Consider the following 144,179-nt stretch of genomic DNA (forward strand, 5'->3'; position numbering starts at 1 on the left):
CAGCAAGTATTGAATATTACAAAGCATTTTTCATCATTCAAGTGACGCATGACATATTTAAAAATAATTATTGGCACTCATTGGCCAGTTACAAATCATCAGAAGTCATCAGTCAAAACAGGAGTTAACGAATGTAGAGCATGCACGCATTATTACAAGATATCATTCACTATTACTCAGAACTCATCATTCAAGTGACATAAGACATATTAAAAATGTAACACTCTGTAACTATTACTCAAAGTCTGTGATTAGAAAACATCATTCAGTATTACTCATAACTCTTTTAAATTGGTAGTATTATTTGGGACTGGTAATACATTTTTTGTTGTTGCTAGCAATGCATTGCGTTGGGATCGATAATTAATTGCTGGGGCATAACAATATTTGCTTTTGACTTATTGCTGCAAATGAAGATGTGTAACGTCATTCGTCATGAGTCAGCTGTAGCAAGGTTATGAAACAAATAGAGTATATGTGATTACATTCATGAATGACACAGGTTTAATGACCAACTGCCTATAGCACATTAATTTCATGAATAATTTCTCCTGCAAAAAATACAAAATGGATTATTAAGCTGAAGGAAGGAACGCATATTATGCTGAAAAGTAGTGAACTTCGAATTAACAGGTAATGAAATGTGTATTAAATATATATGTTCTCTAGCTGTCCTTTCCAAAACCTTCAGTCATGCGACATAAGACATACTGTCAAGACGAACTGCAACAAACACTTAAGTAACTACATAGCGTAAATACATAAACTTCAACATTATCCTCATCTGCAAAGAAAAACTTCATTATCATTACTATCATCACCTGCAAAGAAAAACTTCATTATCCATATCACCATAATTCCATTATTATCATCATCTGTAAAGAAAAACTTCATTATCCATATTAGCATATTCTGCATCACTATTCATCATCATTCATTATCATCTGCAAAAAAGTCACTTCATTATTCATTATACAACTATTCAGTACAGAGTTCCTTATTTCTAGCATATTTCATCACTAAAACTAAGATGTGTAGTTCTGTCTGACAGTCTGCATCAATCGCCTCGTATTCTGAAAGAAAAAATTAGTTAAGACTGCTATCATACGATATGTGTAGTATATTCTTGTTAATGCTTGTTAATTCTGATCCATTTACTCTTCGTGACGAGGTATTGCATCTTCTTTCGTTCACTGCGGGGGTGAAATTCCCATTTCTGTTTAATTTATTTCTTTTACACGTTATTTCTTTCTGAAAATGATGAATAATGATTAATGTCTTGCATTTAAATCATATACCCACTAAATAAAAACTGGTTTCTAGTTATATAATTAAGCATACAGAATAGCATGACAGAAAACGTAATATGTCAAAAACATAGACAGTGTTCAGATGCAAAAATGTACACCGAATATCATAATGCAGCAGCAAAAAAAAAAAAAAAAAAAAAAAAAATAAAAATAAAAAATAAAAAAAAAAAATAGTCACGATGTTGAGATATCATAAGGCAAAATGTCAAAGTCAGCTGGTCTTTGTTATATCTTAAATATTTAATAGTGCATACAAACAAAATAGGGAAACAATCATACATACACGAAGAATGGAAAATGTGCACGGTCTAATGTGTAACGACAAGAAAAGCGACCTGCTAACCTTACCTTGCCGGGCACTTGCCAAGAAAAAATACGATAATCATCAGTAAGTAGTCACATAAATATAATTGCATAAGTTGTCATAAAATGTGTAAGTTCGTCTGGAAAAACTGTGCACGGTCTGATGTGTAACGACAAGAAAAGCCTCTATTGGATAGATAGTGCGTACGTACTAATATCTTCTGTCCAATGTGGAAGTCACGGCGTGTACAAACCTGTTTTTGCTGTCTTCTCCGGCGCTCTGCGGCACGTTTGAGGCTGTTCAGCGTAATGTCAATTATTTCATGGTGTCGTAGTCGACGAGATGTAGGAAAGGTTACTAATTCTTTAATTTTGTTAGGTGATTCAACATTTTTCAGTATGACAGACGGAGATAGCATAGTAGATTCATTTGGTATGGAATTAATTACATCCTAGAATGAGAGTATGTGTGTGTCCCAATCAATATGTTTTTTATGGCAGTATATTCTGCACAGTTTGCCAATTTCTTTCATTAATCGTTCACAAGGGTTCGAAGAAGCATGGTACCTGGATATATAGATCAGAGAAATGTTTCTAGCTCGTAACATACGTGTCCATATAGCAGATCGAAACTGTGATCCATTGTCAGAAATTACTTTCAATACATGCCCTACATGGAATAGAAAATGTTTTACAGATGCTTTCGAAACAGTTTTAGCAGTAGCTTTGCGTAACGGAGTGAAGGTAATAAATTTTGAAGTGAGTTCAACAGCGACAAAGATGTAGCAAATACCTCTATTAGTTCTGGGAGTCGGACCAAAAATCTCTACAGCAGCCATGTGTCTCAATTTAACAGGTACAATGGGATGTAATGGAGGAATATGTGAAGTCGTATCTGACTTAGCTTTCTGGCAGAATTTACATGACGCTAAAACTCGTCGAATACGTTTCTCCATGTTGGTAAAATAACAGTTCTGTCTCAGTATAAGAAAACATTTTCTGGCTCCGTAATGTGCGTAACTTAAATGAGTATACCAAATTAATTTGTTAACAAGTTCGTCAGGAATGCATAATAACCAATTGTTGCTGTTGGGGTGAGAGCGGCGAAACAGAATGTTATTGCGTACAGTGTAATGATTTCTAATGGTAACATTATTCCTATCTTGCCAAAGGTGTTTAATTTCTTTCCATATGTTGTCTTTACTCTGCTCTTGTGCTATGTTTTGTAACGACGACGAAATGAAATTCTCAAATGCAACTTGTTGAATGTACATGACGCTGAAATTTGCTTTGCAGAAGTTGGTTGCGATGTCTTGCTGATTGTTGCTGAGAAAACGGGATAGTGCGTCTGCTACAATATTTTGTGTACTGGGAATGTGAACAATTGTAAAATTAAATTCCTGCAAATAAAGTTTCCATCTGCTTAATCTGTCGTGTGTAAATTTAGCGGAAAGTAAAAACTGTATAGCTCTATAAATGGAAATGTCGTGTGGCTAGGGCCTCCCGTCGGGTAGACCGTTCGCCTGGTGCAGGTCTTTCGATTTGACGCCACTTCAGCGACCTGATCTGTGTAAACGGTCGTATGTCTTCCATAAAGAAAATGCCGAAATCTTGTAAATACCCATACAACACATAATGTTTCAAGTTCTGTAACAGAATAATTGCGTTCAGCAGGTGACAGAATGCGACTCGCAAAGGCGACGTTTTTACTTACTGTAGTGCCATCTTCTTCAATTTCCTGAAAAATGTGTACGCCTAAAGCGGTGTTAGAACTGTCGGTGGCAATGGAAAAATTTCTAGTAAGATCTGGATGTGATAAAAGTGGTGCATTCAACAAGGCATGTTTCAGGTTCATAAATTCAGAATGTGCTTGGCTATCCCAGGACCAAATAGTGTTTTACCTGTCAATTGACATAATCTAGGGGTGACTAAAGCAGAATAATGAATAAATTTACGAAAAAAGTTAATTAAACCCAAAAAACTGCGTAGATGTTTCTTCGTCGTAGGAACAGTAATGTCCGTAAAGCTTGAAGTTTTTCCGGGTCAGGCGCAATGCCTTCTGCTGAAATTACATGTCCAAGAAATTTTATAGAAGTTTTGCACAAAGTGCGATTTACTGAGATTAACTGTGAGTCCATGTGCACGAAAAGTTCGTAACAGTTTTTCAAGAATCAGATTGTGTTCAGACCAGTTAGCTTCTGCAATAAGAATGTCGTCTACATACGTAGTGATTCTGTCTTAAAGTTCTGTCGGAAGTATTGTATTCAAACCGCGAATAAATGCTGCTGAAGAAATAGTCAAACCGAACGGTAATTTACAAAATTGATAACAGTCACCAAAACAGAGAAAAGCCGTGTACTTTCTGCAGTCCGGATGGAGTTGAATTTGCCAAAATCCCGATTTCAAATCTAATGTGGAATAAATAGCAGTACCATGAAATTTCTGTAGAAGTTCTTCTAGTGTCTGTGGGCGATCCGTTTCATTAATAATAATGTCATTGATGTGCCGCGAATCAAGTACGAGGCGAAGTGAACCGTCCTTTTACTTAACAATAGGGAGCGTACGGACTAACTGCCGGTTCAATAATTCCTTGATCAAGCATAGCTTGCAATTATTTCTTAACTTGTTCTCTGTGAATATACGGAATGGGATAATATTTGACTTTAAATGTGTCGTGCTGTTTAACTTGAAATTCATACATAAAACCGGACATGGTACCAGGAACGTTGTCAAAAACTGGAGCTTGCTGTAAAATAATTTTGCGTAGTTGCGTGCGTTCGTCGTCTGTATTTGCACTGCTCTGTTTATCAGAAATCATCTGTATAACGTCTTAGTCGGCTTCGTCTGGAGTATTATAGTTGTGTACGTACGTATCTGTGAACAATGTGGAATGACAGTCTATGTTACGTAATGCGGAAATAACCTCTGTACGATTAATTGTTTGTTCTTCTGCAGATAAAGAGTGCTGAAATTCTAAAGCCAGTTGTACATTTTCATCCTTTAACATTAAATAGGAGTTTTGAAAGTCAATATTTGCGTCGTGTTGTACCAGAAAATTCGTACCTAAAATAACGTCTGTCGTCAATAAAGGAACAATCCAAAAATTTGAGTGAAATGTATGACCTGCAATACAAAATGATAAATGTGTCTGTAATTTTACATCTACTCCCTTACTAGATACTGCTCCTTTTACTTTCGTTTTGCCTAATGGTAACGTAGGATAGGTATTCTCTTTATTACATTCGTTGAAAGTTTCCTCATTTATGACTGACATAGGTGATCCATAATCGATTACTGCTGAAAATTTTGATGATCCAATTTTTACTTCGATGACAGGGTGTGAAATGGTTTTTTGAATAACTGGTCTTTCCTGCAAAAGAGTGTCTCGGATGTCGTCAAAAGTAATAACATTTTCGTGGACAAGATGCTGCGTGTCAAAAGTATTGCTTGCGTTGCATGGAAGATGCAACCTGTACTGTATCTAGTCAAATTCTATCTGACGTGCTATTATTTTCGGGAGGATGCTGTGGCATTTCCACTATTTGAACTGTTCTGCTATTTCTTCCTGACGTATTACGTTCGGGATGATATCTACTGTCTGGTTCATTCATGATAATATGTTGTTGCTGATGATTTTGCTGTTGGTAAGACCGGCTATTATTAAACGTACGCTGAAAATTGTGCTCATTACTTTTACGTCTGTCATGATAGTCATTTCTATACAGTGCATTGCGATAGGAATTGAAATCGTGTGCTTTCTGTACGTACTGATTCCCTTGTTGCTGTGCGTTACTATTTGTTGGAGCTGACGCTATACGTGTAGGCGGCGAGACATTAAAGCTTGGTTGACCTTGTACATTACATTGTTGGTTAGGTATGCTAACCGGTTGGCTTTCATGCTGCTGCGGTGAAAAACCTCTATTGTTACCAAAATGTGTTTGCGACTGCTGAAAATTTGTACATACTGATGATTACAATTTTATCTGTTATTAAGATTACGGCGGTAGTTGTCATTTCGGGAGTGTCATTATTAATCCTAGATAGATCGATAGTTGAAGAGCTGTTTTAATAGATATAAAGGATAGTAGAAGAGAAGGCAGCAGTGCAGAAAACTAAAGATGAAACAGCACTACTACGGCTCGGGGCCCTGTGCACGCTACGGCACATATTCATTAAAGCGTAATGAATCCCCTGAGGTCAATTACGCGCTACAAATAAATTTTAGTTTCTGCGTTACAGGCAATGCCGGTGAAAATTCAAAAGCAAATTGTCGTATCCAGTCTAATTCTAGTTTCTGCATTACAGGTAATGGCGGTGAAAGTACAAAAATAATTTGTCGTATCCAGTTCAAAGCGTGTACCTGTGCTCTGTCATTTTCAAATACCTTAGATTTTCTTACAGATAAAAATCGCTTATAATCGACGTTATCGTCTCTGACTTTGTGAACAGGTTCAGGATTGTGTGAGAATCTGTTTGTCTGTGACACTTCGTATTCTAAGTCACGTAGTCTCTGTAAATCACATAAGTTACACTGGCTGTGTGAGTGTGTCAAATGTTCGGAATGTGCCGTATGCTGTGACGTGTTAGTGACTGAAACATTTTTCATTTCTGTCACTTTAATACGTTCGTCAATTTGGTTGTTCTGTTGTTCACATTTCTTATCGACTTTCGTATCCAGAGTGTGTGAAAGTTCTGGTGACTTTAAATTAAACTCGTCGCGTATCTGTGTTGCGTTTTCTGAACATTGTTCAGTGACTGTATTGATTTCATCTCTAAGTGATTCTGTTGTGGCTGCATGTGTATTACTTAATTTTTGTGCAACAGATCTAGTTTCTTCACTATTGTTCGTAGCACAAGTCTTAGTATCCTCACGTAATTGTTCTTTAGTATCATAACTTTGCACGGTAGCGGCTGTAATCTGTTCACTAAGTTGTTTATTCTGTTCATTAAGGCTGTCGTGTTTTTCGTTCGACTGTTTGAAACTTTCATTAATTAGTTCATTAAGTTGTTTGTAATGGTTGTCGTATTTTTCATTAAGTTGTTTGAAATGGTTGTCGTATTTTTCATTGAATTGTAGTATTAATGCCATAACTTGATCCAAGCCAATATTACCTACTCTATTCTCTGTGCTGTTTGATGGCGTACCTGCAATTGTCACGTTTTGTGTAACCATTCGGTCATTCTGTGATTCTCGAAAAGGTTTCCCAGTCGAATGTGCACTGTTGGTCACTAAATGGGAATCAAATAAATCTGTCGTACTTTGAGTACACTGTTCATTTTCGTTAGAAAAATTTATCTGTTCACAATTCAAATTTTGCAAATCGGGTGTGTTAAACTGGGCAGCGTTCATTGTAACAGAACGTGCCGCGTCATCAATTGTCGTTAAATTGACAGACGACACAATTGAATTTATTTGTTCATCATTAGGATCAAAATCATTACTAGTGGTCGGTACGCACTGATTGTCTACAATTATGGGATTATCATCATTACACTGAGTGTCGCAAGTATTATCGGTCAAATTATTAGAGTCGGCTATTTCACTCATTGCACATCGCGATGTACTGTTAACAGGTTTTCGCGGCATTTTTCACAAATCAAAATTAATCACAAATGAAACAAGGACAATACAAAAATGCAACAAACACAATTACAACAAAGAAATTGCCGATGATATGTGAAAAAAAAGAGTGACAAATTAGTAAATGCGCTGCGCCAGATGCAAACTACATTTAAGTAAATAAGAGCAGGTATATGACTACTTATCAGAAGATTCACAAAGAAATACGATTCTGGCCGGATGTCGCTAAGTGTAACCTCCCCACAAAAATAATTATGTAATGAATAATGAATGTGATTCTTCACAAGAATTTTAAAAATATCCCCACACGTAATAATAAAAATATTAATTATGGATGTGATTCTAATTTAATGTACACTCTGAACAAAATTGGTTCCCATTTATAATCTCCGTGGACAAATGCATTCACATTTGATGTACTCACAAAATTCAATTCCTAAACCCCGAAATAATAAAAAATTCAGTAACCTGGTAAATTTTATGACGACAGCAGCGCTGCGCCACGGCCCTGTATTTCTGAATAAAAAAAAAAAGTAAAAAAATTCTTACCTCAATAGAAACTGCGAATACATCTGCCCTTACCTAAAAAAATTTCGGCACAGCTCCGTGCAATGCTGGCCTATGCTTTGTGATTCGTAAAAGGAATAATTATTCATTGGATAAAATCTTTAAATTGAAATGAATGCCTCTTTAAAAAAAATAATTTATATTATAAAAATTATTATTGGGGCATTTTTTAAAAGAAATTGGATGACAGTTAACATACATTACTAGATACGCGCAAGGCTGCTTCTTTACCTTCTACAATAATACTCATCTTCCAGAGCCCGACCAGAGCACACTGCATACACGCGCAGACACGCGCCGACTACCGCCGACTACTGCCGCGTCACGCAGACTACTCAAGACTACTGAAGACTAATGCCGACTAGCGTACACAAGCGACAACTAACTACATACTGCTCTCTGGTCAGAGACTCTCCTGAGTCTTGCTTATTGCAGGCAGCGCATATAGCGCATACCTCTTACAACAGCCTCAGTTGCACCGTTTACCTATAATTTACCAAGGTTTCAGTCGGACACCCAACCTTCTTCAGAATAACCGTAACTACCGTTAGTTCATAGTGGACACCTTCGCGCTAAAACTACAAATCCATAAATTATCGTCAGACTATAAAACTTACCTGGAACTGCCTCGGCTCCACTTCGCGACCGCGATGCGGCAGCCACGAGTGCTGTACTGGAACTCAGTACAGCACTCATGGCTGCTGCTTGGAGGTGGTCACTATTGACAAACGGTAGTTACTGATTTCTGAAGAAGGTTGGGTTATCCCGACTGAAACCTATGTAAATTCTAGGTAAACGGTGCAACTGAGGCTGTTGATTACTAAAATTAAAATTAATACTTATACAATACCTATGGTAGCACATACTAAGGAACAATACAAGTGCAGACACTAGATACGTGAATTATGACCAGTAACGAGACGATTGACCATCACAGGTTGTGTTCAAAATGACGACCAGGAGCGGCAATACACGCTTCCAGTTTGGTATGGAACGGCTGCTGCAAACGTGCTAGCACTTCAGCGGAGATGTCTGAGCAGGCTGCAGACATATGGCGTCGCATATCATTGGCTGTAGTTGGTACGTCGTTGTAGACATCGTCTTTCAGCTTTTCCCACAGAAAATATTAACGGCGCCAAATGGGCCGGCCAAGGTACAGTCCTCTGCGTCCAATACAGCGATCTGGAAACACTCTTTGTAGACACGCTGTAGTACTTCGCGCACTATGGGCTGGACAGCCATCATGTTGCTACCACAGCATCCTCATAGTTTGAAGAGGAACGTCTTACAGTATCTGTGGAAGTTGATCTGTTAGGAGGTTACGATACTTTTTCCTCGTTCGGTGTTACGTCTATGAAAAACGTTCCTATGAGCTGATGGGTCAGTACCACAAGCCACACGTTAACCGTCCATGGACGCTCACTTTCCTCCTGACGAAGCCAACGGGGAATGTCAACGGACTAATAGCGCATATTTTGCCGCTTCATCTGACCATGGTTGGTAAATGTGGCTTCTTCATGGAACAAGATTAGTGATACATCTGGAGTGTCCTGTCTTAATGCTCGTGTACAGAACATGATTCTCGTTATGTTTCCCATGCAGCTCTTGTTGGAGAGAGGGGTGATGGAGATGGAGCCTATATCAACCTAGAATTTATAGGACACTTGCCTGCCCCGACGACTTTCCCGTTCGATTCGCGGGAGCTAACGTGCGGATCAATTGCAACAGCAGCAAGAACGTTAATTTTCCCCTCGTCTGTCGTCACTTGTTTCCTCCTGTTACATTGTCTAGGTGTTACGCTACCACTTTCATGTAGCTCGTTGAAGAGGTTGATAAATAACTGCCGAGACAGTTGACGTCTATTGTGATATCTTCCCGTATACACCGTGCAAGAACGAACCGCACCCCTCCTACAGTCGCCATACACCATGAGTGGCTTTTGCTGCGTTGGTAAATCCCACCGACCACGCATGAGGTCACGCGGGGTAGCCGCGCGGTCTAGGCATCTTGTCACGGTTCGCGCGGCTCCCCATGTCTCAGGTTCGAGTCTTCCCTCTGGTATGGGTGTGTGCGTTGTCCTTAGCGTAAGTTAGTTTAAATTAAATATTATGTAAGTTTAGGGACCGATGACCTCGGCAGTTTGGTCCCATAAGATTTTACCATAAATTTCCAAAATTACCACTCATACCTAACACTTGGACCGTCACACACTAACTGACAATCAACTCGCATTGCACTCAAGGAACAAACAAGCACACTGTAAGCAAACATTAGAACATCGTACCAAGCAAATGCGCATGTTGAATGGCACAAACAAGTGTCAGTGTGGAAACTTTTTAAAATAAAATACCTCGTAAGTGATTCGCACTAGACTCTTGCAACAAACACCACTAACATTCTAATTTACCCTGCTTTTAGTCTGTTAATTTCAGTAAGAGATGTTCCAATTAAAAAGTGTATGTTTCCACAAAAATACACTTTTAACTACTATTACAATCTGTTTCTTAGCTAGCAGTAAGAGCTCCTGTCTACCACTCCATTCTGTAAAAACTGCACATCAATAGCACATTCTATTTCCGCAATATTTGCGGTGCAAGTTTTGGCTGATTCACCCTGTAGATACTGGCTTTCAAATTGGCTACCTTCTTAATTTGCTAGCCTACGGAATCATTTCTCCGACTGGCTAGCCATTTAGATAACATTGTTCTTTATAAAGAATCAGCTAAAATAAAATAGTCACTATTCATACAATTTTTCTCTGAGGCTATAGTTACAGCGTCACCAACATCGGGAGATTTCAACGACGACCGACATCGGCAGAAGAAGGCCGATACTTTCAAAGCAGTACTCCAGTACATGCGCAGTCTCATTCAAACAGCGTCGGAATGTACAAACTTCGGACGACAGTCGGCGGAATTTTGAAGTAAAATCGGGCGCATCCTAAAGGCAAAATAAGGACTGTGTAAATCTTCTTCCGTTGTCTACTATGGTTTTTCCGCAAAAATCTACTAATCTTTCTTTCAACCTTCTCACCCGGCTGTATAAGTCACTAAAAAGTACCATTTTCTTTCACTCATTTCCTGCTTCCTTTGCGCCTCACAAATTTTCAAAAAATGTTTCATTCCCTTTGAAATCGCATTTTAATTCCTTTCAAGTACACCAATGATAGCTTTTGTTTGATGATATACTTTTTAATTATCCTCTCATTAATTATACAACTCACCCAATTATTGTGTATGTTTCCACACTCCAGGTCTAGCACGTTGGGATTATGGGACTCCATTCCATATAAGGGTAACAGCTTTCTCAGAATCTCTTCTCTGGAGCCCTTCTCCTTAGCTTCGGTTAACCTTCCGTCTTTTTTTATCTCAAACCTAGAATACTCCAAGTACAAATATAAATTACCATTTGCATATCTACAGTATACAACTGTAAACCCCTCCTTTCCGATACCTTTCGGATACAAGTATCAGGGACTGAACGCAAGCAAGACTATCTCTAGAGAATAGCGTGCAGACCCATTTCTCTAACTCCATTCCAGGAGAACCAGATACCTTTCTCTGGGGTTCCCTCACTTACATTGACTATCTCCTAGCCTTCTGAGTTCAATTTACCCCTCTCTTGTTAGTTCTGGTCCACTTTGTGTACCTGATGTACTTGGTATCAACCGCCATCTGGGAGGCATATTCCTTAGTACCACCAGGGAAATCGATATATACTGTTTTGTTTACACATTCTTACTAATAAGTTATCTCATAATGTAAAAAGCTAGTGCCGCATATTACATAACTTATTTGCAAGATTTTATAAACAATCGAGTGTTGTACACTAACGATAAACCGGACGAGGTTTTTCTGTTTTGATAAGAATATCTGTTTTTGTGACGACGGAGATTCTAGTCGCCATTCGACTACAATGATTTGGGTTTTCCTTTCTTTCCATACATTACTTCAGGAATATGCCATGATGGTTCCAGCTATGGGGCCATGGACGGCTACTTGCCAAAGTAGAGTTGTAAACATATGAATTATGTCTTTGTTCTTAAACTGTAGCACCACGAATTGTGACCTATGTATCAATAAAATTATTTATACTACTATTACTGCTACTACGTGACAGCTTCTAATACACGTTTAAAAGCCATTGTAAACTTGTTACAGTACAACACGATATGCGAAACTACAATACAGCATTACTGCTGAAATATTCGTGTTTATTTTTTTCCATTACTTTTAATATTTTTTTTATTTCCTTACGCTGTAAGATCAGTTTCACTGTTGACTAAACACTATAAATCAAATATGAGTATTGCTTATGATAAGAAGGAAATAGTTTGTAAAATATTTCAGAACAGTTTCGAAAAATCTATCCCGCAGAGACACAGAAAGTGTCAGGGACTTTGTGGAGTAGCTAACCTGTGAAACTGTGTGAGTGATTGGAGCAAAACGTTTCGGAGTGTGGACGGTCTGTGACACTAGCGCACAGCAAGAGGAGATATGGTGTAGCTGCGAGTTCTTAAGGACTCAATTGTGAGTGGCTCAGGTGTAGTGAATATGTGTGCAACAATTTCTTGTGGTAGACATAGGCATAGCAAGTTCTAACGCCTGCACTTCGTTGGTTACTTGTAATGATGCTTCAGGAGTAAATGGAAGAGATCTGTTTGGTTACGGTAAGTATGAGGAATATTTGCATTTGCAGATTAGGTCTCAAACTGTAATAAATGGCATATCGTTGCCAGAGAGATACTAGCTCCCGCCTGTTGCAGCTGGAAGTGGGACGTACAACTAATTCATTCTTTTTAACTTTGAAAAAGGCTTCCCAATGTTTTAGTGATTTGGACAATATAAAATTTTTGTGAATTTTTATAGCCGCCATAACCCAAGTCGCTAATATCTGTAACAGAATCCACGTCCTACTGTCCGATTCCGTGAATATCACATAATGTTTTTCATATATGAGTAATATTGAGGACAAATGCTTTGCCAGAAAGTAAACTATTTTTTTTCCTTGAGTTGGTAAATTAATATTGCTGCAAATTGATTAAAACCATTACCTAAGGTTTGCAAAAATAAAAAACTATAAACTTTTAAAGTTAATGTTTAAAAGAATAGTTGAAACCATTATATCCGGCAAATAGTAGTAAATTTAATTTCTTATTTCACTTTATAAATTATTTTTTTATTTTGGTAATATTAAGTATCAGTGTCTTGACGGTCGTATTCCAGCGTTCCTATGCTGCTGCTATACTGTTTCCCTGAAGTGATTAACGTTTAAAAAAAGTAACTTTGAGAACAGATTTTAACTTTCTGACAGTGCTTTGGAAAAGAACTGTAGAAATCATTGAATCTGGCGTTGATGTGACTACAGTCATGGGATACATGACGATAGCATGGCGTGCATAAGGTATAAAACGTCAGTACGTTGACTGAGCTGTCTTTTGTACTCATGTAAATGGAAATGAGCGTTTGGCGGCATTGACCGCGAGGCCCCTTACGGGGCAGGTCCGGCCGCCTTGCTGCAGGTTTTACTACATTCGACGCCACATTGGACGACCTGCGCGCCAGATGGGGATGAAATGACGATGAAGACAACACAACACCCAGTCGCTGAGCGGAGGAAATCTCCGACCCAGAAGGGAGAAGGGAATCGAACCCGGGGCCCTCAGGACGGAAGTTCGTCACGCTGACCATTCAGCTATCGAGGCGGACTGCACTCAGGTGATTCATGTGGACAGGCTCCGTTGTGATTATGGCCGCACGACAGTAATTGACAGATTTTGAACTCGGAATGGTATTTGGAATTAGACGCATGGGACATTAGTTTCGAAAATCGATAGGGAATTCAATACTTCGAGATCGACAGTGTCAAGAGTGCGCCGAGAATACCAGATATGAGGCATAGCCTCTCACCGCGGACAACACATTGGACGATGGCCTTCGCTGCGACCGACACCAGCAGCATTTGCTTGGAGTTGTCAGTGCCAACAGACAAGCAACAATGCTTGAAATAACCACATAAGTCAATTTGGGACGTACGACGAATGCATCCGTTAGGACAGTGCAAAGAAATTTGTTATTACTGGGCTATGGCAGCAGACAATCGACACGAGTGCCTTTGATAAAAGCACGACACCGGCTGCAGCACCTCTCTGGGCTCGTGACCACTGGAAAACCGTAGCCTGGTTAGATGAGTCCAGATTCCAGTTGGTAGGAGCTGATGGTAGAGGCTGGGTCTTCTCGTCCTTTCGTCCAAGTGAATCGATCACTGACTGGAAATGTGTATGTTCGGCTACTTGGATAACATTTGCAGTCGGTCATCATGTTCTCGAACAACAATGGAACATTTATGGGTGACAATGTGCCACGTTAGAACATTCCGGACTATTCCAGCGAATGATTTGGCCGCCTACATCGCCCGATACGAATCCCATGGAACATTTATGGAACATAATCGAGAGGCCAGTTCGTACATAAAATCATTCACCGGCAACACTTTCACAATTACGGACGGCTATAGAGTTAGCACTGCTGAATATTTCTGCAGTGGACTTCCAACAATTTGTTGTGTCCGTGCCATGTAGCGCTGCTGCATAACGCCATGCAGAAGGAGGTCCCACATCAGTTAAGGAGGTATCCCATGACTTTTATCATCGTAGTGTAAATTTCTTTTGTTACTTAAAAATATTGATAAGTTGTTGTGGTTTTGGTGATATATATCGATGTCCTTTCTGTCGTATTCGGCGGTTTTGTTCTGTTGTTTTGCGGTGATTAACATAAAAAAAGTAATAGTGAGAGCGAATGTAACCTATGTGGTGAAATTTGTGAATCAAATTCGTAACGATGGTGATCATGATGAAGATATGTTAAGGCAGTATCACGTCACGTATTACTGTGATCCATCAAGTTTTTCTTTTGTTTATCATTATTTTAAACAATTCTAAAGTTTTGAGTCTGGACTTACCGAAATATTTTGTGATCAATTGAACATAAGAATTTACCTCTGTGCAACTAATGACCAACGCCATAAATACATGCGTGACTATCTTATGTGAATGGGAATCTGATTATAAGCGTTTGGTTTCATAAACTGGTTGTCCACGTTTAACATTTTTTAAATGTTAAGGATAATAAGTTGCCGTCTCTTCATCTAAGAATAGACGATGAATGCAGCTAGCCTCTAACTTTGTGTAATGTATTGTCTGTATAGACGTGTATCTGTTGCCTTTAAGATCCCTTCACCTTCACACATAAATCTATACAGTAAAGTAAGGGCCTCCCATTTCTTGGCTGATTCGTGATAAGACAGGCGAAAAGTTAGACTAATGGAGGATTATTAGTATTATCTCTATTTTCATTCGCTCTCTCTCTCTTTCTCTCCTTTATCTATGTACAGTTTTTAATATAACATTTCTTTACGTGAAATCAGCCAAATAGAATCTTTGGTGGAGTCCTTTGTCTTGGTAATCAGCGGCTGGCTTGCTGTAAGAGATCTTTACATTTATTATTACTGTTAAACACTGCATTCAGTCGGGAGAATCAATCGAGTGGACAATTTGTTCCTTTTACGAAAGATTGCGAATTACAGATGTGTACGAAGCCTTTTTGGACGATTTAACACAGACTCAGTGATTTAAGGCTCTCTTCGACACAGCTGAAACTTTCCCACTAATTACAGGGCCAACGTGATCATCAAATGATTCAGAAAAAACTCATTCGTTCATTCATTCCAGAACAAAAAAGTCACAAACCTTATTTATGAAGGAAATTGTGTATTAAATCCATCTCCATTACATGTCCAGATCTCCGGTGATTCCACGTTTTAATCATTTTCCGTTTACAGTCTCTGTCTCTTCAAACCCACCGCTAGCGGCACAAATGTTAATTGGCTCGCTTTAGCGAGAAGAAAAGCAGAATATGTATCTCTCAGAAACACGTCAATCCCTCAACAGATACTCCAGAAGCTGTCCTAGTTACCACTCTAACAACCATGGAGAATGCATATATGCATCTCTGTTATTTCAAAGAATAAACGCACTACAAAATACTTTGGCGTCGTCGAGCTGTCGCCACATATGTTACGAGAAAATCAGATCAGATACTTTTCCAAAGTGAATGAATGTGGATGGTTTGATTGACAACGATTAATTGGTGCGTTGTAGAGGGTATTTTCTGTGGGGACATTACACACGCTAGGAATAGTGACCTCATTATTGCATTCCAAGATAGGAATTTCAGTAAAATGCAAATTTCAATTAACGATAATTTTGTCTATCCAGTCTAAATTGATCTTTATAATAAAATTTTCTTTGCCCTCGGTCATTATTAGCTTGGTTTATTCAATTGCCATATTGGTGATCAGTTGTACACTTTTCCACATCGGTCTGGTCAAATTTCTTCAGAATCCATCCCTTTCCGACAATGAGTTTCAAATAAGTTTTCCGTTAAGTCGCATTCCGGAATAAGTCGGAGGGCTACAGATTCTTTAGTGTACATCAACTATTATGTGTACTGTCAACTATTATGACCAACCTATCCAAACACCCTGCTTGTAATGGTAATGCTGCTGAGCGTCTTATCAGCATCTAGAACAATGTAGAAACCTATAACTCAATCCTTAAGACACATTTTACTATGAAGCGAGGTGGAGTGTGCAAATATTCAAATATCCCATGAGACAGGTGCACTCAACTATGACGGCCGCAGGTCTGCTGATAAAATATCGATATATCAACATATCGATGTCTTTTTCAAAAGTAATGATTACTATCGGCGGTATTCCTTCCACGATATACTGGTGTCGAAATAGTAATATAAAAGGCCGATATTTTTGTTTTATATTTTTTTTCGCTGTTCTCGGTAAATACTTGAAATTGTTCTTTTAAAATTGTAGTAGAACATACTATTACCGTCACCGTGCGAAGGAGTTTTCATCACGTCCAGTCTTCCTCCTGTGAAGCAAGTATAGGTGGCACAAAGAAGAAATCTGTATGAACGAGTGAACTGGTGGAGGGGGGTTGAATGGAATAACAAGATTTCTGATGTGAAGAAATAGCACATCAGTTGCCTTAAAAAACAATATTTAACGCAACTAGTGTGCTTTTCCTTCACACCAGTTGTAAGTAGGCTGTTTATGTTTTCTTATTGGCAACGTTATGTAGCGCTCTGTATGAAAATCACTGGCTGTGCTGTGTACAGTCTGTGGCTAGTTTGCATTGTTGTCTGCCATTGTAGTGTTGGGCAGCGGCAGCTGGATGTGAACAGCGCGTAGCGTTGCGCAGCTGGAGGTGAGCCGCCAGCAGTGGTGGATGTGGGGAGAGAGATGGCGGAGTTTTGAAATTTGTAAGACTGGATGTCATGAACTGCTATATATATTATGACTATTAAGGTAAATACATTGTTTGTCCTCTATTAAAATCTTTCATTTGCTATTCCTATCAGTAGTTAGTGCCTTCCATAGTTTGAATCTTTTATTTAGCCAGCAGTAGTGGCGGTAGCTGTATTGCTGTAGTTCGAGTAACCAAGATTTTTGTGAGGTAAGTGATTTGTGAAAGGTATAGGTTAATGTAAGTCAGGGCCATTCTTTTGTAGGGATTTTTGAAAGTCAGATTGTGTTGCGCTAAAAACATTGTGTGTCAGTTTAAGCACAGTCGTGTATAATTGTTCAAAGGGGATGTTTCATATAGCGACCCTGCCGGGATACCTCACTGGAATCTTCTGATTTTTTCTTGCAGTTTGTGTAATTAGTGTAGATTTTGTTTATTGCTAGTGCATAATTGTAGAGAGAATCTCCTTTGTAGTTGCAGTCTTTCATTGTTATACAGTAAAACAGGTGTGGCACACATGTAAATTTGCATTAAGTATTTCGCAGCTTGCAATTAACTAGATATTACTTTCAGCACTATGTTAATGTGTTCTCTTATTTTCTGTGTTATCGTGTGAAATATTGTGACAATAATGGCGTGTGAAAAACGTAACACTAGGCTCCAAAAGTAAACAGAGAAATAATAGTGACGACGAGCGTAGCTTACCAGCACCGCTGTGTAATGGATTAACAGACATTCAAAGTAGTAATTTGGTAACTGTGCATAGGAAAATGGAGCGGGCGTCAATTAATGGTGTAGACAGTGAAACAGGTAGTGAACAGGGAAGCATTATCGATCGATCGGTCCGCAACAGCTCGTCTCAGGAATCGGGAATGACAGAACACAATATTGCAAATACTGTAGACTCAGGTTTTGGGCTCTCACTGTTTTCTCAAATGAGTCAAGACACATTTTCCGCTTGTCAAAATGTGAATGTTGCCGGCGCAAATTCACTGCCGAAAAGCACTCAGGAACATGTTTCAGACACCAGTGCATTGTTATTACAATTAATGCAATAAATGGGACAAAAGCTTCAAAAGTCAGACACAATGGAACAAAATCAGAGACAAACACAGCAAAAGCTTCAAAAGTTAGACACAATGGAACAACACCATAGACAAACACAGCAACAGTTAGACGCAATGGAACAAAATCTTCACACCATGCTTGAACAAACACGTGAAGATTTAACTACTGAGTTCCATAAAATCGAATCGAAACGTCAATAAGTCTGTAATGATGTAAAAACACAAATTTGTGAGCATTTTCATCCTATTTTTTCGCGGCATGAAAATGCATTACAGAATCACAAAGCAGCCATAAAAGGACTGCAAATTAATGTTCATGAAAATCATGAGACCTTGCAAGCTAAAATTGACTTAGTTGCGTTTACCGATTCGGTTACACAACTTGCAAAAACTCAGGAAAACTTAAAGGACACAGTAGAAAGACACATGGAGAAAACTAGTTCATTATCAGATAAAGTAGTTGAACTTTCGGATCAGCTAAGTAATTTATCTACGAAGGTAGATGATAATCTGAATGACACAAAACCGGTAGTCTTTAATGACACAGAAGAGTGGGAACAAATTAGGAAATTCAAACAAAATCGGAATCAAATTAATACGCAACACCAAAGAGAAATCCGGGAAGTACAAGATCAGCTGACACAAGTAATACAAAAATTACATATTTCAGAGGATACTCGCGCTCCAACACGGGAAGAGGGACTTAGAAATACGGAACAACCACAAAATAATAACACTGGACGCTTCGGAAAGTATGAAAGAAATTGGCAAGGCACACCGGATTCTGAGATGGAAGCGCCGAAACGATGTAACAATGACCGACATGTGACTCGCCGACATGATGATTTTGACTATAAGCTGTTCATTACTACATGTAAATTCAAAACATTTAAGAATTCTGGCAACGACATTCATCCACAAGCATGGCTCCTCCCAACTGGTCATTAGAGCACAGATTAGAATTTATGTGTGGCTACTTAGAGGAACCAGCTGTAAGAATGCGATCGGTCATTCACGATTGTCACAGTGAAGGAGAATTTTACCATGCCTTCCTCTCAGCATATTGATCTCAAGCTACACAAGACCGAGTAAAACATAGCATCATAATGACGAAACATTTCGAACAATCTGAATTTTCCAGTCTTGTGAAATACTTTGAAGACTTGTTGCACAAGAATCAGTACCTGTCAAACCCATACAGCCCCTCAGAACTCATCCGCACTTGCTTAATCAAATCACCTGAACATTTACGACATACTATTTTGGCAGGACGTTGCAAAGACGACATTGAAGCTTTTCAGGGACTCTTACAAGAATTAGAAAATGACACTGATAATCGCGGAACGCGAAAACAGGAACACAACAATTACAGGTCACATCCGTCGCAATTCCGTGATGAAAGAAATAATAACTGGACACGACAAGGCTATTCTCACAACACAAATCGTGACCAAAACAGACACCACCCATATGACAACCGTTGGCAGAGTAGTAATAATTACAGAGAAACATCGCATTTCCGTAGTAATGAATATGACAGGGATAACCACAGACACAGACAATATGGGAACCAAAACAATTATTATCAAGGGAGACAGAATAACTTTAGACACAACGGACCAGCGCGCAGTTACGATTCAGGGAGAAGTTCTCCACCACAAGACCGACAAACAAGAAACTATGTAAACTACCGACTAAACGACAGACCTGAATTCCATCAGAACTGGCGGGATTCAAAAAGAGCACGGCACTCTCGACAAAGTGAATCTGTAGAAGTTAGGTCTCCTAATCCCAGTACCGACGCGTGCCAACAAAGAAACAGACAATGACTCACACCCCAGGCAGCCACGTGCGCCTGCTGGCTCAGGAAAAAATAACATAGACGCTAACCTTGAGGAAAATTCCAGTATTCTTTACCGACGTATACCACATGATAACTGCGTTAAAGTTGAAACTCTGCGTACTAGGAAGAGCAAAGGATTACACCACATTTCACATGTAAAACCATTTATTGAAAGATAATCTGCTTTTTAACTTTGTCTTTGCCATAAAACTTTTCACTTCACATTTCTAGTATGCATTGTCAGACTTAGAAACTGTTACCATGCAACAATGTTTGAAGTTAAATATCCAATCACAAACCAAGAGAACTTATTTAAACAGAAATTACGAATGCATTGTTATAGTGAACAGACGTCACAGTGTTATTGTGTGTGTACATTCTTGCTTGTTAGTTGCACCATTACGTAACGAGTATAAGGCTTACATACTTAGAACATATACTGGTACTGCTAATGAGATTTTAATGCAACATTTTGGTTTACTTGAAAATACATTCTGGATTTAAAGTACTTTCTGTGATATACCAGATGACACAGTGGTTAGTTTATGTGACAGCTACACGATTTTATCACGACGCTACTAATGAGTTACAATTTACAATGTTGCTTTTGCGGTGTATCTGTTTTATACCTGCACAGTTTTTCTGAACTCTTCTGGAAAGTAAAACATGTTTTAATAGTAACTTTTGTGGTATAGCTGCAATGAGACTGCCTTTTCTGTCGCACAACAATACGTTACAGCACAGTACTTTCTTCATCACGGCAATAAGCGTAATAACTAAGATATCTATACGCAAAGCATTTCACTTTTATCACGAGGTAAGTACATTGACTTCTGCAGAACTTAGCTTTCGGAGGACGATAACTACCAGACTTCCACAGAGATTATCTTACAACATGATGCACAGTTTAGCGCTACAGTACACGTATTTGAGTGATTAATTTCGCACTTAAAACATTTATTTTTTTAAGATATTTGAAGTACAATGATACAAGTGTTTTCCGTGATATATTTCATTCCATTGCTGTAATCTGTAACACCTGAGGGTATAATTACATTAATCCTCAGGGGGTACACGCCTACATTGCGTACTATGTGTCTGGCAAGCACAGGGAGCCATAGCTAATATGGTATTTGCTTATACAACTTTACGCATTGGTACCATATTTCTCTAACACATAATTACACAGCTATCTGATCATTTAACTGAGAGAGACAAACTTTTTTTTTACTATGTCAGTGACAGATGTTTATGTAATTACACAGTTGGAAAACTTCACACTTATGAAATTGTATTTTGTAAGTACTTTGTGAACTCTTCATATTTTTTCAGAACCATTGTGATTCTATGAGAGCTTTGAATGATGTATTTGGTATGACATTATGATTTTTAAGGTATGTTTGAGGTAGATGACACTACTGAAATGAGCAGAGAATATTTTTTAGAGTTTGAAATTATTGCATAAACCTACGACGTTATTGAGATTTGACTGAGGTGTTATGATGTTATTATTATGACGACGATGTGTATTATGTTGTTGAGGAATGTTTATTATGATATGTATTTATTATGATGAAATATTGAAGAAGTGTCAACGAATATGTATATGTGTAATAAGGTAATGAATAATGAGTAGTGGTTAGGGACTCTGACTTGTGAAAAAGGATGTTGGAAACCAAGAATCGTACTTTAAGAGTTATGAAATGTGTGTAAATACATGAATGTACCACAATGCCGACAAAATTTTTTTGGACACTGTTATATTTACAGGATTTTGTTTCTACAGATTTGTAACGCAAATTCTTGACCTGTGAAATATTTTTATATGAGACTGTCACTGTAGTGGAAACTGCTGTCGTAAATATTTCCGTAAGAAAGTTAAGTGACCACCTGCACGTAATGCGGCGTGGGCACCCAGCTGTGTCAGACGCCTGGAGAAAAAGCCATTAGTGTGTGCCATTTCAGAGGCACAGGTAGAAAAAGAAGAGGAGGCCGTTAGCCTCGCTGTTGACATTCCTTTGTAGAAAGCATCGCAAATACGACACACTCAAACTTGGAAACATATGATTATACTGTGGAGCTCTTAATTTATGATATTTATTAAATGCCTAATGAAACAATGAGAAACATTTCATGGCTATTGTCTTGCTAGTTGAGAGAAATGCCATATGGCTTGCTTTATGTATTTATTTACTCATTTTGTTTAATATCTAGTTTCTAGCTGCACTGCAGCATTGGGTAAAATAAAATTTAATAGATGTGCTAATATAAATATTTTATGCCTACAGATCCAGTAGATAATTTTATGATCTATTAAAAAAAAAACAAAGGAGCATAAAAAGACATTTCCCTTCACAGGAATTGCATACGGAATTTTCTTTTCAACTACTTGGTAATTTTTTTGGTAGAATAACTTCTTGTGGTGCACCACTTTAATTACATAGACATTAAGATGTGAATATACATTTCCCTTGTCTGCATTGTTGTCTTAAATGTAATATTTTTTTCTGCTTGAGCTATATCATGTTCAGATATAAGTTATTGCATTTGCTGCTGCTATTTGCCAGGCATAGTGCTACTAAATTTCACTTTGTATTACTCTGTTAAGCTAGTTTTACTACCACTTTAATTACATAGACATTAAGATGTGAATATACATTTCCCTTGTCTGCAATGTTGTCTTTATGTAATATTTTTTCTGCTTGAGCTATGTCATGTTCAGATATAAGTTATTGCATTTGCTGCTGCTGTTTGCCAGGCACAGTGCTACTAATTTTCACTTTGTATTACTCTGTTAAGCTAGTTTTACTACTGATTTATTTTTCTTGTTGCTGCACATTGGCTCATATTAGTTGTAATGCTGCATTGCTTGGTAATTTAGATTTACTGTAGCTTGCTTTGCAATTTTCCATTTTTTTTGTCATTGCTGTTTGTGTTAATTGTTTTGTGCTGCTGCTTTGTCTCGTGCCTTAGTTTAGCATCTGAGCTCAGTAGATTTAAGTTAGCTTAAGAGGGGGTAGCCTATAAGAGAATGAGTTGCGATGAATTTGAAGAAATGCACTGAGAGGCTATACAAGAAAAGTACAGAAAGCAGGTATAGATACGACTTTTTGGAAATAATGAAGAACGAAGGGAGAAGTAAAGAAAGTTTTGTTTGCAAAATACTGCAGTAAAACAAACCCTGTCCTTTCCTTGTGTTATCCCACTATGTGTTTGTGTACCCTTGTGTATTTATGTTCTTCCTGTCTTTATATGTTTATCTGATAAGACTTATGTTGTAGAATTTTTCTAATACTCAGCTACATGAACTACGATGAGGAATACTGTTATCCTCAAATATAATTTGAATTACTTTGCATTACTTTACTTTGTAAAGATGTTAGACATTGTTAATTCTGTTCTGTTCTAATGCTCATGTGCGAAGTTGATGTTTCAATAATTATTCTGATCTTTTATGTATTTAGTTATGTCATAATTGCTGTAACACTGATGTATATGTTTATTTCCATTCTTTTGTAAAGCCCCTATTACTACAAATGTTATCTGTATTATTATGTTTTAATGACGGATTTTGTACCGTTGTTATTGTATTCCTTTGTTATAAAATTATAATTGACACCAGTTCATCATATTATTAACTTGTAGTTCTATTTCACTGCACACGTTTCTGTTGGTCGTAGTATATGGACAATATGTGAGAAGTAGGGACTGTTAGTGTTTGCACATGTGTTAATAATTCAGCAAGGGACTGGATAACAGCATTGCTGGTTCTAAGGACAATTCCAAAAACTTTGTGAGTGCACAAGTGGTGGTTTATGGACTTGCTATATTCTCCGCAAGACTCTTCGATGGTGATTGTGGACCCGCACAGTCGCAGCAGATGGCTGCTGGCCATCTCTACAAGGACTACAGTGGGTCTACTCTGTGATGACCTACCTACCAATATTCTTCAACTTCGACTGACTCTGCTCTGGGTTTGCTCTGTTGTGGCCCATTACCTGTCAAGAGTCAGCACTGTCTTTTCGTTGGAAGGACAACACTACTTCTTCAAGACTGCATGGAAATCCACTACTTCCGTGTGCATTGTCTTTTACTGTATGAAAATCACTGGCTGTGCTGTGTGCAGTCTGTGGCTAGTTTGCATTGTTGTCTGCCATTGTAGTGTTGGGCAGCGGCAGCTGGATGTGAACAGCGCGTAGCGTTGCGCAGTTGGAGGTGAGCCGCCCCAGCAGTGGTGGATGTGGGGAGAGAGATGGCGGAGTTTTGAAATTTGTAAGACTGGATGTCATGAACTGCTATATACACTCCTGGAAATGGAAAAAAGAACACATGGACACTGGTGTGTCAGACCCACCATACTTGTTCCGGACACTGCTAGAGGGCTGTACAAGCAATGATCACACGCACGGCACAGCGGACACACCAGGAACCGCCGTGTTGGCCGTCGAATGGCGCTAGCTGCGCAGCATTTGTGCACCGCCGCCGTCAGTGTCAGCCAGTTTGCCGTGGCATAAGGAGCTCCATCGCAGTATTTAACACTGGTAGCATGCCGCGACAGCGTGGACGTGAACCGTATGTGCAGTCGACGGACTTTGAGCGAGGGCATATAGTGGGCATGCGGAAGGCCGGGTGGACGTACCGCCGAATTGCTCAACACGTGGGGCGTGAGGTCTCCACAGTACATCGATGTTGTCGCCAGTGGTCGGCGGAAGGTGCACGTGCCCGTCGACCTGGGACCGGACCGCAGCGACGCACGGATGCACGCCAAGACCGTAGGATCCTACGCAGTGCCGTATGGGACCGCACCGCCACTTCCCAGCAAATTAGGGACACTGTTGCTCCTGGGGTATCGGCGAGGACCATTCGCAACCGTCTCCATGAAGCTGGGCTACGGTCCCGCACACCGTTAGACCGTCTTCCGCTCACGCCCCAACATCGTGCAGCCCACCTCCATTGGTGTCGCGACAGGCGTGAATGGAGGGACGAATGGAGACGTGTCGTCTTCAGCGATGAGAGTCGCTTCTGCCTTGGTGCCAATGATGGTCGTATGCGTGTTTGGCGCCGTGCAGGTGAGCGCCACAATCAGGACTGCATACGACCGAGGCACACAGGGCCAACACCCGGCATCATGGTGTGGGGAGCGATCTCCTACACTGGCCGTACACCACTGGTGATCGTCGAGGGGACACTGAATAGTGCACGGTACATCCAAACCGTCATCGAACCCATCGTTCTACCATTCCTAGACCGGCAAGGGAACTTGCTGTTCCAACAGGACAATGCACGTCCGCATGTATCCCGTGCCACCCAACGTGCTCTAGAAGGTGTAAGTCAACTACCCTGGCCAGCAAGATCTCCAGATCTGTCCCCCATTGAGCATGTTTGGGACTGGATGACGCGTCGTCTCACGCGGTCTGCACGTCCAGCACGAATGCTGGTCCAACTGAGGCGCCAGGTGGAAATGGCATGGCAAGCCGTTCCACAGGACTACATCCAGCATCTCTACGATCGTCTCCATGGGAGAATAGCAGCCTGCATTGCTGCGAAAGGTGGATATACACTGTACTGGTGCCGACATTGTACATGCTCTGTTGCCTGTGTCTATGAGCCTGTGGTTCTGTCAGTGTGATCATGTGATGTATCTGACCCCAGGAATGTGTCAATAAAGTTTCCCCTTCCTGGGACAATGAATTCACGGTGTTCTTATTTCAATTTCCAGGAGTGTGTATTATGACTCTTAAGGTAAATACATTGTTTGTTCTCTATTAAAATCTTTCATTTGCTAACTATTCCTATCAGTAGTTAGTGCCTTCCGTAGTTTGATTCTTTTATTTAGCTGGCAGTAGTGGCGGTCGCTGTATTGGAGTAGTTCGAGTAACCAAGATTTTTGTGAGGTAAGTGATTCGTGAAAGGTATAGGTTAATGTTAGTCAGGGCCATTCCTTTGTAGGGATTTTTGAAAGTCAGATTGCGTTGCGCTAAAAACATTGTGTGTCAGTTTAAGCACAGTCGTGTATAATTGTTCAAAGGGGACGTTTCACAGTATTCTTTAGAAACAGTTGCTGAAAATGATAAGCAAAAATCTAAATGACAAGATTGGCCTCCGCGCGGAGTGGAGACGAGTTAGGGGAAATTCTGATGTAATCGTCACTCGACGCTACCAACAGAACCGGCAACGTTTAATTCCACCACGCAATTTTGACATTACAACTGCCAGGTCGCAGGCGTTGGCAGAAATGAAAAAAACAGGGACGTTGATATGAAGTTTTCCGGACAGATCTGATATATGACGAAACCGAATGACGGACACCTTTTATTGTGCCACTTACATACGGCTAACGTTGTTATCAAAGTGGTCATCGCCAAGCGTGAACGTGCATCGGTTTCTTTTCAGTTATTGCGCTAAGGGAAACAGACAGGCTATTTGCTTGTTGATATAGTTAGATAAAACTGGCATTATATTTACAATGTGCAGGCGATATTTTTACAGCCTGGTACGCAGACATTCTTGTTTCGATCTTTGGATATACCTACACTTTTTTCTATATATTGATGACCTGGAATGATAGCTTTTTAGATATCGATATATCGGATACCTGATTTTTTTAAAAAATAATATCAGTCCTAATGTTGGACATTAAAGTCGTTGAACAGGCGACTTACGCTGCATAAGGTGTACAGATTATAAGACACTGCTCAAGGAAAATATAGAGAGACGACATTTTAAACACCTTTGTTATTTTTTAGGAATGTTTCGAGTGAAACACTTTTATTCTGGAAAACGAAACCTTTATTTAGCAGAAATGTACATATCCTGTTGTCTTCTCATTACACATGATGGCGCTATAAACAGAAATTCAACACGATGTCGTAAACCAAAGTGAAACCTCCTTCATTTAAGTCACATAAGGCACAAAATGAAACATTTCAATGTCTGGTAGCCCTTTCATGCATTACTGCTTCACATCGTCGAGGCTCTTGACAAGTCTGTGGAATTTTCTTTCAGTGGACCTACGCTAGTTGCTCTGTAGACTGAGGTGCTACACAACGGGCCCGAACTTGTCTGTTCAGTATATCCTATAAATGCACAATAGGACTGACGTAACGACTCAAAGAATCCCAGCAGCTAGTTGATAACCACTTTGCTAACAATGTTTGATCCACGAGGTCCTGTGACGTTTCCATTGTGGCTGCTGCTGAATGCGCTCTCGCATTGCCTTGCTGCAGGATAAATAGGGGACCCACTGCAACTGAAATGGGAATAATATGACCCAGCACAATCTCTTTGATGTACCTCTGAGTATTAAGTCGGCCTCTGAGTATCTGAAGGTCCTATTGGCCATGGATTGTGATGTCACCTCACACCATGACTGAGCCGCAGCCAAATCCGTCCGTTTCCAGGAGTGCTGCTTCATTATAGCGTTCACCATGACGGCGATATACCCGCATACGTCCACCGAAACGTGCTAAACGAAAGCAGGACTCCTTTCTAAACAAACATTGTGCCAGTGAAGCAGCTAACTGCCAGTGCCTGTGTTCCTTAGCACATCGAAGTCGATCACTTATGTGCCGAGCAGTTAATCAAGGGACGTGATGAAGTTATCTTGCTCTTAAATCCGCCTCTCGGAGTCTGTTACGTATTGTTTGGTAACTGACCTTGGAACCAATTGTTGCTCTTTAGATCATTATGGAGATCCCGTGCAGTGGCAGTGCACCGGCGCAGAGAAGAATTAACACCGCATCGGTCGTCTGTGTTCGAGGTTTCCGGTTTACTCGCTATACGTATCAGTTTGGTGAAATCGTTTCCCATTCCTCCCAATAACAAGTGAAGCCGCATGAAGCCCTGCTGTCTGCCTGCATTAATTTCACTGCCCGAACCCGTTCAGCCTCAGTCAGATGCCTTATATTGACTGATGCAATGCATACGAAGAGCTTAGACACACACTCATTGCTGACACTCACTCGGTGCTTACACCCACTAGATGGCAGTGTGCCACATTGCTCTTCCATTTCCCTCTTAGGCATAGCACGATACTTTTGATTACTACCACTAAGCCATGGCTTTCTAACGTATTGTGGAGGATCGTTCTGATTACTGAAACATGTCGGAAGACCAAGAGGAGTAATCACGGGCGAGGTACGTAGTACACTCCGTCGAAGTCTTGTCCTCTTATTGTTTAAAGTAATTTAGTTGTAGTGTGTTACACAGAACTTAGTTTTCCACAGACACTCCGGCCCTTGACCACACAATGACACATCTCCATAAGATCTGTGCTCACTGTTTAACAATGTGATAATGACAATGACGTAGTGTGTTTAATAATTTAATTATAATGCATCTCTCTCGTTTAATTTATTATACACTCCTGGAAATGGAAAAAAGAACACATTGACACCGGTGTGTCAGACCCACCATACTTGCTCCGGACACTGCGAGAGGGCTGTACAAGCAATGATCACACGCACGGCACAGGCACAGCGGACACACCAGGAACCGCAGTGTTGGCCGTCGAATGGCGCTAGCTGCGCAGCATTTGTGCACCGCCGCCGTCAGTGTCAGCCAGTTTGCCGTGGCATACGGAGATCCATCGCAGTCTTTAACACTGGTAGCATGCCGCGACAGCGTGGACGTGAACCGTATGTGCAGTTGACGGACTTTGAGCGAGGGCGTATAGTGGGCATGCGGGAGGCCGGGTGGACGTACCGCCGAATTGCTCAACACGTGGGGCGTGAGGTCTCCACAGTACATCGATGTTGTCGCCAGTGGTCGGCGGAAGGTGCACGTGCCCGTCGACCTGGGACCGGACCGCAGCGACGCACGGATGCACGCCAAGACCGTAGGATCCTACGCAGTGCCGTAGGGGACCGCACCGCCACTTCCCAGCAAATTAGGCACACTGTTGCTCCTGGGGTATCGGCGAGGACCATTCGTAACCGTCTCCATGAAGCTGGGCTATGGTCCCGCACACCGTTAGGCCGTCTTCCGCTCACGCCCCAACATCGTGCAGTCCGCCTCCAGTGGTGTCGCGACAGGCGTGAATGGAGGGACGACGTGTCGTCTTCAGCGATGAGAGTCGCTTCTGCCTTGGTGCCAATGATGGTCGTATGCGTGTTTGGCGCCGTGCAGGTGAGCGCCACAATCAGGACTGCACACGACCGAGGCACACAGGGCCAACACCCGGCATCATGGTGTGGGGAGCGATCTCCTACACTGGCCGTACACCACTGGTGATCGGCGAGGGGACACTGAATAGTGCACGGTACATCCAAACCGTCATCGAACCCATCGTTCCACCATTCCTAGGCCGGCAAGGGAACTTGCTGTTCCAACAGGACAATGCACGTCCGCATGTATCCCGTGCCACCCAACGTGCTCTAGAAGGTGTAAGTCAACTACCCTGGCCAGCAAGATCTCCAGATCTGTCCCCCATTGAGCATGTTTGGGACTGGATGAGGCGTCGTCTCACGCGGTCTGCACGTCCAGCACGAACGCTGGTCCAACTGAGGCGCCAGGTGGAAATGGCATGGCAAGCTGTTCCACAGGACTACATCCAGCATCTCTACGATCGTCTCCATGGGAGAATAGCAGCCTGCATTGCTGCGAAAGGTGGATATACACTGTACTAGTGCCGACATTGTGCATGCTCTGTTGCCTGTGTCTATGTGCCTGTGGTTCTGTCAGTGTGATCATGTGATGTATCTGACCCCAGGAATGCGTCAATAAAGTTTCCCCTTCCTGGGACAATGAATTCACGGTGTTCTTATTTCAATTTCCAGGAGTGTATTTCGCGTAAGGAATTGTTTTCTCCGAAACTCAATACCACAAGCACAATGATTTATGTGTAGCATGTGTGAGAATTTCTGCATGGACAAGGAGTCATAATACGTAGAGGAAATAAAGAGACAAATTCAGGGAGAACTGGGACAACTGGAAAACTCGTTCATACAAACCTCACATAAAAAAGAGGCAAAATTCTCACAGAAGTTGAGTAGGTGAATAAATTCTTCAAAAACATTGTACTAGGTACGGAAGAAAACTGAAATTATGCTTTAATATTACGGTTTAAGCCATTAGGAGGAACTTTATTAAGAAAAATTTATCTTCTCTGCACTTCTTTTACTCTACAATATGACCGACTTGGGAGTGATTGAAACAGACAACAGCGCCTCACTGAAACAGAATGCCCTGGACAGAACTTCTCACACTCTTTAAGATCATGACAACATATTCGCATCACGTAGTAGGCTGCAGTACGCTCTGCCAGAAATATCGACTCTTAGACAATGTGTCTAATAGTGTATTTTAATACGACAGTATGCCATCTTAGGCAATTTATAACACTTAAAACACTTGATAATAGCACTTTGTAGCCGAAATCATGATTGTGTAAGTGTAAATGTAACACTGTAAATAGACAACAGTCTAATGGCGGTACTGACTTTAAAGAAATATATTATGACTGCGGCCCCGCGTTATGAAAATATTATTAAAAAATATTAGTTATAAGAAGGAAGGAAACTTTCTAAGTTACATCTAGTGAAATTGTGGAAGAGACAACGGATGGTCTGTTAGCTTTGTTTAGGGCATTGACATGAGACTTTATGACATTTTTAAACCAGATTCTGTTTCAGTCGCATATTAAAACACACTCCTCTTGGCACCAGCCGCCATTATATCTTCCGGAGTGCCATCTTCGGATGAAAACATTACAAATGCTAACAGTTCAGTTGCCAAGGAGTTTGTTTCTTGAGGGGGCTAGTAATTCATTTGTCGCTGTTTCACATCTACTCGTTAAGTTGGTAGAATTGAAACGGTAACAGACTATCGATTAAGCCATGTTAGTCGCTATATGAGGTCATCACATGGGCAGAATCCTGAATAGTTTAGAGTATGTAAGATTGATAGGGTGACGTGACGAAGTCAAGAACATTATTCAGCTACGATCATATTCCAAAATTGTGTAGCTAAAGTAAGTATTTGTCACACTTTTTAAGAATTTAAGTAGACGTCAGTACTGACATTAGTTTAAAATTAAACGAAGGCTGTAACTAAATTCAATTAAGGACTTCAAGGACAGGTTCCTTACAGCATAACAAAAAAGGAAAGTCTGATTAACATGGAGTCTGAAATGCAAACTTTAGGAGCTATGTGCACTCGTTCATCTTCTATACATCGAAACACGTCTCTTCATCTGCAAGCTTTTTGCTTTCCATGTTTTGGAAGGAAGGAGTAAAATTTCCAGTAAACATGGGTTCTAAAATGCTCACGATGAGAGCTATGAGAACTTGCTGATCGTTGCTACTGTGACGTACATTTGTTCTCCTGAACAAGTGCTCGTCCCTCTTTAGATATGCAGCTTAGAACACATTTTTACTGGGCAATTTTTGTTGTTTTGGACCCTGGTGCCGCCTTGCAAAATATAGACAGCAAATAAGTTGCCGTATAAGAGATGCGTTTCGAAGTGTCGAAGATGAACGGGTGTTCATAGCTCTTAACGTATGAATTTTAGAACCCGTATCCTACTCTCGTGTTTCTTGTTTTACTATCAGGAACATGTTTTCAAAGTACGTAAAGGGAATTTAGTTACACTCTGTATATTCTGAAAAGTATCCTTATTTCGGAGAAAAAAAGAAGAGAGACAGTTTCGAGAACCTCAAGTGAAAGGGAGAATCACTCTAACATTTAAAATTTCGACATTATCAACGACGATTTATGTATGACTGCCTTTGCCTACGCTTCGAAATGACAAGTGATTGGCTTATTGTGTGACAAAACTGATATGAAACATAGAAAGTCTCGACAGGGACCAACGATTGTAGTGCTCTTATGAAAAGAGAGGATGGAAAGTCAGTTTTCACAGTATCTGTTATAATGCGTGTCGCCAGACTCTCAACATCAGATTTTGCCACAAAACTAAGATAAATTTCGTGGTGTACCTATACAAGCTTCAGCGTCGTCAGTCCTGGGATAGGAGAGGGCTGGGTCAGTAACGGCAGCTCAACTAAAACTGTGTATCTGTAATTGGTGCAGGTATGTCTGCGCCCTCTTTCACCCGACCCCCAACGTCCTCCCCCACCCACCATCCACCATCTGAAAATTCCTAAGCTACCGACACCCATGTTCCTGGCAAATGTCGCTTTCCAGAGCAAAAATTTTTTCAATTTCTTATTTCCCAAAAATTTTCTTACATTATAATAGAAGTAAATCAGACCTATGCCATACATCCCTGTCTCTCTTCGTCGAACCCCTGCATCGAACATTCACACCCCTAAATACACAACCTTCTGCTGAGGCTAGGACAATAGAGAACTGCGTAATGAACGTATTTTAATGCTACCTTCATTCGTTTCTTCACAATGACCGAATGAACATTACAGATGAATTGGATCGTTGTGAACATTCAAAGAACATGGAAAATGTCGAAACCCAGTCTGAAATTTTTCACACAGGAGGAATACACGGAAGGAAACCCATCGACAAAATTTTAGCTGCCAAGGGGGACTGCAAGTATGTTTTAAGGGATGTTAAAATTACTCATTCGTACTACACTAACAACCGCTTATAACAGTGATTTGTACAGTCCTTGCAACCTACAACGCGAATCCGCGAATAAGCAAATGCAGCCGTGACAAGATAATGTAGAGCAGCATAGCTCTAAGTCTAAAGTGCAAACACGCGAATTTAACCATTTACACCGTACCACAAGTGCCCCAAATCATTTACTGTTTGATTAACTTACAGTTCACGTTGACAGATAAACATTTGTAATTGTTACACAAGTGACTAGCAATAGAAAGAAAATCAAGCAGTGTGTGTTACCTTACAGGCGACTTCCATCAATCGGGAGTTTAATTTGCTGACAAATACTGTAGCACAGATATTATGACGATAATTCTTCAATAATTTAAATTTTAGTAGCAATGAAACAGCTCCTTGTTTAGTCTCTGTAGACGTCACAGAAGGGATGACGATGACAAACATTTGCGTTACACAAGGCACACCTGATGAAATAAAAATTAATGAATTCAGGCACTTCAGATTACTAGTTTAATTTAGACTAAATTGGGATGGTGTATCAACTCATTGCGGCCGTTGTTCAGCATACTGTGCTGCAAACTAGGCATACTTGATCAAATTTGTAAAACGAAGCAACGCAAACTCACAGTGCATAAATGACTGAACTTTGACAATACTGTTTCGCTGATAAACCTGAAATGACAAAGAGCTATCGGAATTTATATTCTCTGACAATTTATTGAAAAATATTTTACACTGTCGAAAAATTACTGTATTGAATCACATTATTATTTCCGGATGGAATTGGAGCTACATAGGCTTTGTGTCTTCCTTATAAAGACAGAGGTCTTGTTATGTCCAGGCCAAGGGTTCAACAAAATCAATGTATTATTTTCTGCAGCTAGTAAGACGACATTTCGGATGTAACATTAAAGCATATTCTCTCCCATTCTTCCAGAATTTCCTTTGACAATTAGAAGGTTTTTGCAGCTAAACAATCATTATTTTTTTAATTTTTTGTCCTAAATTGCCTTGAGGTGATTGAAGAATGGTATAAAACTGCGAAAACAAAAATCCACTGTTACTCATCACTCGTTTTGTTGTGTGAATGTTTCATAGCAATGATTGATTACGAAGCGAATCTGTATCTTTTCAGTTGAAATGGTAAAATACGTTTTACACACAGTTCTTGCACGTAACCTGACTGACTGGCATTATTCTCTGCATTTTCGTCTACACGTCAGCTACGAATTTCACTATAGTATTACCTGTTAATGACATCTTCTCTACACAGTTACTTGAAGTAAACTTCGTAATTTTGCTGCTTCCTTTTCGGAACAATTTCCTGAATCTGTTTTTCTACGTAGAAGAGGCGTTGCGATCATTAATATCCACACTGGCAATTCATAGGGCCCAGTCTCTATATATCTTTCAATAATGGCAGTTTGACTCGCACTAACAGTTCTAAATCCTTAGAATAGTTTTTCTTCTGTACTGCAGCGATTTTCATTTTGGTGCATATTTCTTAGTTCTTGTAAACCTTTCTCCCATTCATACAATTCTTGTTCAGATTTCACGAAACGAAACCGGCTTTACACACTGTTTAAACCTAAAGCGTTTGCTTCCTGCTGTGTTTAACCAAAAAATTTACAGCCACTGAAAGCTATTACAATTTTATTTTATTTGGGCTTGGAAGGTACCACATTTTTGTTCTGGACTTCAACTAGCACTACGGTCGTCGTTTGAACCAGAGCTGACGGAAACACCAAAGTTATTTCCTGCATCTTCCAATATTTCCACATTCGAATAAATGTCCAAGAAAATAACTAAAAAATAAGACAAATGTACACATGTAGGGCTTCAGGGGAAGTAGTAGGAGATTTTTATTGCACACCACATTCTTCATACTTCATCTTTGCAAGGTGGAAGGTATTAACTGGATTCCACAATACTGTGAAACACTGGAACCTGTGCACAGAAAGATGGTATTAGCAAGCACATACGAAGAAAATACACAGTTAATTAATTCAGTTTTGTGTGCAGTGTTAAGTCTTAGCGATATCACAAAGGCAACTGCTAATTATTACAGATAATAATTAGTACGGATATTAAGTATTATAGATATTAAATGAGTTAGAAATTCGAGGGAATAGTAACCGTGAACAACTGTATCAGAGAAACTATCAACGGAAACTAAAATTCACTTTATAAAGTAAGATCACGTTGTGACATATTATCTGTTCTCCGATGCACCATCAAGCAAGGCTATGCACCTGCCATGTTGAGCATGAACTGTCTGCATCACATACTGTATGGGTGTTCATTACTCCAGCTGCATGGCGAAAAACGTACTTGGCAAATTTCAACATTAAAAATAATACTTGCAGTGTGTCTTAGCAGCTAAAATTTTGACATACTGTTTTTTCAGTGTATTCTTCCCGTACAAAATAATTTAGCACTGGTATTGACACGTTGGATTGGACTGTTTCCTTGTAAGTGGCTACACCAGAGAGTAGAGACTAAACGATTTGCGAGATAATAAACATCAATGGCTCGCTCTTATCGCATGTACCACCTAAAAGCATACTACTTCTAACAGCTTTAATTATTAGTATTATACAAATGAACTAAATACTGATGTAATGTTGTTCAATACACTGTCTTCAGTCACAAAAAAATCTGCAGTTATATTCCTCTAACACCGTGAAAAATATATTTATATACATACAGCGCCTAAGAAGGTTTAGGGGCTAGAGTTATACTCAAAGAAATCCATATAACGAAATAACACGACATTTTATATTGTTCGGCAAACACGCAATCGATAGTAACAATCTCCAACCATTTCATGAACTGCTCTGAGTCGCAAGGCACGTGTGCGCCAGTGTAGGGCACACCTATCACAAGGTGTTGGCGTACTATGCAGTTCCACAGATGCCTCCCGACGCCAATATCCAGTGAGATGGTGTCCCATCCCACTATTATGGGGATGTCACCACATTTCTCCACGAGACGTTTCCTTAGTATTGGATCGGAAGGGGAGGGGGTCATATTGCCTGCCCCCCTCCGTTCCCTGATCTGACTCAGCTGTTTTGAGTGCAAGGGAATTTGTCATGCGCATTGTTTACAGAGCAGGGGTTGTAAATCTGGTGGATCTGAGACAATGGATATACACCAGCGGTAGAGGCCTGTCATGCTTACGAACATGTAGCAAGAAGTGGAGTATCCTTTCGATATCTGTCGAACTACAAACGGTGCCTGCACTGGACTGTAGCAACAATGATAAAAATAGTTGAGTTCCTGTGTACAATGTTGGACAAATAAAGTTATAAACCTTGATAGGTACAGAAATATATACATATATAAATTATTTTTGTACACTGCTTTCCATGTCCCCCTGCGCATGTATACTGCCTGACACAAAAAGTGAATCATCCGGTAGATATGGTCGGAAGTTAACTAACTCCGTATGCATACACACAACTGGTGAATATGTAAATGATTAGAGTTGCTTTTCTCTGTAAGGTAGAACACCCCACAAAGTGACTTAGTGTTTTTCGTGTTTAGTAATGTTACCAGGCCCGTTAAGGTATATAAAAAGCACTCCGTCTGCCGGCCACAAGTATCCCATCGCGACCATCCGACCGCCATGTCATCCTCAACTGTGGATGCAGATAGGACAGCATTGTGGTCAGCACACCGCTCTCCCGGTCGTTATGATGGTTTTCTGTGACCGGAGCCGCTCCTATTCGGTCGAGTAGCTCCTCAATTGGCATCACAAGGCTGAGTGCACCCCGAAAAATGGCAACAGCGCATGGCGGCCGGGATGGTCACCCATCCAAGTGCCGGCCACGCCCGACTGCGCTTAACTTCGGTGATCTGACGGGAACCGGTGTATCCGTTGCGTCAAGGCCGTTGCCAAGGTATATAAGGGGCCTGAAAAATTTCAGAAGATGAGTGATCACTGTGAAGGACAGGGAGATGCAGCGCACGCATCTAAGACAGCGTTATCAGCACTTTGGCAAAGCTTCAAAGCGGGCTGGCTCATCGGTCTCTACTTGACCGACTAGTCCAACCGTGCAGTCTTCAGTTTTGTGCTGCATCCGGATATGGCATTGGAAGATGGGTGCAGGAATACTCATACTGAAGGCTCTGATCGACCACTTCTAATCATCATAAAGGACGGCCGCCCTATTATTCAAGCACACCGTAACCCCTTCACATCGGCGTCTGCCACTTCGGAAGAATTAGTGGATTCCATGCAACATTCTGTGCTTTATGACATCGCTTCCAAATGAAGCACAACGTCATACTCATAAGTGAGATCGTAAGTCCATGTGTTAATCTCATAACGTTACATTTACTTTCCTCCTTCCCTTCTGTGTGTTTCACATTTCTGCCTGTCATGTATGTTGTCTTTAAAAGGACCACTAGTAGCAGTGACAGTAGTCTTCGTTTCGTGTGTGAGGTTCGAAGGTCTAGCGGTTCTAGGCGCTCAGTCCGGAACCGCGCGACTGCTACGGTCGCAGGTTCGAATCCTGCCTCGGGCATGGATGTGTGTGATGTCCTTAGGTTAGTTAGGTTTAAGTAGTTCTAAGTTCTAGGGGACTGATGACCACAGATGTTAAGTCCCATAGTGCTCAGAGCCATTTGAGATTCAAAGCGACTGTTATCACTTTATGGTAGTACTTACCGCAAAATTTTAGAATATTTTTTTTTAAACCGCGCCTTCTGCAAATAAAAATGTATTTCTTTCTCATATGTATCGACTCTTACATATAATTTGCAGTGGCTGTCTTTATATTTCTAAAAAGTGTTGTTCAGACTTCATGGACGTTTTACCAATTTAGTCCCGTAAACTAAAACAACTGCGACCAAGACATTTTCATATTTATTGCTGTGACAAATTAAAGTACTCATGCACTGGTTTTAGGCCTAAGAAACCACCAACATTGTACAACATTACTCATAAATAAAGTGAGGCCCACAGTAGATGCGACAATAGAGCCGAAACATATCAGAGTTTAGGGGAGATAAAAGAGATGCATCGCTTCAAAATAACGTGAGAAAACACGGAGAAAACCGGGAACAGGAGATTCCATCCTACAGCAGGAAATTTATGAAATATGTATCTTCGTCTTCTGGATACCGTTTGTGTCTGTGCTCATCTTAGTTTAAATATTTTTCAGTAATTTTAAGATTCTACTTTCCTTTTTGCCTTATTTTTCTGACGCGGTCTGACAATAACATGACGTGACATGGCATGACTACAAGCGGTGGCAACACTGGATGTGGGAAACTGAAGTGCGGTGCAGACAGTACTTTCATTGTGTATGAGCCCAAGTTGTAAGTGCAGTGCGGTGCGGAACTAGAAAAGAGCTGGGCTTGACGTGGCTGCCGGAGAGTGTGCGGGATGTGACGCGCCGTGCTCTGGGTGGCCGCCTTCTGGCCCAGTTGTTGCGCGCCATTAAGGCTGCATGAGGCGGGCGCCATTAGCTGGGGTGCTGAATGTTGCAGGCGACACGCCGCTCTTTAACAATGCACGCGCTCGGGGCCGGCACCCAGGCTATCTGCTGAAGAAAGCGGCGGCGGCCGCGGGAACAGCACCAGACGCGCCGGCGACTTGATTGGCCCGCCAGCTGTTGGGCAGGCACGGGGGTGTTCCGAGCGCTGGCAACTTTATGTAACTGGCCGCCGTCAGCGAGCCCGTTTCACTCGCCGAACCACCAAATACTGGGGTAAAACTCGACGTACGCCTGTCGAAAACATTAAAAGCTAATCAACGTTTGTAACATTGCTTCGAAAGTACACTGACGGAAAAAAAATCACAACACCAAAATTAATTACTGTATAATAATTTCTGCAATATACTTATCTATGTCACATATTTAAGTGGTTAATATTCCAAATCACCGGTTAATGTAAGCCCGAGATAAGTCATTGCAGATGTGAAATACTGGTACAGTTAGTTGACATGTCATTGCAAGGAGATCCTATGGGTGGGAAGCAGTGACATCTTCTCAAGTGCTAAAATTCCAAGTGGATTCGACCTATCACGCAAAACCTAGATTACTCTCAACAGAATCCGTACCAGCCATGGCCGATGCACGGATGCTCTCTTTAAGTGAAAGAATCTGCCTAATCCAGCCTGTGACTGCGGGGCTCCATACAAGACTGTTCACCACATTGTCAGTGAATGCAGGATTCGAGCCTATCACGGTGCTGAAGAGGACTTCCTGCTAGCAAATCCAGATGCAGTGCGATAGATTGAAGGACTGAGTATTCAGTTGCGAGGCCAAACTTAAGTTTCTTGTGTGTAAATATGTACATATGTATATGTAATTTAATTTTGTGTATGTCTGTAGTAGCCATACGCTAAATAATAAATAACTTGTATATTAATAACCGGTGTAACCGGGTGAATGTTCAATTCAAGCACGCAAAAACGCATGCATTGTGTGGTACAAATGTCGGATCTCACTTTGTATGACAGAGGTCCATACCTTTAGCACTTGGTCAGTCACTTGACAGTTAATGCTGTTTGTGGATGAGGCTAGAGTTGTCATATGATGATATCACATATGTTTTCGAATGGAGACAGACTGGTGATCGAACAGGTCAAAGAAACATGTCGACACTCTGTAGAGCTTACTGGACTACAACAGCGGTAAGTGGGCGAGCGTTATCTTGTTGGAAAACACCCCCTGGAATATTGTTCATGAATTGAAGCACAACAGGTCCGGAACGTTGCACACTCGATTCTAAAGAGAACCGCAAATGACAATGAAAGGTTAGTAGAGATTCGTGCGTCGGTGAAAAGACCTACGTGCGAAGCATACAACCCGAGAAAATTCTGGTCCTATGTAAACTCACTGAGTGGGTCTAAGGCTTCGATCCAGTCACTTGTTGACCAGTCTGGCGAAGATAGCAAAACGAAAGACGAAGTTTGAAATTTCAAGGTCAAGAAATCGTTTACGCAGGAGAATCGTACAAATAAACAGTCGTTTGACCATCCAACAGACTCCCGTATTCACGACATGGTAATAATAACCCTAGGCGTGGTGAAAAACTGAAGGAGTTGAACAAATAAGTCACCAGGCCCGGATGAAACCCCAATCAGGTTTTTCAAACAGTACTCTACGGCATTTGCCCTAACTTAGCTTGCATTTATCGTGAATCTCTAGCCCAGCAGAAAACCGCAAGCTACTGGAAAAAAGCGCAGGTAACTCCTGTGTACAAAAAGGGCAAAAGAACCGACCAGCAAAGCTTCAGACAAATATCCCTAACATCGGCTTGCTGCATAATCCTTGAAGATGTTCTCAGTTCGAATATAATAAATTTTCTTGCGACTGAGAAGCTTACGTCCACACGGTTGTAGAAAGCATCGCTCGTGCGAAACTCAGCTTGTCCTTTCCACACATGACGGGCTAGAAACAGTGGATGACGGGCAACAGGCAGATTCCATATTTCTAGTCTTCCGGAAAATGTTTGACACGGTGCCCCATTGCAAGCTGTTAAAGAAGGTACGAGCACATGGAACAGGTTCACAGACAACCGAGTGGCTCGAAGACTTCATAAGTTATAAAACCCATTACGTGGTCCTCGACGGCTAGCGTTATCAGAGGCAAGGATGTCGTCAGTAGGTCCCCAGGGAAGAATGATAAGGCCTCTATTATTCTCTACACACATAAATGATTTGGCAGACAAAGTGGGCAGCAATCTGCTGTTGTTTGCTGATGAAGCTGTGGTGAATGGTAAGGTGTCGAAGATGAGTGACTGTAAGAGGATACAAAATGACTTAGACAAAGTTTTCGTTGGTGTGATGAATGGCACCTAGCTCTAAATCTGGAAAAATTTAGGTTAATGCGGATGAGCAAGAAAAACAAATCTTTGGTTATCACTGTTAACATTCAACAGCGATTCTTATACATACATTTTAACAACGTGTTTCAAGAGACAATGCTCTCATCATCAGGTTGTAAAGTCTATGTCATGAAATTAAACGGACTAAAAAGACAAAATACCATCACAAATAGTTGGGAAGTCCATAGAGTAAAACAGAATTAAAAGTATATTGGACTGTGGGTCCTCGTCTTACATTGAAGTTATTGACACAAGTCGATGGCCGTCCCATAGCTACCAAGTATGCTGTCGCACTGTGTCGGCTCGGGAGCTGTTGTGGACTGACGTGCTTAGGTGTTGTGGCGTGGTTACAGCCGTGTGCTTGACGGTAACGCTGTGCTATTGGGCGCCTTATTTACTTATTGCATTGGTCTGCCATCGTTAGCCTCTCGCAACTCCGTCAGTAACATGCTACAAGTTTAAAGTCGCATACCTACCCTAAAATAATCCTAAAAACCCGCTAGAAAATCTCATTTCTTTAAAATTATCTTGTGCATTTAGAATATTGCTTTGTTTCTTTTCATGGATAGCTATCTCTAATTCCTCTAGTAAATCACGTTTCCTCCCTTTCTTTTCTACATGCAATATCTCTACGTTATCTTCTATGCCATGAAGGGGATGGCGTGTTTCATATATATGGTTCGCAACAGCTGATTTGTCACAATTTCCTAACCTGAACGCATCTTTATGTTCTTTATACCGGATCGCGAATGATCTTCCTGTCTGCCCTATATATTTTGCATCACAAGTTCTGCACTGAATCTTATAAACTCCCGATCTTTCAAACTTATTTCTCTTCTCGCCAATATCGTGCTTAAGGCTATACCTCACTAGCTTATTAGTCTGAAAAGCTTTTTTAACATCGTATGGCTTAAAAATATTTGCTATCTTTTGTGAGACTGTTCCGTAGTATGGCATCGTGATAATTTTCACTTTCTCTCCATCAGGTTTTTTCTTTTTGCGCTTATTACTTTTCCGTAACAGTTTTTTAACCATATCTATTCTGTAACCGTTATTCATCGCTATTCTCTTAACGGTATTGATTTCAGTCTCCCTATCTTTTTCGCTCATAGGTGTATTGACTGCCCTATGCACGAGACTACGGAAAGCAGCTTCTTTATAAGCCTGCGGATGGCATGAATCATTCGGGATCGCGGCATCAGTCATAGTTTGTTTCCTATAAACGGAGAACGCATGTTTGTTGCCCTGGTTTTTTATATTCAGGTCCAGGAACTGCAAACAATTGTCAGTTTCATACTCCACGGTAAATTCTATTTTATCATGTGCGTCGTTGAACTTTTTTACTATTTCCTCAATGTCCTCACGGGAACCATCGACAAGTAACAGTGTGTCGTCAACATAACGTTTGAATTAAACAGTTTTATCCATAATGATATCGTCAGAATTTAGAACTTCTCTTCAAGGTCGTTGATAAAAATGTCCGCCATAGTTCCTGAAATACTGGACCCCATGGCTAACCCATCGTCCTGAATATAAAATTTGATATTAAACGTAAAATAATTAAAACTTGTAGTGAGCTGTAGGAGTTCAATAAATTCAATTGTCTCTTGCGTTGAAATTTTACCGTATTTAAGGAAATTTCTCTTAATGATTTCTATAGTTTCGTTAACCGGAACACTGGAGTAAAAGTTCTTAACATCCAACGAAACCAAACGGGAAGTGTCAGTGACTGACGCATCTTTAATTTCACCTATCATGGTCATACTACCACGTACCGAATAGTTATTTTTATACACTTAAGTCTTTTTCAGAATTTGGTTTAACAATTTCGTTATTTTATATGCTGGACTATTTCGACCGTTAACAATCGGACGAACCGGATGCAGATCTTTATGTATCTTCACCTGTGATCTTAATTTGGGGGCCGTTGGATTCATGATAACACATCTTCTTTTTTCGGCTTCTGTCAGCAGGAAGTGTGTGCGTTTAAGAACATTTTTTTTAGTTTAATTTGGAAATTGGCTGTTATGTCTTTCGGAATTTCCGTAATGCTATTTTCGACAAAAAACGCTAAGGTCTTCGAAACGTACTCCCCCTCTTTTAATATTACGACCGTATTTCCCTTATCCGCTTTCGTGGCAATAGCTTTCACTTCATTAAGTTTTTTTATTTATAGAATCGACAGTTAGTCGGTCTGCTCTAGTCTTATGATTAACACTATTTCGCTTATTTAGTTCATTTTTTACTATTTTATGTAGCTTATGACCGACATGCCCGGTTTCATTATTTTTTAATTTAGCAATATCTGTTGTCATTTTAGTGAGGGCAATTACTTCTTTCGCGATCTTCTTCTTAAATGACGGCTCAATATTAAACAAATAGTTCAAGCAGAGACTAAGGTCAAGGAAATATTACCGGTGAACGTATGGGAGGAGGTTACATGTAGACTTCACAAAATACTACAGAAGGAGTTTATAAAGAAAAAAGAAAAACAAGATAAAAAACTTCGTAAATTAAGTAATAACACACGCGAAGATGGAAAAGATCAACCACAAATCCTTTCATCTTTAGACTTTTATCCACGGGTGGTTAACAAAACAAATATTGTATTTGACAATACGGAAGTAGAAATGTTAAATAAGGCATTGAAGTTTAATATTGAGCCGTCATTTAACAAGAAGATCGCGAAAGAAGTAATTGGCCTCACTAAAATGACAACAGATATTGCTAAATTAAATAATAATGAAACCGGGCATGTCGGTCATAAGCTACAAATCCTTCACGTTGCTATTCACAAATAGAAAATGGATATTCTAGAAACAAAGTGTTTATCTTCCTGTAAGTTCATAGATGTGTGTTATCGTTTAGTAACAGCTTATCGCAAACTATTAGAAATATTACTCATCAGAGAAACACACCAAAACACAAGCACCAAAGGAAAAATCATCACGTAATCCCTAACAATCCCTAACATCAGTATTCCATACTTCATATCATAAATTATAAATGTCTGCATCATAATCATAAAAGGATCGCCATCCTCACTTCTTGTTAGCTCTTCATATCCTCATATAAAAATCCATAAATCATCGTTTCACATATTTCATCTATAATAAATCCTTAAGTCTTCACTTCACATAAGGCACCTTTAGTCAAACATTTACAGTCAATGAAGAAACCCTCGTTACAGCTCACTGTTAGAGTATCTCAGTGCTGAAATTAAATATCTGCTCCCATAACAGACATTACATCTTATACCTGTTCCACTATGTATACGCTACCTGTCTTATTACTACTATATTGAATCCATTCTTGCATATTTCTATATGATAGCCTGTAAGAGAAAACGCATTACAAGGCGTAGAAATTTGATGTTATTTTTTCTCATGTTTCTTTTATCTTCGGTGACGGCTTTGTCTTCATCGAAAATATCATTGCTGTCTACTTTTACATATCCTTCGCTTGTAAAATGATGGATTGTAAAGATCTAGGTCAGTTGTCTTACAAGATGACGTTGTATATGCTCTGTAACAATCATTGTATTTGTTACATAAAAGTCATGAAGCAATGAGAATAAACAAACGAAATGGCTTATTCCTATAGTACTGTATGAGACAAATAAAATGTTACTTTTATGTCCACATACAAGTGAATGAAAGAAAACCTGCAGAAAAAACTTAACTACTAACTACACTGACCTGCCAAAGAAACTGGTATAGGCATGCGTATTCAAATACTGGGTGATCAAAAAGTCAGTATAAATTTTAAAACTGAATAAATCACGGAATAATGTACACTCCTGGAAATTGAAATAAGAACACCGTGAATTCATTGTCCCAGGAAGGGGAAACTTTATTGACACATTCCTTGGGTCAGATACATCACATGGTCACACTGACAGAACCACAGGCACATAGACACAGGCAACAGAGCATGCTCAATGTCGGCACTAGTACAGTGTATATCCACCTTTCGCAGCAATGCAGGCTGCTATTCTCCCATGGAGACGATCGTAGAGATGCTGGATGTAGTCCTGTGGAACGGCTTGCCATGCCATTTCCACCTGGCACCTCAGTTGGACCAGCGTTCGTGCTGGACGTGCAGACCGCGTAAGACGACGCTTCATCCAGTCCCAAACATGCTCAATGGGGGACAGATCTGGAGATCTTGCTGGCCAGGGTAGTTGACTTACACCTTCTAGAGCACGTTGGGTGGCACGGGATACATGCGGACGTGCATTGTCCTGTTGGAACAGCAAGTTCCCTTGCCGGTCTAGGAATGGTAGAACGATGGGTTCGATGACGGTTTGGATGTACCGTGCACTATTCAGTGTCCCCTCGACGATCACCAGTAGTGTACGGCCAGTGTAGGAGATCGCTCCCCACACCATGATGCCGGGTGTTGCCCCTGTGTGCCTCGGTCGTATGCAGTCCTGATTGTGGCGCTCACCTGCACGGCGCCAAACACGCATACGACCATCATTGGCACCAAGGCAGAAGCGACTCTCATCGCTGAAGACGACACGTCTCCATTCGTCCCTCCATTCACGCCTGTCGCGACACCACTGGAGGCGGGCTGCACGATGTTGGGGCGTGAGCGGAAGACGGCCTAACGGTGTGCGGGACCGTAGCCCAGCTTCATGGAGACGGTTGCGAATGGTCCTCGCCGATACCCCAGGAGCAACAGTGTCCCTAATTTGCTGGGAAGTGGCGGTGCGGTCCCCTACGGCACTGCGTAGGATCCTACGGTCTTGGCGTGCATCCGTGCGTCGCTGCGGTCCGGTCCCAGGTCGACGGGCACGTGCACCTTCCGCCGACCACTGGCGACAACATCGATGTACTGTGGAGACCTCACGCCCCACGTGTTGAGCAATTCGGCGGTACGTCCACCAGGCCTCCCGCATGCCCACTATACGCCCTCGCTCAAAGTCCGTCAACTGCACATACGGTTCATGTCCACGCTGTTGCGGCATGCTACCAGTGTTAAAGACTGCGATGGAGCTCCGTATGCCACAGCAAACTGGCTGACACTGACGGCGGCGGCGCACAAATGCTGTGCAGCTAGCGCCATTCGACGGCCAACACGGCGGTTCCTGGTGTGTCCGCTGTGCCGTGCGTGTGATCATTGCTTGTACAGCCCTCTCGCAGTGTCCGGAGCAAGTATGGTGGGTCTGACACACCGGTGTCAATGTGTTCTTTTTTCCATTTCCAGGAGTGTAGATAGAGAGGTACAAATTGACACACATGCTTGGTATGACATGGGGCTTTATTAGAACAGAAAAAAAATTACAAAAGTTCAAAAAATGTCCAACAGATGGCGCTTCATCTGATCAGAATAGTAATAATTAGCATAACAAAGTAAGACAAAGCAAAGATGATGTTCTTTACAGGAAATGCTCAATATGTCCACCATCATTCCTCAACAATAGCTGTAGTCGAGGAAAATGTTGTGAACAGCACTGTAAAGCATGTCCGGAGTTATGGTAAGGCATTGGCGTCGGATGTTGTCTTTCAGCATCCCTAGAGATGTCGGTCGATCACGATACACTTGCGACTTCAGGTAACCCCAAAGCCAATAAGCGCACGGACTGAGGTCTGGGGACCTGGGAGGCCAAGCACGACGAAAGTGGCGGCTGAGCACACGATCATCACCAAACGACGCGCGCAAGAGATCTTTCACGCGTCTAGCAATATGGGGTGGAGCGCCATCCTGCATACACATCGTACGATCCAGCAGGCTGGGGATGATGCAATTCTGTAACATATCGCCGGCCGGGGTGGCCAAGCGGTTAAAGGCGCTACAGTCTGGAACTGCGCGATTGCTACGGTCGCAGGTTCGAATCCTGCCTCGGGCATGGATGTGTGTGATGTCCTTAGGTTACTTAGGTTTAAGTAGTTCTAAGTTCTAGGGGACTGATGACCTTAGAAGTTAAGTCCCATAGTGCTCAGAGCCATTTGAACCATTTTTCTAACATATCGGCGTACCTCTCACCCGTCACGGTAACAGCGCTGACGTTTTGCTGTCCAGTGCCATCTGTGGGACATTTTGTGAAATTTGTTTTTTTTTCTTTTTTTGTTCTAATAAAACCCCATGTCATTCCAAGCATGTGTGTCAATTTTTACCTCTCTATCTACATTATTCCGTGGTTTATTAAGTTTTCAAATTTATACTGACTTTTTGATCACCCGGTATACAGACATGTAAACAGGCAGAACACGGCGCTGCGGCCGGCGACGACTATATAGGACAACAAGTGTCTGGCGCAGTTGTTATATCTGTTACTGCTGCTACAATGGCAGGTTATCAACGCTTAAGTGAGATTGAGCGTGGTGTTATAGTCGGCGCCCGAGCGATGGGACACAGCATCTCCGAAGTAGCGATGAAGTGGGGATTTTCCCATACGACCATTTCACGAGTGTACCTTGAATATCAGGTATCCGGTAAAACGTCAAATCTCCCTCATCGCTGCGGCTGAAAAAATATCCTGCAACAACGGGACCAACGACGACTGAAGAGAATCGTTCAACGCGACACAAGTGCAACCCTTCCGCAAATTTCTGCAGATTTCAATGCTGGGCCATCAAGAAGTTCAGCGTGGGAACCATTGATCGAAACATCATTGATATGGGCTTTCGGAGCCGCAGGTCCACTCTTGCACCCTCGATGACTGCACAACACAAAGCATTATACCTCGCCTAGGCCCGCCAACACCGACATTGGACTGTTGATGACTGGAAGCACATTGCCTGGTCGGACGATCCCCGTTTCAGATTGTATTGGGCGGAGCGACGTGTATGGGTGTGGAGACAACCTCATGAATCCATGGACTCTGCATGTGAGCAGGTGACTGTTCAAACTGGTGGAGGCTTTGTAATGGGGTAGGGTGTGTGCAGTTGCATTGATGTGCGATACCTGATACGTCTAGATACGACTATGACAGGTGACACATACGTAAGCATCGTGTCCGATCATCTGCATCCATTCATGTCTATTGTGCATAACGACGGACTTGGGCAATTTCAGCAGGACAATGTGACACCCCACACGTCCAGAACTGCTACAGAGTGGCTCCAGGAATACTCTCCTTAGGTTAAACACTTTTGCCGGCTATCAAACTCCCTAGACATGAAAATTACCGAGCATATCTGGGATATCCAGCAATGCGCTGTTCAGAAGAGATCTCCACCACCCCTGCGTGCTCAAGGGGGCCCTACACGATATTTCGTATGTTTCTTTGGCTCTTCAGTGTATGTACAAACTGTTGATGTCAAAAGAATGTGAACTACGTAATTGCTATAAATAGGTGCTTTGTTGTCATCATTAGGAAAAAAATAATGTCAAATAATTATTCAATGAACGGTTTTATATTGGTGATGTGATGAAGACCTGTCGAACTTTCTTTCTGAGTGTTTCAATATGTACTACTTTGAGATGTGGAATTGGTCAAATCCGAAATGGTCAGTTATAAAGTAATGCAAATTTGTGACACGTGTTCTTTGCTTTAAAAAAGAATAGATGTGCTCGAAGTAAAACTTTTCGTCCAGCTTCGACTTTCCTAGTGTGACTTACTTTCTTTTGTAGAATTTTCCTCTTCCCATCTGCCGTTTTTATATTAGTAACTGTGAGGTCAATCAGTTCTCGATGACGTAAATATTGTTACTTGGGAAAAGAAATGAGTTCTTTTATTTTGTCTGGCGGATTTTTGTTCTTCAATACCAATTGTGGTGAGAGCAAAATTTAATCGCTAGGAATTGAATCAATGGTGTCCTGAAAAATCTGAATATATTTGTCCATTCAGTGTGTTGTTTGTGGCGATAAAGTCTACATATGTTTCCAGTCTCTTTCGTTGCAATTTCACAAGAATTGGAGGAAGTGCGGTATCTGGAAATAAAAATTATATTAAGCTTTCTGTTGTGTAATGTACGCGTCCAAGTTGCGGAACGAAATTGTGGTCCATCGTCAGATATGAACTTTTCTAAATATCCTACGTGTGGTAAAAATTTCATAGTGAAAGCAACTGAAACAGTTTCCACTGTAGCTCTGAGAACTGACGTAAAGAAAAAAAAACATTTTAGCTCAAATGCAACAAATATGTACGAAGAACCATTTTTGTTCTTTGTAATAGGCTCGTAGAGGTCGACCGCCACTAAATGCCGTAATTTAATGGGAACAATTGTGAAAAGTGGAACCAAATATGATATAGTGGAAGATTTCGCATGCAGGCAGAGTTTGAATATCGCCAGAACTCGTCTACTTCCTTTCTGCATGTTCATGAAGTAGGATGTTTGATGAAGTATGAGGGGACACTTCCATGGTTTGTAATAGACATAGCTCTATGTATATACCATATTAATATGTTGAGAAGAAGATGGGGAATACAATGAGGCCAAGTATTAGTGTCGGGTCTTAAACGTTTGAAAAGGATGTGATTTCGTACCAAATAACGATGTCTATAACAGAATTTCGTTTGTTATGCCATAATTGCTTTCAAACGCAACTTGCTGTATATAAAGAAGACTGTAGGGAGACAGACAATTTTGTGGAAGTAGTCGTTTGAAAACCAGTAAGACACCTTGATAAAGCGTCGGCGACTACATTTTGTCTGCCTGGACTATGTATGACTGTGGAATTGAATTCCTGTAGATGACGTTTCCATCGTTCACGATGATCAAGTGTAAATTTAGCGCACATGAGGAGCTCAATTGCGCGGTGGTCTGTATACACATTCGGTGTTTGCCGTACAAGAAATAACAAAATTTTGTAAAAACAAAGACGACTCATAATGTTTCAAGTTCTGAAGGGAATAATTTCTTTCTCCTGGGGAAAGTACACGACTGGCAAAAACAATACTTTTCGTGATGATTACTCCTTGTTTTCTAATTTCTGGAAAAGATTAACGCCAAGGGCTGTTTTGTAACTGTCTGTTGCAATACAAAAATCTTTGGAAAAATTTGGGTGTCATAAATAAAGGAGCATTCAATTAAGAATGTTTCAAATTCAGAAATTCAGTTAGTACCTGATCATTACAGAAACAATTTGAGTTATTACAACCGAGCTGACAATCGCTTGGTGTCCGAAGCTGTATAATGAATGAAACGCCTAAAAAAAGCCTGATCAGGCCAAGAAAACTTTGTGGTTGCTTTTATCTGTGGGAGCAGTGATGTCTCACATAGCTTTAAGTTTATCTGGGTCAGGTTCAATTCGCTCAACAGAGATGATGTGGCCTTAGAACTTAATAGATGATTTTCCAAACTGACTGACTGTAATACCCTGGCGCGAAAATGTATCCAGTAGTGCATTAAAAGTACTTTACTGTTGTATTTATGGCAAGTTGCTTGCACAATAAGTATATCATCGACATACGTTGTGATCCTTCTTTTACATCAGATTGAATAATAGTTTTCATGCCACGAATGAAAGCTGCTGATGATATGGTAAAGCCAAAACGTAATTTGCAGAATTGGTAACAATTACCGAAGCATAATAACGTGTTGTATTTACGACAACTGGGATGAAGTTTTATTTGCCAAAATCCAGACTTTAAATGTAATGTCAAAAATACTGTAGCTCCATGAAACTGTTCTAGGATTTCATCAAGTGTGTCTGGTCTATTCATTTCAGTAACTATAATGTCATCAATCTGTCGTGAATCTAACACAAGCCTCAACGATCCCTCCTTTTTTGGGAACCAAGTGTCATGGGGTCATATACGGACTTGCTCACGTAGTACTGGGTACATTGTCAAAAACACATGAATGTGATTGTAAAACTTCTTGTAACTGTTGTCTGCCTTCGCCTGCTGCTGTTTCACGATTCTTTAGGCTTGGATTGTCTGCGAAACGTCGAAATTAGATTGATCTCCATTGTCGGTAGCAAAAGACGTGTCAGTGAGAAATTATGTATATCATTGTGTATTCTTTGTGTATGAAAAGAGCTGTAATCTCACAGTTTCCTGTTCCTCCACTGAAATGCTACGCGGGACTGCAGTGCCAATAAACAAACAAAAAAAAAAACCTTTATTCCTCTTCATATTCTTTTCTAATCTCAGTACATCTCATTTAATTCCAAATCATTAATAGAATCTTTCTCCTCTGTTGCACAATATTGAAACACAAATCATTTTACTTAAACACAGATGCACTTAACCTTACGTTAACATTGGCACGAATCCTCTGCTTGGCGTATGTCTCACTACTCCTCTTAACGACAAAACTCCCGCGCTCCTCGCTGCCAAACAGCGATGACAAAAGAAGCACATCTTGCAGTGACACAGCTATTCTGTCCAAAGATTGAGCGCGAATAAACAGCAAATTCAAAATTGTTGCCTAGCGTTTGAAACATGCAAAGTATGCACAAATTCCAGAAACGCAAATTACAAACTCTCGAAGAACCTGTTTCAGCGGGTCTCAAATGGGATCAATTTGTGTCACAACCAAGTCAGGACATGCTAGCAATTCTGTGAAGTTGGTGACACGAATGTATGGGACGGGGCGACAGCAGCCCACTTTAGAAATTTTTTCACTGTGTTGCTTACCTACAGGCGTGAACTAATGCGATATGTCAATACAGAGAGGATGACTTGTCTACGAATTGTGACATTCCGTTGAACTGCGCTAAGGCACCTATCAGGAATAAAACTTCTAGAGATGCTCTACCCACTTATATGTGTCATTTTCCTGTATGTCTTGCAGATGTTACACAGACGTTTTCTGAAACAGCGGAATTACGCATTAACCCAGCACTCTGTAGCCAAATAGTGTGCAGCAGTCTGGTTGAATAGTGCTCACAAGGGAACCTCCCCATCGCACCCCCCTCAGATTTAGTTATAAGTTGGCATAGTGAATAGGCCTTTATATACTGAACACAGATCAACTGAGAAAACAGGAAGAAGTTGTGTGGAACTGTGAAAAAATAAGCAAAATATACAAACTGAGTAGTCCATGGGAGACATAAGCAACATATTGGACAAAGTGAGCGTAGGAGCGCCGTGGTCCCGTGGTAGCTTGAGCAGCTGCTGAATGAGAGGTCCTTGGTTCAAGTCTTTCCTTGACTGAACACTTTACTTTCTTTATTTTTGCATAGTTATCTGTCCGATCGTTCATTGACATCTCTGTTCACTGTAATAAGTTTCGTGTCTGTGTTTTGCGACCGCATCGCGAAACCGTGCGATTAGTAGACGAAAGGACGTGCCTCTCCAATGGGAAGAAAAAACATTTGATCGCAAGGTCATAGGTCAACCGATTCCTCCACAGGAAAACACATCTGATATATTCTATACGACACTGGTGACGGCATGTGCGTCACATGACAGGAATATGTTGTCGACCGACCTAACTTGTACACTTGGAGAATGGGTAAAAAGATTCTTCTACCTTGCCCGATTTAGGTTTTCTTGTGGATGTGATAATCACTCCCAAAAAAGTGATGAAAACATAAGAGTTTGTCACATAAACTGAAAATAAAACTTTTCACTCGATGGAAGATTTGAACCAAGGACCTTTCGTTCCGCAGCTGCTCACGTTACCACGAGACCACGGCGCTCCTGCGTTCCCGTCGTCCTTAATGTTGCTTATGTTCCCTTGAACTACTCAGTTTGTATATTTTGCTTATTTTTTCACAGTTCCACACAACTTCTTCCTGTTTTCTCAATTGATCTGTGTTCAGTTTTTCAAGGCCTATCCACTGTGCCAACTTATAACTAAATCTGAGGGGGGTGCGATGGGGAGGTTCCCTTGTCAGTTCTGAATGATAGATGGATGATTATCAGTTGCCGGTTGCATCATCCACTGTATTGGCTTCCAATAGTCGCCCGTACAGCTATACTCCCTTCCTTCCCATTTTAGGCAGGGAGTCCTCTTACTGGAATACAAGAAATTCATGGAACATAGGTGAACTGTCCGTCCGCTAGGACATAACTCAGCTGGCAAGAAACCGGTTACAATCCCGAAGCCCAGTTGGCCGTCTTTCGCTGCAGCTGGTTGACAACGGGATTAAACCTAAACGCCAAATGACTGAAATAGTATAATGAAAGTTCCCTTTGCTATCTACATAACAGGCCAAATGTATACAGTCAGGGAAACGTTTCAGCAGTAAACTACGACTGTGAAGCTCCAAGACAGCTCATTCGCCACCTCGCCGAATAATATATAGGACTACACCCTGCTGACCCAGGACGGTTCTGCTTACCAACATCCTTGTACCCTGAGTGGACAGCAGTAGCAACCGACTGCAACGCATCTCAATAGATCTGGGAAATAATTTAGAATTTAGACTGAAATGCTGATACTACATTCTTCCGTAGCCATTTTTTACTTAAGGGATTCTCATATGGATTCACTTCAGGCCCAGCACTTTCCTCGAAGCGCCATCCTGAGATAAAGATTGAATAGTTGAAGGTTTCTACGTGTGACGAAATTTAATTCTTCATGACTGTGAATTAACTTTCCATCTGAAGCTATTTCTGTTTTAGATTACGGAGTATTAGCATTTGGCAGCTACGTTTCAATACAGTGACTTTGGTTGTTAACCTGCCGTATTGTGAAGACAAATTTGTCACCGTAGTTTTCATTGCTTTCTACTGTCAGATAAGTTTGAGCCGAGCGGTCTTAGGCGCTGCAGTCATGGACTGTGCGGCTGGTTCCGGCGAAGGTTCGAGTCCTCCCTTGGGCATGGGTGTACGTGTTTGTCGTTAGGATAATTTAGGTTAAGTAGTGTGTAAGCTTAGGGACTGATGACCTTACCAGTTAAGTCCCATAACATTTCACACACATTTGAACATTTTTTGAATTTGTTCCTGCGCTGACCAAGATACCAGCAATACACTCGTAAACTGATGTGTAATCAGTTTCGGGTGCACTGTCGCTTATGAATTGAGGTAATAATGAAATTTAAATCTTATAAAGGCAGCCGCTTCTGACGCAAGTATCAGATGCTGTGCCAGCCGTTGTGACTGTTGTCGAATTTCTTGGTCAGTTCTAATCAATTTGTTATGACCAGTGGTATTATACACTAGCTGTTCACTTTGAAAGAAGTCACATGCTTTTAGTTTAGCATCAAGTGTACAATTCATCTTGATTTCAAGGTCGCCAAAACAAGGTAGGCTGCCGTTGCTTAGTTCACACTTATTCCATCTAACTTTTTGTACATAGTTTCCTCATCTGTCGCTTGCTTTACCTCTATATGTTCAGGGATGGTTTGTTAAGCGTATCAATGAAATTCCAACTTTTGCTTGATGGTTAAATCCGATTCTCATTTGTGCAGTTCACAAAGTTTGTGCACAGTGCCAAATTCTCAATCGAAATTGGAAGAAGGACTTCAATTTGGAATTAACATGTTCACTCAGAAGTTTGCAAACCGTTTTTCAATGTCCTGTTTCACTAACGGTTTCATGTTTCATTTGATGCCTGAACTCATATAGTAATAATTTCAGATTTTATATTTTCACAAAAAATATCACTTTTCTTTCCTATTCTGACGTGTAATCATTGAATGCATGTAATAAAGACATTATCAAACATATTTCATATCTATTTTGACATTGAGAAACTTCTTTGTCGATTTCACCATCAGTATAATCAGAATCACTTGGTATTAAATCGCTCACCTTCGATACAGCTCGTTTTATTTTCACTTCAGCTTTACACCTCACATCAGACAATTTTTCAGCTGTCGTCTCACCATACGTAACAAGTGTGAAACTAAAAATATAAGGAATACAAACATTCCTACTCGAACTCATATTTAATCCTATATACCTTCAGTATCATCAGGTGATATAGAAACGACTTTTTGCCTACTTTGTGTCGTTCTGTTCTTTAATTGTACAAGTATATTCAGCAGCTACTACAACTTATCTGAGTTAAAAATTACGTAAAGACTGTTGCAGGTTCAGTGATCCAATTATAATCTTTGAATATAATTATAAAAGTCTAGATCGCAGTGCACATTTAGTCAAAGGTGACCGGTTTCAACCATTGCAAACACATCTTCAGACCTATCCATTTTCATGGACATTGGTTGTGTACGCAGGAGGAACCGCTTGTTCACGGCAGTCAACTGCTGCATGATTCATCTTGGATATTAATAACCCCTTCAGCTGTAGTTAATCCTTTATTATTGGATCACTATCGTTTCGTGGCACTAAAAGCCACATCTTCAGGTGAACATACGGCTAAAACACAAGAGTGGAGAAGCTCGTAACCTTTTTACCCAACATTCATTGTCCATCAGAACAAAACACCGCTCACAGGCGGTATGTCATAGAATGAAACAGCCGGATTCCAATATAGTGGATGTTTTGTGGCGGCGTTCGTAGCGACAAGCAATTCGCTGAAGAAACGGCTTACGAAGTCACCGCCACACTTTTAATAGCGGGCCGACCGGTCCGCTGGAACAGTGAACAGAAAGATGAAAACCCAAACACTCTGATTAAATAAAAGTCGGTACTTATCTTTATTAACGAAGATACAGAAACACAGTAGTGAACTCCGTGTCTACAGAAATCTGTCTAGTTCGAGTCGGAGCGGCTAGGTCAGCGTCGGCTGACGACAAACAACAACTCTGCTGCGATGAACACACAACTGACTAGCAAGTACACAATTCGGTGGCGAGTATACAACTGAGCGGCGAATACAGAACTGTCCTAGCGCTCGCGACTCCAGCGCTTAAGAACCCAGAAGCCAGCGGTGGCGCGCGCAGACTTGCGGCGATTTCCTGTCTCGCTGGCGCTGCTTATGCGGACGGCGTCCGGACTTTGATGCTGCCAACCTTTTGGCAGCGGGCTCGGGTGGCATTAATGGCTAGGATATAACACTCCTCCCCCCCAAATCGCCGCACCGTCGTTGAATAATGACGTGGCGAGCGTCGACGGCGGGGGAGGGGTCTGGCCGCAGGCGTAGCAGAAGAGACCGGGGCGGAGACTGTTGTCGGTGGCAGTCCCCGGTCCGCACCCCAGCATTGGCTGCGCGGGGCCTCGGGAAACACCGACTGAAAACCGAGGTCAGGGTGCACGCCTGTGACCACGGGCGCAGCTTCTGGTACTGCACGCGACGGGGCGTCGGGACCCTTGAAGAGAGGCAGCGTCTCCTGACGCTGCGTCGACGGCTGCTGAGTGGGCGCCGGACAAGGCGCTGCGGTGTCGGACTCCTTGGGGGTGCCCAAGGAAAGCGGCTGCAGGACAGGCTGCACAGCCACCGCTTGGGAAGGCGGCCCGGCTGAGGGGTCGACGTCTATCAGCTCCGAAGGCGGTGGCGACTGAAGAGGGACCGCAGGCGCCGGAGCGACCACCTGGGGCGCTCCCGGATGAAGCTGCGCGGGAGGCATCAACGGGAGGGGCTGTCGGCGTGGTAGCGGCGACGGCTGCTGCTGCTGCCCTGGGGGCGGCAGCAAAGTCGGAAGGCGCGGCTGGAACCCGCCGCGGACCAAATCTGTGGACAAAGAACGAGCGGCAGAATCCAGGCGGCCAGCGCGGCGTAACTGGTTCTGATGCCTCCTGTGCACCCCAGTAGAACCTTGAACAGTATAAAAACCGCGACCCTGGACACTTATCACGGTACCACGTACCCAACGACGGCGACCGTGATAAACTCTGAAAAAACGGCGTCGTTGCGCTGAAAACGCGTGCGATGCTCAGAAGCGGCGGGTCGATCCGGGGGGTGCAACAACCGCAATAGGGTGCGATGACGACGGCCGTGGAGAAGCTCTGCAGGCGAAGGGCCGTCGCGTTGCGTGGTCCGGTACAACGACAGGAACGTGATGAGGGCCTGCTGACGAGAGTGCGTAGCACGAAGGCGGTCCATATGATCCTTGAATGTGCGTACAAAACGTTCCGCTGCACCATTCGATTGAGGGTGGAACGGCGGAGTAAGAACATGGCGAATGCCATTGGCAGAACAAAAACTTTCAAATTCAGCAGAGGTAAATTGTGGACCATTGTCAGCCACTAAAATTTCTGGAAGACCCTCAATACAAAAAATTGAAGTCAACGCCTGTATAGTTTGTGCAGACGTTGTAGACTGCATGGGCACAACAAACGGAAAATTACTAAATGCATCTATCACGATGAGCCAACGAGAATTCCAATATGGACCAGCGAAATCAATATGTACTCGCTGCCAGGGACCGGCAGGGCGCGCCCACTCAAAATAGCGTTGAGGCGGAGCAGCTTGGTGTTCGGCACACGTCGAACAATCTGTAGACATCTGCGTAATCTGCTTATCAATGCCGATCCATGTACAATGACGGCGGGCAAGCTGCTTGGTGCGGACCACTCCCCAATGACCTTGATGCAACAAGTCGAGGACCTTGGATTGGAGCACTTGGGGAACCACTACACGAAGCTGGTCATTCTCGGTGCGTAACAGCAAAACTCCGCGCGAAACAGACAACAGATGACGTTGCGGATAATAGCGACGAACCAGAGGATCCGATATGTCCTTTGCCTTGGACGGCCAACCACGTTGAACAAAACGTAATAGTAAACTCAGATGAGGATCCGTAGCTGTCTCACGTGCCACCTGACGATAATCAATCGGAAAATCCCGGAGGGATTGATGCTTATCGGCGTCAATCTGATGGCAAGAGTCGTCAGAGGAATCGAAGACATCATCCGCAGCAATCGGCAATCTAGAAAGCGCGTCAGCGTTTGCATGCTGAGCTGTAGGGCGATACAGTATCTCATACTGGTATTGTGATAACAAAAGAGCCCAACGTTGTAGTCTCTGAGCTGTCCGCTGAGGAACTGGTTTAGACGGATGAAACAGTGACGTCAGGGGCTTGTGATCTGTTACTAAATAGAATGGTCTACCATAGAGGTAGTGATGGAATTTTGTGACACCGAACACAATAGCCAACGCTTCCTTGTCCAATTGGCTATAATTACACTGAGCTGTGATTAGCAATTTAGACGCGAACGCAATAGGACGTTCGGTGTTACCGACTCGGTGAGACAACACAGCACCGAGGCCGAAAGAAGAGGCATCACAAGCTAACACCAGAGGCTTGTTAGGGTCGCAATGGACCAGACAATAAAGCCTCTTTAAGCTGCTGAAAGGTTGATTGGCAATCAGCTGACCACACAAACGGAACATTCTTACGGCGGAGACGATGCAACAGTGCAGCAATCTGTGATGCATTAGGTATAAACCTAATATAATATGTCAATTTGCCAAGAACTGCTAGCAATTCATGCAGATTGCGAGGGGCGGGCAAATCACGAAGAGCTGCTAAATGTGACTGGGAGGGATGAATGCCTTGAGCATTAATAACATGTCCCAGATACTCCATCTCCGTGAGGAAAAATGAACATTTATCGATGTTGCAACGTAGGCCTGCCTGAGACAACACTGTAAACAAACACTCCAAATTACGGAAATGTTCAGCAGGCGTCCGACCGGACACAACAATATCGTCTAAATAGTTGCAACACGATGGCACATTAGCCAGAAGTTGTGACAAAAAACGCTGAAAAACAGCTGGAGCTGACGCACAACCAAAAGGCAAACGCAGAAAACGGAACAACCCCAACGACGTGTTTATGACAAAATACTGTTGTGATTGCTCGCCGAGGGGCAATTGCAAATATGCTTCACGGAGATCAATTTTGGAAAAGAAACGAGCTTCCCCTAACTTATCCATCAGCTCGTCCGGTCTAGGCAAAGGAAAAGAATCAATGACAGTCTGAGGATTAACTGTCGACTTAAAATCAGCACACAAACGTAACTTTCCAGACGGTTTCTGTATAATAACTAAGGGAGAAGCCCACTGGCTCGCTGAAACGGGTTGAATAACACCGTTGTTTTGCCAACGACGAAGTTCAGCTGCTACAGGTGCCCGGAGGGCGTGAGGCACTGGACGAGCACGAAAAAATCGAGGCTGAGCATTATCTTTTAACGTAATATGAGCGGCAAAGTTCGCAGCACAACCTAGTTCGTCTTTAAATATGTCACTGTATCGTTTACACAAATCGGTTATGCTGTCTTGAGGAACAACAACAGAATTAATTTGCAACACATTGTCCTGGATAGACAGGCCAAACAAGTCAAAACAGTCTAATCCGAAAATGTTTACACTGTCTGTAGCGCGGAGCACTGTGAATGAAACTGTTTTGGTATTGCCACGGAATGTGGCTGGCACGCTACATACACCTAACACAGGAATTTGTTCTCCACTATAAGTAGCCAAAGAATGTTTTGCCGCTGAAAGTTTAGGGCGGCCGATAGCCGCATACGTAGCACTATTTATGAGAGTCACAGACGCACCAGTCTCTAATTGAAAATTGAAGGTCTTATCCTGGATGCGTAGCTTCACAAATAGTTTGTTACACTGTCTCTGGATCGGTGCAGTGGAGGCGGAAGACACAAAATCAGCGCGTTTAGCGCGTGTTCGCTGCTTACGACAACTCGTGGGTTGGGCGGGTGGAACAACAACTCCCGCTTCACTTGCAGTCTGTACATTACTTTTTACAGCGTTTGAATTACGCCTGGGTCGCATAGCAGAGGGCTGGGTGGGTGGCTTATTGCGAACAAGTTTATTACCCACACGAACCGTGGAAGAGTCTTTAAACGCGACCTTCTGGGCGGGCTGGCTTTGAAGAACATGAATATCCATGGGCTGGGCAGCACTAGAATCGTTCTTGCGTTTACGCAAACAAACAGTCTGGATGTGTCCTTTCCTTTGACAAAAGTGACAAACCGCGTTTCTTAACGGGCAACGTTCATGAGGATGAGCAGGAACACACTTAGGGCAAGACTTAACTCTATCATTTTGCACACGCGGCTGACGAATGTGTTTAACATGACGCGGCCGGCTAGTGTTTACAGTCTGACTCTGCCGGTGGGGCCGCGGGCGTGACATAACTTGCTTGGCACAGGCAATTTGAGAAATACATGGCTGATCTAACTCACACTCAGCATAGTCAAAAGTATCTTGGGCTTCAATGATGTTCATCACAGTCTCTAATGACGGGTCAGGCAACTTTAAGATAGCAGCACGAATACGAGGATCTGCAATGTTTTGAGTAATAGCGTCTCGTAACATGACATCACTGTAGGAAGCTCCACACACACAATTAAATCGGCACTGACGGGTGAGGCCCCGTAAATCTGTTAACCACTGCTTATTAGATTGATGTGGCAGTTTCTTCAATCTGAAGAACTTGAATCTGGCTGCTGCCACATGAACTCGCGACTCGAAATACTCAGCAAGCTTGTTAACAACAACGTCATAGTCTACAGCTTCTGGCTTGGATTCCGGGAACAACTTACAAAGTAGTCGATAGACTTCCACGCCTGCAGTGGAAATTAAATAAAGCAGCCGCTCAGTACCCGTGATTTTGTAGACTGTCATGTGCGCCTGCAACTGCGCGAAATATTCTCGCCATTCTTCTCTTGATGCATCAAAAGCACGGAAAGGTGGTGCTGCCTGTGCTTGTTCCTTTTGTGTTGGAGGATTAGCCGCATGTTTGGCGATTGCTTCCACTAAACTTTGTATTTGCTGACTCTGTAACAAGATCAACTGTTGTAATTCGGCAGACATAGTGAACACAAATTAAACCAGCCCCCAAAATTTTATCGCTATAATTAGTATAACCAGAAACAAGTTGAACCAGCCCTGCACAGGAGTTCGGAATCCCTCGTCGCCAGTTTTGTGGCGGCGTTCGTAGCGACAAGCAATTCGCTGTAGAAACGGCTTACGAAGTCACCACCACACTTTTAATAGCGGGCCGACCGGTCCGCTGGAACAGTGAACAGAAAGATGAAAACCCAAACACTCTGATTAAATAAAAGTCGGTACTTATCTTTATTAACGAAGATACAGAAACACAGTAGTGAACTCCGTGTCTACAGAAATCTGTCTAGTTCGAGTCGGAGCGGCTAGGTCAGCGTCGGCTGACGACAAACAACAACTCTGCTGCGATGAACACACAACTGACTAGCAAGTACACAATTCGGTGGCGAGTATACAACTGAGCGGCGAATACAGAACTGTCCTAGCGCTCGCGACTCCAGCGCTTAAGAACCCAGAAGCCAGCGGTGGCGCGCGCAGACTTGCGGCGATTTCCTGTCTCGCTGGCGCTGCTTATGCGGACGGCGTCCGGACTTTGATGCTGCCAACCTTTTGGCAGCGGGCTCGGGTGGCATTACTGGCTAGGATATAACAGGATGGGTCTGCTTCGGCTATCTATACGGCACTGCGTATACAGGGGACGTGGCTGCTTCCTCTGTCATAGTTACCTACTGACAGTGCCACGAAAGCGCTAGTTATCAAGTAACTTTTCTTCTCAGGTCGTAAGTTTTCTAAATGGTTTGATGCAACCCGTCACGAATTCCTCCTGTCCCAACCTCTTGATCTGATAGTAGCACTTGTAACCTACGTCCTCAAATATTTACTGGATGTATTCCAATTTCGGTCTTCCTCTGCAGTTTTTACCCTCTGCAGGTCCCTCTAGTACCGTGGAAGTTATTCCCTGATGCCTTAACAGATGTCCTATTGTAACCTCCTCCTCACTTATCGACCTTAATGACAGTGAAAAATTAAACCACGTGTACCTAATGGAAATTTGGGAAAAGCAATCGTCACCGAAGTTAATCTGTCGGTAAAGAGGGAGGAAAGGGTTACATCTAAATGAAAGGAAAAATGCAAATGAAACTGGTGGAAATTAATTTTGAAAAGGGGTAAAGTTAATAAAGAAAGTAAATGTGCGGCCGTTACGTTAACAATTAACTAGCGGTAATCAGATATTTGAGATTTGGGGGAAATTACGGTCGCCAGTCCTATGGACAATTACTATAGTAACTGAAAAAGAAAGGTTATTACACATATAATTATCAGTAGAAGCGTGGCAACTGAAGGTTGGCACGTGTAGTGTGAAAACTGAAAGTTTGTCAGAAGTAATAAATTTCGCTACACTCTGACTTTATTTAGGAAAAGAATTAATAAAATCGGAAAATTGAAAGTTAATTTAGTGACTGAAATTAATAGTGAGATTTGATTCTGAAGCACTACGAAATTCAGTAAAATAAGGTTAGTCTTGGGCTACCTCAAGAATCATTTCAAAAGCTACTTGAATCTACGCAATTTAGAAATAAGAGATTTAACTTTGAACTTGAATTAAATGATTCTGGACAATTAACAATAGTAACATTTAGTACGTACCAAACTGAGCTGCAGTCACAGGTAAGCTAAAATATGCTAACAAAAATCGCACTCTTAATTTGTACTTGTGTAATCTAAATGTTGTAGCCAGCTATGAATACCTTAACTGAACTTTGAAATTAGAGCAGTGAAATGGAATGATATTACTTTAATGCTGGCATCTGAATTTCAACGACACTCGGGTTCATTTCGGAAAAGGAAGGGACCCCGAATGGTAATGCAATTGGGACAATGAGCAACAAAGGTTCATGCTAAGTTGCTGTAATTTTGTGATGCAACGATTTTAAAAGCTGAAGTCTGCCATACAATTCTAGAACTTTACGTGCTTCCAGTCTTCCTTGTTCGCTGATTGAAGGTTTGAAGCCGTCGAACGAGGAGGTGGCGACAGTCACTCATTGTCGGCCGTCGCTGATGCAGAAGCTGGATGTTGGCGCGCCTTCTTCTCGACACGGTCACCAGGCGAAACGGGCTCTTGATGTGCGCCAGCTAATGCTTCCCTTCCGCGACACCGTGTCAGAAACTGTCATAGCAAGTCGAGCGCAATTACATGCTGCCAAACCCCGAAAGCGCGGCAACTCGCGGGAGCGTCACTCAGCACACCTGCTCCACAGCCCTCCTCCCACCAGATTCTCTCTGCCCGCACCTCACGCGGCCGAGTTCACACTACGAAAGATCCTAAACACTTTGGTTCTCCAAACGACCTATCGACGTATTCGTTCGATAGCACAGTTTCCCTAGGCAAGACCCAGCGTAAAATACAAATAATATTTAGAAAACAAACCAATTATACATCGACATATATATATATATATATATATATATATATATATATATATATATATAAATAGTAAAACAATTACAATATATAAAGGCACAGAAATGTCATATATTCAGGCAACAAAATAAGGAAAAAATTAATAGTACAATAGATGGAAATAGGAGGATATGCATTTCCGGCGTTACACTATCATCCTGTCCTTTTTCCTTCTAAGTGATTTCCACATATTCCTTTCCTCTCCGATTCCTTACCTTATCAGTCCCCTAATTTTCAACATTCGCCTGTAGCACCTTATCTGAAGTGCTTTGATTCTCTTGTGTTCCAGTTTTCCCACAGTTCACGTTTGACTACCATACAATGCTGTGCTCCAGACGTACATTCTCAGAAGTTTCTTTCTCAAATTAAGGCCAAAGTTTGATATTAGTAGACTTCTCTTGGCCAGCAATGCCCGTTTTGCCAGTGTCATTCTGGTTTTGATGTCCTCCTTGCTCCGTCCGTCAGTGGTTATTTTGCTGCCTAGGTAATAGAATTCCTTAACTTTATCTACTTTGTAACCATTAATCCTGAAGTTAAGTTTCTCGCTATCCTCATTTCTGCTGCTTCTCATTACTTTCGTCTTTCTTCGATTTACTCTCAATTCATATTCTTAATTCCATTCAGCATAACAAGTAATTCTTCTTCACTTACACTCAGGATAGCAATGTCATCAACGAATCGTATAATTGACATCCTTTCACCCTGAATTTATTTCCACTGCTTTCCATTGCTTCTCCGATGTACAGATTGAACAGGAGTGGGGAAAGACTACATCTCTGCCTTACATCCTTTTTAATCTGAGCCCTTCGTTCTTGGACGTCCCCTCTTATTAATAATAATAAAGGACTAAATACAACTGGAGCGGTCATTAATACTCTCCGTGACTACTCATAGCTGTGGATGCCCTACCTACAAGGTAGTCTGCTGCATGATTACCGTGATACAGCAGTTCATGCTCCATTTAGAGCCGTTGTCCATCAAAACGAGAAAAAGTTTCGACCATCACAAGACTATCTTCAGACGAATAAATGTATATTGCCATCTAGATTTTTCTTGTTGAGTTAGCTTTTGTGGAGCCTCTCGATGCTGCTGTCTTCGATATACTGCCTGCTGCTTTGGGGAGGGGGAGTAGTGGAGGCCCCTGACTTGGCGCTCGAAAGCCGGACTTCCTGCGCACCGCTCGCCCAGCCGACAGATTTGCGAGAAACACACACAGCTCTGCCGCAGCTGACTGCCTGCAACCCGCAATCCTCTTCCCGCTATCAGCCTTATGCCGTAGAATAGCGGATGGTTGTAAGACCTCAACTTCGTGTAAAAGTGCCAGATTACCAACTGGCTCCAATGACAGCACAAGTGAAGATTATTGTATCGAATACTGCATCAGAAATTAAGCACGGATGAGAGGATGTTATATATTCCAGAGTTAACCTACAACAACAGAATGTCAGAATCTTGCAAATTCAATATATTTTAAAAAATATATTACAGGTCTATAGCCGGCCGGAGTGGCCGAACGGTTCTAAGCGCTACAGTCTGAAACCGCGTGACCGCTACGGTCGCAGGTTAGAATCCTGTCTCGGGCATGGGTGTGTGTGATGTGTTTAGGTTAGTTAGGTTTAAGTAGTTCAAAGTTCTAGGGGACTGATGACCTCAGAAGTTAAGTCCCATAGTGCTCATTTTAACCATTTTGAACAGGTTTATAGCCTGAAGGTAAAATGCGCAAGAGCGAAGTGCTGCAGATGATATTACCTGCGAAATCAAGTTAACAAGGAGTGCGGAAGCTTATGGGAGCGACCATAAATGCATTTCCCATTTGCGGTCCCTCCGATTGGCCACTCGTTTAGTGCCAACTTGGTATGTGCGAATAATACGTACCTTTACGCAATAGTAGTTTATTTTGACTTAAACAGGTAGCTAAATATCGTATATAATTTTCTGTTTTTTGTGTTACTATTTGGTCAGCTGCATACAATACCGTATTTACACAGTTTCATTCGGGAGCCAATTTCACGAAGGAGAGTGTCTCATTTCCGTTGTCTTGCAGCATTGTCGATATATTTACGAAAAATTCATCTTTGCTTTGTCTTACTTTGTTATGCTAATTATTGCTATTCTGATCATATGAAGCGTCATCTGTTGGACATTTTTTGAACGTTTGTATTTTTTTGGTTCTAATAAAACCCCATGTCATTCCAAGCATGTGTGTCAATTTGTACCTCTATCTACATTATTCCCTGATTTACTCAGTTTCCAAATTTATACTGACTTTTTGATCATCCGGTATGTAAATTGAAAGATGTAGACAGAGACAGCATTTAAAATGTTGTTCGTAAAATATTGTGGCTGTCTGTGGGATCGACAAGCTAGTCTGCGTTACACAAGAGCAGTATAACACTTGATGCCATAGGGCCAGACTACAGAAGGGGCTATCAGTCTACCGTCACGCACGCACAATTGGCCGCCACTACATCCAGTCCTAGCGACAATGTTCATCACCGTGTATTACTTGTCAATAGATGGACGCAGATGGGCGTAACTTACCAGCTGAGTCACAATCTATAAGGCTCGCTGACAAGTGGGGCTTGAAACGTAATAAACTTAGCTATAAAATGCCTCAGTGAAAGCAAGAGTTTTAGGCTATCTTCGAAAAAATCTCATCTTCGACAAAATCTCTTATTTGTACAAGTCAACATGTTATCTTTTTCGTACAATTTGAAATATTGGTAATTTTGGAATCAGAACGCTGTACCTGCTCCTATCGTGGGTACATAATTACAGTCCTGCTATTTAGCTATTTCTTTTAAACTCTTACGTTGCATGCAATTCTAACTGTGCCGTTCAAGCTAGTACAGCAACAGCGAGCCATACACTTCACACAACCAATTTTCTCTGTAACTACTTTGTTTCACAGACATTAATGCCAGTCCTACCTTCCTGATATCAGCAGTCGATTATTTTTCTCCTCTCAGTCATGGCTCTTTGTATGTAATTACCCAGCGATTCTACATACATTTTTATACATTTCAACTACATTACCATTTCTCAAAATATTCTGCAGTCATCACTCCTCGTACGCATTACTGATACGTGACCTCAGTAGTTCAGGCAAAATAATATACGTTTAGCTAGTAAGTGATAGAAAAAATATCTAACACACAAAAGTTAAAAACATGAGTTGATACTCAACATGCAACATTAATTATTAACGAAAAAACTGGGTGAGATTCTATGTGTAAATGAAGTAAACTTGTCCAAGACACTATACACACAGTGTGACGGTGGAGAAAAGAAATCAGTCATACCAAAGATTACTGAAAATTAGGACATAAAAAGTATAAAACAAAATAAAAATACCTTGAAACAAGTGTGAAAGACACGAGGAAAGCATACTTCGGAAAAAAATCGAATGATTGTGATTTGCTATCATTTTATTGGTAATTATTGTAGGCATAAGAGTAATAATATTGTATGGCCAAAAAACGGAAGGCATCTCTATATGAGATACAGAGTGTTGACTGAAATACAACAAAAATGTGGCAAGTGTTTAACAGGAAAAAACACTTAGTAAAATTTGTATGCTGCCATTTTTCCATTCGTTTTCCTGCTTCAGTATCGAAAAAGAGTTATTTAATACAAGTTCCTGGAATCTAATCTTATACACTTTTAAGAATTTGACATATGTTATACTTATTAGACATATTCCTACATTCATATGATTATATTTATGAATCCCTATTCAGGCACAGAGCATCGAATCTACAACCTCCTGAGAATTTTGTAAGATTCTCTTCTCCCCGAAGTAGGTCCCTCAGACGTAAAACTATATTTTCGGTCAGCAACGGGGTGTGAGGAACTGAATACATCGTATGCTCACACACAGACAAAGCTATTAACGAAGGAATAAAAGACGGTTGCCTGGCGCTATTTGACTTGCGTAGTCTTACGGAAATTGAAACTGTCAAGCAGAAGATAGATTTCCATGCAGCATATTATGGATGCATGGTCTGCCTGAATAATTACGAACCTACCTGTCATCTATCCGTGATGGAATATCTACTTATACTAAGTCTGAATACCATTATGCCACGTGTAAATCAAATTCCGATAATGAACCATCAATGAATCTCGTTTGAGTAATTGACGTAAAAATCATTCCATGCCTATTTAGCGCCCTAAAAGGCCAAACAGCAATGATAACATAGAAAACTTCGCATTTCATCGTTGCAGGCTGTTACAGCAAACGGTTTAAATGCGTTTCAGAGTCTTGGCTGCAGCATTTCGCAACCAAGACTGTTTTTGTTCTGAAACGACAAAATAGTTCCTTCGATGTCGGTGGGATATAAGATGCGTGTTTATCTGTTCTTTATAGCATCAAACATTTGTCCAGATTTTACAGTACATACAACCGTAGTCTGCAACAGCACGTTCTTGTTATCGTTGCCTTGAGTATTTCCTGTACTCCATACAGATTTGAGACCGCTGTGAAACAGCAATAACAAGAATGTTTGATAATGCCTAAGTAATTTGTTTCTAGTTATTATACGACAACTGAAGAATATGATTTCCAAATCCATCAAGACGCTGGCGGGTTACAGTATCTTAGGAAACACTTTCTTTTCAAGCGTCTTCTTGGGAACCTGAATCTCCTAACCTCCAAATGAAAACTGTGGGTTCATTCTTAAGGAATACATGTTCCGACCTGAGGCACTGATGACTTTCTGGATTTTTATTCTATTTGTGCACAGGTCCAACTATTCGAACCTTGGATATAGATGACATAGTCTTTTCACTTCACACAGTGAACTAAGTCTGTACCTCCGAGTTGACAGTTTTCTGTACTTGCCAGACTGTAATCAACCGGAAATATTGGCGGAAACGAATTTATTTAGGAATATACCGTTTTCCTGTGAATGAGCTGTCCCTGTAACGCATTACCCTACATTGACCGATGTAAATCATTTATATCACACGAACCCAGTTATATTAAAATAGTTTGACTTCTTTTTTTGATGGGGTGGGGAGTGGTGTGGAGGGGGGCTCATTTGCCATCTGAGGGGTTAGATGTTGCCGGCCACAAATTCCTCTCGTGACCCAGCCCTGATATTTCCGAATAGAGCCTAGGTTATTTGTTGGATGTTTTCCAGTTCATGTCTCTCCTTACAGATATTACACTCTACAAATCCATCAAGTACTATGGTAGTTATTCCTTGCTGTCTTTACCCATGTTATATTATCTTGTCTCTTCTTCTTTTCAATGTTTACCATATATTCCCTTCCCCGCCGATTCTACAGAGAATATTCTAATTTCTTATTAGTTCAAATAGTTGCAACATTCTTCTATAACACCATAGTTTATCATTAACACTGTTTATAATATTCTTCATTACTGTCATCTTTATATTGTTCTCTCTCAATCTATAGTGTGTATTAATGCGACGATCATTCCATTGAACAGGTAATTTAATTTTTTGTTGTTTTGACTAAGGAAAACAATATCGCCAGCTAATATTATCACTGACATCTCTTCGCCCTGAGTATTAACCCTAAATCTTAACATTCATTTTATTTTCCTCATTGCTTCTACCATGTATAGATTGATCAGAAAGGGTGAAGCACTACAAACGCTGCCTTATAACCTTTCTGATCGAAGCACTTCGTTCTTTGTCTTCTATTCTTAATGTTCTCTACTGGTTTTTGCATATATTGTACGCTACCCGTCTCTCCCTAAGACGTATACCTGTTTTCTTCAGAATTTCGAAAATCAAACAGTGGTTCAAGTTGTAGCACGCCTTTTCTACGTCGAGAAATCCCATGAACGAGCGTTGATTTTTCTTAAATTTTGCTTCCATTATCAAACGCATCCTCAAAACTGCCATTCTCTTTCCTAAAGCCATGCCGATCGTCAACTAACAGATTATAGTGCTTCTTTTTTAACAATATAGTATCTTACGATTTAATGTTGGCGCCTTCGTTTTTAATGTCATCCGACTACCATTTCTTTTTTATTTCTTTCCATTTTTTCCTGTAACCATTTCGTTTCAGCTTCCCCGCATTGCCTAATTATTTTATTCCATAGAAGCTCATATTATTGCATGTTTGTAATTCTTTCTTTTATTGACGAATTGATGTCCTTTTTCCATTACGAAGGTTACGTCGCAATTATTTCCTTCAGTCTATGTTGTGTGTTCTACTTCTGTGACTGGCTTTATCAGAGATGTACATTCTTCTTGAGTTGAGCCACCTGTTTCCATCGCAGTCTCTATAGCTATAGAGAACTTCAAACGCACCACATCATTCTTCAGAAATTAAGCATTTCACTTCTCTCCACATTGATTCTTGCGCACAGTTGTCTTAAAGTTCTCGTCATCATTATGATCTGAGTCTATACCTGCTTCTGAGTTCACCTTACAATCCAGTACCTGAGTTGCAGGGCTCTGTATTGCCATGATGTAATCCAGCTGAAATCTTCCCATAAATCGAGGCCATTTCCAAGAATACCTTCTCCTGTTGCAATGTTTGAACAGTCTATTCACTACTCCTACCTTCAGTTTCTTGCAGAACGGAATCATAATTCTCTTTATTTATTCCTCCTACGGCACCAGTATTCTCGCATAACTACGTCTCCTTATACTTCCACTACTGAAGTGTCTCTATCCCTCATGATATTTTATTTTCCTCTGCCTTTACGTACTAAATTACACCTTCACTATGCTCATATACTAACAGTAGGTCCTCATCTTCTGTTTGTAATGTCTCCATGTATACCACAAATTATGTTGTTGGCGTTTCTTTTCTGTCGATTCTGATGAGAATAATCCCATGACTGAAGTGTTCACAATAACTCACTCGCTGCTCTTCTATCATTCGTGGCGAAACATTCCGCTACACCTTTTTGTGTACCTGTTGATACTATTCTATCAATCTGATCAGAAATCGTAATCTTCTTTCCATTTCACTTCACTGACACCAATATATCTAGCTTACGTCTTTTCATGTCCGTTTTAAAATTACACTCCTGGCCATTAAAACTGCTTCACCAAGAAGAAATGCAGATGATAAACGGGTATTCATTGGACAAATATATTATACTAGAACTGACATGTAATTACATTTTCACGCTATTTGGGTGCATAGATCCTGAGAAATCAGTACCACAACAACCACCTCTGGCCATAATAACGGCCTTGATACGCCTGGGCATTGAGCCAAACAGAGCTTGGATGGCGTGTACGGGTACAGTTACCCATGCAGCTTCAACACGATACCACAATTCATCAGGAGTAGTAATTGGCGTATTGCGACGAGCCAGTTGTTCGGCTACCATTGACCACACGTTTTCAATTGGTGAGATATCTGGAGAATGTGCTGGCCAGGGTAGCACATTTTCTGTATCCAGAAAGGCCTGTACAGGACCTGCAACATGCGGTCGTGCATTATCCTGATGAAATGTAAGGTTTCGTATGGATCGAATGAAGGGTAGAGTCACGGGTCGTAACATATTTGAAACGTAACGTCCACTGTTCAAAGTGCCGTCAATACGAACAAGAGGTGACCGAGACGTGTAACCCCATACCATCACGCCGGGTGATACGCCAGTATGGCGATGACGAATACACGCTTCCAGTATGCGTTCACCGCGATGTCGCCAAACACGGATGCGACCATCATGATGCTGTAAACAGAATCTGCAAACGTCGTCGAACTGTTCGTGCAGATGGTTATTGTCTTGCAAACGTCCCCATCTGTTGACTCAGGCATCGAGACGTGGCTGAATGATCCATTACAGGCATGTGGATAAGATGCCTGTCATCTCGACTGCTAGTGATACGACGCCGTTGGGATCTAGCACGGCGTTCCGTATTACCCTCCTGAGCCTATCGATTCCATATACTTCTAACTGGCATTGGATCTCGACCAATGCGAGCAGCAATATCGCGATACGATAAACCGCAATCGAGATAGACTACAATCCGACCTTTATCAAAGTTGGAAACGTGATGGTACGCATTTCTCCTCCTTACACGAGGCATCACAACAATGTTTCACCATGCAACGCCAGTCAACTGCTGTTTGTGTATGAGAAATCAGTTGGAAACGTTCCTCATGTCAGCACGTGTGCCGTGTGCACGTGTGCCGGCGCCAACCTCGTGTGAATGCTCTGAAAATCTAATCATTTGCATGTCACACCATCTTCTTCCTGTCGGTTAAATTTCGCGTCTGTATAACGTCATCTTCGTGGTGTAGCAATTTTAATGGCCGGTAGTGTATTTAACTTCCCGAAAACATTCAGATTTCTGACATTTTATTCTCCAGTTCGTAGAATGTTAATTTTTCGTTGGTTCCACTATATTTCTCTCATGGTCACCTTGCTTTCGGAATGGCGGACTAACCACGAATACCTGCTCTCTGGAAACATCATCATTACATTTTTTACAATTACGGTTTACTCTCTGTGTGTTTGATGGCGTGCTTTCCATTGGCTTCTGGATTTACATGCCGTTGATCATTGCTGATTCATCTGTCTTTTGGTGCAATTTCCCACCTCAAGAGCCCAACGGAGCCCCGAAACTCAATCCGTTCTTTCGCCCTCGTGGACAAGGCCGTTAGTAGAATGACGGTGACTCGTTTTATATCGGGTACCTCTGGCCACTACTGCTGCTGATTCTTATTCGAAAAGTAAGCAATGGCTGGTATCGATACAGGACCCAAAAAATTTAGAATACTTTTCGAATTAGCTACCCCTGGACTATGGCAGCTACTTCAGTTCGTGGATGGTAGTTAAACCAGAAGTACACTTTCGTTGCATTGAAATGTCCCCACAAAAGAATAGATGCAACACACGCTTCAACGGTGTCTTCTTGACAAGGGGTATCCATTAGCTGATGTATATCTTCGTCGAAGGGTGGCCGAAAACAGTTTCAAAAGCTTCTAATGGTTTTTGGAAAGTTGGTTTTGCTGATAAACAAGACGTACCCATATTTCCGAATTGATCAGCACTGATGTCGAAGGGTGGCCGGAAACAGTTTCAAAAGCTTCTAATGGTTTTTGGAAAGTTGGTTTTGCTGATAAACAAGACGTACCCATATTTCCGAGTTGATCAGCACTGATGTTAGCCAATCAGACAGCTGCACGTGGTAGTTTAAGCGGCCTGACATATACACTATAGCGTAGCCGTTCAGCCCTTGGCTCGGGTGCGATCCTTACTACCCTTCAACGTCCAGTTACTATACCGCAGTCTTGTTCGGTATTAGGAAACTGAACGATGAACATGTTGGCGACACCATCTCTAGCGGGCGCTGTAACTTGCGTGCGCGAAGGCTTAATTGGCTAGTTTTAACGTTAATTAACTAGGAAACGGCGCAAAGTATCGATTTTTTTTAACAATTATTTTTCTGCGCAATCTGACCAGCAACATTCTTAGAACATTTTCAGACTATCTCTGACCACCCTGTAAATTTCACAACGCATCTTATCGTGTGTGAAGGAACGTACTTCAGGTACTTTTGTCACCTACCCTCTTTCCTGTTCCAGTCGCAAAAGTCGCAATGGAAGAACAATTTGTGATATAAGCTCGAATCTCTCTAGTTTACTTCATGGGCTCTTTGTGAGATACACGCAGGGGAAAACAATATGTTGGTGGGCTCCTCTAGCAACGTACGCATTGATTTGATGCATAACACCTCTCTTGTAACATCTTCCACTGGAGTTGGATGAAGATCTCCGTGAGGCTTTCATCCTTAGCAAATAGCTCTTTCTTTCAGTTTTCTCCACTTTGACTATAAATCATGTGTGGTTAAGATCCCAGACTGACCGGTTATTCACACGAAAGTTCGATAAGTTACCTCGTTTGTTGGTAGATCGCACTTCCTGAGGATTGTTCCAACAAATCTCAGTCTGGAATTTTTTGTTTATGTTCTTTTCATTTGAAATGGCTCCGTCCGCTTGATGTTTTAGACGTATTTGCTCTTCGTAATTGGATTTCTAAATGACTTAATACGCTACTTTATTTATGACGGCGTTTCAGCTGCTGCCTTCATCAAATCAAAATCTAGTACCTGTAAATACAAAGTTCAGCGTTAGTTGCAATAAAACGAATCGGTAACAAAGGGTGTCAGAGTAGAGATTTGATGTGGTTCATGTAAAAGATAATAACAGCGGTAACGTTAAGTACCCACTATACAAATTTATCGACGGCTTTTTAAGGTTCTCGCATTTGCTGAAGCACATTTTTGCTGTATTCCATTTCACGATGGCCACACGGCTGAAACTGCAGTGGTGGGTTTTATGAATCAATAATTTTACAGTCACAGACATCCGAGATGTCATACACAAAATGATAAGTAAGTGTGAACCCCAGCTACAAGAAGTTAATCAAAATTGATGTAATTAACTGCCGATACAAATATTTAGTTCATTAATGGAAATTAAGAGAGTAAGGTAGACGTTTCTTCTATAGCGATGAAACCAGGTTGGACAACAGGATTACTTTTTCAAAACGCTGTAAGGGTCTTAGAGTCGACGGTATCATGTACAATGTTAATGGAAGCCGCAGGATTATTATGGTCAATATTGCATCTATAACGGATAACTGAACTATGAAAATTTCAAAATGGATTTCTACTACCGTAATTATTCGAAATTTACCATCCAATAGTGTTATTGTAATGGAAAATGCTTCATATCGCAACAAGGAGCGTAACAAAACACCAACTAGGTCCTCGAATGAAAGGAAAGTACTTGAGAGGTTGTTAAGAAATTAGCGTGGATTCTGACAGGTCAATGAGTAAATCAACATTATTTGATTTAATTGTGCAACTTAAGCCGGAAAAGTGAAAAGAAAGTTTACTATTTACAAAACTGCATACATACGAAAGCAAAAGAAAAAATTATGTACAACACCATCGCTAAAAAACGATGTACAGCCATTTCTTTTGTTTGTATGCAGTTTTGGCACACTGTTTGAGTAACGTTATGGTGTATTTTACCATTGGAAGTCATCTCTGTAATTTGTTCACCTAAAAAGATTTCACTTGCGCATTCAAGGTGTAAATAGTGTATTGAGTTCTAATGGCTCTGAGCACTGTGGGGGTTAACATCTGAGGTCATTAGTCCCATAGAACTTAGAGCTAGTTAACCTAACTAACCTAAGAATATCACACACATCCATGCCCGAGGCAGGATTCGAAGTTCCAGACTGAAGCGCCTAGAACCGCTCGGCCACTGTGGCCGGCGTGTATTAAGTAAATTTGCATTTTACTGTTAAGCTGAGTTTATTTTTATGTGCATTTATTAGGCTACACGCTCGCACTAAAGGTCTTTACGACTGTCTAATGTGCTTATTACTTGTTAATATCGATATATCGCATTCGATAAGTACTGTGCGATATAGTTACATATTTACTGCTGTCGTTGATGGTTCTGCCAAGACAGTCCAGTATAGTGCAGTATCTTGTTATATTCCATGCAAATACTGTAGGCAGCTCTTATTCCAAGCACCGAGCGAGGTGGCGCAGTGGTTAGCACACTGGACTCGCATTCGGGAGGATGACGGTTCAATCCCGTCTCCAGCCATCCTGATTTAGGTTTTCCGTGATTTCCCTAAATCGCTTCAGGCAAATGCCGGGATGGTTCCTTTGAAAGGGCATGGCCAATTTCCTTCCCAATCCTTCCCTAACCCGAGCATGAGCTCCGTCTCTAATGACCTCGTTGTCGACGGGACGTTAAACTCTAACCACCACCACCATCTTATTCCAAGCGGTTGAAGATGTGTTTCCATATGCTCATCATGTTGCAGAATGCACCCTTCAGTGCTATGTATGACAATTAGACGTATTTGTGTCATGCCACCGTCCCATTTCTAGCAATTTGTCCGAATTAATTACACAGATTGTCAGTGCTCTTTCAGTATGATCAAATGTCACTTATTATATACATGTTTTAATAGCATTGGTCCTAATTTTTGTCTTGTTGAACTGCAGGTCAAATGAAGATTTTCGTTTGGAACAGAACCGGTTGTGGCACATTAAATCGTAATAAATGTACATGAAATGAAACTGTGATCGTTGTTATTACCATTTCAGAAAATACTTCCAACACTTACTTATATCATACGTTAACATATTTCTCTTTTCCTGGAAAACTCTCTTCCAGCTGTCATCCGAATTTTATATCGTCTTCACCTCTGGTATCATTAGTTGTTCTGCTGTCCAAATCGCAGAATTCTTCTGCCACTTTCGGTGCCTCATTTTCTAATCTTGTTCCCTCATTATCGTCTGATTAATTCATCTACACTACATTGTCCTTATTTTGCTTTCGCTGCATCCTCTTTTCACGACAGTATTCATTCGTTAAAGAAGTAAAGGGTAGATTATGATTAATTAATTATTACCTCCAGTTTCGGCCGTATTTATCGAGTTCCAATTAAACGCTGATAATTATTTAAATAAAATGAAGTTTTTAGTATAACACGTTTTAAAATCAGACTGCAAAGTATAAAATAATTTCTCCTCACCCTACTTGTTCCTTATCAGATGCATATATTTCTGAATATATTTCTTAAAGTTTTTTTATTGGTATTAAAAATTCACAACCAAAAACTTCCAGAACTATCTATAAGGTTTATAAATATGTATCAGAACAGCACGTTTTACTCCAATTTAAAGAGATGTTACATTGAAAATTTATTTTTATGAAATTAATTATTTTTTCTTTATTGCCTTAGTGTTGCAAAGTACTGTGACTGTCCATCCGGTAACAGTGGTTAACCGAGTGTGTACAGGAGGACATTACCAAGAGGAAAGTAGACAATGGAGACCGCCCATCAGCATCACAAAGTTCGACGAGTAGGCAAAGAGCGACAACCCACTGCATAGACGAAACCAACGGTGGATAATGAGAATGGTATCAGACCGCAGTGGATACACAACTGAGGGCACAGCCGTGTTGTGGCTAGCTTTATCGTGCCACTGCAAGCACTAATTATCCAGGAAGTAGACCACAGCCCGGTGGTGCAGCGACTCCAGCGCTGCAAGTTTACTAGTGCTCACAGAGTTAGCAGTGCTGTCTAGCAGCTGTCATAAGAGTTCCTCCGATACTACCAACACAACAAGCTGGTGCTGCTGGGCAGTCGAGATGTCAGGTGTTAACGAAATCTTTCACCCTCACACCAACCTCTAAAGCAAAACATGGATCAGACTAACAAGAAGCGAAATAGTACTGTGTTGCCAACCCTTTCTGAGCTCAATTTAAAATTTCAAATCTCTAGCTCAAAATAAAGTCAGTAGAAATTCAATTACAAAATTTGCACTGAACAGACAGACAGGCAAGAAGGCGATCTAATTAAACCGAGCTAAAATACATAACTGTTGTTACCACTGGCTCGACCTGTTTCATGACGTTACATCAGCTGTTGCTAGGAGTGGAAAGTGGTATATTTTGGTGTTAAAACTGAAGAGTGCCCATTTCAGCTAAAACTTGCAGTAACAGTTAGTAAAACGTGATCCACACTACTGGTTAAACTTCTCAATAATCCATCACAACTATGTATTTGTGGTTAAGACAAAGATTTCATTTTGAATATCCTATGATATACTGTTCTTATAACAAAACAAGTACAAACGTATAAATACTAAATGCCTTTGTAGTGAATTTGACTCGCTGTTCTCGCATGGGGGTGCTGATGAGTATCCACAACAACAGTGGCGTGCTTTGTTTATGACTGTTGTACTACAATAGGCCTCATTCCTTCAGCTGTCTGTGTTGCAAGTCAGTTCACTTTAGTTTACAGTACATTGCGTGCATCTAGCAGTGTGTTTGTTTACCTGATCGTGTTGGTACCATATTGACTGAAGTGACGAATAAAAATTTGTACGAAGACTGAGAATCAAACCCTGGTCTCCTGCTCTCTAGGCAGATGTGCTAACCACTACGCCATCCTGGCACAGTAACACTGCACAACTGCACTAACACTGCACCGCACTGTTTGGAATAGCACCTCAGCATCGAATGAAAGGCAGGATACCTCATTTCATTCGATGCTGAAACGCTATTTCAATAAATTTGCATCCTTCGGTAGTCTGTGCAGTTGTGCAAAGCCAGAGTACCAGGATTAGACCAGTTCATACGTCTACAGAGTATACGTTAGAGGATTGTTACTGCACCTGAAAGTAGCGACTAAGTAAATAATATACCAGCAGCTCCAATCTGTGTCTGAAATGTATAACGCCATTTTCGTGAACAAGGTTTAAATGGGTGCACTGAGGTCAAAAACCTTTATTACGCAAACAGGTGAAAAGATTGTAGTGGGCTCAGCAACGCAGAAACTGGGGACTGCAGCAGTGCTTAAGATGTTATTCACGGACGAATCTAACTTTGAAGTGTTTGGTATCAGTCGTCGAATGTTTGTTTGTCGACTTCATGGGGAATGTTTGAGGAGTTTCTGTGTGACGGAAACGTTGAAGCATGGTGGAGGGTCCGTCATGATGAGGGATTGTTTTGCGGGTGATTCAGCTGATGATCTAGTGGCATCGAAGAAAGAAGGGCATCACAGGGTACTAATTAACGATGTAGTTCCGTCTGGCAACAGACTTATTGGTCTGCAGCTGGACAATTATGCTAAACACGCTTCTAAATTGTGCAGAGCTTAAGTCAATAGAAAACAGAAATGTGAAGAACTGAAGAATGTGATTTGTCTAGTCATTTAACTGACTTAAATCCTACTGAACTCTTACGGGATGAACTTGACAGGGAGGTCAGAAACGGAGATCATCTGATGGTGAAGACGTAGGTAATAACGTAAAGACGTGTTGGACTGCTATATGTGCAATAACATTTTACTGCAGCTGTTCTTAGGGTAAAGTGTATACACTTTGAAGAGGCTAAAGTTGAAACATCCCCTCTGAAAATTATAAATGACAGTGCTGGTAAAACCCTTACGTTATTTGATTTTCAAACAGCTGAGCAAAACTGAACTTACTTAGACATTACTCTCTTTACATATTCTGATCAACACTAAACTGACACACGCAATATTTTTAGCGCAATGCAGTCGGACTTTCAATAAACCCTACAAAAGAATGGCCCTGACTAACAATAACCTATACCTTTCATGAATCACTTACCTCACAAAAGTCTTCGTCACTCAAGCTACTGCAATACAGCGAGCGCCAATACTGCCAGCTAAATAAAAGATTCTAACTACTGAAGGCACTAACTACTGACAGGCATACTCAGCAAATGAAAGATTTTGATAGAGAACTAACAATATATTTACCTTAATAATGTACAAGAGTCATTATATATATATATATATATATATATATATATATGTATATATATATATATATGGGGTGTTACAAACAGGTAAGGCCAAACTTTCAGGAAACATTACTCACACACAAATAAAGAAAAGATGTTATGTGGACATGTGTCCGGAAACGCTTGATTTCCATATTTCCATGTTAGAGCTCATTTTAGTTTCATCAGTATGTACTGTACTTCCTCGATTCACCGCCAGTTGGCCCGATTGAAGGAAGGTAATGTTGACTTTGGTGCTTGTGTTGACATGCGACTCATTGCTCTACAGTACTAGCATCAAGCACACCAGTACGTAGGTTAGTGTTCATCACGAACGTGGTTTTGCAGCCAGTGCAACGTTTACAAATGCGGAGTTGGCAGATGCCCATTTGATGTATGGATTAGCACGGGGCAATAGCCATGGCGCGGTACGTTTGTATCGATACAGATTTCCAGAACGAAGGTGTCCCGACAGGAAGACGTTCGAAGCAATTGATCGGCGTCTTTGGGAGCACGGAACATTCCAGCCTATGACTCGCGACTGGGGAAGACCTAGAACGACGAGGACACCTGCAATGGACGAGGCAATTCTTCGTGCAGTTGACGATAACCCTAATGTCAGCGTCAGAGAAGTTGCTGCTGTACAAGGTAACGTTGACCACGTCACTGTATGGAGAGTGCTACGGGAGATCCAGTTGTATCCGTACCGTGTACAGCGTGTGCAGGCACTATCAGCAGCCGCTTGGCCTCCCCGGGTACACTTCTGCGAATGGTTCATCCAACAATGTGTCAATCCTCATTTCAGTGCAAATGTTCTCTTTACGGATGATGCTTCATTCCAACGTGATCAAATTGTAAATTTTCACAATCAACATGTGTGGGCTGACGAGAATCCGCACGCAATTGTGCAATCACGTCATCAACAAAGATTTTCTGTGGACGTTTGAGCAGGCATTGTTGGTGATGTCTTGATTGGGCCCCATGTTCTTCCACCTACGCTCAATGAAGCACGTTATCATGATTTCATATGGGATACTCAACCTGTGCTGCTAGAACATGTGCCTTTACAAATACGACACAACATGTGGTTCATGCACGATGGAGCTCCTGCACATTTCAGTCGAAGTGTTCGTACGCTTCTCAACAACAGATTCGGTGACCGATGGATTGGTAGAGGCGGACCAATTCCGTGGCCTCCACGCTCTCCTGACCTCAACCCTCTTGACTTTCATTTATGGGGGCATTTGAAAGCTCTTGTCTACGCAACCCCGGTACCAAATGTAGAGACTCTTCGTGCTCGCATTGTGGACGGCTGTGATACAATACGCCCTTCCCCAGGGCTGCATCAGCGCATCAGGGACTCCATGCGACGGAGGGTGGAGGGTGGATGCATGTATCCTCGCTAACGGAGGACGTTTTGAACATTTCCTGTAACAAAGTGTTTGAAGTCACGCTGGTACGTTCTGTTGCTGTGTGTTTCCATTCCATGATTAATGTGATTTGAAGAGAAGTAATAAAATGAGCTCTAACATGCAAACTAAGCGTTTCTGGACACATGTCCACATAACATATTTTCTTTCTTTGTGTGTGAGGAATGTTTCCTGAAGGTTTGGCCCTACCTTCTTGTAACACCATATATATATATATATATATATATATATATATATATATATATATATATATATATATATGTTCATAATATCCAGTATTACAAATTGACTCTTTCTGGCGGACACATGTCCAGATCGTCCGCTCTTAAAATTCTGCCATCTCTCTCCCCACATCCACCACTGCTGGCGGCTCACCTCCAACTGCCCAACACTACAATAGCGAATATTCCAACAATGTCAACCAGCCACAGACTGCAGACAGCACAGCCATTTTCATACAGAGTGCTACGTGGTGTTACCAACATAAAAACCTAAACAGCCTACTTACAAAGTCTAAACCATATCATTGTACTTAATGATAGATAGCGAAAGATTTTATTTTGTTGGTCTTTTCTGTTTGTACACTGTGTCCCTACATTGAAATAAATTACATGTTTTTTATCGTGAGCAATAGAAACATTTGAACTGTACAGTTTTTTTATGTTATTTTGGGCTCGCAGAATAGTGTACGTCGGTATAAGACATTATGGATATGAATTCTACAAACCATCTGATATAACGTGATATGTTTTACAATATTTTACAGGACAGGCCTTTTTCGGCTTGTTGCCTTTATCAGGTGATATCTAGTAAGAAGTGACGACGATGTAGCATCTATAGTAAAGTCTTTCTGTCAAGTCTTGGACAATATATTAATTCTTGTAGTTATAAAAAACATAAAAATACGTTTTTGTCAGATTTTTGACAGCTCAGTTTTGACAGTTTTCTCATATGATTCTACATTCTACATGATTTGTCCTGTGACAAAATGTTGCTTTTCTGTAGTATCCATTCCGTATAACCAGTCTTACAAGTCATTTGTCGTCTATGCGTTAACAAGCAAAGAAGTTCGAAATAAGATTTTCTAGGTAGTTAGGCCGCATCATCTTCCTCTTCAGTTACTTATTTCACAATTAACATCTGCTGGGATGTTTCACAGGGCGTTCTGGTATTTGGCTAACTGAGAACACATGAAAGTCTTGAAGAACGTCCAAGCAAAGAGGTGGAAACGTCTGTTGTGTGAATCTGAAGAGGAGTGTGACGCAGTGTAACATCCTAGAACATGTTACGTTCAATTACAAAAGTCACGAAAGCCTGCAGACTTTCAGGAAGAACTTATTCCGTACTTTTAAGTCGATATGCCTAGGCTCGAAAGCATGTAAAGGCTAGGCCTGCTTGGAGGACAGGAGCAGAACAGTTCCAGAGACGGTGACATCAGAAAGAACTGCCACCTCAGAGGCGAGGGCACACCGCGGGGTGCTGTAACGTAACGGGCTCATCTGCCGGCCCTTAGTGCGAGGACCGCTCATCTCTGTGTCTGTTCTGGCAGGCGGCCCAGCCACTGTTGATCTTGGCGCGCAAATTAGTTTGCAATACAGCCGTTCTGGCGCCATTGAGAGCGGGGCCCGGCCCGTCCCAGCGGCAGCTGAGTTTCGGCCCCAGAGTCAATAAGAATGGCACCGCCGCAATTTGCGCCCAATTACCAACACCTGCCCGTCTCCACCGCTGTTGGCGCAGCGCCCTAGCGCGAATAAATATTTCCCCGGCAGACCGCTTGTCTGAAAACACGGCCCTCCATCACATTTCCCGGTGCCCCCACCCGGCCGTCATATCAGTAATGCAATTTCCAACGGCAAACTGCGGCGGCCCAAAGAGAGTGTGGGCCCAGCGCGCGCGCGGCTGCCGGGTTAGTGCACTCGCGTGCTGCCTGGCCCGGGTTATTCAGCCTTTGCTGTTACGGTCAGTTTGCGCTATGCAAATTGCCGCAGACAAGTGCAGCGCCCGCCGCCGAAAGGAGCCTCTTTAATGAGAAAACCCGGAGATTACGCGCCGGTCCCAGGACGGCTGTTATAACCGGATGGGCAAAGCGACAGCCCGTAATTCACTGAGAGGAGTCTCTAAGATGGAAGCAGGGCTTTTCTTTGCTTTCAGCCGCATTAAAATTTCACAACGAGTAAATAACTGACTCGCTGACACAAAACCGCTGATGTTGGTCACAGGTTTTCTTTGGGGGTAGATGATGTATGTATGCTTCTGTACAATATCAGAAAAAGAGAAGAGAGGGAAACAGGTACAGCAACAAACACTAGGCGAAATAATAACTTTTTTTTTTTTTTTTTTTTTTTTGAGGGAGCAATGCCTTAAACCTTTTAAAAGCCGAATTTTACTCTTTCTTTTGAAATAATATATTCCACAGCCCTACTTTTATTTATCTTTCATTCTTGCTATTAGTTTCTGCATTGAAGCCCCATTCTCAAGCTGTAAATCCCGCCATAAGTCAGGCCCTCAGGCTGAGATCTGGTCTCACCACCAGTATTCAAGAGGTGATACTGGATGGTAGCCTGACGGCTTGGATTATGTCGGCAATTGTCGCTTGGAAATGGGTCTAAGATCTGAATGAAATATAAACCTCTGTACGTTATAAAAATGTATGCATGCATGTATGTATGCATGTACAGTCGTACTCAAAAGTATCCGAACGACCTGAATTGCATTTCGCCTGATTCGAATACAACCCTCATAACGCAGCTGTCTAGCAGGTCCTCTAATCGCTCCTTGGTACAGTCGTTTGACTATTGAAAATGGTTCCAACAAATCACCACTAGAAAACACTGCTCAGTATCGCAATAACTGAAGATGTAAACTAATACCACGATACTACGAATGTCAGGGAACACCTTATCACAGATGAGACTGTCCTGAAGGCTTGTAAGCTCACATTTATTACAATAAATGACATACCTGAAATGTTACCACTCTCATTATTATGTCAGATAGGCAATGCACGTAGTATGTTCGTCGTATTCATGATTTCCTCTTCAACGTAACATACTGTACTTATTATTTAACAAAAAATGACATAAAAAATTTAAGTTTTTCACGAGCTGCTATTTTAGGATATGTATGAACTTCAAATGACACAACGAACCGTCTTGTTCTGCATATGGATTCAAAACCAGTTTATGCAGACTAAGCAGAGATTTCGTGACTGACGGAAACTAACAGTAATTCCTGACGAGGCATACAGAGAGTGATATACCTCGATTTTAGACAGTATCAGTAAGGAAATGTCAAATTTAAATTACATATCGGATTTTATCGGCAGTAGCAAGATGTTGTAACTGAAATGACGAGACGAAACATTGATTTTTTCCTCCCCAAGACTCCAACCTGCCACCTATCGCTGTTATGTTCGAGAGAAAACGATCGTTAAATATGGGTTTGTTACACCAGCAGCGACATGTACGCATGTTGGAACTAGAAATAATGTGACGAAGAGTTCAGTGCTGACTGGTAATCGAAACCCACACATATCGTTGTTGACTACACACAAAGAGACGTCAGTTGCCGAATTTTTCTCCACCAGCAGCTCGGAATAACATCCTTGAACTTACAGTGATATCTCAAATAGTTGTGTATCTCACTGAGATTCATAAACGTCAGATATCGTTAGTGTTGACAACGAATGAAAATACATTAAAAATCAAAATTATTATGCAACAATAGATAGATGTTCTCATCCTAGAGCTTGATAATACATAATGAAAACTTTAGTGCCGGGCCAGGATTCGAACCCATTCACGCGCAATATGTGGAGATGAGGAATCTGCAGTTTTGAGCAAACAACAAATTGTATTGGAGCTGTATTGTCACAAAGGGATCAAATTTCACGTTAAGGGCTGTCCGAGTTGCATTCCCAGTTCTGTAGTGTCGCGAAATAGTAAAGAGTTGGAAACGTGGAATATTGTCAAAGTTTCGTTGCCTGTGCCGAGAGCCAGAGGCAGTAGGTTAGGCAAGATCTAAGAAGATTGCACGTGTATGGAATGTCTCGTCACGCAGGGGCAATAGCCTGGCTACACACAACAGGCGAGAGAGAATTGCTTAGCACCCGGGTTTGTGTTGGACGGAGACTTTCGTAGAGTGCAAGACAGAGGTATAGCGTCAGCTATACTGCCTTTCACAACTTCGCGTAAGCCTGCCGCAACAACACGTAACTCTGTCGCAATTACACCTAAGGGGCGAGTACGACAGATGAATCAGCAGTATAAGTGGAACGAATGCGGTCATTACAAACGAGCATGACGTCAGGACGTCGCTCGTGCTTCCTTTAAATACGCCAGCTTTGATAGGAACAAGACACTCGCAATTAGACTTGCAGTTAGATGTGCACTGGGTCGCTGCGTAGCGCTCAGCTTGGTGATCGACATGTTAATCTTTATTAAGGAGATGTTGCAGTAAGGGCGGCCCATCCAGCAGCAGACGTGAGGTGACAGTACCAGCTGTGGTCCTCTCTGCTGCCGCTGTGTATCATCAACCCAGAATTAGCAGACATCGCGGCAGACTCGCTCGCCGCCAATGCTGACCACATCAGTGAGCCGTCGTCGAGATCGTGCGGGGCCTAGGCCCTGTGCATCCGCCGTCACAACCGGGTGAGCCGACGACGCTGGGAGACTGCAGCCCGTTCCGCTCGTCCACCGCGGACGAGCCACCAGGAGGAGCAGGGAAGAGGACGGGGTGGGATAGAGTACACTCCGCACTACGAGAACGCCTCTCGTGCAGACAGCACCGGGACTCCAACCCGGAGCCATCCACGCGTAGCAGCTTGCTGTCTGTAGCCGAGCCGCCGCCCAGCCGGACGCCGCCAGCCACGCGCGGCCAATGTAAGGACATTCCTCCGCTACGTCACAGCACGCGGCGCTGCGCTAGCAAGACTGGTGCGGCCGATATCTGGTGTCATCGCTACGAGTCAGCGAGGACTCGGGGAAGGTCGTTGATATCACCAAGCCACATTGTACTCGGCAGGAATAAAGTTTTATGACTTAGTAATGTTTCTTTGGCGTTCCTGACGCTTCTACAGCCATTTCCTAGCATCCTGACAACTGGAGAGGTCACCGCTCGACCATCGAGGCCACTGTAGGCGACCGGGACCACCGGGGCGCCTACAGTTCAGAACCAATTTTATCGACGTACAGAAGCTCAACTAAAAGAAGGAATAAGTGTCCTGAGACCCTTCATAACGTTTGTTTCGTCAGTAGAAATAAATAACTAGTATAAGAAAGGTTACTGGTGATAGAGTTTCTACATGTCGCCACTCCTGACTTTATTGTGGTTCAACCTAACGTTTACTTGGTAGAGAAGGAATATCATGTTTAATGCGAATTTCAGACCACATTGCCATTATACCTTCTTCACTTGGCATAGCCAGAAGAGAATTTAATCACCAAAATAAAATCACATAACCACCACCTACACAGAACTGCCAACAGTGTAGGATGCAGAAATTTAAATAGGAAGTTTTCCTTTCTACGTAATCTACTCTGTTGCGCTATCTGTTTGTTGAAAACGTCGTGCAGTGCAAAAGAAAAGCTGTAACTGTCTGTCTCTCAGAAGTCTACATCCGGCCATATGCATTATCTCACAACACTGTAGAATGCGGAAGTTCTGGGGGAATTGTTCTTGACTTCTGGAGGTGCTGTAGGTACAGTTCAGCTAGTAGTGTAACGGTAAAAGTAGTGCACCGTAGACAAAACGTCCCTAGTTCAAATACATTCACGGCTGCATTTTTCAAACCGCAATTCTCCTGTCTGCTGAAGTTATCAATCTGATGGAAGTTTGAACATAATTCCCTTCACTTTTCAACCCAAAACAGTCGCATGTGGAAAAAGGTCAACTACTGCCACATTTTGTTCTTTTCAGGTTTAATAGATGGCCAGGCATCAGATGCATCTCGAAACTATTGTATTATGTATGGGGAGAGCGCATCGTGCCAAAATACGTCAGAAAAGTATTTTCTACATTAGCTGTCATGTGGTAGTGGCATTTTATTCTTCTCCAACCCTTGTTTGACAGCTTTAACACAGAACAATTTCTCAACATGCATGTAATCAATAAACTGCATGGGTATTGTCAGACTGTTATAAATAACATCAGACAATTCGCATATATCGTTGATGATTAATATCTCTCTCATATTTTCTATTGCTTAAACAACACTAAAAGAAACCCAACGAAAACTGAGCACTGTATTATAAGAAATGAAATAAAACTACCCACAATAACCTTATGACGGAAGTCTGTTTTAATAAAGCTGAGTATCTGTACAGCAGCGTGCCTCTAGCGGACCGAAATAGTAAAATACTACTCACTTATATTTCGATTAAGTCTGTTTTTAATTGGTATTCTGTGTCATACTAAAGAGGTATGCAAATGTAGCATTTCATTAATAAAGTTATGTATTCCTAGAAACCCAAAACTTGCTTGTCAGCAACGGAAAAAGGCATTGCCTGTTGCGCAGCATTGTAAGTTTTTCACCATTGCACTATAAGCTGAAAGTGTTTCCTAGCGTTTTGCTTATCGTATTTTGATCTGACTGCTTGTAGCTCTTTCACGGAAGGGATAAAAACGTCACAGTCAGCGAGACTGGAACCGCGAACCAAAAAGACACTTTTCTTCAGGTCAGGATGTCACCACAGAGCTAGCGAAGAGTTTTGTGTGTGGGATTCCTATGACGAGGCCAATACTGACTAGAACTCGTAAATCGCTATTTAAAGGACACGATTAGTTGCAATATCCACGTGCAACGACTTTCCTGGTCGGACAACCATAAATTTTCAATCCCATTTTACATCTCAAGCGATAATAACTCAGTTTATTCAATGGAAATTACAGGAAAAATCAAGTGAACTTTGAGGCTTAATTCCGTGCACACCAGGAAGTAACTCGTCTATCACAGAGTTGCCAAACATATCTTGCCTTGTTGCCAAATCTCAGTTACAGAACCAGCGGAAAGAAGACGAACCGATGTGTTCCTACAGAGGGCTGGGAAGTGACCATAGCTGGCATCTCAAAGACGCGGCTGGCACGGCCCGTAATACGTAATGCGTCTGATTCGCATTTCTGTAACTAGGTTTAGAGACTGGAGTGTAGTTACCAATAATACTCAGAATTGACTGTAAACTAAGCATCATAAATCAGTAACTTTTATAGTTGTTTTTATATTCCTTTCGTGAGTGTACTCAAAACTAAGAAACTCATTCATGGACGTTTTCCTGCCGGGTGGATAGTCGAGCACAACAAACAAATAGAAATAAAAAACAATGTTTGTGTGTGTGTGTGTGTGTGTGTGTGTGTGTGTGTGTGTGTGTTTGTGTGTGCGAGAGAGAGAGAGAGAGAGAGAGAGAGAGAGAGAGAGATAAATATAAATATAAAAAAAATGAGCTAGAGAGTTAATAATTGTTGTAAAGAAATTGCATCATTGTATATTAAGAAATCTTTCATTAAAATGCCACGTAGCACATCATTACGAAATGTCGTATTCAAGATGTATGGAATAAATATTAATCGAATCAAATCTAATCTAATCATATTGATGACTAACCATGAAGAGTCATGAATTAAAGAAATTTTCGCCAATATCAGTAACCAAATCTAATCTTGAAAATAAAAGATCACAGTTTTTCTAATAAACCGGGACTCCTATCAAGGCCCTTCCGTCTCTGTTAACTAACCATGAAAGATGTCTGATACACCTCCTTTCAGAAGTAACAAAGTGTGCATGCATTTAAAGATGAAGTGCATGACTACTAACTAAGTGAAATCAAATGTTATGTGTCGGTTTTTCTTATTAGCTGCTAGGTGTTTGAATCTAAAATAAGGATACAAATTTTTTAGCCTGAGCAACAATCGAACAGCACACCTACCGTCCGTTTTTAACATCCAAGAATATAGATTAAGTATCAATGGGTTACACACCAAAAGTAAGATGTGTGCGTGTTTGACCAGAAATATCGACACCTATTGCGAATGTTGGAAACACACGAACAGGCATTAAAAATGCATGTTAATATTCACTAGCAGGCCAGTGTTCACATGATAGGGCTTGAAATGAAATTATGAGTATTTTTGTACTGGATAAGTATTCGGACCCAGATACTTACCTTTGGAGGAGACCTAGAGAAAATTGCAGTCTTGGGAAAACGAACGAGGTGACTGAACTATACTGTTCCTAGAGATTCACATCCTCTTGAGAGGAGATACGAATTCAAATCACAGTCCAGCACCAAATTTTTCAATGTCTGTAGTTCAATCAAGAACAAGTAAAATAAGAGCCCTATTCCTTCAAATGGCTATCGGTTCATCAAATAAAATAAAACTTTCTAATGTAAGTAAGTTTACTCGCGACAGTATTTCTGTTTACCATGACTTCCGCCTATGTCATAACCCAACGTAAACCGGCTGTGAACAGTTGGTAATGAAGAACGTGATGTTTAATACGGATTCTCAATTATAACGTCTTTCTCTTGAGGTTACCAGAGGTAAAGTAAATCCGTTTGTGCCTCTTGAAAGTAAATGCGTGAACCCATGCATTGCACCTGTGATAGTTTGTTCTACCAGACCATTGTGTCCACGTTTCCCAGACCCAGGAGTGCGCTGTAACGGATCATATGCTTAGCTAACAAAATTAGTCACCGTGGAAAACATGAGAGTCTATTAAATGGTTAAGTAGAAGCAAGCTTCTGACGCGGATATTATGCTATTCTCATGTCAGCGGGATGAAAAGACTCTTCTAGGCATCATAGCCTCGATGTGAAGCCATTTTGAAATTTTCACTAATTCAGTAAGTTACTTAGTTCGTGAAGATCCACTGTGAACTGTGAAGTTACCGGATAATTCGATTATTATCGTCATTATTACTATCGTTTTCTTCATACCGCTGTTGGAACACATGTGCTTGAACATCATTTAATGACTTTTGGTCATTATAGAAGTAGTTTCCCAAGAACAGGTTTTTTCCCTGTCTACGGAATTCTTTTCATGTTAATATCAAACACCAGCAATTACTCATAGATTACATTAAAACTGAAGTAACTGATGAATACGTCACTTGATAACAGAAACGCGCTGTCTTTCTTCATTTATTTGCGCCTAGAAATGGCTGTCGAATACTGCCAAACCAAAAGCCAAGGGATCTTACTGCTTTCCGATATATGTCGCTGTCAGTTCTTCCATATGATTTGGTCGACGTGACCTATTTCAAGTTGTGTATGACAGAGAATGTTTTATAAAATCAATTGTTTTCCTTTGTAATAAACAGAAAGATTTTCATTCTAAGCTATCCAAGTTCAAAATATTCGGAATCTTAGTTCAAATTTAATATTTGCTTCTGTAATGTGGGAACGTATTTCATAGTTGCAAAACCCACATCCGAACCATTGACCTTACATCTAGTCGCTGACCATAAATTCTAGCTCAGAGTGACACCAGTTTAAGTAACCTAATGTAGCGAAGACTGTTTGCCAGTGCTCTTTCTCACCGGAAAATACGCAATTACCCCATTGGGCTCCGTAAGTACACTGTAACAGTAATTTCTGTGCGTATGCAATGCATACGGATTGTAGAATTTTGTGGTGCTCTCTCTTCCACTTCTGTATACAATATGCCTGATCTAAACGGGCCCTTTATCATTACAGGCCCTGGGCAGTGCAACATCATACTGACAAGAGTAATGTGCTTTTACTGACAACGTCACTGTTCATTTTACCTGATTTTGTAATCATTTAAATAAAAAATAAGACGCATAATGTTAATGAAGAGGGAGGCATCAAAGGCAGACCATTTACGTCGTTTAACTTTTCTCCTTTTCTGCTTATGCCAACTTGAAGGCACTACATTCAATTCAGTTCTCGTTATTTTGGTGCAGGGACGCGCTAGTGCCAACGCAGGCACAAACAAGAGATCCTTAATTTTAATGCCAAGCAGAAGCCACAGTGGTGGCTATAAGGCGGCAAAGCGATAAATACACTCCTGGAAATTGAAATAAGAACACCGTGAATTCATTGTCCCAGGAAGGGGAAACTTTATTGACACATTCCTGGGGTCAGATACATCACATGATCACACTGACAGAACCACAGGCACATAGACACAGGCAACAGAGAATGCATAATGTCGGCACTAGTACAGTGTATATCCACCTTTCGCAGCAATGCAGGCTGCTATTCTCCCATGGAGACGATCGTAGAGATGCTGGATGTAGTCCTGTGGAACGGCTTGCCATGCCATTTCCACCTGGCGCCTCAGTTGGACCAGCGTTCGTGCTGGACGTGCAGACCGCGTGAGACGACGCTTCATCCAGTCCCAAACATGTTCAGTGGGGGACAGATCCGGAGATCTTGCTGGCCAGGGTAGTTGACTTACATCTTCTAGAGCACGTTGAGTGGCACGGGATACATGCGGACGTGCATTGTCCTGTTGGAACAGCAAGTTCCCTTGCCGGTCTAGGAATGGTAGAACGATGGGTTCGATGACGGTTTGGGTGTACCGTGCACTATTCAGTGTCCCCTCGACGATCACCAGTGGTGTACGGCCAGTGTAGGAGATCGCTCCCCACACCATGATGCCGGGTGTTGGCCCTGTGTGCCTCGGTCGTATGCAGTCCTGATTGTGGCGCTCACCTGCACGGCGCCAAACACGCATACGACCATCATTGGCACCAAGGCAGAAGCGACTCTCATCGCTGAAGACGACACGTCTCCATTCGTCCCTCCATTCACGCCTGTCGCGACACCACTGGAGGCGGGCTGCACGATGTTGGGGCGTGAGCGGAAGACGGCCTAACGGTGTGCGGGACCGTAGCCCAGCTTCATGGAGACGGTTGCGAATGGTCCTTGCCGATACCCCAGGAGCAACAGTGTCCCTAATTTGCTGGGAAGTGGCGGTGCGGTCCCCTACGACACTGCGTAGGATCCTACGGTCTTGGCGTGCATCCGTGCGTCGCTTCGGTCCGGTCCCAGGTCGACGGGCACGTGCACCTTCCGCCGACCACTGGCGACAACATCGATGTACTGTGGAGACCTCACGCTCCACGTGTTGAGCAATTCGGCGGTACGTCCACCCGGCCTCCCGCATGCCCACTATACGCCCTCGCTCAAAGTCCGTCAACTGCACATACGGTTCACGTCCACGCTGTCGCGGCATGCTACCAGTGTTAAAGACTGCGATGGAGCTCCGTATGCCACGGCAAACTGGCTGACACTGACGGCGGCGGCGGTGCACAAATGCTGCGCAGCTAACGCCATTCGACGGCCAACACCGCGGTTCCTGGTGTGTCCGCTGTGCCGTGCGTGTGATCATTGCTTGTACAGCCCTCTCGCAGTGTCCGGAGCAAGTATGGTGGGTCTGACACACCGGTGTCAATGTGTTCTTTTTTCCATTTCCAGGAGTGTAGCAAGACTACGAGTACGAAGGTCTCGGCTTCGATCTCTGGTCAGTCACACGAATTTTATCTCCCATTTTACACTTATTTCCCCTCAGGCAGTGTTTGTTTATGTGAAAAATTCCGAGGTGCACTGTGGTCCGAAAGCCACGTTAAATGTCTAGGCAAGTCAACTCAAATATTTTATGTATCACTGTTGAACAGCGTTCACTTCTCCATTAATTAATGTATGGACCTGAAAACAAGCAATTTGCCTGAGTAGCTATAGAGTAGGTTCTGAAATGTATTGACACAATGATTTGCATCCATTTATCATAGGGAATCAAAGAAAGAAACCAAACACATTACATTGCCTTTACTCTCTCTACCTTGACTAAAACATACGAATCCATGACAAAAGTAAATTATTTGAAGAATCCCCTGTGAAAGGAAAAAGAACAGGATATGACGCTTTAATTATAGCACACTGGATCAGGAAGAATGAAATTAATTCTGTGCCACATTGATGTATTGCATACTAGTGTAATAAAATACTCATCAAATAAAAACGTTTTTGTGCCTCCATTGTTATCGAGTGTGAAACACACTTGTGCTTTCTGTTGCCAGACGTCGTATTACCTAATCTCATGTTTTACCTCTACGGTCCTAGTCAAGACTGATGTACTCAGACTGCAGTCAAGACTTCCTCTGCGAAGTGCTGTGGTCTACAATGTTGCCAGCTCGACCATATTGCCGGACATAGAATTCTGAGGGGAGCACGACTGTATTGTCCACCTTACGTGAACGACTCGGCGGTCAGTTTTTTGGTCAAAGACTGTATCTACGACGCATACTGCACGCTTAATCCCCAGAAGAATTAAAAAAACAAAATTAGTTTATGAGAGCAACGTTAACTACAGCCTTCGAAGTATTCATAGTATTATATACATATGTGTAAACGCCTTCCAATGCCCACTCAAGGACGACAAGGATACACAGTCTAGGTTCAATATTATAAATACGCATCAGTTTGTGAATGAACTCAGTCTTAGATTGATAATCATTTTGAATATTTAGCAGTACTGTACCCACTGGTGTTAAACTATTTTTAAACCAATGATTCCCACAGCTACAGGAACACTACTTGTGATACATCTTAGACAAAATTCTTACACAGTGCTATCAGACGAAAAGATCAACCTGACACAAACTATTGGAAGTTTGTTTTACAACCTTCGTATCTGGATAAAGAGCTTTTCCTATTTGAGATATCTGTGAACGTTCCTGCATCAGACGATTTCATAAGAAACTACGTTCCTTCAGCTACGACAATGTTCAAAGAAATCGTCTTAACGGCACTAAATCGTGTTTTGTGGATAGTTTACCAGCCGTACTCTGCCGCATTTCGCTGGCTGGAAGGCAAAAAGCTTACTAACAAATATCACAGAAGGAAATTGGGGACAGAATGTCGCCCACTGGAAGGTCATGTTGTTTTATTTAAATGATTACAAAATCAGGTAAAACGAACAGTCAGATTGTCAGTATAAGCACATTACTCTTGACAGCATGATGTTGCACTGCCCAGAGCCTGTAATGATAAAGGGCCCGTTTAGATCAGGCATATTGTATACAGAAGTGGAAGAGAAGCACCACTAAATTCTACAATCCGTATGCATTGCATACGCACAGAAATTACTGTTACAGTGTACTTATGGAGCCCAATGGGGTAATTGCGTATTTTCCGGTGAGAAAGAGCACTGGCAAACAGTCTTCGCTACATTAGGTTACTTAAACTGCTGTCACTCTGAGCTAGAATTTATGGTCAGCGACTAGATGTAAGGTCAATGGTTCGGATGTGGGTTTTGCAACTATGAAATACTTTCCCACATTACAGAAGCGAATATTAAATTTGAACTAAGATTCCGAATATTTTGAACTTGGATAGCTTGGAATGAAAATCTTTCTGTTTATTGCAAAGGAAAACAATTGATTTTATAAAACATTCTCTGTCATACACAACTTGAAATAGGTCACGTCGACCAAATCATATGGAAGAACTGACAGTGGCATATATCGGAAAGCAATAAGATCCCTTGGCTTTTGGTTTGGCAGTATTCGACAGCCATTTCTAGGCGTAAATAAATGAAGAAAGACAGCGCGTTTCTGTTATCAAGTGACGTATTCATCAGTTACTTCAGTTTCAATGTAATCTATGAGTAATTGCTGGTGTTTGATATTAACATGAAAAGAATTCCGTAGACAGGGAAAGAACCTGTTCTTGGAAAATTACTTCTACAATGACCAAAAGACATTAAATAATGACCAAGCACATGTGTTCCAGCAGCGGTATGAAGAAAATGACAGTAATAATGACGGTAATAATCGAATTATCCGGTAACTTCACAGTTCACAGTGGATTTTCTCGAACTAAGAAATTTACTGAATTAGTGAAAATTTCTAAATGGTTTCACATCGAGGATATGATGCCTAGAAGAGTCTTTACATCCTGCTGACATGAGAATAGCATAATATCCGCGTCAGAAGCTTGCTTCTACTTAACAATTTAATAGACTCTCATGTTTTCCACCGCGACTAATTTTGTAAGGTAAGCATATGATCCGTTACAGCACACTCCTGGGGCTGGGAAATGTGGCCAGAATGGTCTGGTGGAACGCACTATCACAGGTGCAATGCGTGGGTTCAGGCATTTACTTTTAAGAGGCATAAACGTATTTACTTTACCTCTGGTAACCTCAAGAGAAAGACGTTATAATTCAGAATCCGTATTAAACATCACGTTCCTCCATTACCAACTGTTCACAGCCGGTTTTCGTTGGGATATGACATAGGCGGAAGTCATGGTAAACAGAAATACTGTCGCGAGTAAACGTACTTACATTAGAAAGTTTTACTTTATTTGATGAACCGATAGCCATTTGAAGGAATAGGGCTCTTATTTTACTTGTACTTGATTGAACTACAGACGTTGAAAAATTTGGTGCTGGACTGTGATTTGTATTCGTATCTCCTCTCAAGAGGATGTGAATCTCTAGGAACAGTATAGTTCAGTCACTTCGTTCATTTTCCCAAAACTGCAATTTTCTCTAGGTCTCCTCCAACGGTAAGTATGTGGGTCCGAATACTGATCCAGTACAAATATACTCATGATTTCATTTCAAGCCCTGTCACGTGCACAGCGGCCTGCTAGTGAATATTAACATGCATTTATAATGCATGTTCGTGTTTTGCCAACATTCGCAATAGGTGTCGATATTTCTGGTCAAACATGCACACATCTTACTGTTGGTGTGTAACCGATTGATACTTAATCTATATTCTTGGATGATAAAGACGGACGGTAGGTATGCTGTTCGATTGTAGCTCAGGCGCAAATATTTGTATCCTTATTTTAGATTCAAACACCTAGCAGTTAGTAAGAAAAACCGACACATAACATTTGATTTTACTTAGTTAGTAGTCATGCACTTCATCTTTAAATGCATGCACACTTTGTTACTTCAGAATGGAGGTATATCAGATATCTTTCGTGGTTAGTTAACAGAGACGAAAGGATCTTGATAGGAGTCCCAGTTTATTACAAAAACTGTGGTCTTTTATTTTCAAGATTAGATTTGGTTACTGATATTGGCGAAAATTTCTTTAATTCATCACTCTTCATGGCTAGTCAGCAATATGATTAGATTAGATTTGATTCGATTAATATTTATTCCATACATCATGAATACTCCATTTCGTAATGTTGTGGAACGTGTCATTTTAATGAAAGATTTCTTTACATACAATGATGCAATTTCTCTACAACAATTATTAACTCTCTATCTCATTGTTTTTTATATTTCTCTCTCTCTGTCTCTCTCTGTCTCTCTCTCTCTCTCTCTCTCTCTCTCTCTCTCACACACACACACACACACACAAACATAGATTTTTATTTCTATTTGTCTGTTGTGCTCGACTATCTACCAGGCAGGAAAACGGCCATGAAGGAATTTCTTAGTTTTGAGTACACTTACGAAAGGAATATAAAAACAACTATAAGAGTTACTGATTTATGATGCTTAGCTTACAGTCAATTCTGAGTATTATTGGTAACTATACTCCAGTCGCTAAACATAGTTACAGAAATGCGAATCAGACGCATTACGTATTATGGGCCGTGCCAGCCGGGTCTTTGAGATGCCAGCTATGGTCACTTCCCAGCCCTCTGTAGGAACACATCGGTTCGTCTTCTTCCTGCTGGTTCTGTAACTGAGATTTGGCAACAAGGCAACGTATGTTTGGCAACTCTGTGATAGACGAGTTACTTCCTGGTGTGCACGGAATTAAGCCTCAAAGCTCACTTGATTTTTCCTGTAATTTCCATTGAATAAACTGAGTTATTATCGCTTGAGATGTAACATAAGATTGTAAATTTACGGTTGTCCGCCCAGGAAAGTAGTTGCACGTGAAAATTGCAACTAATCGTGTCCATTAAATAGAGATTTAAGAGTTCTAGTCAGTATTGACCTCGTCGTAGAAGTCCCACACACGAAACTCTTCGCTAGCTCTGTGGTAGCATCCTCACCAGCAGAGAAGTGTCTGTTTTGGTTTGCGGTTCCAGTGTCGCTGACTGTGACGTTTTTATCCCTTCTGTGAAAGAGCTACAAGCAGTCAGATCAAAAATCGATAAGCAAAACTCAAGAAAATACTTTTACCCTATAGTGCAATGGTGAAAAACTTACAATGCTGCACGACAGGTAATGCCTTTTTTCGTTGTTGACAAGCAAATTTTGGGTTTCAAGGAATAAATAACTTTATTAATGAAATGCTACATTTGGATACCTCTTGAGTATGATACAGCAAACCAATTAAGAGCAGACCTAATCGAAATATAAGTGAGTAGTATTTTACTAATTCGGTCCGATAGACGCATGGTTCTGTACAAATACTCAGCTTTATTGAAACAGACTTTCGTCGTGAGGTCACTGGGAGTAGTTTCATTTCATTTCTTAAAATACAGTGCACTATTTTAGTAGGGTTTCTTTTAGTGTTGTTTAAAGAATAGTAAACGTAAGAGAGAAATTAATCATCAATGATATATGTGAATTCTCTGATGTTATTTATAACAGTCTGACAATGCACATGCAGTTTACTGATTACATGCATGTAGAAAACTTGTTCTGAGTTAAAGCTATCAAGCAAGGTTTGAAGAAGAATAAAATTACACTACCACATGACAGCTAATGTCGAAAATACTTTTCTGACCTATTTTGGCACGATGCGCTCTCCTCATACATAATACAATAGTTTCGAGATGAATATGCTGCCTGGCCGTCTATTAAACCTGAAAACAACAAAATGTCGCAGTAGTTGACCTTTATCCACATGCGACTGTTTTGGGTTGAGAAGTGAAGGGAATTATGTTCAAAGTTCCATTAGGATGATAGCTTCAGCAGACAGCAGATTTTCGCTAAAAAAAAGACAGCGGGGCATGTATTTGAACTCGCCACGTTTTATCTACGGTGCACTACACTTACCATTACACTACTAGCTGAACCGTAGCTACTGCACCTCCAGAAGTCAAGAACAAGTCCTCCAGAACTTCCGCATTGCACAGTATTGTGAGATTATGCATATGGCCGGATGTAGACTTCTGAAAGACAGACAGTTACAGCTTTTCTTTTGCAATGCACGACGTTTTCAACAAACAGGTAGCGCAATATAGTAGCTCAAGTGCGAAGGAACACTTCATATTCGAATTTCTGCATCCTACACTCTCGGCAGTTCTGTGTAGGTGGCAGTTACCTGATTTTACTTCGGTGATTACAAAATAGAGTCGAATGTATGCACTGGGTAGCAGAGGCAGCTAGTTGATGGCGGTTCAGTCAACCAAGTAAATGAATGTACTGAACATGCTGGAAATCACTATATGGAGCCGGTGTGTCAGAATTCTTATCCAGTGTGGCGCAACGGCGTTAGAGTAGAAAAACAAGTTATAGAGAAGAGGGTTTGGTGGTCTGTTGGTTTGCTGATAGATTCGTATGCTCATAGTCTGGGTTCGATTCCAACTTCCGCTGATGGTATTTCACAGGGAGAGACAGATTCAATTCTCTTCTGGCTATACCAAGTGAAGAAGGTATAATGGCATTGTGGTCTGAACTTCACACTAAACATGATATTCCTTCTCTACCAAGTATACATTAGGTTGAACCACAATAAAGTCAGGAGTGGTGACATGTAGAAACTCTATCACCAGTAAATACTATTATATTAGTTATTTATTTCTAGTGACGAAACAAACGCTATGTAGTGTCTCAGGACACTTATTCCATCTTTTATTAGAGCTTCTGTGTATCGATAAAATTGGTTCTGGACTGGGAATGCAACTCAGACCGCCCTTAACGCGGAATTTGATCCCTTTGTGACAAAACAGCTCGAATACAATTTGTTGTTTGTTCAAAACTGCGGATTCCTCATCTCCACATATTGCGCGTGAATGGGTTCAAATCCTGGCCCGGCACTAAAGCTTTCATTATGTATTATCAAGCTCTAGGATGAGAACATCTATCTGTTGTTGGATAATAATTTTCATGTTTAATGTACGAGTATTTTCATTCGTTGTCAACACTAACGATATCTGACGTTTTTGACTCTCAGTGAGACACAGAACTATTTGAGAGATCACTGTTAAGTTCAAGGATGTTATTCCGAGCTGCTGGTAGAGAAAAATTCGGTAGATGACGTCTCTTTGTGTGTAGTCATCAATGATATGTGTGGGTTTCGGTTACCAGTCAGCACTGAACTCTTCGTCATATTATTTCTAGTTCAATCATGCTCACATGTCGCTGCTGGTGTAACAAACCCATATTTAACGTTCGTTTTCTCTCGAACATAACAGCGATAGGTGCTGGGTTTGAGTTCTGTGGAGGAAAAAATCAATGTTTCGTCTCGTCATTTCAGTTAAAACATCTTGCTACTGCGGATAAAATCCGATACGTCACAGTTGATTGTGCTTCGGTAACAATCCGATTAGGTTCTGGGTTCGAATCCCTGTCCCACACAACACTTTACCTCACGGCATTTCAAGTAAGTGACTTGTGAAGAAGCAATATTTAACATCTCTCGTAGTTCGTTAAAAGGGACAATAGATGCTGGGTAGGAATTCGCGTCCGTTAAAAATGTTTTCGTTATGTAATTTAAATTTGACGTTTCCTTACTGATACCGTCTAAAATCGAGGTATATCACTCTCTGTATGCCTCGTCAGGAATGACTGTTAGTTTCCGTCAGTCACGAAATCTTTGCTTAGTCTGCATGACCTGGGTTTGAATCCATATGCAGAACAAGACGGTTCGTCGTGTCATTTGAAGTTCATACATATCCTCAACTAGCAGCTAGTGAAAAACTTAATTTTTTATGCCATTTTTTGTTAAATAATAAGTAAGGTATGTTACTTTGAAGTGGAAATCATGAATACGACGAACTTACGACGTGCATTACCTATCTGACGTAATAATGAGAGTGGTAGCATTTCAGGTATGTCATTTATTGTAATAAATGTGAGCTTACAAGCTTTCAGGACAGTCTCATCTGTGATAAGGTGTTCCCTGACATTCGTAGTATCGTGGTATTACTTTACATCTTGAGTTATTGCGATACTGAGCAGTGTTTTCTAGTGGTGATTTGTTGGAACCATTTTCAATAGTCAAACGACTGTACCAAGGAGCGATTAGAGGACCGGCTAGACAGCTGCGTGATGAGGGTTGTATGCGAATCAGGCGAAATGCAATTCAGGTCGTTCGGATACTTTTGTGCACGACTGTACATTGAGGAGCCAAAGGAATTGGTACATCTGCGTAATATCGTGTAGGGCCCCCGCGACCATGCACATGTGCCGCAACATGACGTGGCATGAGCTCGACTAACGTCTGAGGCAGTGCTGAAGGGAACAGATACCATGTATCCTGCAGGGCTGCCCATAAATCCGTAGGAGTACGAGGGGATGGAAACCTCTTCCGAACAGCATGTTGTAAGGTATCCCAGATATGCTCAATATTGTTCATGTCTGGGGAGTTTGGTGGCCAGCTGGAAGTGTTTAAACTCAGAAACGTGTTCCTAGAGCCATTCTGTAGCAATGTTGGATGTCTGGGGTGTCGCATTGTCCTACTGGAATTGCCCGAGCCGGTCGGAATGCACAAGAACGTGAATGGATGCAGGTGTTCAGACAGGATGCCTACGTACATGTCACGTGTCAGAGTCGTGTCTAGACGTATCAGGAGTCCCATATCACACTAGCTGCACACGTCCCACACCATTACAGAGCCTCCACCAGCTTGAACAGTCCCCTGCTGACATGCATGGTCCGTACACGTTCATCCGCTCGATACAATTTGAAACGAAAATCGTCCGACCAGGCAACATGTTTCCAGTCATCAACAGTCTAATGTCGGTGTTGACGGGCCAAGGCTTTGTGTAGTGCAGTTGTCAAGGGTACACGAGTGGGACTTCGGCTCCGAAAGTCCATATCGATGATGTTTTGTTGAGAGGTACGCAAGCTGACACTTGTTGATGGCCCAGCATTGAAATCTACAGCAATTTGCGGACTGAGTGCACTTCTTCCACGCTGAACGATTCTCTTCAGTTGTCGTTGGTCCCGTTCTTGCGCGATCTCTTTCCGGACGCAGCTACGTCAGAGATTTGATGTTTTACCGGATTCCTGGTATTCACGGTACACTTACACTCCTGAGATTGTCGTACGGAAAAATCCACACTTAATTGCTATCTCGGAGATGCTGTGTCCCATCACTAGTGAGCCCGTTATAACAACAGGTTCAAACTCACATAAATCTTCATAATCTGCGATTGTACCAGCAGTAACCGATCTAACAACTGCGCCAGACACTTGTGTGTTATACGGGCGTTGCCGACTGCAGCGCCGTATTATGCCAACTTACGTGTTTCTGTAATTGAATGCGCACAACTATACCAGTTTCTTTGGCGCTTCAGGGTATGTATGTGTGTATTCAACAACTCCTCCTAAACTACTGGATGGATATAACTCTTCAAGCCGCGCTGTTTGTAGAACACCAAATAATTTTATTTTGTGTTTAAAATTGTTGAAGGATGTCAGGAAAAATGTCGGAGAAAATAATACATTCTTAACTGTGGGAAAAATGTATTTATTACACTTTACATTTATCCAAAACTGTGTGAAACGTTTCATATTCACTCATACTCGACACATTGCACTTGTGATAAATCGTGTGAAATTTACACCACTTACACCATTTTTAAGTATAAGATCAGTTTTAAACACTGAATAAACAACTGTTAAGATATAATTAATGGTACTATCGAAAATGGGTGGACAGCGCGTTTCTTTCGACATATAGAATGCAAGAAAGTAGTTTTTGTCTTTATTTAAAGCAGGTTTATTTTTCACTTCTCACATATGACAAACGTATAGCGTTTGCACTTACAGCGTTTGCACGTTGTACTCTTCGCATTGAACAATGACCAGTGATTAAAGGAAGGTAATCTTATTTCGTTTGAAGGTAACGATGATCCCTTTTATTCAAGCATATTGATCTCTGTTGGATCTCTGCTAGATGGTACACCTCGCTTTTCCCCTCCGGAACGTCTAGTTCATTGGCATTTCTGGTGTTCTTTCTTCAGTGAGTACTCTTCTGTTGACCATCCACAAATTTATTACAATTATATCAATTATATCGAAAAAAAACAAACGTAAATGCTATCATTCGGATCCAATTTTACACGGTATATCCCAAAGTCGCAATTTAATAAATCTTCATTTCTCATGAATAAGTTGTAAATAAGTACAACAGCAGGAAATGGTACCATTCTCTGTTCCCTTTTCTTTCCGTGAAACCTTTTGACTTCATGTATTGGCATCTCGCTGAAAAATTAGACATAGAACAGATACTGCTGGTGTCTTCACACATAACAGATGAAATTTCCAATTTGACAACGGTAGTAATGTATTAAAAACTTTCAAAATCCAAGATCTCATAAACAATTTCTTTACTTAAGACAACAGGTTTCAACACTCATCACTGTAATCTTCAGGTCTTTAACATCTTTTTCTTGTAAAACATGTTCATTTTACGCTGAATCTTACGCACAAGGTGTCAAGTGGATAAAAGTCTGCACGCTATAAACGTTTGTAATCGCTAAAGTATTTTGAAAACCTAAAGCACCTAGTTCAAAAGGATATCTACATCTACATTCACACTCCGCAATCCACCATACAGTGCGTGGCGGAGGGTACCTCGTACCACAACTAGCATCTTCTCTCCCTGTTCCACTCCCAAACAGAACGAGGAAAAATGACTGCCTATAAGCCTCTGTACGAGCCATAATCTCTCTTATCTTATCTTTGTGGTCTTTCTGCGAAATGTAAGTTGCCGGCAGTAAAATTGTATTGCAGTCAGCCTCAAATGCTGGTTCTCTAAATTTCCTCAGTAGCGATTCACGAAAAGAACGCCTCCTTTCCTCTAGAGACTTCCACCCGAGTTCCTCAAACGTTTCGATAACACTCGCGTGTTGATCAAACCTACCAGTAACAAACCTAGCAGGCCGCCTCTGAATTGCTTCTATGTCCTCCCTCAATCCGACCTGATAGGGATCCCAAACGCTCGAGCAATACTCAAGAATAGGCCGTGTTAGTGTTTTATAAGCGGTATCCTTTACAGATGAACCACATCTTCCCAAAATTCTACCAATGAACCGAAGACGACTATCCGCCTTCCCCACAACTGCCAATATATGCTTGTCCCACTTCATATCGCTCTGCAATGTTACGTCCAAATATTTAATCGACGTGACTGTGTCAAGCGCTACACTACTAATGGAGTATTCAAACATTACAGGATTCTTTTTCCTATTCATCTGCATTAATTTACATTTATCTATATTTAGTGTTAGCTGCCATTCTTTACACCAATCACAAATCCTGTCCAAGTCATCTTGTATTCTCCTACAGTCACTCAACGACTACAGCTTCCCTTACACCACAGCATCATCAGCAAACAGCCGCACATTGCTATCCACCCTATCCAAAAGATCGTTAATGTAGATAGAAAACAACAGTGGACCTACCACACTTCCCTGGGGCACTCCAGATGATACCCTCACCTCCGATGAACAATCACCATCGAGGACAATGTACAGGGTTCGTACACATATTTGCACGCAGTAACTTGTTACATTATACAATCATGGTGCACAATAGCAGATCTGTTTACATATGTTGGACACATATTAACCAGTGCGAATCCACTGGTTAGCATAACCGAGCGAGGTGGCGCAGTGGTTAGCACACTGGACTCGCATTCGGGAGGACGACGGTTCAATCCCGCGTCCGGGCGTCCTGATTTAGGTTTTCCGTGATTTCCCTAAATCGCTCCAGGCAAATGCCGGTGTGGTTCCTTTCAAAGGGCACGGCCGACTTCCTTCCTAATCCGACGAGACCGATGACCTCGCTGTCTGGTGTCCTCCCCCAAAAACAACCCAACCCAACACCACTGGTTAGTATGTGTCCAAGATATGTAAACAGATGTGCTTTTGTGTACCGCGATTCTATGGTGTGGCAAGCGTCTGTGGACAATATGTATATGGACATGGTCACTTGGACAAGGTGCTATCAGTTTTTAAATATTTCAGTGATGGCAAATGTTTATAATGTGCTGCGTTTATCCACTTAAAATCTTATGCGGGACGTTCAGCATAAACTGAAAATGTTTTACGACAAAAAGATGTTAAAAACTTGAAGATTTCAGCAATGACTATTGAAACCAGTTGTCTTATATAAAGAATTATTTGTGTGATTTTGGCTTTTGAATGGTTTTTAACAATTATAACCGATCGCCCTTCAATACTCTGAAAAGTAATGATGTATTCCTCAAATACTCATTTACCTCTTTCTTCAGCTCTTATCCATACTAAAATTTACTGATAGGGGCCCTGCTACTTTGGATCGTTCCTACACATTGATCGCTATCTTGAGCCGCCATAGCTAAATATGTAGAGGTATAATATCTGTCAGAACAGATCATGTAGTCCTGGTCCCTTGGAATTTCTCTTATGAGGCCAATAACAACGTTTCCAGGTGTACCAATATCTGTTTCATTATGAAACGCAGCACTTTGATTTTCCCAAATGCTTGGATTTTTCTGTATCTTTGGGTGTTTTTCAGAAGTTTATAGCGTCGAAATGTCAGCAGTAAGTTCGTTATTATCATCTTCCAAAAAATTGTTTGAATTATGTGTAATCTGTCTAGCAGTCCCAGGTTTGCTATCACTATCTGCAGATTCTAGAACATTTATAGTTATATTAGGATCTTCAAAGAACCGGTAAAATCTAAGCCTTATTCACTGTCAGATGGACATTCTCGAGCTATGAAGTCCTTATACGTCATTATTTTACGGCATACATTTTCAAAATACCAAAGTGACTCCATTACACCACTGGAAGTAGCACGAGAGGCCAGAGGGAAGGAGAATGAAGGAAACACTAATTTGTTATCCTTCGAATATGGGCAGGAGCAGTGTTGCACGATTCCACATAAGCAGATAAAATTGATTCATGCAGTACACCATGAAGGAACTTTCCGGATGCGACGGAAATGGATAGACGTGACGTACATGTACAGACGGACGTATGATTATAATCTCATACCATTTGGATGATTTATTAAAGAGAAAGAGCTTCACAAATTGAGAAAGTCAGTAACCCGTTAGTTCAGCTCTGTCTGTCCAATTGGCGTGTTAGATCGCCAAACTCCCGAGCAGGGAGACATTGAGAGGACTGGTAAATACTACATAAATGCCAGCCGTGGTGGCCGAGCGGTTCTAGGCGCTTTAGTGTGGAACCTCGCGACCGCTACAGTCGCAGGTTCGAATCCTGTCTCGGGCATGGATGTGTGTGATGTCCTTAGGTTAGTTAGGTTTAAGTAGTTCTAGGGGACTGATGACCTCAGATGTTAAGTCCCATAGTGCTCAGAGCCATTTGAACCATTTTGAACTACATAAATTAGTTTTGTTTGCTTAAGTGCAGTGTCATGTGCAATGGAACTCTGGTCGAATATTGGTTTGTTGTCGTGAGGCTATTTGTTAACTGAGTGCCTTGGTTCACTTGGCTTCGCAATTTCGTATCTGGTTTGTGGGCAGAGCTCCGGGTCGTGTAGCGAGTAGTGGGGACTGAGGTACTTCGGTCGAGTCACCGCTGTGGTTCGCAGTTCACCACTTTGCAGACACCCTATGGCGAATGGCGAGCATTGTGCTGCTCCAGCTTAATAGGAATATTGGACGTGAATTTCTCACTGAGTACGGCGTTGGCCTCTGCAAACAGTAGCAGTGGTAGCTGCACAAACATACATTGCGCATTGGCACATAGTCTGCTGTTCACAATCTCTGTCAATCCACTGAGTTTCATGCGTTATTCACATTCTAAGTGGGACCCGTGATAGGGACTCCACCAATTCCCGGCTTTTCTCAATTGCACCGCAGCGCTTTCTGTCTTCGTTGTAATTAGAGACATTTGTGTTTGCTCATCGAGTTCCACTCTTGAGTTTTTGAACAATAAACCTGTGTAATTGCACTGGAAACCTATCTATAGAAATCAGACCCTGTAACCATTTTTAAATTAATTTCTGTAGGAGGTACTTAGAGTAGTTGAGACTCTATTAAAATACGTCCACTTCACTTGCACCACAAGGGTGAAAATATTAATTAGGTAGAAACAGACCTCCATTGTGCATAGATTTGTAGTGGTGTAGGAGAAGGGTGGCTCGGTCACTTGAGATGTTACCTGTCAGATAAAAGTAAGAAGCTGTATCCCACATTACCAAAATAAACACGCACCATAGACGTTTTATATGTTTATTGTCAACTACGTTTTCGCTGTTCATACTGTAAAAGCGTGGCATGAGGCTTCGCGTTTTAATTTATTACATATTAGCTACTATCTCTATTCGCAATACGTTTCGCAGACTGTGTCCACATATGTAGCTGAAAGTACCTGCAAAATTATTTCATTGTAGATATATAGTTCATGTGATACCACGACATAGATATTGAGATGCTTATAAAACTAGTGTTTATTAAAAAGGAAGCGCAAATTGTTCAGGTTATACTTAAGCAGTATTTGATAATAAGCGCGACTTCCAACTTAATGTAAACATTACTTCAACACTTTCCTAAACTTTTTCTCATTCACACACTTAACGTCAAACATGTAACACATTAATTCATTTGAAAAAAAATCAGATATTTGCAATTATTTGATACAAGTGCGTTCAATTCTTTAAAGAATTGGGAATCACTGGTTATTTATTCTCTTCAAAGAATCCCTGTGGAATTAAGAAACATTCATATTCCACAGAGGTGGAAGTGAAAATGAAATGATATTGATGAGTAACTCACTAACAACTGGAAAAATTTCAGCCAAATAGGCTAAGTACATCGCTTATTGTTTGTGTAAAAATACTGTGGGCGTAAGATGCCTCACCACCAATATGAATAGGCGCGTACATGAGAACTAGCGACTTAAAAATGTACGAATACGACCTGTTGGTATTTATTTCTTCTACTTAGTTGACCTGAAATACTTTCAAAAGTATGAGGTGAAACTTGAAAGCCGGCAGGAGTGGCTGAGCGGTTCTAGGCGGTTGAGTCTGGAACCGCACGACCGCTACGGTCGCAGGTTCGAATCCTGCCTCGGGCATGTATGTGTGTGCTGTCCCTAGGTTAGTTAGGTTTAAGTAGTTCTAAGTTCTAGGGGACTGATGACCACAGGTGTTAAGTCCCGTAGTGCTCAGAGCCATTTGAACCATTTTTGAAACTTGAAAGTTGAACTTGAGCCGTTCAATGTGTAAACCACGTCGTGAGAATGAGCACTAGCACGTAATTTTGTCAACGTGTTTAGGGATATTAGATCAAGCCACACGTCTGACTATCACAGATGAATTGAACATCCTCTCCTATGACGTATAGTGCAAAACAACAGAGAATCAGACATACGTGTGCCCAATGTATGTCACATACGCACATAAGCCCCTGAATTGATTTCAAGCAAACTTGGTATAGTACGCTTGTTAGTTACTGTCGGGAAAGGAATCCTTTGCGAGTAAAGACCACCGAACTTCATTGGTTGTGGGCTGACTTGATAACGGGATGATAGGCAGAGAAGTGTAGGAAGAGAAAGACGTGGATAGAGAGGGGTGGGGTGGGGGGGAAACGTGATGGACAGATAATGGAGGGAGGAGAATCTGGACAGATAACGGGGATAGGAGATGGATGAGAAAGAGGAGGAGGAAAAAAATGAAATGAAATGATCGTATAGCATTGTTGGCCGGGAGGCCCTATGCGGGGAAGTTTGGCCGCCGTATTGCAAGTCCTTTTTAGTTGACGCCACTTCGGCGACTTGCGAGTCAATGAGATGAAGAACACACAACACCCAGTCAGCACGTGGCAGAGAAAATCCCTGACCCCGCCGGGAATCCAACCCGGGACTCCGTGCGCCGGAAGCGAGAACGCCACCGCAAGACCACGAGCTGCGGACAGAGGAGGAGGAATAGATGGCCAGATAAGGGAAAAGAGGAGATGGACAGTGATAGGGGGGAAAGGATACAGAGAGGGAGGAAGAGGTAATGGTCAGAGAAATGGGGAGGAGGAGATGGCGAGAGAGAAAAGGGAGGAGAACATGAAGGCTCGAATAAATAAATACGTTGGCAATGGATTTCTCTACTAGTAGAGAAAATAAATATACTGTACCTTTTGAGGATCCTCTTACTTTGGACGCCAATTGTTTCACTACTTTTAACATTGTATTTGAACGCTGCTGTTAAGATGTAAAAGTAAGTTTCTTAAGAAGTGGTATAGATAACTAAGCGTCGAGTAAGAAGACATTTTTCACGTCTGAAATGCAGTTAGCAAGGCTGGCAGCTCCATACAGCGCTGAACGTATGTTAGTGGGATGGGAGGTAACGAGCAAGTCTTGAGGGAATCTGTAACTTAGCGAGTTTTAACGTCGGGTATCTTCCGACACTCAGGCGCGAACTGATACCAAGGCTACATCAAATATCTACTATTAACATCCACTTTTTTCTTAGTAAATGCTTGGAGCAGTCTAACAGACACTAAAGCTCTTTTACCAGAATTCCACTATACAGTTAACTAATTGTATTGAGAAACAAATCGTACTTGATATGCTAATATTCATTCCGATATTGTAAGAGGTTATCTACAGATTTCCGTTGAACGCCAAGCTATTGTGTCGGCGAGGGGATGTGCTCACGGTCTGATCTCTGTGTTGACTATGCTCTCAATTTTTGATAATCTTTGAACTAAATTGTATCAAACTGAGGGATTGTGAATTGTTTTCAACAAGCGTACAGAGTGACATCCCAGCTACATACATCAGAATATTATTTAGAGTAGATTAGCTACACACACATAAAATCTAAGCCATGTAGTTGGAATATCTGCAGTTCCGCAGGATTCCGATACGCTAAAAGATCTGCTACAAGGCGCTGCGTCAGTGAGAAAATGGCAAAGAACGGGCGATAGGAAGTGCTAGAGGCAGATTCACAAAGGTAAGCCAAGCAAGGTTTACCCAAATCTTGCAACTCCAGGTGTACAGGATCCACCAATATGCCTGTATGTTAACTATGTCAAATTCTGCGGACTCTTCGCTGTGAATGATTAATGACTAGTCCACGAGGGGATCTTGGAAGCTGTGGAAAGTGGACCTGTGAGCTTACAGCTGTTAGATTCGGCACGGTCTAGCTGATCTGGACCAATGAGACACTTGAACCCAACCTGACAAATTGCATATTGACATCATAAATTTCTCTGATATCGGGCTACGGCACCGAAACTAGTGACAAACAAAATTACACGATCTTATGCCTACTGTCATTCACTGAAAATGTAGTTTTTTGTATCGTGAACCCTTCTCGAAGTAAAAGCGGGTGCATTTTCTATGGATCTCGTTTAATGCACGGGGTTGAAAAAATATCACTTATTGTTATAGGCAACAGTACTGCTAAAACCTACACAAAAGGTCTTTCAAACATAGAAAACACTCGATGCGATACGGACCATTTTCACCCACGACGGTCATCTGTTTATTTGTTCTGAAGCAGATGCTTGCTGTGGTTATGATTCAAGTTCACACATCCTACAGCCCCCTTCTGAAAGCATTATGAGCTCGTGCGAACACATTTGGCTGCTCTCATGTGGGCATATGTATGGAACATACGCTCCTGCAGCGGGTGCTCGATGACCTAGGGTGCTCAATTCCTTTAAATGCTCACATAGAAATAAAGGGCATTAATGTGAGGTCAACGGAGAGACCATGCTACAGGACTTCCAAGGCGAATCTATCACGCATCTGACGTTTGTGTAAACTACTCTCTTTCGAGTCGTAGAAAGTAGGGTGTTACGCGGTCGCCAAGAAACCTCACGCGATGCTGATAAATAACATGTGATTAAGTGCGTGGTACCTCGAGAATATCTCCCACAATTTCTGTCAATGTATTGATACCCTAACTGAACCTTCAGTAGCACAGCAATCCAGATATGGATTTTCCGTGATTTCCCTAAATCGCTCAAGGCAAAGGGCCCTGAAGTACATCGCCCTGATATAGATCCTCTGTATATTCCTTCCACCTTTCTGTTTTCCCTTCTTTGCTTAGGACTGGTTTTCCATCTGAGCTGTTGATATTGATACAGGGGGTTCTCTTTTCTCCAAACGTCTCTTTATTTTCCTATAGGCAGTATCTATCTTACCCCTAGTGATATATGCCTCTACATCCTTACATTTGTCCTCTAGCCATCCCTGCTTAGCTATTTTGCACTTCTTGCCGATCTCATTTTTGAGACGTTTGTACTCCTTTTCGCCAGCTTCATTTACTGGATTTTTATACCTTCTCCTTTCATCGCGAACGGCCTACCCGACGGGAGGCCCTAGCCACACGACATTTCCATTTATCACATAAATTCAATATCTCTTCTGTTACCCAAGGATTTCTACTAGCCCTCGTCTTTTCACCTATGTGACCCTTTGCCGCCTTCACTATTTGATATCTAAAAGCTACCCATTTTTTTCTTCTGTATGGATTTCTCGTGTTCTTCTTAATCATTTCGTAATGCTCTCTCGAAAATTCTCTACTACATCTGGTTCTTTCAGTTTATCCAGTTCCCATCTCGTTAAATTCCTACCTTTTTGCAATTTATTCAGTTTTCTTGTACAGTTCATAACCAATAAATTGTGGCCAGAGTCCACATCTGCCTCTGGAAATGTCTTACAATTTAAAACCTAGTACTGTCTTACCATTATATAATCAGTCTGAAACCTTCCTCGTATAAAACCTTCTTTCATGGTTCTTAAACGAAGTGTTAGCTATGATTAAGTTATGATCTGTGCAAAATTCTTGCAGGCGACTTTCTCTTTCATTCCTTACCACGAGTCCATATTCACCCACTACTCCTGCCTCTCTTTGTTTCCCTACATCGAATTAAATTTTCGTCTCCCGTAGCTATCTGAATAATTTCTTTTATTGCATCATAGATTTATTCAGTATCTTTATTATCTGCGGGCTAGTTGGGATATGAACTTGTGCTATTGTAGTAGGCGTGGGCTTCGTGTCTATCTTGGCTAGAATAATGAGTTCACTAAGTTGTTCGTAGTAGTTTATCTGCGCTCCTATTTTTTATTCTTTATTACACCTACTCCTGCATTACTGACCAGAAGTCTTGTTTCTCCTGCCACCGAAATTCACTGTATCTAACAGCTTCACTATATGTAACAACTTCAATATATCTAACTTTAACCTATCCATTTCCCGTTTTAAATCCTCTAACGTGCCCTGTTAAGCGGTCTGACATTCCACGCTACGATCCGTAGAAGGCCAGTTTTCTTTCTCCTGATAACGACGTCCTCCTGAGTTGCCACGTCCAGAGATCTTACCTCCGGAATATACTCAATAGGACGTCATCATCATTTAACCAACAGTAAATCTGCCTGCCCTCGCGAAAAATTACGGCCGTAGTTTCCCCTTGCTTTCAGCCGTACGCAGTATCAACACAGCAAGGCGTTTTGGTTAATGTTACAAGGCAGATCAGTCAGTTATCCAGACTGTTGCTCCTGCAACTACTGAAAAGGCTGCTGCCCCTCTTCAGGAACCACACGTTTATCTGGTCTCTCAACAGATACCCCTCTGTTGTTGCTGCACCTTCGGTACGGCTTTCTGTATCGCTGAGGTACGCAAACCTCCCCATCAACGACTAGGTCCATGGTTAATGGGAGGGGGGGATGGTATATGAAGGAAAATGTTGTAAATATTTCCCTGAACGCAGTTTGTCACTCGTAAGACTACATACAAACAACAAACCCAGTAAGAGCAGTGAAAGTCAGCTGGAAGACAGGTGGGTGTACTCAGTACTGAACATCTGCAACCCAAATAAAATGGTTAGTATCTCAACAAGCACTTAATTTCCACACATATAATCACAGAAATTTACTTTTCTATATTTGACGTTATTAATGTCCAGCAAGAATAAAGACCACATTTTACTGAACGCCATGTCTACTGCATTAAATCCCTAATCACGTAGTACCTGGTGATCCTTAGAAATTCATGCAATTCTGCAGAACAAGCGGAAGCATACGAATTGCCCATCGTCGTGAATTATGTCAAGATAAGGAATTCCTCAGGAGATGCCGAAGCAGTGAGATTCCTATGTGGCATCGTAAGGATTCACAGATTCCATACTACCTTCTGATAACTTCCCCGTCTGTCAACCCCTCCTCCGCCCTCTATGTCAATCTCCACCTCTACCTCTCTTTGTCCATCTCGTCCTCCCCCCCCCCCCTTTCCGTATCTCCCCTCCTCCACCTCTCACAGTTTATCTCCCCCTTCCTCCTCTATCTGTCCATTGCCTCTTCTTTCCTTCCTCTGCCCATCTCTTTGTCTCTCCACTCTCCTCCCATTTTCCCATCCCCTTCTCTCTGTCCATATCCTCTCTCCCCCCTCTGCCCATCTGCGTGCATCTCCTCCTTCCTGATCCCCAGCCATCTCTTCCTTCCCCCTTCTCTCTCCACCTAATCGGTCCTACCCCAACAGGAAGCTGCCGGTTCTTACCCCTCACAGTATTTTTTCCAGATTCTAATATAAGATTGTACCAAATTTGGGTGAAATCGTTCCCAGGGTCTAGGGTGAAGTCTTTACACATGGACTTGCCAGCATACGTAAATTTCAAATATATTTCACACATATTTAACATGTTTCACACGTATTTGTACACATGTTTCATGTGCATCTCTAGCAAATTGCGCCCTGCAGTTTCATTTTCATGCAGCTCAATGTTTGTGACGATATATTTCATGAATTATGTTTCATGCAATCATATAACTTAGCTGGTACTTCCATGCGTATATATGGGTACTGTCTAAGACATATGTTGCGAAAAGAGGTAGTAGTAAAGTACCAAATTAAAATGTCATTCGTGATGCAGCAGTTTTTTAACGTGTGTAAGTATTTGACGTCATATCTCCTGAACTATATTTTTGTAGATACGTTCAGCGATATATGCAGATGCCGTCTGGGAAATGTGTTGCGAATAGATTTAGTAGCAAAAAAGTAATGTATTACAAAGTCATGCATGATGTAAGAGTTTTAAAGCATCTGAGTATTTGACGTCATATATTCTGAGTTATGTGTCGTGAAATGATATAATTTTGTTGGTATATTCAGTGATTTATGTGAATACTATCTGCAAAACATGTAACGAGCAGAGTTAGCAGTGCAGAAGGAATAAATTAAAACGTCATGCTTCGTGCGGCCCTTTCCCTACATGACCACCGAATGTGTAGTAAGCGACGAAATTCTTTTCTTCCATCGCTTTACAGGGGCTGTAACGGAGAAATTCTGTAAAGGTTTTAAATTACACGTGAAATAAGCGCCTTAGTTCTCAAACACTGGATAACTGAAGTATGGGTTTTCGTGTGTCATGGGCTATATTGCCTCTCCAGTCCCAACTCCCTAACCTTTGACATATAGGTGGTTCATTCCCCCACAGCAATTCTTTCCAAACTGTAAGTGATGTGTATACCAAGTTTGGTTGAAATCAGCCCAGAGGTTTAGGATATTTGTTGCATAGACACAAAGATAAATACTTACATACATTTTTGTAATGTGTATACATGTTCTACATCTACACAGATACCCCCCAAGCCACCGGAGTGTATCCTATACCACTACTTGTTATTTCCCCTCCTGCGCCACTCGCAAACAGAGCAAAGGAAAAGCGACTGTCCGTATGAGCCCAAATTTCTTGCTTCTTATCTTCATGGTCCTTAACCGCGATGTATGTTGGCAGCAATAGAATCGCTCGGCAGTCAGCTTCAGAGGCTGGTTGTCCGAATTTCTCAATAGTGTTTGTCGAAAAGAACGTCACCTTCCCTCCAGGGACTCCCATTTGGTTCCCGAAGCATCTCCGAAATAATTGCGTGTTGTTCAAACCTACTGGTAACAAATCTAGCAGCCCGCTTCAGAATTGCCCAGATGTCTTCCCTCAACCTGACCTGGTACGTATCCCAAACACTCGAGCAGTTCCCAAGAACAGGTCGTACCAGAGTCCTATATGTGGACTCCTTTACAAGTAAAACGCTCTTTTCCAAAATTCTCCCAATAGACCGAAGTCCACCATTTGCCATCCCCACCACACTTTACACATACTCGTTCCACCTCATATCGCTTTGCAGCGTTACGCCCAGATTCTTGAACGACATGACTGTGTCAAGCGGGACACTAGTAATACTGTGTCCGAACAGTGCAGGTTATCAGAATGAGATTTTCACTCTGCAGCGGAGTGTACGCTGATATGAAACTTCCTGGCAGATTTAAAACTGTGTGCCCGACCGAGACTGGAACTCTGGAAACATCCCCCAGGCTGTGGCTAAGCCATGTCTCCGCAGTATCCTTTCTTTCAGGAGTGCTAGTTCTGCAAGGTTCGCAGGAGAGCTTCTGTAAAGTTTGGAAGGTAGGAGACGAGGTACTGCAAGAAGTAAAGCTGTGAGTACCGGGCGTGAGTCGTGCTTCGGTAGCTCAGTTGGTAGAGCACTTGCCCGCGAAAGGCAAAGGTCCCGAGTTCGAGTCTCGGTCGGGCACACAGTTTTAATCTGCCAGGAAGTTTCATATCAGCGCACACTCCGCTGCAGAGTGAAAATCTCATTCTGGAAACATCCCCCAGGCTGTGGCTAAGCCATGTCTCCGCAATATCCTTTCTTTCAGGAGTGCTAGTTCTGCAAGGTTCGCAGGAGAGCTTCTGTAAAGTTTGGAAGGTAGGAGACGAGGTACTGGCAGAAGTAAAGCTGTGAGTACGGGGCGTGAGTCGTGCTTCGGTAGCTCAGTTGGTAGAGCACTTGCCCGCGAAAGGAAAAGGTCCGGAGTTCGAGTCTCGGTCGGGCACACAGTTTTAATCTGCCAGGAAGTTTCTGTACAGGTTATACTTCATAGTCATCTGCGTTAATTTAAATTTTTCCATGTTTAGGACTGGCTGCCATTCATCACACCAATTGGAAATTTTAAGTCTTGTATCTCCCTACAGTCACTCAACTTCGACACCTTATTGTACGCCACGGCATCATCGGCAAACAACCACATATTGCTGCCTACCCTGTCCGCCAAATCATTAATGTAGTTAGAGAACACTTCCCTGAGGCACTCCTCACGATGCCCTTATTTCTGATGAACACTCATAGTCGACGACAGCATACTGGGTTAAATTATTTAAGAAGTCTTCGAACCACTCACATATCTGTGAACTTATTCCATATGTTCGTACCTTCGTTAACAGTCTGAAATGGGACACCGTATCAAATGCTTTCCAGAAACATAGAAGTATGGAATCTGCCTGTTGCACTTCATCCATAGTTCTCAGACATTTATTTATTTTCAAATTTTTCAGTTTTTTCTCTTCGTCAGGTATGCTTATTTCTAAGTCGGCCATACAGAGTCGGTCCGATGGTTAACTGGCGGTATGTTTGAACGGTTCTCCTGTATGAATGATTTCTCGAATGTGAATTTTAAAACTTCGGCTTTTCTATCTACTACTTCCACACCAGACTGCTCAACAAGGGACTAAATGTATGCCTTAGACCCATTTAGCGATTTTACATACGGCGAAAATTTTCTCTGGTTCTCTGCCAGATCTCTTGCTAAGGTGTGATAGTGGTATGCTTCACGCACAGATCTTTTCACAGACGCACGAATCTCTACTAAACTTCGCTCGACGTCATTTGTGCGTCCCATTTTGAAACGAGAGTGCAACAGCCTTTGCCGTGCGGTATTAGCCGAGCGGTCTAAGGAGCTGCAGTCATGGACTGTGCGGCTGGTCCCGGCGGAGGTTCGAGTCCTCCCTCGGGCATGGGTGTGTGTATGTTTGTCCTTAGGATAATTTAGCCTAAGTAGTGTGTGAGCTTAGGGACTGATGACCCTAGCAGTTAAGTCCCATAAGATTTCACACACATTTGAATTTTTTTTTTTTTTTTTTTTTGTGTAACAGCCTCCGCTTCCCCAGCATCCGCATCCGCAACACGTTTACCAGACAGGGCCCACATATACCACTAAATGTATATGCAACATTATCACGATCTACGAGACAGTGTTCGTCACAAACACTGAGACGAGTGAAAAGCTACTCGTAAAATGGATCGCAAATAGGCAATACTACGCTCATCCAATGCTTCTTAATGAGAGCACTTAGCATCTTCCAAACAGCTTTTCTGAGCATTTTCATTGGCCTATTAGTGACGAAATGGAAACTAATAAGATGACACAACTTTTAGGGTTTGCATCTTAATCCACATGGTTTTCCCTGCTGTAAGTCAAATATTTAACACATGACACCAGCTTTTAAGTATTTAAACGTTTGAAGCTATTTTATACATAGTAATTCCACTCAGCTCAAGGGTGAGGGTGGGGCGGTGTATACTGGTGTCATCTAGAACAGGTTACAGTAATTTTTGTCTGTAGCTGTAGAGAACGCCACGTGTTAGTGGCAAGCGTTCTCTCGATTTCGGAAAGCGAGCTGGTGATTACGAACTGAAATCTAGCCTTTGAATAGTCTGCAGCCGACTGCAGCGCACACGGAGAGTGCTGCGTCAGCGCAGCTCGCCTCGTGCAAAGTGCTGACCTGTCCTGTCCCTGACTGCTGCGGTAACAACCTCGCCCGTCAGCAAAGGCATTACGAGCCGGCGCAATGGCTACCACTGCGGCCAACCGCCACGTAACTCACTACACTGCTGTAGTATGTTGCGGAGCTCCTGTAATTTACGTGAATTATGTTTAAAAGTTTAAATGTTGTCTGACATATAAAAACTAATCGAAAAGACTTAAAAAAAAACTATGCCGCTCATAACGGAAATTAGATTGTTATATCTTAAGGTCTGAGACGCACTTGAAAGTGTGAAAACGACAATAGAAACCAGAGAACTCGAGAGAGACTAACACAGAAGTCACGTTAATGTCTGAAATGGCTCTGAGCACTATGCGACTTAACTTCTGAGGTCATCAGTCGCCTAGAACTTAGAACTAATTAAACCTTACTAACCGAAGGACATCACACACATCCATGCCCGAGGCAGGATTCGAACCTGTGACCGTAGCGGTCGCTCGTTTCCAGACTTTAGCGCCTAGAACCGCACTGCCACTCCGGCCGGCTCAGTGTCTAAGTGTTGTTCTTTTAGTGGAGTTTGCAACGGCAGAACAGTAGTAATTTACAGACGTAATTGTTTAACTGAGGAGCGAAAGTGGTAATTACGGAGCGGTGTGTTCTCCATAAAGGAAAACAGTGCTAAGCTAAAAAAAATAAAAGTATTTTACAGTGAATGAATGGTAATTACTTTTGACTGGAAGGTAGAAATGGATTGAGTACCAGTTATTGTACAACTATCGTGAGGACCAGTGTAGTTTCGTACATTGGAGTTATTTCGTGAAAGAAATAATTGGAAACAAATCATAAGATTTCTGTGTCTTCGTACGCACGAGAAACACAAATACGTGGCTCTTACTACTGCATAAAGAAACCCTCCCAGCCACATCCCAGACGTTTCAGTTTTCAGAACAGCAGAATTGCCCTCAGAAGGTCCGCACGCTGCAGGTAAACTGATTTAGCAACTAGCATTTTTTGCTTATAGGAGTTAATTACAATGTTAGCCAGCACATCAACGGTCGAAGATTATCATAAGCAGGTAGTAGCTCCACCACTTGAGAAGTTTAAATCCATCGTGACAGCGTCGTACACACGGTGTATGAAAAACAACGAACAGTGACTTAGTTTTCAAACTAAATTGTCAGTTATTATCCAAGAACTGTGTGAAGTCTTGCAAAAAAACATTAATGTGAACTACGAGTAGTAAATAACTGCACAAAAACATAAAAATACTCATTCATCCACTGCTTAATTTTTAGGTGCCGGAGCGCACCTCTTCAAACAAGTAACGCCCACCCTAAAGCCCCAGATACCACAGGATACGATTTTTTAAAACTGTTGGTAAAACAACGAAAAGCCATTTTCTGCAAAATAGTATCGTGAAGTTCGGATTTGTAAAACATAATTTCTTATAATCAAAACAATAAGACCACAAGATTTAATATGCACAACAGATATTACTATCTGTCCCCGCAGCAGCGTCGCTTTGTTCATTAATTCTGCCTACATACACATCGGCGCTTGTCGGTAGTCCTCGTGACGAGGACGTCATGATTTCTAGTAGTGGCAGCCGCTACATTTAAACGATACATACATTATTTATATTGGTGGAAAAAAATCCCAACAACAAGAAGGAGTTGTGCGAAATAAACGAAAGTTGGTAGGCGTGTTTCTACAACTGCAGGATGATGTCTGTTCAAACTTCCGGCCAGTCGCACAAGAGTGGCGTTAGCAGCGTCATTATGAGGATGCAAATCAGATTTGTTCAATTACGTGCAATAGCAGACGTGAGCCTTAGTTACCTTTGAGATTGAGCGTAGTGCGCTGAAGTTAGTCAAGATGCCTTTAAGACAACGAAGACAGCTAAATCAACATTTCACTGAGTTTGAACGAGGTCGTGTAATAGGGCTACGAGAAACTGGATGTTCCTTCCACGATACTGCAGAACGACTTGGTAGGAATGTAGCCACTCTACAAGATTGCTTGCAGCTGTGTTCACGAGAAGGAAGGTTACTGACCCAAGAAGACTGCGCTCCGGGCGGTCACATGGCACTACAGAGAGGAAGTACCGTCGTGTATGGTGTAGGGCGTTGACACATCGTCTGCATCTCCAGTTCGAGTAGCAGTTGACGCCACAGTGATCCAAAGAACTGTTACATATCAGTTACTTCAAGGGCGGCTTCTAGGCAAATACCCAGCAGTGTCCATTCCACTGACTCCAGATTACCGCCATTTCCTACTTCACTGGTGTCAAGCGATAGCTCATTGGAGGGCAAGATGGAGGTCTGTTCTTTTTCTGATGAAAGCTCGGTCTGGCTCGGTGCCAGTGATGGTTAGAAGGAGGCCAGTTGAGGGCCCCAACCAAACAGTCAGCATGGTAGACACACTGGACCTACACCTATAGTTACTGTGTGGGGTGTCATTTCGTGTAACACCAGGGGCACTCCCGTGGTTATCCAACGCACTGTGACTGTAAATATGTACATCAGTCTGGTGCTTCTTTTGTGCAGCCATTTATGAACAGCTCTCCAGGGGGTGTTTTCCAGCATGATAATGAACACCCACGTACCTTTATTGTGACCCAGCATGGTCTACCGTGTGTCGACATGCTGCCTTCGTCTACTTGATCACCTGATCTATCTCCAGTCGATAACGTATGAAACAATCATCAGACGATAATTCCAGCGGCATCTACAACGAAAATTAACCGTCCTCGTATTGAAAAATAAAGAGAAAACTACATTCCATGAACTGACATAAGGCATCTGTATTGCACAATGCAAGCCCATCTGTCTGCTTGCATTCAACATTCTTGCGGTTACACCGGTTATTTATGTACCAGCATTTTACTTTTCCAGTGCCTTCCCCCGCACTTATATTAGCCTGTGATCTTGTAACAATGATGTGGTGTGCGTACTGTAAGACCTTCGGTACACACACCATTAGCTTATTTGACTCGTCGCTCTAACGAAGTAGGCGAGTGTCAGCAATATGTCTCATGGTCTTATCGTGGCGTGTTTATCTTCTGCCGTTAGCTCAGACGATAGAAGCGCCACTTGCACACTTAGAGTAGCAGATTGACGGTGACCAACTTTAAACAGAACTTGATTAATTTTCACAAACATTTATTAAAATAATAACGAGCATAAAAATTACTTAACTTGGGTCTGGATGCTATTTACAATTGACAATCTGAAGCTCCTTTGGTCTTGGCACGTTAATCTTATTCTCACATATCTCTGATACTTGACAAAGTGTCTATTCATTTATCTTCATGACTATGTACAGGAATATGGTAATCTTATTAGGCGCAGGCTGAAACTTGACTACAGACTAATGCAGACTGATGCAGACTGACTAATCGGAGGTCTGTACACTCGTTATAATACCTCGCGCGTTAAGGTATCACTGCGCGAGTGTGATCCGCGAGGAGAAAAGGTTCTACGTTCGCAGCAATCTCATTGGCTGCGTTACATATTAATACGCGGATCGGCGGAAGCAGAATTTGGTCCGTCTCTAAGTCAGCGTCATCTCATAGTGCGGAGACGGACGACGCTGCGCCTGCGCTGTTGTGCTTAGCGGGGCGCGCTCTAGTGGGAAAGTTGTGTACGCGCTGACTACGCGGAACGGTGTACACAACAGTTGATCACTTAAATATGTTACCCAGACAAATGTATTCCGGTAATTTAATTACTATACATTGTTTCTTGGTGTTAGGATTTCTTTTTGTCAGTGTATTTGTCACTGACACACGTTACACAAGATGTCGCCACGCTACTCGTTTGCTGAGATTGCTGGCAGTCGTAAACAGGACGATATCTACCGATGACAAATTCGAAAGCCTACCTAGGTGATACTTACCTTGATTATACCGTACACACACACACACACACACACACACACACACACACATAGAGTACCTTCTCCCACCCTCACGCCCATCGCAACAAATTCTGCACCAATTGCACTTTCACCGGTGGCAGAGCAGCGGCAAATTATAGTTAGTTACGTTTCGATTTAATAAACGTGTACTGTTTTAAATTTACTGTGCCGATTTGTTCCGGTGAGTTGAAAAAATCCCTGGGAGGTGCTGAAACGCCGTCCCGGCGGTTTCCGGTCGAAATTAAAGCCTCCTTAGATTTCATTATTGAACTATAATGTAAAAGTAATTCTCGAAGATGTGACTGTGTGGGTGTTTCATTTGATAACCACAATAGGTTAATCCCCTCTTAAATACTCATAACTGGGACACCTCTGCCGCACTACAAGCTTGTATAGTATATAGCTAAAAAGTCACTAAATGTACATGGGTCATTTTAGTCGCACCGACAGCTCTAGCTAGGGGATGAAAGTGTTATTACGAAGTGTCGAGCAAGTCAGCGACTTAACTGTGTTTGCTTGTAATAACATCTGCACATACACTACGCTTTCATATTTCTTATCTGGAATGTACTGTTTCAGAATGAAGTTAAAAATTGTTTCCATCCCTCCGATTCTGACTAATGTATTCTAAAAGTTACCTTTGGCTGTGAGGCAAATATTGGAAATGGAAATCCATACCCACATAGTTCCAGTTCTCCCATTACCAACTCATCTAGTATATGGCCGAAAGGTACCTCACTCTGCACTGCCAGTCTACTTTTACGGGTGCAGAATCAAAAGTACTAAAAATGTAGACACATTACGTCTGCAAGATAATACTCTTATGAACTCATTTCACTTGACTACGAGTGGTACTTGAAATTGTTCAGTCTTATTCATGAAAATAACGTTTTATTATGTTCAAGTTGTGCAAGTCCTGTAGTAAAGGAGTTGTATTAAAGATTGTTTTGCTAACAGTGTGTGGAAGATTAGAGCACTGTATTTCACTGAGCTAGGTAAAAGTATGTTTCTGACGTGGGAGTACACTGTTGATGGTTCGCCAATAAACAGAGAACAAACTGTTGACAGACGCTATGCAGAAAAAAGTGCCCAAAGCCGGACCCCCATTTTTTTATCTTTAATCGACAAAAAACGGTAAATAATCGTGCTTTAAAAGCAAACACTGTTTACTTCCTACTGTTACGAAATATTTACATTTCACTCTTAGAATATATAATGAAAAGTTATTACGAGAAAAAGTTTTTTAAAAACCTTACACTTTGCGAATTTGCGAAATAGTTCGCAAACTCGGACCCTTGCAGAATTATTCAAACTAACACTAAATAAAATCACAAAGAGGCATTAAATCAGAGAAACAGTTACAAATAACATCTTCTGGGGTGTTACACAATTTCTCTGTGGTTCCTTAGTTGAACCGGAGGGTTTGCTGTAGGATGTTCCAGTAGGTTTCTTTCTGGTAGTTTGGTTTGGTAAGTTTAAGAAATGACTAATCCACTGTTTCCACTTCACTGTTTCTCAGCAATTTCGTCTTTGAAACGGTGTTCAATGTTGTTTCTCTTTGCCAGTTGTATGGCTTTTCTTCACAAGTCATTGCGAGGAAACTCAAAGAAAGAAGGTTCCACAGGAAGGCAATACTTAACCAGTTCTTCTTCAAGACCTTTACATCTCTTATTTTGTTTCTGCTGATTCCACAGCTGTGCTATATTTCGTGCTAGACAACTTTGTGTTATTTCTGGATCATACTGCTCTTCTTCCAAACTATCTTCTTTTCGATAACTGCAGTAGTAGCTTTAGTCATTTTAGACAGACTACGTTTGCCAGGGTCAACCTTCCCCGTTACGCTCTTTGAAACTGCAAGATAATTCCAAGTGATAATGTGTGTGTACTGAACAGGCAGACGAAACCATCAAAAATGACGGGTAAAGTTTAAGCAACTGAAGTGTGCATAGCTTTGCAACAATAGCGTACATTGTTTCAACCGTATAAACTTTTAACTAAGTATCTAAATTAAACAGTTAGCCATAATTAACTGTTAATATTTAGGAGTTATTACGAAAAATGTAGCACAATGTAAAGAATTTTCCATTGTCAAAACGGCGAGCTGATAACGGAACAAGTGAATCAGTCTGTTATTGTGTGGTATTTACATTTGTTTCCACAGACGTTTAGAGTAATTCAGAGGCAAGTGACCAGTGGGTCCGTTTTAGTTGCGGGGTGAGAGGGGGGAGAGGTTCAATTTGGGACATTTTCCTCTACGTGTAGGAGAGGTAACAGGATTTTTCGTTGCAAGTATTTTACAAAGTGCAGATGCCTGAACAACTCAGTCAGTGCACAGAGTTTAAGCGGTTGAATAACGTGCCAGCCCGAAAGTACTATCTTGAAAATGAGGTCATTTGAATTGTGCGAATGGTCGTGTGTAGTACGTGAAAAACGGACACGTCGTTTGAACATAAAAACGCGTTTAACTGCGACCATAAGAAATTACGTGGTAATTCGAGCAATTGTGTAGCTTCTACAGGGGCCATACCGCCTTTGTATAATTTCAACGTGCGATAACCACTTATAGCCGACAGGTGGCGTCATTAGCTGTGTAGGATATTATAGCTCGTCGGGAGCGGGGGAGCGGAAAACAGTGTAGTTATTAACACAATGGGGAAACAGAGCGATTAGTGTAACTTCAAAAAAGCGTTGCCGATGACTTTCGTGTCAAGGATGTAAGCATTTCAGAGACGGCTAAGTTTGTAAACTGTCCGCGTGCCGCAGGGTTAAAGTATACCGTGCATGGCAAAATGGTGCTATCCAAGGCAAGTGTGGTGCACCATGATGCGTGGAAGACAAGAGTGAACGACGACTGCGGAAATCTGTATGGGCGAATATATGTGCGGTTATTGAGTAACTGACCGTCCACATGAACCAACAGTGTTTCCTCAAAGACCGTTCAGCCAACATCGCTGCCAATGGGCCTGCGTAACAGGTGAGTGGTTCATGCTGACTGCTGTCAATCGGCGACGAAGGCTGGAATTTTCATGACAGTACCACAACTGGACGCCAACTGATTGGCGACAACTGGTCTTTTCATGTGAATATCGTTTCATTCTCCATTGGACAGATGGCCTGTGGCGTATACGGAGTGAAACGTTTGTGAGCAAACGACCTGCAACCACATTATGGTCTGGGGAATCTTTTCGTGGCATTCCTTACCTGATCTCGTCATTCTGGCACAATGGATCAACACAATTATGGATATATCCTTGGAGACCACGTACACTCATAATGCAGTTGTTTTTCTTCAGCATGATGGCATCACCGAGCAAGGTGGGGCACAATGGACTCACATTCAAGAGTACGACAGCTCAAACCCGCGACCGGCCACTTTGAGTTAGGTTTTCCGTGATTTCCCTAAACCGCTTCGGGCAAATGCCAGTATGCTCCCTTTGAAAGCGTACGGCCGACTTTCTTCCCCATCCTTCCGTAATCCGATGGAACCAATGACCTCGCTGTTTGGTCCCCTCCCCCTGTATCAACGAACCGTGATGGCAGCTACCAGTTGGAAAATGCAACGTGTCACACAGTTCGCAATATATGTGCGTGGTGAAGAACACCAGGATGAGTTTGCTGTATCCTGGCCAACAAACTCCCTGTATTTATACCCACACGACAAACTGTGGGACCACCTCGATCATGGTGTTCGCGCCACGGGTCGTCAACCGAGCAACCTAGCGCAGCTGTCCACCGGACTGGAGTCGGCATTGCTCCAAATCCCTGCTGGTAGCTTCCAGAACCTCACTGAGTCTCTTCCTGCAAAAGGTTGTTATTCAAGCTTTTGACTTGTGATCACATTGATGTGACTCAGCAGTGTATAATTTGACAAGCAACCACTTTTGCGGTGGAGTATTTAAACACCTGGACATAATAAATAACATAGCCTTCACGTCGTGTATTTACAAGTTTAACACTGGACATTTAAATACTAAGGCAAGGGCTCGTAATTTAACGAACAATGAAGAAGATGGCGCATGTGAAAACTACTGCTTCGTCTTTTGAAGATAAAGAAGATGAATGTGGTATACATTGGGTGACCCTCCCAAGAGTCGTCAGACCCTTTTTCTAAAGTGTTTTTACAAGATATTTTCAATTTAGTTTTTGTGATATTTAACGAGAGTCATTCCAAACAAATACTGCTCATCACGTCTTTCAGGCTACGTGCAGTTCGACAGAAACTGTCGGTTTGTTTCCTGTTAAGAACAAAATGATTGTTAAGGTGGACAGGTAGAGTGGCCACAGATTAGTCAAATTCGTTATTTGCTATATCGACATTTCTTAACAGGACATTAAAACACGGAGAATAGTCAGTACTCCACCAGCGACAGCACTGCGCTGTCCCACACTGGCTGCCACAGCCATGCAGCAGCGCTACTCAGCCGTCGCTGGAGTACTCGTTATTCTTCGTGTTTTGATGTCCCTGTTGATGCTTATCGATAAAACAAGTAACACATTTGACTAATTTGCGACAGCTCTGTCTATCCTCCTTAAAAATCATATTGTGCCTAACGGGAAACAAACCGAAGGTTTCCGTCGACAATGGGCGTCGCGTCTATGACGTGTTGAGCAGTACTAGTTTAGCGTGACTCCAGCTATACATAAGAAAAACAGGATTGTAAGTTTCTGCCGAAACACATGAGAACATGCGCCTGATGATTCTTAGGAAGCCGGCCGAAGTGGCCGTACGGTTCTAGGCGCTGCAGTCTGGAACCGCGAGACCGCTACGGTCGCGGGTTCGAATCCTGCCTCGGGCATGGATGTGTGTGATGTCCTTAGGTTGGTTAGGTTTAACTAGTTCTAAGTTCTAGGGGACTAATGACCTCAGAAGTTCAGTCCCATAGTTCTCAGAGCCATTTGAACCCTTAGGAAGGGTCACTTTGTGTGCTTGTATTCAAAGAGAATTGCAGTTTTCCTACCCATAAACCACAGATGGGCCAACATACTGCACTATTCCGAAAATTCTTCGTACCTTGCCTAACATGGTGTTCCAGAGGATGTGATATTCACTAATTATACATAACTTAGTTTTGGAAGATATCAGTCCCGCTTGATTTTAAAAAAATGAGCCTAGTACTCTTGGAAATTCTTGAGATCCGTTGTCCTACCGACTAGTGCTAGACTGCGCCTCATTCAGGACAGAAATGGTGCTTTCGACAACAGGCAAGTCCTCAGACTGAACGGATTAAAGTATGGAGAGAAACTCATATGTGTTTTCCGACCACAACTTGGGATTACCACACCTGAGCTATGTACTTGCACAAAATGTGGATGAAATACAACAGACTTTCTCACCTTTTGGAGGCACATGGAACATAATAAATGTGTGGAAAGAACACTATTAAATAGTTAATGTATTTATTGTACATGTATTGTTTATGATACAGTGCCATGTATTAAAGGGCTACGCGATCACAAGAAAAATTTAAAACCTATCAGTAAAATTATATGTGATACAACAGAATGTAGCGTTGAAACAAAGCTGGTAGAAACTGTGATGATAGAAAAACACAAGCCATGCTGAGCTCAACCTTTTGTCTTAATTGAGAGTTGGCAATACTCTCTTAGGATGTAAAGGTTGGCTACAGCGCGCATACACAAGCTCTGAAATCTAAGATATTATTATCGCGCCTCGCAGCGCTCGGCTTAACTAGTGGCAGTTTTGAAGCCAGTGTTGGAGCCCGCCTGCTGTGGTGCGCATATGTGTTGGGCGAGGGTTCGTCGCCGAGCTGCCGTACTGCCGTGTCCGCCAGCCGCGACACACGATTTGGTACTTAGTTGATATTTTTTATAATTTGCAGCGCGCTTATTAATTTAAAGAAAAGGGTTTGTGTATGTGCGTATCAGCAGACGGTAATTTTGATAATGATAGGAGTTGAATTCTTAACCGGAAACCATTGTTAGATTAAGTATTGATTTTTGTCATTGATTTCTTTTGTAATTGTCAGGGAATTGTTGCACTATGTATTCAATTTAGAAGTATTTCAGTCTGTCTCAAGAGTTTGATTAATTTGTAATATTGCTTTAATGTCACTGGAGGCAGATTTACAAACGAAGCGAATGTTCAAAGATCTTCTAGTGTTTTGTTGATTGAATGAGAAAGAATCGCTTTCAGAATATAGTTTTTTGTTTGGGTTATCATTTATCGAGTTTAGATTTGACCAAACCCTTTCTCTTGACTTATATGTAGTTGTAGTAAGCAGCAGCAGCCGCAGCAACAGCAGGAGCCGCCATACAGAACATGCATTGCACTCAGCATGAGTAATACGTTTTTTTATGTTTTTGTTAAATAATGGAATGCAGCAGATCAAGCAGTGGCAGCAGAAAGATGAAGTAAGTTATTTGTTGCGCACAGGACCAATAAAAAAAAAATAAAGTTTTGGCGATCTCTGTAATCGTGAAGTTAACAAGAGTACAAGCGCGAGATTTACAGTAGAAAACACGAGATAAGAAGATAGAGCTAGCGACTTTCATAACTATAAAACGTAACAAAAGATTAATATAGATTCTAGAGCCGCGCTGCGAGATCAACAGGTCGCGACCGACGAGTTGAACCCTTTCTTTGCAGGTTCGAGAGTCTTTGGTCTCTCTCTGTGAGGAAGGAAGGAGGTGGTTGAAGTGGGGATGGGTGTGGGGGGTGGGGAATAGTGTTCGGCGGAGCGTAAGAGCTTCCTCGGTAGCAGTTGACCAGGATTGCTGGCGCACGGACTTCCTGCGTCTAGCGCCATAAGCTGGCGTTTACCGCATAACACGGTGCGGTTGTTGGCGTGATGTGTTTGAGGAAGCCACACGTGTCCTGGTTGCGCTAGTCCTCGTGTCTGGTGGATCCTCCTGAGAAGTTAGCGCGTTTCAACGAGGCCTAGGGATCGCGGCCCGGGCTGTCCCAGTGGCTCGGAGCGCCTTCACCCTGGGTTTTTGTCAGACACCGGATGAACGCCTTTTTGGGTTTTTCGGACGACGACAGAGTCACATCCTGTCTCCTTCGGTTTACGGGTGAGCGTCGTTTGTAATCATAGCTTGCAGGCTTTCACGGCCGGCGTCTTCAGTATTTAAAACTTCTGGGCTAAGAGGCCGTGGTCCAATAGTAGAAATACTTCTCCCTGACGTTTCGTTGCCAGCTGCGGGCAACATCATCTGAGGTGAGTCTACGACTGGCTGCTAGGCCGTGGAGGTCCTGTTTATATAGAGCGCGTAGAGGGCGCCACCACTCGTCACGTGTTGTCAACAGTAAAACTGGTTTAATGCCACTGGAGACAGATTTACAAACGAAGCGATTGTTCAAAAATCTTGTAGCGTTTTGTTAATTGAATGAGAAAGAATCGCTTTCAGAATATAGTTTTTTGTTTGGGTTATTATTTATCGAGTTTACTGTTGACAATACGTGACGAGTGGTGGCGCCCTCTACGCGCTCTATATAAACAGGACCTCCACGGCTTAGTAGCCAGCCGTAGACTCACCTCAGATGATGTTGCCCGCAGCTGGCAACGAAACGTCAGGGAGAAGTATTTCTACTATTGGACCACGGCCTCTTAGCCCGGAAGTTTTAATTACTGTCGTTTGTAATGTTCATCAGAAACTTGGTTGTCTGCAGTTCATTTTAAGCACTTAGGGCTTGCCTACCGTTTGATTTTCAACTTCAGTGTGCTGCATTCCGGCATTTACACTTAATTGATGATTATGTGAAGGACTCGCTGGCATGTGCTCAATTCCCTCCTGCATGGAAATTGGCTGACCTGTTTATAGAGTATGTATTTTCTCTTTTACTTTTTAATCTTGGACGCCCGATATTAAGTTAAAGTTTTCTTGTTTTTTGTTGTTTTTCTTTGCAAACACCGACCAAATGAAAGAGTTTCAAGATAAAGTTATTATCTTTTACCATGTTCATTGCACAGTTCACACAGTCTTCATTCTTGTTTCGATAGAAATTGTGGCGAAACCCATGTGTTGCGTATCGTGTTAACACACGTTGGGGAGTTCGTAGTTTGCTTTTTTCCTTTTCCTGTCGCTATGACGTCGGTTAAGAAGAAGTCGTGCCTGGCGCACTTGTGTTTATTTGTATTTGGCGTGTAGTTTCGTAGGCCTTGGTGGTTGGCAAGAGCATCTGTATTCTGACGTCTTCTATGAGAAAGATTTCTTTCATAAAGACGTAAGACACTCTTGAAGGCACTAGCTTCGAAATGCCAATAACTCGTTCATAAAGCGGGATTTGGGCTTTTGTAACGTTACGAGTTCGTTGACTTCGAGTTCATCCAAGACTGTGTGAATCTTGCAACAATTGAATAATATACATACAACGTTTTCTCTGATTTCTACCCTTTCGACTTCATTTTTTTAAATAGAAGAGTGATCGGAAGTAATTAATATGAGATTATTCTCTCTATCTCCAAATGAGAAGTGAGCCATAATTAAAAAGTGGTGCCACAAGTTGGCTGGTTCATGAAACTTCTGGCAGCTACTAGCTCCACCAGTGGCGTCAGCAGGTGCGTCTCTAGTGTCCGTCGGCTAATAGTGGCGTGAAGGTAAGTGCACACTTGTACATAAAATCGAGGGAATGTTTATAGACGTTCTGGGACTGTTTGCAGACATGTAGCTAGACAACGTCTATAGACAATCCACATAATTTACCTCTTGTACACACTTGAATCCCCAGTTCCACGCCGGCCGCGATGGCCGAGCGCTTCTAGGCGCTTCTGCCCGGAACTGCGCGACTGCTACGGTCGCAGGTTCGAATCCTGCCTCGGGTATGGATGTGTGATGTCCTTAGGTTGGTTATGTTTAAGTAGTTCTAAGTCTAGGGGACTGATGACCTCAGATGTTAAGTCCCATAGTGCTTAGAGCCATCTGAATTTGAACCTAGTTCCACGATATTTGCTAATTATCGCCGACCTGGATCTCCGCTTGTGCAGTGATAATACTGAATAGTACAAGAAATCGAAAGAGGAGATGTTAGTTGAAACGTGTATTGTTTGTGGAGGGGCCATATTTCGTCTATAATTTGCTTTCGACTACGGAAGAGGATGGATCATGCTTTTTTTTTCCTTTTTTTTTTAACTCTCTGATACTTAATATTTTTCAACTAGGCCTTCGATAACTAGCTCCTTCTGGTGGCAATTTTTGTAATCGGAATAGCTAACTGTTCACAAATACACATATCAAAGAAAGGGTTTGCATCACCCCGGTTCACAGAACTCCTGAAGATAGACGTTGACTGTGGATAGTGTATCGCAGACGCAGTCCCTTTGACTGTTCAGAGATGTCACTAAACCAGCCCAAAGATGTATACAACCATGCATGAATAGCGCCTAATAGACGGAGGTGGTCCGATAGCCGATTAGTTCATACCACCAGGAAGGGGGTACACGGCTCGTGTTGTCTGTAGTCCAACCACGCCTAGACGGTCAATACCGCGATTCGGTCGTGTCCACATTGTTACTTGGTGCCAGGAAGGGCTCTCAACAAGGGAAGTGTCCACGCACTTCGGACTGAACCAAAGTGATGTTGTTCGGACATTGAGGAGATAAAGAGAGACATGAACTGTCGATTACATGCCTCGCTCAGGCGGCCCAAGGGCTACTACTGCAGTGGATGACCGCTACCTACGGATTATGGCTTGGAGGAACCCTGACAGCAACACCAGCATGTTGAATAATGTTTTTCGTGCAGCCACACGACGTCGTGTTACGACTCAAACTGTGCACAATAGGCTGCGTGATGTGCAACTTCACTCCTGACGTCCATGGCGAGGTCCATCTTTGCAACCACGACAGCATGCAGTGAGGTTCAGATGGACCCAACAACATGCTGAATGGATCGCTCCGGATTTTCATCACATTCTCTTCACTGATGAGTGTTACATATGCCTTCCACCAGAGAATAGTCAGAGACATGTTTGGAGGCAAATGCTGGACCGTCGACACCAATAAGTGTTTTGTAGAAATATACCACGTTCTCAAAGTACTTCTACTAACGTACTCATCATTTAAAGTCGTTAAGATAGTACCTGCACGTTTTATTTATTGCAATCTATTATTTATAAATTTCTACTTTACATTCGCGATTGCCAAGTGATAGGAACCTTCGACCATTCGATTCATGTGTATACTCATATTGTATACTGTAGCAGTATTTGGCATGTAATGCGGCAACTACGTATCCCAGCCCCTAGACAACGAAACCAGCGAAATTTTTACTATTTCAATTTTGAGTGTGAGAGTATTTAGTTGCGGGCCACCACACCATCATTTTATTTGAAAGCCTGCACCGATCAGGCTGATCGCCTTAGACACACTGTCCAGCGAGTGCAGCAAGGTGGAGGTTCCCTGCTGTTTTGGGGAGGCATTATGTGGGGCCGATGTACGCCGCTAATGGTCGTGGGAGGCGTCGTAACGGCTGTACGATACGTGAATGCCATCCTCCGACCGATAGTGCTACCATATCGGCAGCATATTGGCGAGGCTTTCGTCTTCATGGACTACAGTTAGCGCCCCCATCACGCACATCTTGTGAATGACTTCCTTCAGGATAACGACATTGCTCGACTAGAGTGGCCAGCATGTTCTCCAGTGATGAAACCTATCGAACATGCCTGGGATAGATTGAAAAGGGCTGCTTATAGACGACCTGACCCACCAACCACTCTGAGGGATCTACGCCGAATCCTCGTTGAGGAGTGGGACACGTTGGACCAGTACTGCCTTGATGAACTTGTGGATAGTATGCCACGACGAATACAGGTATGCATCAATGCAAGAGGATGTGCTACTGCGTATTAGAGGTACCGGTGTGTACAGTAATCTGGACGACCACCTGTGAAGGTCTTGCTGTATGGTGGTACAACCTGCACTGTGTGGTTTTCATGATCAACAAAAAGGGCGGATCTCTATTCCAATTTTCTGTACAGTTTCCGGAACTCTCGGAACCGAGATGATGCAACATTCTTTTTTATGTGTTTGTGATATCACGTGAAAGCCTTCAGTGGGCTACAACACTTTCTCCGTTGGGCACATCTTGGTCAGTTATGTTTAACAATAAGAAAAACTAGAATAACAGCAAAGTGTTTTCCACGGCACAGCGAGAATAACTGGAAGTAGTGTCTACCAAGACGTTCACACTACGAAGTGTTGCGCAACGTTGTCTAGGATGTTTTTCATGTTTCCCTTTTGAAACTGGAGTCAAAAGTTCTGCGATTTTGTTGCAGAAACGTGTCTATAGGCAACAGATATCTCTTAGAATGAATATATGAAGGTGGTATCTGTGTTCTTGCAGATCTCAAAGAATGAAATTACGATGAAATCCAGACCGTTAGCTGCATACAGGTGTTGATAAATATGAAAGGGGACAGTTGAAAATGTGTGCCCCGACTGGGACTCGAACCCGGGATCTCCTGCTTAAATAGCAGACACTCTATTCGACTGAGCCGTCGAGGCCGCAGAGGATAGACAAGGCATACCGGCCAATGACCATCAGTGCAGATGCACTCACATTGCTCAAACTCTCATGGGAGTCGTTAGATTGACCGCCGCGTGTAATAAGTATAGTGGGCAGGGGCACTACATATGTAGTGTGTAGGCAGTAAGTTGCAAATATGGGTCTCATGGGGAGCGTGCCAGAGATAAAGCCCTGGAGTCGCACTTTACTCATGGCTCAGACGGATAGAGCGTCTGCGTTCTAAGCAGGAGATCCCAGGTTCGAGTCCCTTTCGGAGCACACACTTTAAACACTCCGCGTTGATATTTACTAACCCCTTTAAGCCGCTAATGATCTGGATTTCATTGTAATTTCATATCTGTCAGTTGTCTATATATAAAATCACTCGATTGATTATAGACGCTGTCTAGATACAAAAATCGTGCTAATGTGTACAAGTCCTAACTGGTCGCTGGCAGTACGCTGTTACCACAGCGAGATTATAATGCAGCAGTGTTCAAGGAACGTCCGACTGCGCCCTAGGACGTCTGTAAATATTTGAGAATGTTGTTACAAGCCAGTCTTGTATTGTCTTATCATGAGCGTATTGTTTTGTCAACTACTTAAACCTAACTAACCTAAGGCCATCACTCACATCCATGCCCGAGGCAGGATTCGAACCTGCGACCATAGCGGTCGCGCGGTTCCAGACTGAAGCGCCTAGAACCGCTCGGTCACACCGACGGGGGCGATATAAGTATAACAAGAATGTATTGCAACTGAGTTACTGAAATTCTTGACTTGTGATTGGTAGTGAACTTTATCGAGTGAAACTATTAATGTAGTTGCTTGGTTGAAGTTTTGTGTTGAGAAGGAACATTCGTTATTGCGTGTAAAAATATTGACGTCTAAGTGATAGACCGCTTCCATGAGAGAGCTAAACATTTCGTGGCAGAGGAAATGTTTAGAAGTGGCGGTGATTCTGATTTCTTCTCATATTGAATACGAAGCCAGAAAATTGGAAAGAGTATCTAGAGCTGTTTAGATGAAATGGTTAACAATTTCCCAGGGGATGTATACTTTTAGGCCCCTTTTATGTAATGTCTACTTGGACTGATGATTAACTAGGCGCATCCAAGTTCGTACAGGCTGTTAGTGAAATAAGATCTTACCACTCAGCATTAATTAAAGCCTGTAGATAGCCGATACGCAAAACATTTTTAAGTAAAATTTAAAAAAATTAATCAATTTATTGTGTATTTCATTAATGTTTAGTTTTTCACGATGCTGCATTGGAAGCATATTATATGCATACGCATGACTGTAAACTAAAATATATTGTGAATAATACGTAATTTACTTGTCTCCAAATTTAAACTGCAGTGTGGGTGTTCACCTATCCACTGAATCGTTTACGTTCGATTAAAGTGTTACACAAAAAAAAGGTGATGCATCACTTTGGCTCGGATGTTTAATTCATACTAATAGCAGCGCGAATACGGCCATCAAGATAATGGAGCGCGCTGCATTTGCCATTGTTGTTGCTAAATGCAATCCCGCCGTTCTCTGTGCAACGCGCTAATCAGCCGTGCGTGGCGCATTAACGGCGCTCTGGGACGCGCCCGCCACCTGGAGAGGACTCTGTGAACTACGCTCTGCTCGGCTTGAAACGTTGAATGCAGATGCCACCTTTTACCGCACTGTCTCCCGTCTAATGCCACTTCACTAGATTTCATGTAGGTTAACTGACTCTACATTACGGCATTTCAGATTTCAGTCGGCCTAAGTACGTAAAACTTTCAACACGTTGACCTTCTGTATTCTTGTAACTGTACGTACAGTAATCTTATCCTCAGTAACCCATAACCTTAATTTAACTATGATAAGTATTACAAAGATGGGTGCTGTCTACAGGAAATTTAAAGACATCTTTGGAGCAAAGATGCCATATAGATTATGTCAAAACCAATTTTAAATAGTTCAGTAGGTCCATAAACGATCAATTGACAGCGCAGGACCTTTCATTGTCCCTTAAACAATATAACTTTGTGTATATTTGCCGAAGCTCAGAACCGCTCGGCCACTCCGGCCGGCTACTGTATACACGTCTCTTTATTTTTAGGTTTCCTCTGAAAAAGAAAGAGCTGTTAAGTCGATGGGTAGCCAATATGAGGCGACATACGTGGCAGCCATCTCAATATAGCTACATATGCTCGTTTCACTTTGAAGATAGATAAATGTATAGTACAAAAGAGAAAAGGCGACTTCTGGCAAACGCAGTACCGATAATATTTACGTTTCTGACCATCTGCAGGAAACAACTATGGTATAGAGACAACCAAGGAAACGGCCTGTCAGTGAAGAATCAGCTTGCTTATCAAATGAACCAGGTAAAATAGTTTGCTGTTATTTATTTGCTATATGGGTTATGTGTGAATTTTACTATTAATCAATATGTGTTTAAAGAAAAATAAAGCTTAATGATAATACTTCATTTTTGTAGGTGAAATAGTGAATCAGAATGATCATACAGATCATTCTTATTGTTTGCCTAGCCCCAAAAAATTGAAACAGAATTATGAGGCACTATAGAAGCTGAGGAAGGAAGCGAAACATGCAAGGCAAAGTGTTTCAAGAAAGAAGAAACAAATTGTGACATATGAAACAGTGGTTGTAGGCCTAAATAAGAGACTCCAAGACTGAGCTTCTGAAGTGATAGGATGTGACAAAAACCGTGATATTCTGAAGAAACTTTTTGCATTGCAAAACAAATGTTCAATTCCTGAACATCCTAAAGAAATAAGACAGTTTGCCCTTACACTCAATTTTTACTCCTCCAAAGCTTATAATTATTTGAGGAAGTTTGTTAAATTACCCCCTCCTCAAACATTCTGCAGGTGGGCAACTACAGTAAATGGCATTCCTAGATTTACAGAAGAAAGCTTAAAAAAATTAGCAGATGATGTTCGACGTAGTTCAGGACCTATTTTAGCTGCACTTACGTTCGATGAGGTGGCTCTTAAAAAGGACTTCATATGGGATGGTAATAAGGTCTGGGGTTATGTTGACTTAGGGCAAGGATGTGAGGAAAGTGATGATAGCCAAATAGCGAAAGAGGCACTAGTGTGTATGGTCACTGGGATTAATAAGAGTTGGAAAATTCCTGTTGGCTATTGTTTTCTTAATGGTTTAACTTCTAGTGTGAAACTTAATTTACTGCAGCAGTACCTCCGTAAATTGGAGGGAACTGATGGAAAACAGGTTTCATTGCAATAAAATGTATCAAAAATAGTTTTTATACTGCTTCAAAGGGTGTATTCGAATTGTTAACAGTGGTAGAAAGGGTTTTCAGGAACTTTCAAACCTTAATATGGAAGAAGAACTTCCTTCTGTAGTTGTGTGTAGAATTGTTCAGAATGTTGGGTGACAGGCCGAATTTATTTACTAGATTTTGACCATCTAATGGTGCCAGCTGAATTTGGAGAAGAGTCACATTACTCTTTTCTAGTCAGGATGCTGTTAAAATAGTATTATAATTGTAGGTTACGCCATTTGTTCAAAAACCAGGCCAACGGCAGAAAGAGGGAAACATTAAAGTTAAGCTGATACGTTATTCGACAGCTAAAAATACGAAAATTTAGTCGTGGGTGTTTTATATTGGCTGCTGTGCCTTGGACCTTTCCCTTCGATTGAATAATAACGACTATTGAACTGTGAAGAATGTGATACAGCGCATTTTTGAACGCCAAAAATCTCCAAAAAAAAACAATAACATTTGGAATGTACAGTGCAATAATATATTGTATATCACGAATAAAATTGTTTTCACAGAATCAAACAGTAGAAGTAGTGTCAATGATCAGTATCTAAAAGTGTAAACCTTAAAATTCCTACGTATAACTGTGAAATTCATATACTAACGAACTACACGTGTGGGCACTATTGCGACTAAACAGATCAAATACTCGTCACGAACGTAGCGGAGAATTGTTTTCTAATGATTTTATGTTCGAAAATACATTTTAAAAGGCCGAATGCCTTTCAAAAAATTGTTTTGACAACTAGCTGAGGAGCCCACTCGAAGTGTAAATACACACATCAAAAAACTTTTGCATCATCTCGGTTCCGAGAGTTCCTGAAACTGTATAGAAAACTGGAATAGAGATCAACAGAAACATCATATCCGTCCTTTTTATTGCGTATGAAAACCACACAACGCAGGTTGTACCACCATACGGCGAGACATTCAGAGGTAGTGCTCCAGATTGCTCTACACATCGATACCTCTAATACCCAGTAGCACACCCTCTTGCATCGATGCTTGTCTGTATTCGTCTTGGCATACTATCCACAAGTTCATCAAGGCATTGTTAGTCAAGATTTGCCCACTCCTCAATGGCGATTCGGAATAGATCCCCCAGAGTAGTTCGTGGGTCACGTCGTCCGTAAACAGCCCTATTCCATCTATCCCAGGCATGTGCCGTACGATTTATACCTCTAGTCGAGCGATGTCGTAATCCTGAAGGAATTAATTCACATGATGTCCACGCTGGGTTGCGAATTGTCGTCCACGAAGACGAATCCCTCGCCAATATGCAGCCGATATGATTGCACTATCCGTCGCGCCCTTAAGGCGCCTTCCATGACCACCAGCGGCGTACGTCTGCTCCACATAATGCCACCCCAAAACAGCAGGGAACTTCTGCGTTGCTGCATCCGCTGGACAATGTGTCTAAGGCGTTCAGTCTGACCGGGTTGCCTCCAAACACGTCTCCGACGATTGTCTGGTTGAAGGGACATGCGACACTCATCGGTGAAGAGGACGTGATGCCAATCTTGAGCGGTCCATTCGGAATGTTGTTGGACCCATCTGTGCCGCGCTGCATGGTGTCGTGATTGCAAAGATGGATCTCGCCACGCTCGTCGGGAGTGAAGTTGCGGATTATGCAGCCTATTGCGCAAAGTTTGATCGTAAAACGACGTCGTGTGGCTGCATGAAAAACATTACTGAAAGTGGTGGAATTGCTGTCAGAGTTCCTCCAAGCCATAATCCGTAGGTAGCGGTCATCCACTTCATAGTAGCCCTTGGGCGGTCTGAACGAGTCATGTCATCGACAGTTCCTGTCTCTCTGTATCTCCTCCACGTCTGAACAACATCGCTTTGGTTCAGTCCGAGACACCTGGATACTTCCCTTGTTGAGAGCCTATCCTGGCACAAAGTAACAATGCGGACGCTGTCGAACCGCGGTATTGACCCTCTAGGCATGGTTGAACTACAAACAATACGAGCCGTGTATCTCTTTCCTGGTGGAATGACTGGGACTCATCGGCTGTGGACCCCCACTGTCTAACGGGCGCTGCTCATGCATGGTTGTTTACATCTTTGGGCGGGTTTCAATGGTTCAAATGGCTCTGAGCACTATGGGACTCAACCGCTGTGGTCATCAGTCCCCTAGAACTTAGAACTACTTAAACCTAACTAACCTAAGGACATCACGCACACCCATGCTCGAGGCAGGATTCGAACCTGCGACCGTAGCAGCAGCGCGGCTCCGGACTGGAGCGCCTAGAACCGCACGGCCACCGCGGCCGGCCTGGGCGGGTTTACTGACATATCTGAACAGTCAAAGGGACTGTGTCTGTGATACAATATCCACAGTCAACGTCCATCTTCAGGAGTTCTGGGAGCCGGGGTGATGCAAAACGGTTTTTGATGTGTGTATAATCGCTCGCTCGTAGAAAGATCCGTACCCGGAGAATGTTAAGTTGAACAAGTCATACCAAAACCCATAAAGCTAATGTCGATTCGCAGTAGGATTCTGTAATGTATAATGAGCTCGAACATTATGAATCACCTCGAAGAATATGGTTTATTGACAAGTAGCCATCACGGCTTCAGAAACTATCTGTCATTTGAAACAACTAATTTTTTATTGGTGTTGAGCGCTATCGACAAGTACATCAAATTGATTCCAAATTTTAAATTTCCTGATGGATTTTGACACCTTTCCCTACAAGCGGCTTCAAATTAAACTGTATGCCTATGGAGTACCGTCTCAATTGTGTGAGTGGATATATGATTTCCTGTCAGATGGATTACAGTTTCTAATCACTGACGGAAAGTCATCGAGTAAAACGGAAGTAATGTGTGGCGTTCCCCAAGGAAGTGTTATAGGGCCTCTGTGTTTCTCATCTACATACACGATTTAGGAAACAATCTAAGCAGCCCTCTTAGATTATTTGCAGATGATTTTAAATCATGAAAAGTGTGTAGTCATCCACACGAGCACTTAACAAAAATCCGCTCAATTTTCTTCTTCTTAAGTTGCCAATCCTAAGATTGATTTGCAGCAGCTCTCCATTCAGTGCGATTGTCGGCCAGCCTCTTCAATTCCGTGAAACTTCCGCATCCTAGGTCCTGCATTATCTGGCTTATGTACTTTCTTCTAGGTCTGCCTCTTGCCCTTTTGCCCTCCACAAGGCCTTCCGTTATAGTGTGGAGAAGACTTTCATGTCTCAGAATGTGTCCCATCCATATATCTCTCCTCTTCTTGACCGTCTTCCAAAGAACTGGAACTTCCTCCGCTCTCTGCAGGACTTCTTCATTTGTCATCCTGGCCGTCCATGGAATTTTTAACATCCTTCGCAGACACCACATTTCGAATCCTTCAATCCTTCTTCTTTCGTCCTCTCCAAGTGTCCAGGTTTCGCTGCCGTAGAGAAGCACACTCCCAACAAAGGTCTTTATTAACCGCTTCCTTAACGACAGACTTATCATATTTGATGTGAGGAATCCTTTCCTTTTATAGAATGCAATCTTTGCCTGATTTATTCTACTTATTACATCTTTCCTACTACGACCATCTGATGTTATTCTGCTTCCCAAGTAGACAAAGTCTTGTATTTCTTTCAGCTTCTCTTCATTCAGCCTTATATTCGTAATTGTTTGATTATTTTGTTTGCTTGCAACTAAGATTTTTGTTTTTGACTTATTAATTTTCATGTTGTACCGTGTAGCAAGAGTGTTTTCCATTTCCTCCAACACTACTTGTAATTCTTCCTCATTTTCCGCTAGGACAGCAATGTCATCCGCAAAACGCAGCATATCAACTATTTTTCCCTGGATCCTGATTCCATTAGCTTGTCCTAACTTTCCTCTGACCTCGTCCATTGCTTTCTGTATGTACATATTAAAGAGGACAGGGGAGAGTGCACATCCCTGTCTCACACCCTGTTTAATTTTTGCTTGTTGTTGATGTTCCCCACATCTCACTATTGCCACCTCTTCTTTGTATATGTTCCATATCGTTCTCCTGTCTTGTACTTAGCTCCAGTTTCCCTCAATATCTGGAATAGTTTTTTCCATTGAGCCTTATCAAAGGCTTTTTCGAGGTCAATAAATGCTATGTAGTGTCCTTTCCTTTTTCCATTCTTTTTTCTATTATGAGCCTTAGGGCCATAATGGCTTCTCGCGTACCTCTCCCTCTTCTAAAGCCAAACTGGTCTTCTGTGAGCATGCATTCCACGTTCCCTTCAATTCTTCTGAGGAGGATGGTCGTCAAAATTTTTGATGCATGTGATGTTAGGCTGAGGGTTCTGTATTGTGCACACGATTTTGCTGGCATTTTCTTTGGTAATGGAACAATAATACACTTTTTGAAGTCCTCAGGCAGCTCTCCAGTATCATATATTTGGCAGATTAATTTATACAATTTATCTTTTATTTCTGTTCCAGCTGCTTTTATGATTTCTGCAGGGAATGAGTCAATTCCTGGTGCTTTTCCGTGCTTAAGTGCCTGTAGTGCCTGATCAAATTCAGACCTTAGTATGCTGTCTCCTAGTTCATCTTTATCTACTTCGTCCTCACTTTCAATCATGTCATCTTGTACGTTGCCTCCATATAATTTCTCTAGGTATTCCTTCCACGTAAGTGCTATATCTTCATGATTATACACCATCTTATTATCCTCTCTTATTAGGGCATTACATCTAATCCTTTGTCCTCCTGAGAAGAAGCGTTTCACTGTTTTGTATGCTAATTCAAGTTTCCCTTCCTTCAGAAGGTCTTCAACTTCTTTGCATCTGTCTTCAAGGAATCTTTCTTTTATTTGCTTCAACTGCCTGTTGATTTTGTTCCTAAGCACTCGGTATGCCGTTTTCCCTTCTTCCGTTTCATTATTTTTGAGCTTCCTTCTTTCCTCAAACGTAAGTATTATTTCATCAGTTATCCACTCCTTCCTCTTTTTAGGTTTTTGTTTTCCAATTATCTCTTCAGCTGCTTTTATTAGGCCATCTCTCATATTTTCCCAATGTTGTTCTACATTCTCTATAGGATGCTGTTGAATTAGATCCTTAGCCCTTTCTTGGAACTCCTTCTGCGTCTCACGGTTTCCAAGCTTCCCTATATCCAGTTTTCCATTTCCTATTTTCTTCCTTATGCATTTGAACTTGAGTCGGCATTCCGCAACAACCATGTTGTGATCACTCACAATATCTGGGCTTGCGTATGCTCTAGAGTCTTTTAGTTGATTTCTAAATCTATTTTTGACTAGAATGTAATCAATTTGGTATCGTTATCTATCCCCTGGTGACTTCCAGGTGTACTACGGGGGTGATGTTGAAACCACGTGTTCGATATTATCAGTTGATTCCTGTTACAAAATTCTATAAGTCGGTCTCCTCTATCATTCCTTTTACCAAGGCCGTAGCGTCCAACAGCTGGCTGTACCTCTTTATCTCCTACTATTGCGTTCCAGTCTCCCATGATTATTAAATTTGTTTCTCCTTTGATTCCTCTCAAGGCTCCATTTAACTCTTCATATACAGCTTCAACTTCCTCATCCTCCTGGTTTGTGGTAGGCATATAGACCTGTATCACAACCGTCTCTGTAGGTTTGGTATCCAGACTGACAAGTATTATCCTTCCTCCATATTGTATATATCCCTTCACTCTCTGCCCCAATTTTCGACTCATAACTACTCCAACCCCACCTGCTCCAGGTCTATCTTCTATCGTTCCTGTGTGAATTATCCTGTACTCATCACTCCAGAAATCTCCGCAGTTAGGCCATCTCATTTCAGACACTCCTAGTATATCCATTTTCTTCATTTCTTGCTTAAGGTTTTCGAGCTTCCCCATCTGCAGTAAGGTGCGGACGTTCCACGTTCCAATTCTACTGTAGCTCTTTTTATTTCCTTTCTTCCTATGAACTGTTGAAACGAGATCTCTGGTAGTCCCCTCCCGGAGAACCGAATGAGGGGCTATTACTCCGGATTGCATTTTTACTAGAGCTTGTTTCATATTCATATTATGGCTGCTGATACTTGAGAAATCTAATTAGATCTTTAATGAAGTGGTTTCTCCTTGCCTTCTTCATTATATGCCGTTGGCCATCATGTGGCTCTTCCGCCTTTAGGGACAGTTTCCCATCCCAAGGACAAGAGAGCGCCCTGCCTCTACCTGCTCATCCGCCCTCCTAGGAGGCCGTTTCGCTTGGTAGAGGGTGTCTCCTTATTCCGGGAGATACTCGGTCGCCATATCCTCGTTAGTGGTAACAGGGTGTACCGTGCAGCAATCCTTGGCTGCAACTCGTGAAGGTGAGGTTGGCATTTGTATGGAGAGGCTGTTTGAGACGCATCACATACCTTACACCCCAATTTTAGTAACACATTAAATCACACCATTATAAAGGGTGTAAATTCTACTAAATATTTAGGGATTACAATTAGGAGTAATTTAATGGGAAAGTGAAGGAAAGACTACGATTTACTAACAGAACACTTACAAAATATAACAGGTCTACTAAAGAGACTGCTTGCACTACGCTTGTCCGCCCTCTTCTGGAGTAATGCTTTATTATCCGCATCAGGTAGGATTGACGGAGGACATGGAAAAAGTTCATAGGAGGGCAGCTCATTTTGTATTATCGCGAAATATGGGAGAGTCTGCTACGGTTATGGTACGCAAATGAACTTTCTCCTCAGAGTCTGAAAATATTTTGCCGGTGCCCATCTACATAGGCGAAAAAATGTAAATTAGCGTTAGGCGTCATTGGCCGAGAGGCCCCTTGCGGGGCAGGTTCGGCCTCCTTGGTGCAGGTCTTATTACGTTCGACGCCACATTGGGCGACCTGCGAGCCAGATGGGGACGAAATGATGATGAAGACAACACAACACCCAGTTCCTGAGTGGAGAAAATCTCCGACCCAGCCGGGAATCGAACCCGGGCCCGTAGGACGACAATCCGTCACGTTGACCACTTTTTTTTTTTTTTTTAATTTTGTTCTGTGTTGTTCGTTGGGTTTGGTGTGGGCGGACGTTACGAGACATCCGTTCAAGTTGATCGTTGATTCCTTAACTCAGTTTTTATTACAGAGGGCGATCAGGTTTATGTGTACGTTCTTCCCTCGTGGGGTTAGAGAGTGTAACAGTAGAGAAATACACTATGTGATCAAAAGTATCCTGACACCTGGCTGAAAGTGACTTAAAAGCTCGTGGCTCCCTCCATCAGTAATGCTGGAATGCAATATAGTGTTGACCCACACTTAGCCTTGATGACAGCTTCCACTCTCGCAGGCATACGTTCAATCAGGTGCATGGCACATTCTGCACGGAGTGCTGCATTGGGGAGAGGTATCGATGTCGGTCGATGTGGCCTGGCACGAAGTCGGAGTTCCAAAACATCCCAAAGGTGTTCTATAGGATTCAGGTCAGGACTTTGTGCAGGCCAGTCCTTTACAGGGATGTTATTTTCGTGTAACCACTCCGCCACAGGCAGTGCATTATGAACAGGCCCTCGATCGAGTTGAAAGATGCAATCGCCATACCCGAATTACTCTTCAGCATTGGTAAGCAGGAAGGTGCTTATAACATCAATGTCGGCCTGTGCTGTGATAGTGCCACTCAAAACAAAATGGAGTGCAAGCCCCCGCCATGAAAAACACGACCACACCATAACACCATCGCCTCCGAATTTTAATGTTGACACTAAACACGCTGCCACATGACGTTCACCGGGCATTCGCCATACCAACACCCTGCCATCGGATCGCCACATTGTGTGTCGTAATTTGTCACTCCACACAACGTTTTCCACTGTTCGATCGTCCAATGTTTACGCTCCTTACACCAAGCGAGGCGTCGTTTGGCATTTACCGGCGTGATGTGTGGCTTAAGAGCAGCAGCTCGACCATGAAATCCAAGTTTTGTCACTTCCCGTCTAACTGTCATAGTACTTGCAGTGGATCCTGATGCAGTTTGGAATTCCTGTGTGATGCTGTGGATGGATATCTGTCCATTACACATTACGATCCTATTCAACTGTCGGCTGCCTCTGTCAGCCAACAGACGAGGTCGGCCTGTACGCTTTTGTGCTGTACGTGTCCCTTCACGTTTCCACTCCGCTATCACGTCGGTGTGGAAATCTCGTGTACAGACGTATGACACAAGAGACACCCAATCACTTCACCAAGTTTCTAAGTCCGTGAGTTCCGGGGAGGGACCCATTCTGCTCTCTCACGATGACTAATGACTACTGAGGTCGCTGATATGGAGTATCTGGTAGTAGGTGGCAGCACAACGCACCTAATATGAAAAACGTATGTTTTTTGGGGTGCCTGGATAGGTTTGATCACAGTGTAGCTTAAAGGTGTTTCGACGAATCCTCTGCCAGGCATTTAATTGTGAATTGCAGAGTATTAATCGGTTGATTTTATACATACGCAAGAACTGTAATGTTTGTGTTAGTTCTGACAATGGCATTATAATTGATGAGTGACGTCACACAGGCACGCAGAAAAGCTGATTCGATGAAAAGAGTTGGTCGAGTGACTCTGCACCACACTAGACCTGATATACACAAGGAATTTGGACATCATAGACAAACTAAACCAGGCTTTGTGATAGTAGCGACTTCAAGTGGCACAACTGGGAACACTGAGCTCCGACTTCGACATCTAGGGCGTCAGCATCACCAGAGAGTAAGTGAAACTACAGTAGTAAGTTACTAAAAGAGAAGGAAATTGGCGACTTCCAGTCGATAGTTCTGAGCTAAAGGAGTAAATTACGCCAGGAGTAAATTTTTCATTTACATCCGAAGTAAATTTATTTACTCCATTTCTTGTGGAGAGCACCATCGAAGAGTGCACTCCTACATTAGTAACTTAAGGAGCAAATAAGGCCAAAATTCACTCCTAAGCAGTAGTATGAATAAAGTAATAGAGTAAGGTACGATCTTTGAGTACTGTGCTTTAATTCTATGGATTATATGGACAACAAAGATTATATAGAGGTGGAGGAAGAGGTGAACATCCCAAGAATGAGTGTTGTAATGGGGAGAAGAGAGACCCAGTTGCCATGTATATCGACAGTGATTTCAAAGAGCAGTTTGGGATTCTTAAGGAATCTTTTGAGTTGCTACTTGGATTGCCGCAACCGTTACTCCAGCATTATTCTGAAAGGAACCGTGCTTTATCTCCTAGGCTGCAAGTTCTTTGGGGATAGAGAATTTTGGGGATAGAGAATCTTTCGCACAGGAACTTACCGAATCGTAGCAGGGGTTCTCATTAATATCCATCGGACTACTTCTGGAAGACCTGTTAACAGTGTGATAAACAGTTTAATTGCCTTAAAGCTCCTGCATGTGTACATGCCACAGAGCCAAGAAAATATATCAAATAATAAATGGGAACTCTATCGAACTGGTTGATTCCCAAGTGTCATAGGGGCCATAGGTTGTGTTCATAAACCCATACTTCGAACTTATGGAGCGCAAGCAGAACTATACAGAAATTGCAAGATCTATCAGTAGACAAATCATCTGTGGTGCCAATATGATGATTTTGAACTTGGTATGCTGCTGGCTGGGTTCCACGCTTGATGCACGTATTGGGGACAACAGTAATTTACTGCAGAATTTGAAAATGGATAATATGTGGGTGTCTTGTTGGAGATAGTGGACATGCTCTCTCCCGACATCTTACGACGCCTGTGTTCCGAGCCCACGCAGGAGACGAATTGCGCTACAATAGAGCCCAGAGTAATACCAGAGCGTAACAGAGCGAGCGTTCGTATTTTGAAGAAACGTTTCCAAATTCACACTGAAGCAATCAATTTAAACCAAACAAGTGTGGGAATATTATTGTGGCTGCTGCAGCTCTACACAACTCTTGATTAGAAGTTAGAGATTTGTTTCACCCTGGTGCCGTGGATGTGAATGACATCGAAAATATGCATTTCAGCCCGAAGCAGATGCTGCAGGCCAAGCTGTCAGAAGGTCTATTATATTTAATTACTTTAATTAAAATTGTACCTTGTTTGCTAGTAAAATTAGAAGAAAGACTTTTTCTTGTTTAATGAATAAATAAGCCACCGGATTTTCACTACTGCAGTAAAAAGTGACTCATATTAATTAAGTGTAATTTTATAGTTATGTTCTTTCTGTCATTCTTTTTTGTTAAGGGATTAACATTCTCATTTTATTTCTTAAGTCAGTATACAAAGCCATACAGTTTTTCCATTATTTCTAAAAAAAAAGACTTATTTTATAATATTACAAATTCAGATAAATATTAGAATGTGGTATTAACAAATATTAGTACCGATTCTGAAATGATAAACACAAATTTTATACCACACAAGAAACATAAACATATCAACGATTTGAAAAAATATCAAGGAAATAAAAGATGTTTTATAAATATGAATATTTTCTTCTTCATTCACAAAAAACCAAACTTCTCGAGCACACTGGCTGAGGAACTGGAACCTGAAGTTTGCTCCATTACGATCTTGAACTTATTCATAATTTCCATTTTAACGTTATGCTCTTCTTCCGTGATTTTTCTTTACGTTTCTACTAATAACATGTTTGCATTGTATTCCTCTCGTATTAAACGAACTTTTAAGGAATGAAGCTCGTCTACTTAATTCAACAACTCTCGGTTCTTCACTGCATCCGCATGTTCTCTCCTTCTTTTGCTGGGCGCATCTTCTGATAAGCTCCCATCATCGAGTACAGGCCGAGGTTAATGACTGTGGGATAGAGTTCCACCTTCAACAGTTTCATTGCTCCTTTCAGAACAGTTACCATCATCGAAGTTGTTTAAAAATATCACATCTTAAGATGTGTTATTGTCGTTAACTCCA

General features: G+C 41.9%; 1 protein-coding gene across 1 annotated transcript; it reads right to left on the reverse strand.

The window, feature by feature from the left end:
- Window positions 1–38,075: 38,075 nt before the first annotated feature.
- On the reverse strand, window positions 38,076–114,741 carry LOC124613347 (vegetative cell wall protein gp1-like). The gene is made up of 3 exons (XM_047142044.1): window positions 114,690–114,741; window positions 55,422–55,797; window positions 38,076–38,265 (listed from the first exon to the last, which is right to left on the reverse strand). Exons 1-3 carry the CDS (start codon window positions 114,739–114,741, stop codon window positions 38,076–38,078), a joined length of 618 nt encoding a protein of 205 aa, XP_046998000.1.
- Window positions 114,742–144,179: the final 29,438 nt, after the last annotated feature.

Source organism: Schistocerca americana, chromosome 4 (assembly GCF_021461395.2).
Source record: "Schistocerca americana isolate TAMUIC-IGC-003095 chromosome 4, iqSchAmer2.1, whole genome shotgun sequence".
NCBI lineage: Eukaryota > Metazoa > Arthropoda > Insecta > Orthoptera > Acrididae > Schistocerca > Schistocerca americana.

Bases quoted from the DNA above. Each gene is read 5' to 3' on its own strand.
- LOC124613347 (XM_047142044.1), bottom strand. From the start codon at position 114,741: ATGCCTTTGCTGACGGGCGAGGTTGTTACCGCAGCAGTCAGGGACAGG. The intron at 55,798-114,689 runs GTCAGCACTTTG...CTTTGTCCACAG, and splicing joins AGCAGTCAGGGACAGGACAG to ATTTGGTCCGCGGCGGGTTC. The intron at 38,266-55,421 runs GTCGCGTGCAGT...TGTTTTCGACAG, and splicing joins TTCAAGGGTCCCGACGCCCC to GCGTACGTCGAGTTTTACCC.